Source organism: Oncorhynchus nerka, linkage group LG14 (assembly GCF_034236695.1).
Source record: "Oncorhynchus nerka isolate Pitt River linkage group LG14, Oner_Uvic_2.0, whole genome shotgun sequence".
In the NCBI taxonomy this organism is placed as follows: Eukaryota; Metazoa; Chordata; class Actinopteri; order Salmoniformes; family Salmonidae; genus Oncorhynchus; species Oncorhynchus nerka.
Window position 1 is genome coordinate 29217448 of NC_088409.1, and position 139077 is coordinate 29356524.

The 139077-nt window shown below is 44.7% G+C and overlaps 7 protein-coding genes, 1 long non-coding RNA gene, 2 other non-coding genes and 1 pseudogene across 14 annotated transcripts; 6 read left to right on the forward strand and 5 right to left on the reverse strand.

Annotated features, from left to right (window-relative positions):
• Window positions 1-559: 559 nt before the first annotated feature.
• LOC115142124 (interferon-gamma-inducible GTPase 10-like) lies at window positions 560-1805 on the forward strand (annotated as a pseudogene).
• A 622-nt stretch (window positions 1806-2427) lies between these two features.
• On the reverse strand, window positions 2428-4529 carry LOC115140858 (trypsin-2-like). Its single transcript, XM_029679289.2, has 5 exons — window positions 4396-4529; window positions 3934-4087; window positions 3373-3632; window positions 2912-3048; window positions 2428-2804 (listed from the first exon to the last, which is right to left on the reverse strand). Exons 1-5 carry the CDS (start codon window positions 4457-4459, stop codon window positions 2655-2657), a joined length of 765 nt encoding a protein of 254 aa, XP_029535149.1. The 5' UTR covers window positions 4460-4529; the 3' UTR covers window positions 2428-2654.
• Window positions 4530-8706: 4177 nt separating this feature from the next.
• Window positions 8707-10969, forward strand: LOC115140860 (trypsin-like). The gene is given in 7 exon segments (XM_029679292.2): window positions 8707-8815; window positions 9081-9237; window positions 9628-9726; window positions 9868-10031; window positions 10256-10392; window positions 10592-10706; window positions 10709-10969. Coding segments are annotated over 7 exon segments (747 nt in total). The 5' UTR covers window positions 8707-8775; the 3' UTR covers window positions 10744-10969.
• A 971-nt stretch (window positions 10970-11940) lies between these two features.
• Window positions 11941-27768, reverse strand: LOC115140835 (E3 ubiquitin-protein ligase CBL-like). Its single transcript, XM_029679244.2, has 10 exons — window positions 26702-27768; window positions 20088-20234; window positions 18082-18238; window positions 17739-17860; window positions 16794-16931; window positions 15198-15417; window positions 14057-14209; window positions 13765-13914; window positions 13572-13630; window positions 11941-12816 (listed from the first exon to the last, which is right to left on the reverse strand). The coding sequence occupies exons 1-10, from the start codon at window positions 27118-27120 to the stop codon at window positions 12666-12668; spliced, it is 1716 nt and encodes a 571-aa protein (XP_029535104.1). The 5' UTR covers window positions 27121-27768; the 3' UTR covers window positions 11941-12665.
• Window positions 27769-35276: 7508 nt separating this feature from the next.
• Window positions 35277-61827, forward strand: LOC115140831 (B-cell lymphoma 3 protein-like). 2 transcript variants are annotated; one of them, XM_029679232.2, is made up of 9 exons: window positions 35277-36337; window positions 36809-36980; window positions 49682-49790; window positions 56280-56481; window positions 59680-59768; window positions 59957-60034; window positions 60269-60436; window positions 60799-60904; window positions 60983-61827. In XM_029679232.2, the coding sequence occupies exons 1-9, from the start codon at window positions 35686-35688 to the stop codon at window positions 61465-61467; spliced, it is 2061 nt and encodes a 686-aa protein (XP_029535092.1). In that variant the 5' UTR covers window positions 35277-35685; the 3' UTR covers window positions 61468-61827. The 2 variants fall into 2 exon arrangements, with proteins under 2 accessions (XP_029535092.1, XP_029535094.1); XM_029679234.2 differs by lacking the exons at window positions 35277-36337; window positions 36809-36980 and adding an exon at window positions 39537-39675.
• Window positions 49803-53676, forward strand: LOC115140877 (uncharacterized). Its single transcript, XR_003865303.2, has 2 exons — window positions 49803-51683; window positions 51884-53676. It is a non-coding gene; the product is annotated as an uncharacterized LOC115140877 (long non-coding RNA).
• A 91-nt stretch (window positions 61828-61918) lies between the features above and the next one.
• Window positions 61919-68229, reverse strand: LOC115140849 (mitochondrial import receptor subunit TOM40 homolog). Of its 2 annotated transcripts, none has more exons than XM_029679277.2 (10): window positions 68126-68229; window positions 67399-67610; window positions 66736-66803; window positions 65170-65262; window positions 64960-65061; window positions 63538-63643; window positions 63164-63286; window positions 62990-63036; window positions 62607-62709; window positions 61919-62448 (listed from the first exon to the last, which is right to left on the reverse strand). In XM_029679277.2, the coding sequence occupies exons 2-10, from the start codon at window positions 67607-67609 to the stop codon at window positions 62309-62311; spliced, it is 993 nt and encodes a 330-aa protein (XP_029535137.1). In that variant the 5' UTR covers window position 67610; window positions 68126-68229; the 3' UTR covers window positions 61919-62308. The 2 variants fall into 2 exon arrangements, with proteins under 2 accessions (XP_029535137.1, XP_029535136.1); XM_029679276.2 differs by having other exon boundaries at window positions 62990-63066.
• Window positions 68230-71437: 3208 nt separating this feature from the next.
• Window positions 71438-85857, reverse strand: LOC115140841 (probable ATP-dependent RNA helicase ddx6). 3 transcript variants are annotated; one of them, XM_029679254.2, is made up of 13 exons: window positions 85752-85857; window positions 83146-84213; window positions 82948-83052; window positions 82702-82831; window positions 81968-82114; window positions 79449-79543; window positions 78050-78172; window positions 77729-77857; window positions 73271-73387; window positions 73088-73151; window positions 72886-72987; window positions 72528-72739; window positions 71438-72238 (listed from the first exon to the last, which is right to left on the reverse strand). In XM_029679254.2, exons 2-12 carry the CDS (start codon window positions 83383-83385, stop codon window positions 72531-72533), a joined length of 1461 nt encoding a protein of 486 aa, XP_029535114.1. In that variant the 5' UTR covers window positions 83386-84213; window positions 85752-85857; the 3' UTR covers window positions 71438-72238; window positions 72528-72530. The 3 variants fall into 3 exon arrangements, with proteins under 3 accessions (XP_029535114.1, XP_029535115.1, XP_029535113.1); XM_029679255.2 differs by lacking the exon at window positions 85752-85857 and adding an exon at window positions 85319-85409; XM_029679253.2 differs by lacking the exon at window positions 85752-85857 and adding an exon at window positions 85229-85404.
• Window positions 85858-87056: 1199 nt separating this feature from the next.
• On the forward strand, window positions 87057-87128 carry trnad-guc (transfer RNA aspartic acid (anticodon GUC)). The gene has a single exon. It is a non-coding gene; the product is annotated as a tRNA-Asp (tRNA).
• A 112-nt stretch (window positions 87129-87240) lies between these two features.
• trnag-gcc (transfer RNA glycine (anticodon GCC)) lies at window positions 87241-87311 on the forward strand. Its single transcript has one exon. It is a non-coding gene; the product is annotated as a tRNA-Gly (tRNA).
• A 6333-nt stretch (window positions 87312-93644) lies between these two features.
• Window positions 93645-100232, reverse strand: LOC115142125 (meprin A subunit beta-like). The gene is made up of 10 exons (XM_065027185.1): window positions 100206-100232; window positions 98976-99069; window positions 98449-98566; window positions 98134-98312; window positions 97676-97894; window positions 97422-97577; window positions 97041-97265; window positions 96495-96955; window positions 96020-96182; window positions 93645-93676 (listed from the first exon to the last, which is right to left on the reverse strand). Exons 1-10 carry the CDS (start codon window positions 100230-100232, stop codon window positions 93645-93647), a joined length of 1674 nt encoding a protein of 557 aa, XP_064883257.1.
• Between the last annotated feature and the right edge of the window lie 38845 nt (window positions 100233-139077).

The window sequence follows — 139077 nt, forward strand, 5'->3', positions numbered from 1 at the left end:
TATAACCAATGAGGAGATGGCATGTGGGTACCTGCTTCTATAAACCAATGAGGAGATGGGAGAAGCAGGACTTTCAGCGCGATCTGCGTCAGAAATAGAAAGGAGTTCTATTTTTGCCCTTGGCATCAGCAGATGCTTGTTGGCACTCTCAAGCAGTGTGGGTGCAATATTTGAATAACATGGATCACGCGACGTGTCCGGTCTGGTCAGCATGTTAGGTTTTCTCAGCTATTGTTTGCTAAAATCCACATGACCTTTTGGGATAGGGAAAGAAACCTCAAGATTTTTTGCCTTCACTGGGTTTATACGTATATAGAACCTTCTTTAGTAAAGGGTTATTTAATCTTGTCAAATCAAATAAAAGTTTATTGGTCGCGTACACAGATGTGCAGATGTTATCGCAGGTGCAGCGGAATGCTTGTTCCTAGCTCCAACAGTGCAGTAATACCTTACAAAACACAAAACAATACACAAATAATCCAACAAGTAAAAGGAAAGAAATATCGCCCAAAGAACCATGAAGTTTGCCAATCCATAAAACAATGCATAAAACCCCAAATAACCCTTTTTTCTAAGATTGCACATGGATAGTTCCGCATGTGATGGATGTTTGTGTGTTATTAATTTAGCTAATTATGGGTTGTCAGGAGCAAGATGTCTGATGAAAACTTATATGAGGATCTTGACATCGTCAAGGAAATGAAGAACTACGACAAGTTTACCCCAACAGAAAATGCAGCCAAAGCAAAGGAGCACCTGGATCTGCTGGAGAACGTGACCCTTAACATTGCTGTGACAGGGGAGAGCAGGGCGGGAAAGTCCACCTTTGTTAATGCCTTACATGGACAAAGGGGCAGTAGAAACTGGAGTTGACCAAGACCACAATGAAGCCCATTAGATACAGCCATCACACAGTGCCTAACGTGAAATTCTGGGACCTGCCTGGTACCGGCACCCCAAACATTAAAGCAAAGAAGTACCCGAAGGAGGAAAAGTTTAAAACCTACAACTTCTTCATCATCATCGGCACAGTGAGGTTCAAAGAGAACAACATCATGCTGGCAAAAGAGATCCAGAATATGAAGAATATATTTTACTTCGTCCGGTCGAAGATTGACAACGACAGCCGAGCTGAGGCATGGAAGAACTACAGGGAGGAGGATTTGCTCTCCAAGATCAGACAGAATTGTGAGGAGAACCTGAAGACCATAGGGAGCCCAAAAGTCTTCCTCATCTCCACCTTTGAGCTGGGGAAGTACGATTTCCAGAAGCTAATCTACTCTCTGGAGGAAAACCTCTCAGAGCACAAGAGAACCTCTCAGAGCCTAATCCAGTCTCGGTTTGCTCAATAGTCATGATTGAGAAGAAGAGGAAATATATTTTCAAAACCGCCTTTGCTGCAACTGCTGGTGCCTCCACCACAGCAGCCGTACCCATCCCTGGCTTCTCAGTGGGCTGAGAGATTGGTGTAATGCAGGCCTTCTTCCACAAAGCCTTCATAACCTTTGGACTAGATGAGAAATCCCTCCAGAGACTCAGAACGTGTCAACAAGCCAGTCGGTGAACTGAGCTCAGCAGTGAAGTCTCGCTTCACTGGGGGAGTTGATGAGAAGCTGGTGGCTAGAATGATGCATACAGCAGTCATGGTGGCAGCCAAGGCTATCAAAGCTGTATTGACCACTGTTGTTTTTAGTTTTGGTGCAATGGGGATTGCTTTTGCCACTACATTACACCTTCTGCACGAGGGAATAAAAGAGTTGGCGGAGGATGCTAAAGCAGTGCTAATGGTGGCAGGCCTGGAATGACAAAAAAATGGTCAGACTGAAAACACCCTGTTCTTCCAGGTGGATGCGGTTACAATGGCTGTACTTTAGATACAGATTTTCACAAGTCAGATGTCCGAACAATGTCTGATCACTTTTGTTACCATGACAATATGAATAGAGCCATGAACCCAATATTTGTGTTTGTTTACTGAGTTCTAGTGTTGTACGTAGAGTTAGCATCATTATTCAAATGATCATTGTTAGTAGCTATAGCATCATTATTAGCATTGTTATCATTATCAGCATTAGCAGTGTGTAGTGCAAAACAAAGGAGGCCATACATATGTTAGCATATGTTTGTTAGCATGGTTACTTTTCCATTTAATTTGTCTTTGCCATCTAATTTCCTACTCTGTACTCTATACCATTGTCACTATTTGATTGTACTAGTAACTAGTAGGTGGGTGCTGAGGAAATGCCAAACAGTGGAAGAGTTCCTCTGTTAGCATGCTTCTTTGTGTCATCTAATTTTCAATGATTAAATTGTTTGATGTGACTTTAAATATTCTAGTAATCTACCCTGTTTTCTAAATCATTGATTGTTTGTGTATTTTTTTTATTGACACAAAGAATTGTAATAAAAAACACAAACATGCACTAGTGAAGTCAAAGATGCCATTTTATTGACTAGATGTCTCTTTGTCTTCCTGCATGTAACAACATCAGCCTATCTCCCTCTACTTCATCTTCTTCTCTCTCTCTCTCTCTCTCTCTCTCTCTCTCTGTCTCTCTCTCTCTCTCTCTCTCTCTCTCTCCCTCTCAAGCTCCTTCTCCCTCTCCCTCTCTCTCTATCTCTCTCTCTCTCTAGTCTGGTGTGGAGGGTACAGGCTAGTAGTTGGTGATGATCTCGTGGATCCAGGGCAGCAGGGCACAGACCTTGGTGTAGACACCAGGATAGTTGGGCTGGGCACAGCCAACACCCCAGGACACAATGCCATGCAGCTCTCCGTTACACACCAGGGGACCGCCGGAGTCACCCTGAGACAGAAACAGAGGGAGAGAGAAAGATAATGAATTAATATATAAATGAATAAACAAACAAATGAAATGTTCTGTTTGTGAGGTTGCAGGGGTATTCTTCATACCTGACAGGCGTCCTTGCCTCCCTCCAGGTATCCGGCACACACCATGGTATCAGTAATCTGGCCAGGGTAGGACTCGTCACAGGCCTTCTTAGACAGGATGGGGATGTCCACACACTGCAGGTTAAATGGGTTGAACACTGACAGAGAGAGAGACAGAGAGACCGATGACAGACAGAGAAAGAGAGAGAGAGACACAGTTGGGGAGAGAGAGAGAGACAGAGAGAGAGAGAGAAGGTTGGGGGGAGAGAGGGGGGGGGTATACAGTAAGTGGTGTTCTTAGAAGTAGCTACCCTCTCAAGTAAATTGACTTGCTGATTTCCCATCAAAATGTAGACCTAGCGTGAGCTATAGTTTCAAGAAAAAGTATTTTTAGTTGATTACATTCAATAACCAATATTTTCTCATCCCAATCTCATCCTCATTCCACCCCATCCCATACTACAACCCATCTACATAAATACCAGAGTCGGTGTAGATGTTTCCCCATCCAGACACCACACACATGTCCCCGGCCTTGGGGCAGGCTGTGGGCAGGGCGATGGGCTTGACAAACTTGTTGAGAGTGACAGGATGGGCCAGCTTCAACAGCATAATGTCGTGGTCCAGGGTCTGGTAGTCATAGCTCTGGTGCCAGTAGATGGCGTCCACAGACATGTACTGCTCCGTTCCCTCATGCTCCCAGATGTGGTGGTCACCCAGGATAGCAAGCTGACTCCAAGGACTGGAGGGAGGGAGAGAGAGGGAGAGAGAGAGAGAGCGAGAAGAAGAAAGTGAGAGAGTGAGAGAGCGAGGGAGAGAGAGAGAGGACATGATTTATGAAGGAGAGCAGAAAGGGATGAAGGTGAAGAAGTGCAGAGAGGAAAGCAGAGAAGACAAGAAGGAGAGAGGGGAAGACAGAAAGTGAAGACAGATGGAAAATTGGAGAAGGGAGAGGAGAAAAAAATAGAAACCTTTACATGAAGAGGCCTTTGGGAGGCACAGTGAAGGGAAAAGATGGTTGACAGTGACCCTGCAGTACTCACTTCATCCAGCAGTGGGCGGCAGAGATGATCCACTGGTCATTAATGAGGGAGCCGCCACAGAAGTGGTAGCCGATGTTAAGAGAGGCTTGCCAGGGCTGGGAATGAGCCTCACACTCATAACCCCCCACGATCCTGTCATCCATAGGAGCTGCCGCTGAGGGAGGGAAGGAGTGGAAGGGAGAGGGAGGGTCAGAGGAGAAAGAGAGTAGGATGGAGAAGGGAGTAGTATTCAGAAAGCATGACAGAAGGTAACAGAAGACAGAGAGATGCAGAGGTTAGAGATAATGTTATATTATACAAGATGGGCAAAAGGAGAACATTAAGCTGATGTCCACATTGTCTGTAAAACATGTGTGTCTCTATGCGAGTCTCTACGCGAGTCTCTGCGCGTGTCTCTGCGCGTGTCTCTACGCGTGTCTCTACGCGTGTCTCTACGCGTGTCTCTATGCGTGTGTTTGTTACCTGCAGCCCCCAGGAGTGTGAGTACAATCAGGCCAATCATCGTGCTGCTGAGACAAGTCTTCATTCACCAGACTGGACATGTGCACTCTGCGATTCTCTACATTTATACCTTCATCTCAACTGATATCCCTCCAACCTGCCCTGCCCCCTTTCCAAGTCTCTCGTTCCTGATGCCCCACCCCAAACTCTCCTGCCCCATCATGCCTCATCTTATCACAAACTCCCCTTATATTCTACCAGGTACTCAGAGCATGCGTTTATCCCATTCCTCACGCCAATTTCATCATGGCGTTTGAGACATTTTGTTATTGGAATAAGTCACAGCTGCAGCTGTCTCAACCTTGGGACTTTGGACAGAAAGTGTTTAATGTTGAAACAGTTGTGCTGTTGGCCAGATAGCTCCTGACCTATATTCAAGGGCATACTAAGTGTACTAAAGAATAGTTGCAGAGATAAGGAAGGCTCTATGAGTAAATTTTGAATAGAACCAGACAGAATGATGATTTGCACATTTAAAATGTTATGCAATCAGTACATTCAACAGATTAATTGGTTGTTCTGTAAGATGCAACATTGGAAAGCGAATAGACCTTGTGGGATGAGCACGGGCTGTTAAGTAACCGTGGTCCTTTTGATACTGCATATGGCCAACCATGGGTACATGTCCTTATGTGCCACATGCCACTTAAAAAGGCTAAATGTCTGTCACATTCAGTTTGCCAGCTACTGGTTAATCATCAGTTAGGTGTACAGTCCCCAACGTATTTATTTGGGCAGTGAAGATAAAAATGTTCATTTGGCTCTATACTCGAACATTTGGGATTTAAGATCAAATGTTTTATACACTACATGGCCAAACGTATGTGGACACCCCTTCAAATGAGTGGATTTGGCTCAGCAACACCCGTTGCTGACAGATGTATAAAATCAAGCACACCGCCATGCAATCTCCATAGACAAACATTTGCAGTAGAATTGCCCGTACCGAAGAGCTCAGTGACCTTTAACGTGGCACCATCATAGGATGCCACCTTTCCAACAAGTCAGTTTGTCAAATTTCTGCCCTGCTAGAGCTGCCCCTGTCAACTGTAAGTGCTGTTATTGTGAAGTGGAAACCTCTAGGAGCAACAATGGCTCAGCTGCAAATGGCAGGCCACAAAAGCAGGTGTCCACATACATTTGGTCATGTAGTGTATGAGGCAACAGTACAGACTTTCACCTTTTATTTTAGCGTGCTTTCATACATATCTGTTTTACCATTTAGAAATGAATGCACTTTTTGTATCTAGTCACCCCATCACTTATAGTGTATTTAATTTAATCAAAAGTTTGGTCCCATACTCCTAGCACACAATGACTACATCAAGCTTATGACTCTACAAACTTGTTGGATACATTTGCAGTTTGTTTTGGTTGTGTTTCGGATGATGTTGTGCAAATGGTAAATAATGTATTGTGTCATTTTGGAGTCAAGTCAGTTTTATTGTAAGTAAGATGTTCCCGAACACTTCTACATTAATGTGGATGCTACCTTGATTACAGATAATCCTATTACTAGCCTATTCAACCTCTCTTTCGTATCGTCTGAGATCCCCAAAGATTGGAAAGCTGCCGCGGTCATCCCCCACTTCAAAGGGGGAGATACCTTAGACCCAAACTGTTATAGACCTATAGCCATCCTGCCCTGTCTTTCTAAAATCTTTGAATGCCAAGTTAATAAACAGATCACCGACCATTTTGAATCCCACTGTACCTTCTCCACTATGCAATCTGGTTTCCGAGCAGGTCATGGGGGCACCTCAGCCACGCTCAAGGTCCTAAACGATATCATAACCGCCATTGATAAAGTACTGTGCAGCCGTCTTCATCGACCTGACCAAAGCTTTCGACTCTGTCAATCACCGCATTCTTATTCTTATGACTGCCTCGCCTGGTTCACCAACTATTTCTCAGATAGAGTTCAGTGTCTCAAATCGAAGGGCCTGTTGTCCGGACCTCTGGCAGTGTCTATGGGGGTGCCTCAGGGCTCAATTCTCAGGCCGACTCTTTTCTCTGTATATAATATCAATGATGTCGCTCTAGCTGCTGGTGATTCTCTTACGACACCATTTTGTATACATCTGGCCCTTCTTTGGACACTGTGCTAACTAACCTCCAAACGAGCTTCATACAACACTCCTTCGTGGCCTAGTAAAACTAAGTGCATGCTCTTCAACCGATTGCTGCCCGCACCCTCCTGCCCGACTAGCATCACTACTCTGGATGGTTCTGACCTAGTCTAACCTGTCTGGTTAGACTGTAAACTCTCCTTCCAGACTCACATTAAGCATCTCCAATCCAAAATTAAATCTAGAATCGGCTTCCAATTTCGCAACAAAGTCTCCTTCACTCTTGCCGCCAAACATAACATCGTAAAACTGACTATCCTACCGATCCTTGACTTCGGTGATGTCATTTACAAAATAGCCCCCAACACTCTACTCAGCAAACTGGATTTAGTCTATCACAGTGCCATCCGTTTTATCACCAAAGCCCCATATACTACCCACCACCGTGACCTGTATGCTCTCGTTGGCTGGCCCTCACTACATATCCGTTGCCGGGTAGCAGGGTAGCCTAGTGGTAGCCTAGTGGTTAGAGCGTTGGACTAGTAACCGCAAGGTTGTGAGTTCAAACCCCCGAGCTGACAAGGTACAAATCTGTCGTTCTGCCCCTGAACAGGCAGTTAACCCACTGTTCCCAGGCCGTCATTGAAAATAAGAATGTGTTCTTAACTGACTTGCCTGGTTAAATGAAGGTAATTATTTATTATTATTAAACCCACTGGCTCCAGGTCATCTATAAGTCTTTGCTAGGTAAAGCCCCACCTTATCTCAGCTCACTGGTCACCATAGCAACACCCACCCTTAGCACGCGCTCCTGCAGGTACATTGCACTGGTCATCCCCAATGTCAACACTTCCTTTGGCTGCCTTTCCCTCCAGTTCTCTGCTGCAAATGACTGGAACGAATTGCAAAAATCGCTGAAGCTGGAGTCTTATATCTCCCTCTCTAACTTTAAGCATCAGCTGTCTGAGCAGCTTACCGTATTGTATTAATGCTAAATTCTAATTATTTTCGCCTCTAGGATCTATTTATTGCCTACTCTTCTACATTTGCACACACTGTACACAGCTTTTTCTATTTTACTTTTCTTTTGTGTTGTTGACTGTACGTTTGTTTATGTGTAACTCTGTGTTGTTGTTTGTGTCGCACTGCTTTGCTTTATCTTGACCAGGTCGCAGTTGTAAATGAGAACTTGTTCTCAACTGGCCTACCTGGTTAAATAAAGGTTAAATAAAAAATAAATAAAAAATAATGAATGAATAATGATGAATAACCTCTCACCATTACAAATAACAGGGGAAGTTAGGATTTTCTTGGAGTTATGATATTCATGCATCTGTAACTTTATCACTCATCATTATTCAAGATTTATTCATGATTATCATGGTAACATCCACATGAATGTAGAAGTGTTCAGAAACATATTCTATTCTTATTAACAATAAAAGTGACTCCAAAATGACAATACATTATTTACCATTCATTTCTACTGGGCACAACATAATCTGAAACACAACCAAAACAAACTGAAAATGCATGCAACAAGTTAGTAGAGTCACAAGCTTGATTTAGCAGTGGTGGAAAAAGTATTACATTGTCATTGAGTAAAAGTACAAAGTCAAAGAAAATGCTATACATGAAATTCCTTATATTAAGCTAATCAGATGGCACACTACAACACTCTCAATACTTCTGACACCTTCAAATGGGAGGACTAGATACATAAAGTACTATCATTTCGAAATGGTTAAACAGATATGTATGAAGCACCCTCAAATTGAAGGAGACATTCTGTACTGTCGGTTTATATAAAACATGTGATCTCAAATCCAAAATGCTGAAGAATAGAGCCAAAAGAATATATTTAGCATCACTATACAAATAAATACGGAGGGGCGTGTATGTTGCGAAGTGTATGCAGGTGCATTACATAAAATATTGTGGCCCTTGTACGCTTGTATGTTTAGGGATAAGGCTGAGTAAGGGGAGGGGGAGGTGATTAGGGTGGTCAGTGGGGTAGAGTGAATGTTGTGAGCACATGGGAGGGCAGTGCAGATAGGGTGTGAGGGGTAGGGGAGGGCAGATAGAGTGTGAGGCGTAGGGGAGGTAAGGTAGGGTGTGAGGGGTGGGGGAGGGCAGATAGGGTGTGAGGGGTACGGGAGGTAAGGTAGAGTTTGATGGGTGGGGGGGGGGCAGATAGGGTGTGTATAAATAAAGTCCATGCGCGTGTCCAGGTGTCTTTGATCAGCCAGTGTTCACCGGACAGACAGACACCATGAGACTGCTCGCTCTGATACTGCTGGTTGGAGCTGCTGGTATTTAAACACACACACACACACACACAGACACACACACATACAGTACTTTAATATACTCTACCAATTATATATCACAAACTATTCGTAGGGAATATTAATCTTACATATAGCTTATAAGAGCTTTCAACGTTTTTACTAAACAGGCTGTTTCTATGTGAGGTAGAACAATTCTGATGAATACTATTCAGACTGCAACAATGTCCTCATCTCTCCCCTCTTGTGACCACTCTCTCTGTATGGTGTCTCTCTCTGTGTGTTTCAGCGGCAGTGCCCCGTGAGGATGGTAAGATCATTGGTGGCCAGGAGTGTGAACCTCACTCCCGACCCTGGATGGCCTCCCTCAACTACGGGTACCACTTCTGTGGAGCCGTGCTCATCAATGAGCAGTGGGTGCTCTCTGTCGCTCACTGCTGGTACAAGTGAGTAAGGGTGGAGGGCAGGGGAGGGAAAGGGAAAGGGGGATACCTAGTCAGTTGTACAACTGAATGCATTCAACTGAAATGTGTCTTCTGCATTTAACACAACCCTTCTGAATCAGAGAGGTGTGGGGAGCTGCCTTAATCGACATCCACGTCTTCGGCGCCCGTGGAACAGTGGGTTAACCGCATTGCTCAGGGGCAGAACAACAGATTTCGGTCCAATATGGACCAAAAGGAGGGCTCTTCTATGTCTTCCGCAGTGTGACACTGAATCTTATCAAACTGACATGAGGTTTCTCTGTAATCAAAATTGTATCACCCTGTCTTTCCCTTTGTCCTCTTCCACCTCTCCTTCCTCTGCCCTTTCTCTCCTTCGTCCTTCTCTCTCAGCCCCTACGCTATGCAGATCATGCTTGGAGAGCACAACCTGCGTGTGTTTGAGGGAACTGAGCAGCTCATGAAGACTCAAAACATCATCTGGCATCCCAGGCAAGCTACACCCCACACTTACCCCTTTACACATCACTTTAGGGAAGCCATTTTATAACAACCAAACCGAGGCTGAGTGGAGTTTTATCACGTTACATGATTCAATACAAATCCCTTGGCCTCTCTCTCTTCTCTCTGTAGCTATGACTACCAGACGCTGGACTATGACATGATGCTGATCAAGCTGTTCCACCCTGTGGAGATCACTGATTATGTGAAGCCCATCCCGCTGCCCACCAGCTGCCCATACGCAGGCCTCCCGTGCTCTGTCTCTGGCTGGGGCAACATTGCCACTGGAGAGGAGGGTGAGACGGACCAAATACCCCTGCACTTTACCTTTACCAAACTATAACCACAGAAATTACACCCAAACACACTATACCAAACAAACTTTACCAACATTAATTATACCCTCAGTACTTTTATCCACACACACTCTAACAACACACGCCTCACCCGGAGAAGAGGTATGACTACGGATAAATTATATTAAATAACTAAATCTCCCTGCCTTTTACTTCCTTCTCAGTAAACATGCCCGCCCATCTGCAGTGTCTGGATGTGCCCATACTGGAGGATGAGAAGTGTGAGATGGCCTACCCTGGCATGCTCACCCGCAGGATGGTGTGTGCCGGATACATGGACGGAGGCAGAGACGCATGCAACGTACGTACAGTATATGACACCTTTTTGATGAGACCGTTTAGTCATTTATAAAACACAGTGGTACATATTAGGATCACCTTGAATTGATTTCTTACCTCTCTCACACTCTCACTCTCTCACACTCTCTCTCTCTCTCTCTCTCTCTCTCTCTCTCTCTCTCTCTCTCCTCTCTCTCTCTCTCCTTCTCTCTCTCTCTCAGGGGGACTCTGGCAGTGGTCTAGTGTGTTTGGGTGAGGTTCATGGCCTGGTGTCCTGGGGTCAGGGCTGTGCCGTGCCCGGATACCCCGGAGTCTATGTCAAAGTGTGTGAGTTCCTCCCTGGATCGATGAGACCATGAAGGCCAACATGTAACACCACTAGCTGCTTTCCTCCCTGTCTCTCAGACCTCTACTCCTCCAAACTCTTCCTCCCTGTCTCTCAGACCTCCACTCCTCCAAACTCTTCCTCCCTGTCTCTCAGACCTCCACTCCTCCAAACTCTTCCTCTCTCTCTCTCGTTCTCCTCCTAGTTCAATACTAAAGTGGACTCAGCACAGTGTAAGCATGTCAAACACAATAAAGCCTGAAGTTACACTATCTTCCTTCTGTCTGTCTTAGGAACTACACTTTCATTACTATGTGCATTTTTAATGGTATGATGGATGTACAAAAGTTTTATTTGGGTTTCATGTTATGTTTGATCATATTAACATACAACTATAGTATGCAGGCTGTATACCGTACTAGCCATACATCCTGGACAATATGTTTTAAGTATGGGGTAAATTATGAGGTAGCATATTTTCAATGCCCTACATACACACATCAAGCAATGAAAGAATTTAACTTGTTTTTGGAACTGTGCAGCAGCTTACTCTGTTTGCTGTGCAGCAGCTCACTCTGTTTGCTGTGCAGCAGCTTACTCTGTTTACTGTGCAGCAGCTCACTCTGTTTGCTGTGCAGCTGTGCAGCTCACTCTGCTCTGTGCAGCAGCTTACTCTGTTTACTGTGCAGCAGCTCACTCTGTTTGCAGCAGCTCACTCTGTTTACTGCAGCAGCTTACTCTGTTTACTGCAGCAGCTCACTCTGTTTGCTGCAGCAGCTGCAGCAGCAGCTTACTCTGTTTGCTGTGCAGCAGCTCACTCTGTTTACTGTGCAGCAGCTTACTCTGTTTGCTGTGCAGCAGCTGACTCTGTTTGCTGTGCAGCAGCTGACTCTGTTTGCTGTGCAGCAGCTGACTCTGTTTGCTGTGCAGCAGCTGACTCTGTTTGCTGTGCAGCAGCTGACTCTGTTTGCTGTGCAGCAGCTCACTCTGTTTACTGTGCAGCAGCTCACTCTGTTTGCTGTGCAGCAGCTTACTCTGTTTGCTGTGCATCAGCTTACTCTGTTTGCTGTGCATCAGCTCACTCTGTTTGCTGTGTAGCAGCTCACTCTGTTTACTGTGCAGCAGCTTACTCTGTTTGCTGTGCAGCAGCTCACTCTGTTTGCTGTGCAGCAGCTTACTCTGTTTGCTGTGTAGCAGCTTACTCTGTTTGCTGTGCAGCAGAGGGTATCAGTGAGTTGCTCCATCAGTCTGTCCTTCTCCATTCACTTTGATGTCATTATTAGTTTATCAACAGGGCATTCTCCCTCCATATTAAGGCATACATAAGATACATATACATAAGGTACATAAGATTAACAATGGCTGTTTATCAGGAACAGTGGAAATCAACCTTTCTTATTCCAATTATCCATCCATTCTTGAGTCAGAGATGTTGTGCTTATCTTTTCTCCCAGCGTCAGGAGGACATGGTTCTCTCCCGCTCTCTCTGGCTGTACCCGAGCTCTGACATCCTTTCACTCCTTTCTTTGTACCTCTTCTTCTGTTTCACTGAATCTGAAGCCCCTTCCCAGGCTGCTCCACCTTCAAGAGAAATGTTAGATCAATAGATCAATAGATCGATATCTATCGATAGATAGAGAGAGGTTAGTGAGGGGTCAAGTGTGTGTTACAGTAAGTGGAAAAGCCCCTGTAAAATACTTTATTATGGTATAGAACAGCCCTCCACTTCCTCCCCTCTCCTCTCCGATACTCACCCTCTCCACAGGACTGGGAGGAGACGGAACAGGAGTGGAAGTTTGGCTCTGAGACAGCATCCTCACTGTTACACAGAGAACACAACAGCATTCACCACCGTCATCTTTTAACACTCTGGAAAGCTAATACTGTATACAAGGTGCTATACAAATAATGTTTACAATTAAAACATGGTACTTGTGGCCACATTTACTATTTTATGTACAGCAAGCATATTATTGTGTTACGCTAATAATAAACACACACTTTTTGAAAGTCCCATTGGGGACAGGCATGGCTGGCCTGTGAGAGATTGGGAGTGTGGGCGGTTGTCTGAACCCCCCAGAATTCTCCTCCTCACTACTAGCTAGCTCCTCCCACTGGCATCTTAAGGAGAGGAGAAGGAACACAAGAGCTGCCAATCAAATTCAATGAGGAAGTACTGTAACCAAATGAATTTTATTTAGTTGTGTAGCATTAGGTCACACACAAAGTGGTGGGGTTTCAGGTTATTGAGCAAACCATACAAACCAAAAGTGTTTATAAAAAATGTATTCAGTAAACTGTATGGCTATGGCCAGTAAACATCAGACCAAGGGAGGAACAAACAGTGAGCTAACATTTTTTACATCTCCTGAGCTTCTTTAGGATGTAGGTTACAGTACACAATTATTTTATTTGTCTATCTCCTGAGCTTCTTTAGGATGTAGGTTACAGTACACAATTATTTTATTTGTCTATCTCCTGAGCTTCTTTAGGATGTAGGTTACAGTACACAATTATTTTATTTGTCTATCTCCTGAGCTTCTTCAGGATGTAGGTTACAGTACACAATTATTTTATTTGTCTATCTCCTGAGCTTCTTTAGGATGTAGGCTACAATACACAATTATTTTATTTGTCTATCTCCTGAGCTTCTTCAGGATGTAGGCTACAGTACACAATTATTTTATTTGTCTATCTCCTGAGCTTCTTCAGGATGTAGGCTACAGTACACAATTATTTTATTTGTCTATCTCCTCAGCTTCTTTAGGATGTAGGCTACAATACACAATTATTTTATTTCTGACAGACATCTTCCATAAGTCTTAAAAGCCTAAAATGCAGTTATCCATCCACTGTAGTAGGCATTTAGAGCTCACCTGTTAGTGCTGGCAGTGTGGTGTGTGAGCGCTCTGTCTGAGGGGGTGTCACTGTGAGCCTGTGGTGGAATAAGGACACACTTTTAGCTGTCTACCGAAGCCCCAGTTATCAGTGAATATGGGTTAGACTTCTTCTTTCCATTGTGGTACTGTTACTATTAATTCTGTAGAGTGGGTATATGGGGGAACTTACAGAACGTGAGTTAGAGTGGGAGTATTTGGCCAGTATATCGGAGGGCCGTAAGGGGGCTTGTGGGGAAGGGCAGTGGGAGAAGGTGCTGTGTTTGGGAGGGAGGGGTGGAACGAGGCGAGAGCTGGGGAACTGGTACTCTTCAGACGACATCTGCATCAGAGAGAGAGAGCGAGAGAGAGAGAGAGAGAGAGAGAGAGAGAAGTTGAAAGGAGAGTCAATGCAAGAGAAAACCCCCCGAGGCAGAGACAGTAAAAGATAATCCCACCCCACCCCCACACACAACAAAACACACCCTCTTCATATAGGCCAGGTTTTTCATGACTAGCTGTACATCCTCCAGGTCATCTTCCTCTTCCTCGCTGACAGACAGGTAAGGATCCACCAGAATGGACTCTGTCCCTCTGATGTCACAGCGACAGTATGGGCAGGTGTGTCCATCCGACTTCTGCAACACATGGAATGATCACACCAGGTAAAACAGAAAAAACATGATCTACACATCTGTACTGTCTGTTAATGTGTGGAAACTCACATGTCTGTGTACGTTTGTGTATTGTTGTATCAAATCAATTCACATTTTATTTGTCACATACTTCGTAACAACAGGTATAGACTAACAGTGAAATACTTCCGGGCCCTTCCCAACAATGCAGAGAGAAAAATGATTGCTATATGTCAAAAAGATCCCTGGGATGATGCAGTAATTTGTCAAGAGCATTCCCGAGCAGATATATTTCCCATGCTGAAACTACAATACCCATAATAATGTCCTTTCTGTGTGTTATTTGCATGAAGCTACACTTACAGTAAAGCAACTGGTTTAGCATATCAAATAAAGATTGAGCATTCTACCGTAGTTCACTGGTAAAAACCGGAGTATTCTGTTCAAATCGAATCTACTGTTTCTTCTTGTCCCCTGAAGTGTGACTGTGACCGTGTGTGTCAGTGTGTGAGAGTGTGTGACCCGGTGAGGAGTGGAAACTCTAAGGGTGAGTTTCCTCAGTGTGAGTGTATCATGAGGAAGATGTACGCGTCGGCTCACACAGGAAGTCCTAACCCACATGTTAGGACATGATGGCCAATAATACTGCTCTACATGCTGCTACGCCGGTTCACCTACTGATGTGTAGTGGGCTGGCTCACTGACTGACGCACAGATGGACAGACTAGCCTACTGACAAACTGACTGACAGATTAACTGACTGACTGACTAACTAACTGACTAACTGACTGATTGACAGGTGGATGGGAAGACATTAACTGTCTGACCAAAAACCAATTCCATACAGTTAACCCAAATTGGTATGTTGATTATGTATATTAATACAAGAGGATGTGGCTGGGTGATGTCAGAGACATTGTGTGAGTGAACGATGTGTGGTTTGACTTTGAGGATTTTGTTGGTGACGTCGTCAATCACAGAGTAGGCATACCTGCCATCCTGTGAGGCAGGGTTGGCACAGCAGGTGTCCGCAGGGCTGGATGCGTGTGTCCTTGTCTCTCTCTGTACAGATCTTACACAGCTGGAAGGTACTACCCATCTCACAGTACATCTCATACTCGTCCTCTGTGACTTTGACCCTGCTTCTCTGTGCTGGTTCACACAGACTGGTGAGGTCTGGGTTCACATCACGTCCGTCAGGGTAAAGATAGCTGCAGACAAACACAACACAGAATTACACACACATTATGTAAAACGATAACAGGCTTGTGCAATTGTTGTGTGTGAGTGTTGGTCAGCAGTTTGTTCACCTGCACCCGCCCACAATTTTTAATAACCCATCAGCACTCTGTCATGGAAATATTGCAAAATTATGTTATAATGCTTTTATTGCATCAAATGATTGTTTCATTCGACAGAACAGAGTATTCTGTTAACTATTGTGTGTGTGTTCTACTGAGGATGGGCCTCTATGAGATAACACTGACAGAGGAAATGTATAATGTCTTTGGGTGATAAAACCTAAAGAGCATTCCAGAGCACGAGTTAACTTTTCTGCTCTATACCGTGCCAGGGAGAGATGGTTCCCGTTTGGAGTCTTAACCTTGTGACACATTCTATGTATCTGTTGTTCGTCATGTAGGTTGAAAGGGGGTGTATCTTGGCTATAAAAGACCTTTGTACTTTTGACTCTCAACGGATCATTAGAAATGGTGAATCGTTGACAAGTCATTGCTATTGCAAAGCTCTTATTATTAAAGATTTAGTTGAAGTAGAACTCTGACTTGTGTGATAGGTTTGTCTCTCCTCATTTGATAGTAAAGAAATGAACCACCACAACTCCTGTTCCCAAGTCAAAATGTTGCCTACATTTGGTGTATCATTTTACTGCAAGAAATGCTTAATTGTGCAGGAGTTAATATTAAGGCTATGTGAGAGGCTATAGACGTACTGTTAGTGTCCAGATTTAGTTTTCCATTCAACACATTTGAACAGTAGGCTACAGTTCCTTTGACTTGCCATGGGCCTATTTGAAGTCCCCATCTTGTGACTGTGGAATTTGTATAGAGTCTCACAATCATCACACATAAATCACATAACATCACACTGCTATCATCCTCTGTTATCACTTCACAAATCTTTCCCAAACATGACTTTTCTGGCCCTCCCTTCTCTTTATTTCCAACTCTTCATTTCACAGCTTTTCTCTAATTGAATTCAACTCTGGCATTGTCCTTTTTGCCTCCATGTATTGAAGTGAGCTTTTTCTGCCAGTTACCATAAGCGATTGGAGTGTACACTATTTAGCACTCGTACAGTTAGGCCATAAAGCTTAGGCTTATGCTCTAAAGCCATCGCATCACTGGTGTGTGTGTCAGTGGAGGCTCCTGAGGGGAGGACGGCTCATAATAATGGCCGGAACGTCGCAAATGAAATGGCATCAAACACCTGGAAACCATGGAAACCATGTGTTTGATGTATTTGATACCATTCCACTGATTACACTCCAGTCATGACCACAAGCCTGTCCTACCCAATTAAGGTTCCACCAACCTCCTGTGGTGTGTCCATGTGTGTGTTTACTCACCAGCCCTCCGTGAAGCCCTGGATGAGGGCCTGGTAGAGAGGTGTATTCTGGGGGATCGTCTGTACGATGCCACCATCACCAGTCACATGACCAATGGCCCACTGGCCCATCCGAGTGCAGCTCAGACGAAAGATGTAGCTGGACAGAGATACAGAGTTCACATGGAAACGTCTTTACTGAAGTACATACAGATTTGACCATGAAATACAGGTAACCGCCAAAATAAAGGAAACACCAACATAAAGTATCTTATCAGGGCGTTGGGCCACCACGAGCCAGAACAGCTTCAATGCATCATTGGAATAGATTCTACAAGTGTCTGGAACTCTATTGGAAGGATGCGACACCATTCTTCCATGAGAAATTCAATAATTTGGTGTTTTGTTGATGGTGGTTGAAAACGGTGCCTCAGGCGCCGCTCCAGAATCTCCCATAAGCATTCAATTAGGTTGAGATCTGGTGACTAAGAGGGCCATGGCATATGGTTTACATTGTTTTCATGCTCATCAAACCATTCAGTGACCTCTCATGCCCAGTGGGTGTCATCTTATAGCCATAGTAGCCAAAATAATGGGCAAAATAATGGCCTGCCCAGCATTTTTGTACATGACCCTAAGCATAATGGGATGCCAATTGCTTAATTAGCACAGAAACCACACCTGTGTGGAAGCACCTTCTTTCATTATACGTTGTACCCCTCATTTCCTCAAGTGTTTCCATTATTTTGGCAGTTACCTCTACTTATCTAGGTATCATTCTTTACTATCACTATAATTATAATGACAGTGTAATGACAGTGTGTCCCATTAAAAGTAATCATTGCAGATATTGTTGTAGGGTATGGTACATCTCCTCTCTTTCCTATCCCGCGGTTCCTTCCCTTCATCTACTCTCTCTCGCCACACCCCAACCCATCCACCTCCAAACAATCTCTCCTGTCCTCACCTCCCGGGCCGGTGCAGGTAGTTTTGGAGGCGGGCTTTGACCTGGTCGTAGGTGAGGAAGGCCATGTAACCGGGATGGGTCACTGCCAACTGGTTCCAGTTCCTCAGAAGAGACCTCCAGGGCTGACAGGAGAGGGGAGGACATATTTACTATCAGTTGAAATATGTGTTATTTTTTCCACTTTGGAATGTTTTGGCTTTCTTTAGACAGTAGGAGAGAAAGAATGGGATAGACGTCTTGGAAAGTGACAGAATGCATGTTCACTGAACATTATGTGAGGTGTCTAATTAACCAGGATGTAGGGCTACTTAGAACAGGGCTAACATATATGGATCACATGTACCTGGAATAGCCTGGTGAAGATGTCAAACTCGAACACTGAGATGTGGTTGTTACAGGTGAGATCTACAGTGGACTTTAGAGCCATGGACTCCATCCCCTCTTCAAAGCCATGGACCCTACGGAGATGCTGCTTAAAACTGCTCCACTGTACAATACACCTAGGAGAGAGAATGAGAGGAGGGGAGGAGAGGGAGAGAGGAGGGGAGGAGAGGGAGAGAGGAGGGGAGGAGAGGGAGAGAGGGGTGTGAGATAAAGGAAGAAGGAAAATGAGAGAGAGAAAAGAGAGTGAAAGTGAGAGGAGTGAAAACACAAGTGGAGGAACAGAATACTTTTCACAAGACTAGAAAAAAACTGCCTACACAACTGGTCAAAAGTTTTAGAACACCTACTCACTCAAGGGTTTTTCTTCATTTGTTACTATCTCCTACATTGTAGAATAACAGTGAAGACATAAAACAATGAAATAACACATGGAATCATGGGGTAAACAAAAAATCGATCTATATTTTATATTTGAGATTCTTCAAAGCCACTGTTTGCCTTGATGACATCTTTGCACACTCTTGGCATTCTCTCAATCAGCTTCATGAGGTAGTCACCTGGAATGCATTTCATTTAACAGGTGTTCCTTCTTAAAAGTTGATTTGTGGAATTTCTTTCCTTCTAAATGTGTTTGAGCCAATCAGTTGTGTTGTGACCAGGTAGGGGTGGTATACAGAAGATAGCCCTATTTGGTAAGGACCAAGTCCATATTATGGCAAGTACAGCTCAAATAAGCAAAGAGAAACGACAGTCCATCATTACTTTAAGACATGAAGGTCAGTCAATACGGAAAATTTCAAGAACTTTGAAAGTTTCTTCAAGTGCAGTCGCAAAACCCATCAAGCGCAATGATTAAACTGGCTCTCTTGAGGACCGCCACAGCAATGGAAGACCCAGAGTTACCTCTGGATAAGTTCATTAGAGTTACCAGCCTCAGAAATTGCAGCCCAAATAAATGCTTCACAGAGTTCAAGTAACAGACACATCTCGACATCAACTGTTCAGGGGAGACTGTGTGAATCAGGCCTTCATGGTCGAATTGCTGCAAAGAAATCACTACTAAAGGACACCAATAATAAGAAGAGACTTGCTTGGGCCAAGAAACATGAGAAATTGACATTAGACCGGTGGAAATGTGTCCTTCTCCTTTGGAGATTTTTAGTTCCAACCTGCCATCTCTTTGTGAGACGCGGTGCGGGTGAACGGATGATCTCTGCATGTGTATTTCCCACTGTAAAGCATGGAGGAGAAGGTGTTGTGATGTGGGGGTGCTTTGCTAGTGACAGTGTCTGTGATTTGTTTGGAATTCAAGGCACACTTAACCAGCATGGCTCCCACAGCATTCTGCAGTGATACGCCATCCCATCTGGTTTGGGATTAGTGGGACTATCATTTGTTTTTCAACAGGACAATGACCCAAAACACACCTTCAGGCTGTGTAAGGGCTATTTGACCAAGAAGGAGATGGAGGGCTGCATCAGATGACCTGACCTCCACAATCCCCCGACCTCAACCAAATTGAGATGGTTTGGGATGAGTCGGACCACAGAGTGAAGGAAAAGCAGCCAACAAGTGCTCAGCATATGTGGGAACTCCTTCAAGACTGTTGGAAAAGCATTCCAGGTGAAGCTGGTTGAGAGAATGTCAAGAGTGTGCAAAACTGTCATCAGGGCAAAGGGTGGTTATTTGAAGTATCTCAAATATAAAATATATTTAGATTTGTTTAACACTTTTTTGGTTCCTACATGATTCCATATGTGTTATTTCATAGTTTTGATGTCTTCACTATTATTCTACAATGTAGAAAATAGTCAAAATAAAGAAGAATCCTTGAATGAGTAGGTGTTCTAAAACTTTTGACCAGTAGTGTATATACAAATATACTGTTCCTATTTGTGGAATGTTCTGTCAAGCCCACGTCCCTTATTCCATTCTAGTTCCACTGTTACCCCACCCAACACTCACTTGGTTCCAAATGCTCGCCTCCAGAACTCTCCGGCCTCTGTCTTAGTCAGCCTAAAGGTGTCACCTTGAAAGCTTCCCTCGGGAAACATGGCCCGTAGCTCCCAGAGCATGTGACTGAAGAGCAGGGACAGCTTGGTCAAGTTTCTCCTGTGAATGACAGAAAATAACATTAAGCTATTCTTATCTTTTTACAATGTATCAACTAGGGTGATAAGGGTAGGCTTTCTGGTCCATAGCTTAAAATGCAACAGTGGCAGCTAGAATTAAAATAAACTTTAGATCTCATAGACATAATGGGTATTGTACCCTCTAACAAGCAGTAATGTATCCCTCTCTTTCTCTCTCTCTCAGTTCAATTCAATTTAAGGGGGTTTATTGGCATGGGAAACATATGTTAACATTGCCAAAGCAAGTGAAATAGATAATAAACAAAAGTTAAATAAACCATAACAAATTAACAGGAAACATTACACTCACAAAAGTTCCAAACGAATAAAAACATTTCAAATGTCATATTATGTCTATATACAGTGTTGTAATGATGTGCAAATAGTTAAAGTACAAAAGGGAAAATAAATAAACAGAAATGTAGGTTTTATTTACAATGGTGTTTGTTCTTCACTGGTTGCCCTTTTCTTGTGGCAACAGGTCACAAATCTTGCTGCTGTGATGGCACACTGTGGTATTTCACCCAACAGATATGAGAGTTTATCAAAATTGGATTTGTTTTAGAATTCTTTGTGGGTCTGTGTAATCTGAGGGAAAATGTGTATCTAATATGGTCATACATTTGGCAGGAGGTTAAGAAGTGCAGCTCAGTTTCCAGCTCCTTTTGTGGGCAGTGTGCACATAGCCTGTCTTCTCTTGAGAGCCATGTCTGCCTACGGTGGCCTTTCTCAATAGCAAGGCCATGTTCACTGAGTCTGTATATAGTCAAAGATTTACTTAATTGTGGGTCAGTCACAGTAGTCAGGTATTCTGCCACTGTGTACTCTCTGTTTAGGGCCAAATAGCATTCTAGTTTGCTCAGTTTTTTTGTAAATTCTTTTCAATCTGTCAAGTAATTATCTTTTTGTTTTCTCATGATTTGGTTGGGTCTAATTGTGTTGCTGTCCTGTGGCTCTGTGGGATCTGTTTGTGTTTGTGAACAGAGCCCCAGGACCAGCTTGCTTAGGGGACTCTTCTCCAGGTTCATTTCTCTGTAGGTGATGGCTTTGTTGTGGAAGGTTTAGGAATCGCTTCGTTTTAGGTGGTTGCAGAATTTAACGTCTCTTTTCTGGATTTTGATCATTAGCGGGTATTGGCCTATTTCATGCCTTATTTGGTGTTTTACTTTGTACACTGATGACATTTTTGCAGAATTCTGAATACAGAGTCTCAATTTGGTGATTGTCCCATTTTGTGAATTCTTGGTTGGTTGCACTGAACAAATATTCTTAGCCAGATCCTAATTGGTATGTCAAATTTTATGTTCCTTTTGATGGCATAGAAGGCCCTTCTTGCCTTGTCTCTCAGATCGTTCACAGCTTTGTGGAAGTTACCTGTGGCGCTGATGTTTAGGCTGAGGTATGTATTGTTACCTGTGGTGCTGATGTTTAGGCTGAGGTATGTATATTTTTTGTGTGCTGTAGGGCAACAGTGTCTAGATGGAATTTGTATTTGTGGTCCTGACAACTGGACCTTTTTTGGAACACCATTACCTTTGTCTTACTGAGATTTACTGTCAGAGCCCAGGTCTAAAACAAGGACATTTCTAAGTGACCCCAAACTTTTGAACGGTAGTGTATATGTTTTGCTGTTTGTTCTTTGTTATAGAGCCAAAAAGATTGGAGAAGTGGTTCATCCATACATCTTCATTTTGGATAGATAACTCTTTGTGTTGTTGTTCGTTCAGAGTTTTCCAATTTTCCCAGAAGTGGTTAGCTTCTATGGATTCTTCAATTACTTTGAGCTGATTTCTGACTTGGCTGTTCCTTTCTCCGTAACGTATTTCTGTATTGCTCTCTCTCTCTCTCTCTCTCTCACACACACACACACACACACACACACACACACACACACACACACACACACACACACACACACACACACACACACACACACACACACACAGGTACACTCATGCTTGTACAAACAGGATGTCACAGTCTAGGTCTTCCTGTCCTTGTTCGTTTTGTGCCGCAGAAACAGAATTTTCCGTTAGCAACTTGACCAACCAACAAGACACTCAAAGGTTACTGTGTGGCTCTTCTCTTAGTGTGTGTCTATTATCAGCCTGCCAGGGACAGGAAAGATCCGGCCACAAACCTCTTACTGTGTGTTCCACTCACCGTCTCAACCATTCTCTCATCTCTCTGGTTGTACGGGCAGTTGAGAGCAGGACTGAAGTTTCCATCCTTACCTAACCTGGTTGACCATGTTCATTTCTTAATTTCCACCTCACTCATTCACTACATCCTGTCTACAGTTGAGCTCAATGGTGTGTGTAAAGCATAGCAACTTCTTATTTGAAAAAAAGAGCTTGCATGGCATTGATACTGTACGCGTGATAGTACTATGTGCCTGCCACTCACTGAAGACCAACAAGGCAACAGTACATGTGGCATAGTTACCAGTTTTTGCAATATACTATTATCACTAATGTAATATACAATATCTACCTTATAGCTGTTACTTATTGCTGCAACAACTGTGGTTAATTGGAATTGCACCTGCAGGGACCCTGCCATTGAATTTAGCTTTAAAGCAAACTACGGCATTTTACCCAGGCGTGGGCCGTGTGTAAGAACGTATAAGAACAGAGAAACGTCTATGTTTGTTTCTGTGTTGCTTTCTACGAACAGAGAAGGGTTTGAAGGAGAGTGTGGGCGAGTAGGTGTCAATGTTTGTTTCATTGTATGTGGGTGTTATTAATATAAACTAACAATAATCTGCCTCTCTCAGTTGTTAATTTACATTTTTGTTATGACAAGGCATAATGCAAATTGATGTGATTTCATGATACACACATTCTGTAGATTCAGAGAGCAAAATACGGACGACAAGGAGCGAAGGGAATAACAGTTGTGTTAAGACTTGCCAGTCCTGCTGTACTGCATTGCACTGAACATGCATCTGTAGCCAAGCCCTGCTCTTCTTACCATTAGTGAAACTACACATAGCTCATAGCTTTTTCTTGACTTCACAGATAATACAGACCTTTTTGTATTATTGTAAAAATGTTGTGTGTTTAGCGGTAGATATATAATTGAGAAATGTTTGTTTAATTTTGTACTTTGAGTAATTAACAAATGTAAGAAACAGTGCAGTGTGCAGTGTTGGAGAGTAGTGAACTCCATGTGGTTCAACTAGTAATTCAACTACATTTAGCAGTAGCTTGGTGGTAGTTGAACCCAATTCAAATATTGGTAGTGTTTTTAGTAATTAATTACTTTTTTGTAATGTTGTGATGTAGCTAACTATTGGGACTAGACACTTTTTATTTGGAAAAAAATAAACATATATATATATATAGGTGTAGCAGAAAAAAGGAAATTTCCTTCCTTTTTTGGCATCAGACCTGCCTAATTCCCACTTGAAACATAGTTTTGTGTTTAATAGCCTTAATAACTCATTCTGTTAACATATGACCCCAAAGTGATCTTGTCTTGCAATTTGTAGTCTATGACATTTCAGAATTAAATATTAGAATTGTACACTGAGTGTACAAAACATTTAGCTCTGACCAGGTGAATCCAGGTGAAAGCTATGATCCCTTATTGATGTCACCTGTTAAATCCACTTCAGTGTAGATGAAGAGGAGACAGGTTACAGAAGGATATTTAAGCCTTGAGACAATTGAGACATGGATTGTGTATGTGCCATTCAAAGGGTGAATGGGCAAGACAAAATATTTTAGTGTTTTTGAACGGGGTATGGTAGTAGGTGCCAGGCGCACCGCTTTGAGTGTGTCAAGAACTGCAACGCTGCTGAGTTTTTCATGCTCAACAGTTTCCTATGTGTATCAAAAATGGTCCACCACCCAAAATACATCCAGCCAACTTGTCACAACTGTGGGAAGCATTGGAGTCAATATGGGCCAGCATCCTGTGGAAAGCTTTCGACACCCTGTAGAGTCCATGCCCCAAAGAATTGAGGCTGTTCTGAGTAACACCTTCCTTCAATATTAGGAAGGTGTTAGGAAGGTGTTCCTAATGTTTTGTACATTGTGTCTATATTGGGAAATATTTCATAGTTTAGAATTGCTAGACAAAGTTATCGGTATGGGCTAAAAGTCTTGTTTTGTCCTGACACAGTATGGTCATCTGACATTGCCAAAAGAGCTTGGCAGGCTTTATATAAAAGTATTGTGGAGTGTGTTTAAGATTTTTGTTTGGGGTTACAGACTATCCTACAGTGAGGGGAAAAAGTATTTGATCCCCTGCTGATTTTGTATGTTTGCCCACTGACAAAGAAATGATCAGTCTATAATTTTAATGCTAGGTTTATTTGAACAGTGAGAGACAGATAAACAACAAAAAAATCCAGAAAAACGCATGTCAAAAATGTTATAAATTGATTTGCATTTTAATGGGGAAATATGTATTTTACCCCCTCTCAATCAGAAAGATTTCTGGCTCCCAGGTGTCTTTTATACAGGTAATGAGCTGAGATTAGGAGCACACTCTTAAAGGGAGTGCTCCTAATCTCAGTTTGTTACCTGTATAAAAGATACCTGTCCACAGAAGCAATCAATAAATCAGATTCCAAACTCTCCACCATGGCCAATACCAAAGAGCTCTCCAAGGATGTCAGGGACAAGATTGTAGACCAACACAAGGCTGGATTGGGCTACAAGACCATCGCCAAGCAGCTTGGTGAGAAGGTGACAACAGTTGGTGTGATTATTTGCAAATGGAAGAAACACAAAAGAACTGTTAATCTCCCTCGGCCTGGGGCTCCATGCAAGATCTCACCTCGTGGAGTTGCAATGATCATGAGAACAGTGAGGAATCAGCCCAGAACTACGCGGGAGGATCTTGTCAATGATCTCAAGGCAGCTGGGACCATAGTCACCAAGAAAACAATTGGTAACATACTACGCCGTGAAGGACTGAAATCCTGCAGCGCCTGCAACATCCCCCTGCTCAAGAAAGCACATATAGATTCTCGTCTGAAGTTTGCTGAACATCTGAATGATTCAGATGACAACTGGGTGAAAGTGTTATGGTCAGATGAGACCAAAATGGAGGTCTTTGGCATCAACTCAACTGTTTGGAGGAGGAGGAATGCTGCCTATGACCCCAAGAACACCATCCCCACTGTCAAACATGGAGGTTTGACAGTGGGGACAGGACAACTAAGGGGACAGGACAACTTCACCGCATCAAAGGGACGATGGACAGGGCCATGTACCGTCAAATCTTGGGTGAGAACCTCCTTCCCTCAGCCAGGGCATTGAAAATGGGTCGTGGATGGGTATTTCAGCATGACAATGACCCAAAACACATGGCCAAGGCAACAAAGGAGTAGCTCAAGAAGAAGGACATTAAGGTCCTGGAGTGGCCTAGCCAGTCTCCAGACCTTAATCCCATAGGAAATCTGTGGAGGGAGCTGAAGGTTCGAGTTGCCAAACATCAGCCTCAAAACCTTAATGACTTGGAGAAGATCTGCAAAGAGGAGTGGGACAAAATCCCTCCTGAGATGTGTGCAAACCTAGTGGCCAACTACAAGAAACGTCTGACCTCTGTGATTGCCAACAAGGGTTTTGCCACCAAGTACTAAGTAATGTTTTGCAGAGGGGTCAAATACTTATTTCCCTCATTAAAATGCAAATCAATTTATAAAAAATGTTGACATGCGTTTTTCTGGATATTTTGTTTGTTATTCTGTCTCTCACTGTTCAAATAAACCTGCCATTAAAATTGTAGACTGGTCATTTCTTTGTCAGTGGGCAAACGTACAAAATCAGCAGGGGATCAAATACTTTTTTCCCTCACTGTATATAGTCATTTACTTGCGATTATCACTGACAAATCTAATAAACATTAAAACAAAAATGGTTCTCAGGCTTGGCAATAGGGTTATTTTGTTATCTAGCACAGGTCTATCTGATAGTCACATCATTGTGGCGAGCATCATGTCTCTCAGCCTGGACTGAACTCTCCCCCTGGCTCCTCACATGGCACGAACGTATGCAGCCTGTCTGCTAGACTATACACTACAGACAGAATATCACTGTAAACTTGGTCCAGCATCCCATTGAAACGCTTTCGACCCCTTGTAGAGTCCATTACCCGACGAATTGAGGCTGTTCTGAGGGCAAAGGGGGTGCAAGTTAATTAATATTTGGAAAGTGTTCCTAATGTTTTATACACTGTAGTAAACTATATTTTCTTAAGGGTAGCTTTAGTGTTGCTCAACTTCTTTCAGTGTAAAGTAATCGGTAGCTTGGTAAACTATATTTTTAGAGTAGCTTCCCCAACACTGACAAAACGTATGGTAATTGGATTAAGCTCCAAATCCTAACTGGAGACACATGCAGGTAACTTTTTGAGCCGTTTGAGTTTTTACAAAGATATCGTTCAGAACCAAATATATCAAGTTATGTCCCAACCCTTGTTGTTCTCTCTCACCTGTAGCTGGACATCTCCTCGAACATCTTATCGCGCCCCTCTTTAAACAGCAGCACGGCCCGCTTAGTCTTATCCAGCAGGTGTCTTGCATGGATCCTCAGGTACTCCCCCTCGTCCCCCCGGGGGGCCTGCCCCCCAGCTGCAGGCCCCCTGTACGGCTCCCACACCTGGGTGAGCAGCGTGGCTGTCTCTGAGACCACATCGGGGAGGTACGGGGGGCTGTTCCTCAGGCCCAGCCTGGGGTTGGTACACAGCCGATGCAGCTTCTCCAGCCTCTTCAGGGCCTTGTCCACCTGCCGCCGGTCAGAGGCACTGGGCGGCTGGGAGGTGGATTTCAGGCTCCGGTCAGAGGCACTGGGCGGCTGGGAGGTGGATTTCAGGCTCCGGTCAGATCCTAGCCCGTTCCCTCCCGTGGCCATTGTCCTGAGGAGGGATTCCTGGTTGTGGTGTGTTAGTCCGAGTGGGATCAGTTCAGCGCAGCCCTATCTATGACAGTTGAATGAGGGAGTGGTCTAGATGTCTGGCATGTATGGCATGGACGGTTTGGTAAATGTCATTCTATCTTTATGGTTGACAGCTTTGGTTGAAAAGAGCACACTTTATACAATATATCTTCACCAGTGTTCCTCAGTAATCCAAAGAATAATCCAATGAAATCAGGTAACCCAGATAGGGGCAGAGCGCCAGAATATACCATAGTCCAACAGGAATGAAGACAACTGCTGTGGTTTAGAAAGAGTGGAGGGGAAACGTCTTGTCCAGAAAAGCACAAACAAATAATCTCTCAAAACTGTTTACAAACAATCTCTCAAAAATGTTTGTTTTCAAGCCTACATTCATCAAGTCCTCAATTCATAAATCCTCAATTTCTTTGGTCAGTTTTCCAGAAGTAGCCAAGATTTTTTAGGAACAGTCTCTTTCCAGGTCATTTTGTAAAGAGTAAGTGTAAAGAGGAAACTCTGAAAGAGAGAGAGAGCAAGGGAGGGCAGAACAAGACAGACAAATAACCACTCACCCTTCCTAAACAATCTCAACCCCTCTCCTGCCCTGTTCTCTCCTCCCCTTCAATCTCAACCCCTCTCCTGCCCTGTTCTCTCCTCCCCTTCAATCTCAACCCCTCTCCTGCCCTGTTCTCTCCTCCCCTTCAATCTCAACCCCTCTCCTGCCCTGTTCTCTCCTCCCCTTCTTACTCAACCCCTCTCCTGCCCTGTTCTCTCCTCCCCTTCTTACTCAACCCCTCTCCTGCCCTGTTCTCTCCTCCCCTTCTTACTCAACCCCTCTCCTGCCCTGTTCTCTCCTCCCCTTCAATCTCAACCCCTCTCCTGCCCTGTTCTCTCCTCCCCTTCAATCTCAACCCCTCTCCTGCCCTGTTCTCTCCACCCCTTCTTAGGCAACATTTTACGCTCTCGTGCCCAGGCACTATCTCTCCCCCCAAGTGGCGTAACGCTCTCTGATTTCATCTACAACATACAAATGGTGTCTCAGATATAGACCCCAGGCTCTCTTTGCAGCACAACGGAAACATTTTTTATGTCTCAGTCTGACTCTGGCTGGTCCCTCTCTCTCTCTCTCTCTCTCTCTCTCTCTCTCTCTGTTTTGTGTCACTTTCTCATGCTCTCGCTCTCTCTTTCTTTGATGTTCTTCCGGGTTTGCAGCCAGATGAACAGGTTTGTTGTCTTTGTGTGTGAAGGTGGAGTGAGGCTGAGATAGGTTTGGGCTTAGAGGTAATCGATTACTAAGAAAGTATGGGGGAAGAGGAAACAGGGGATACCCACAAGGAGAGTGTGTCGTGTAGAGGGTGGTAAGAAAGAGAGATAGTAGAGAGAGAAGAGAAAAAGAGAGTATAGAGAGAGAGAGTAGTGGAAACGTATAGTGATTAGCTGTCACAAAGATGAAGAGCACTGTGCTACAGCATGTATGTGAAGTCATTGCACTGCAGGTCAAGGCCCAGTGATGTTTAATGTGTAAAGCAGCTCTCAACTGCTGTCTTCCCTTTGTGAGACCGTGGGACCAAGCAGAAAATACATGGCATTTAACTGTTAGCACCATATTCTTCTCTGTTGTAACGTTTGAAAAGGGAAACGACCTAGAGAGAACAGTAAATGCCATCCCAATTGGATAAAGTTGGAGGTGTCTAAAAACTGCCACAGACTCATGAATACATCTTTTCTATTCATTTTTGTATCAAGTTTTTATATATTTTTTGGTTGACAGGACAAAAAACACAAATCAACAGACAGTACACAATTACACACTGTCAAGTGTTGTAGTCCATATTTTAATATTGTCTGATTTTTTACAGTTCAAGTTGAGCTCATGAATAACTTCAATAAGTTCACAGTCCCCAAATCCAGAACAAATTCAAGAAAGCGTACAGTATTATATAGAGCCATTATTGCATGGAACTCCGTTCCATCTCATATTGTTCAAGTGAACAGCAAACCTGGTTTAAAAAAGCAGATAAAGCAACACATCAGGGCACAACGCCTCTCCCTTATTTGACCTAGATAGTTTGTGTATATGTATTGATATGTAGGCTACGTGTGCCTTTTGTAAAAAATAAAAACGTTTTTATGTAGTAATGTCCTTGAGCTGTTGTCTATTAAAGTTCTGTATTATGTCATGTTTCATGCTTTGTGTTGGACCCCAGGAAGAGTAGCTGCTGCTTTTGCAACAGCTAATAGGGATCCTAATAAAATACAAATACCAAAATACCATGAATAAGGAAATCCATTGCAGAGTGTGTGAGGCTTGCCATCGTAAGGCAACCATTCTCTTGGCAGCTGTTAGGCATGGTTGTTAGGTTTAGTGTAGAGTGATCATTATGCAGTAGCACATTGGAAAGACATGGGCTGTGTTAAGATAAAATGCTTGATAATGATGAAGCCAAGTCACAGTTTTCCAAATGAAGAAAACCACTATGCACCTTTCCTGTATGATTGGGTCTCTACTGCCAACAAGTGGCAGAGACTGGAACTGCATTGGCCTGGTAGAATTCTTTATAACCAGGCTATACTTACATTATCCACATGATGGAGACACTGGCAACAAGTTCACAGTCCGAGCGTGTGAGGCTGCTCACTGCACCAAAGAGATCTCCAAGTGTATGTTGCAATGTTTACAGAGTGTCTTCCCTTCATCATTCTCCAGTGCCTGTCACATTCAGTTTGTTGTCAATTTACACTCAGTGGCCAGTTTATTAGGTACACCACCCCGTTCACGAAAATGGTTAGCTCCTACAGTGAGTCAGGTGGCCATGGCTTCTATATAAAGCAGGCAGACAGGCATGGAGGCATTCAGTTACTGTTCGATTGAACGTTAGAATGGACAAACCCAGTGACCTAAGCGACTTTGAGAGTGGTATGATCGTCAGTACCAGTGGTGCTATATCCAGTATCTCATAAATGGCCGGCCTCCTGGGCTTTTCACGCACGACAGTCAGCGCCAGTTCTGTGGGCAAAAACAGCTTGTTAATGACAGAGGTCAAAGGAGAATGGCAAGAATCGTGCAACCTAACAGGCGGGTCACAAACAGGCAAATAACAGCACAGTACAACAGTGGTGTGCAGAACGGCATCTCAGAACGCATCGGTTCCACTCCTATCAGCTAAAAACAAGAAGAAGCGGCTGCAGTGGACACGTGATCAACAACACTGGACAATTGAGGAGCGGAAAAACATGACCTGGTCTGAGTCCGACGAATCCTGGCTCCTGTTGCATTATGCTGATGATGCAATAGATGATACCATATTATTACTTACCCTCTTGCTCTTTTGCACCCCAGTATCTCTACTTGCACATCATCATCTGCACATCTATCACTCCAGTGTTAATGCTAAATTGTAATTATTTTGCCTCCATGTCTTATTTATTGCCTCACCTCCCTACTCTTCTACATTTGCACAAACTGTACATAGATGTTTTTCTATTGTGTTATTGACTGTACGTTTGTTTCTGTGTTGTTTGATTTTGTCGCACTGCTTTGCTTCATCTTGGCCAGGTCGCAGTTGTAAATGACAACTTGTTCTCAACTGGCCTACCTGGTTAAATAGAGGTGAAATAAATAAAAACATTTGGTGTAAGCAGCAAATAAAATAAAATCTTATTTGTCACATACACATGGTTAGCAGATGTTAATGCGAGTGTAGCGAAATGCTTGTGCTTCGAGTTCCGACAATGCAGTAATAACCAACGAGTAATCTAACCTAACAATTCACAACTACCTTATACACACAAGTGTAAAGGGATGAAGAATATGTACATAAAGATATATGAATGAGTGATGGTACAGAACAGCATAGGCAAGACGCAGTAGATGGTATCGAGTACAGTATATACATATGAGATGAGTAATGTAGGGTATGTAAACATTTTATTAAGTGGCATTGTTTAAAGTGGCTAGTGATACATTTTTTACATACATTTTTCCAATATTAAAGTGGCTGGAGTTGAGTCAGTATGTTGGCAGCAGCCACTCAATGTTAGAGATGGCTGTTAAACAGTCTGATGGCCTTGAGATAGAAGCTGTTTTTCAGTCTCTCGGTCCCTGCTTTGACGCACCTGTACTGACCTCGCCTTCTGGATGATAATGGGGTGAACAGGCAGTGGCTCGGGTGGTTGTTGTCCTTGATGATCTTTATGGCCTTCCTGTGACATCGGGTGGTGTAGGTGTCCTGAAGGGCAAGTAGTTTGCCCCCGGTGATGCGTTGTGCAGACCTCACTACCCTCTGGAGAGCCTTACGGTTGTGGGCGGAGCAGTTGCCGTACCAGGCGGTGATACAGCCCGACAGGATGCTCTCAATTGTGAATCTGTCAAATTTGTGAGAGCTTTTGGTGACAAGCCGAATTTCTTCAGCCTCCTGAGGTTGAAGAGGCGCTTCTGCGCCGTCTTCACCACGCTGTCTGTGTGGGTGGACCAATTCAGTTTGTCCGTGATGTGTACGCCGAGGAACTTAAAACTTACTATACTCTCCACTACTGTCCCATCGATGTGGATGGGGGGTGCTCCCTCTGCTGTTTCCTGAAGTCCACGATCATCTCCTTTCTTTTGTTGACGTTGTGTGTGAGGTTATTTTCCTGACACCACACTCCAAGGGCCCTCACCTCCTCCCTGTTAGGCCATCTCATTGTTGTTGGTAATCAAGCCTACCACTGTAGTGTCGTCTGCAAACTTGATGATTGAGTTGGAGGCGTGCATGGCCACGCAGTCGTGGGTGAACAGGGAGTACAGGAGAGGGCTCAGAACGCACCCATGTGGGGCCCCAGTGTTGAGAATCAGCGGGGTGGAGATGTTGTTACCTACCCTCACCACCTGGGGGTGGCCCGTCAGGAAGTCCAGTACCCAGTTGCACAGGGCGGGGTCGAGACCCAGAGTCTCGAGCTTGATGACGAGTTTGGAGGGTACTGTGGTGTTAAACGCTGAGCTGTAGTCGATGAACAGCATTCTCACATTGGTATTCCTCTTGTCCAGATGGGTTAGGGCAGTGTGCAGTGTGGTTGCGATTGCATCGTCTGTGGACCTATTGGGGCGGTAAGCAAATTGGAGTGGGTCTAGTGTGCCAGGTAGGTTGGAGGGGATATACTAGTCCTTGACTAGTCTCTCAAAGCACTTCATGATGACGGAAGTGAGTGCTAGTCGGAAGTGAGTGCTAGTCGGAAGTGAGTGATAGTCGTTCAGCTCAGTTGCCTTAGCTTTCTTGGGAACAGGAACAATGGTGGCCCTCTTGAAGCATGTGGGAACAGCAGACTGGGATAAGGATTGATTGAATATGTCCGTAAACACACCAGCCAGCTGGTCTGCGCATGCTCTGAGGATACGGCTGGGGATGCCGTCTGTGCCTGCAGCCTTGCGAGGGTTGTTGAATGAGGGAGGGAATGTTTTACTCACGTTGGCTGCAGTGAAGGAGAGTCCGCAGATTTTGGTAGCGGGCCGTGTCAGTGGCACTGTATTGTCCTCAAAGCGAGCAAAGAAGTTGTTTAGTCTGTCTGGGAGCAAGATATGCTGGTCCACGACGGTGCTAGTTTTCTTTTTGTAATCTGTGATTGAGTGTAGACCCTGCCACATACCTCTTGTGTCTGAGCTGTTGAATTGCGACTCTACTTTGTCTCTATACGCTTAGCTTGTTTGATTGCCTTGGGGAGGGAATAGCTACACTGTTTGTATTTGGTCATGTTTCCGGTCACCTTGCCCTGGTTAAAAGCAGTGGTTTGCGCTTTCAGTTTCGCGCGAATGCTGCCATCAATCCACGGTTTCTGGTTTGGGAATGTTTTAATCGCTGCTGTGGGTATGACATCGCCGATGCACTTGCTAATAAACTCGCTCACCGAATCAACGTATTCATCAATGTTGTTGTTTGACGCATTGTGGAACATATCCCAATCCACGTGATCAAAGCAATCTTGAGCGTGGAATCAGACCTGAGTGCGGGAGCTTCCTATTTTAGTCTCTGTCTATAGGCAGGGAGCAACAAAAGCATGAGTCCATGGCCCCATCATGCCTGGTGTCAATGGTACAGGCTGGTGGCAGTGGTGTAATGGTATGGGGAATGTGTTCCTGGCACACGTTAGGTCCCTTAATACCAATTGAGCAATGTTTGAATGACACAGCGCATCTGTATATTGTTGCTGAACATGGCTACAGAGGGGTCCAACCCGGTACTAGATGCGTGTACCTAATAAACTGACCACTGAGTATACATCTAATGACACTAGGTGGCCATGGCTCCCTTTTATGGCTGCATAATTAATCAAATTCATATTAACATCGCAATATTGACATGTGCAATATCCATGTAGAAAGAGATCCATATATCATGCAATATTTTGAAACACCAATAAGCCGTGTGTTTGTCGTCTCTCTACCTCTCCTCATGGCTGCTCCTCGCTGTTAGATTCACTGTAAGTTTGCATGCTGTTTTGTTAGGTTTAATGCAGTCAACAGATTGTTCCAAACAAGAATGATGTTGCTTTCCACTTTGCTTCTTAATATAAATCATTCTATTTCAAATGGTTCATCCAAGTGTTTTGATCTATATCGGAAGTCAAATTGCAATCGCAATATTTACTTGTTATTTTTAAATCGCTATTCAATTTTTTGCCCATATCGTGCAGCCCTACCTCCTTTCACTCTCTCAGGGTGTTCCATCTTGTCTGTCCATTCACCTCTACACCACCACAAAACCATCCTGCCACGCCTTGTTCTTAACAGAATGCTGCACTTTTCTGCATTTTGACAAGCTTAGTGTAAAGACATAGGGCAGAAGTCGCTCATACAGTCATGAAGAGGTGGATGCTGTATGAGTGTACGGTTGGCCAGGGTAGCTCAAACAGAGTAAGATTAGGATCACTTTATTGGTCAATTGCACACAAGGTCCAACCGAAAGTTGACTTCTGCTTTTAACCCAACCGAAAGACACACATACACACACAGGTTCTTTTGGAGAGGTGCTAGGGGCTGCCACACTGGGCACCCGGGGAACTGTTGTTGTGCCTTTCTCAAGGGCACAATTGCATCTAGGATTTGAAACCCTCTGGTTTCAGTTCATTTCCCAGACAGATTTTTCCCATCGGACCCAGAATTCCAACTGGCAACCCTCCGGTTGCTGGTTCACCTCTAACCGCTAGGCTACCTGCCTCCAACAGTTCATGGTAACGATCATCCCACCACATCCCACACAAAGGCACGCAGGACACCTTGACTATCTACTGTATCCAGCAGCTGCACAACGTGTCAGCACAGATTCAGCAGGGTGTTTCAGGGACTTTAGACACAAAGCTTGATTTTCCGTTGGCGGTTCCACACTTCGATACATCTGAGGAAAGTCCCAAATTGGCCCTGGTAACTAAAGAATCAGCTGGAGGCAAACCGATGGGGGGGGGGGGGGGGGGTTGATGGAGTTAGATGTGCAATTATACAGAGGCCCAGATCAGAAGGCTATTTAAGGCTGTCCCTTTATTGATCAATTGTACATAAAGTCACACTGAAATTTGACCTCTGCTCAACCCCTCTAAAAGACACACATACATATAGTTTGGAGGAGGGGGCTGCCACATTGGGTGCCCGTGGAGGAGGAGTTGTGGGGAGTTAAGTGCCTTGCTCAAGGGCACAATGCCTTGCCCATCAGAACCCTGCAGACACTAAACCCTCCATGGAATGAGTTTGAAACCCCTGGATTAGATCACATTTTTTCTCACCACTTCCTGGTGCCAAATGCACTCTACGCAGAATTCGAGCATTGCGTGCCATTTTGCCATCTCTAGCAGCGTTTGTGCTAATCCTAATTTAAAATCCGAAAAAAGCATGTGTCATCGTTGACATATTAGGTCAATCCATAGCCTAAACCGGGGTAAAACAGGAATTCTAACATTAAGTGAATTAAATCAATCATATGTCTTAATTAACATTGAACATTTAAATTACAAGAAACCTTTAATTTCTTAAAGGTGTTTTTTTTTAATAGACCGTCAGAACGCACTGTTTGAGTTTGCAAACAGGAAGGTAAAGAGTTAATTCTTATACGAAAGGGAAAGCCCCAGTTGCGGGGATTTGGTTATGTGAATGAGAGAGAGACAGACAGTTTGATTCGTTGCAATAAAAGGAACATAATTGCCTACTGATTTTCTTCCCTTGCCTACCTGCAGTTATATTGCAGGTGTGTTATCGTCAGTTAGGTTAAGTCTTATTTATTATATTCAAAACATTTACCACAATTCAGTTGTGTGATTTAATTTATTTCAATTATCAGTGTCCACAAATTCTCAAAAGGAACATTTATGGATTTGGAGAATAGCCTCGAGACATTCTTGTTTTGGCATGGCAAATTACATTACTAAACTCCAAATGCAAAACGACATTTGGATACTTTCGTGGAGAAGGAGACTGTGCCTAGGCTATAGAAGACATAAATTGAATTGGCATTTGAATCACTGCTATGTTTTGAGACGACAAACTCCTGAGGCTGATTCCAGGATACTTGATCCGTGTTCATGCCGAGGACCATGACCATGAAAGGTCGCCAGACTCAAACCACAGTGCCACTGGATTTGCGCACCACAAAGAGGGAGTGTGCGAACGGTGCCGAAGGGACTCCCACCAGCAAAGGTCGCTCCGTTCGGGCGAGAGTACCGTATCCCACTGCCGCACACACGGGGGATGACTGTCCAAACGGAAATGCCAGCCCGACTGTGGAGCCGCTGGCACATCGTTGTGGATCATCGTTGATAAAACCTCCTGTGAACACGGGAAACCCGGCAGTTCTGGAGAAAAAACACTCCCCAGTTGTAACTTCTCACAAGCCATTCACTCCGAACCCTGGTGAGCGCAGCACAACAGACACACGAACACGGGACATATCTTCCTCGAGGCTTCCTTTTAGGAAACGTCAATTTCCTACCGAATGGGAGACGCCGGAACAGTCACGTAACCCACCCGAGAGAGATGAGCGCTTATCCCCCTACAAAAACAAAGACTTGTGCAGCAGACCGAGTCCTCCAAATATTTTTTTAAAGAGCTACGACAATGAGAGTATTGGTTCCCTGGCATCGGTCTCACACAGACAATTGTCCGTCGCCCGCGGTTTTGACAATGGACACCAAAGCGTCTATCCGGCTCGTTCAATGCAAGCAGTCCGTCCTTACTGTAAGTTAGTCGCCCTGGCAAAAGACACGTAAAAAAATATTTAAATGAAAGTGTACAGCCCATTACATTATTATTCAAAGTTTATCCCATCGCATTTTCATATGATTTTTTCTCCTAAAAATGGGTAATCATATCTGACAGTCATGTCATAAGTGTATTAATATGACTATAATCAAAGTTATTGGTTTGAAAGAGAATATACTTCTGAATCAGTTAGTGGTCATTTGCCTTTGAGTCAAACTGTTTTTTTCTCTGTGGAATGTTCCTTCATAGATCGTGTGTCATTGTGCAGTGATGGTTAGTCCTGCTTTGGAACCCCAGTCATTGAGAAACTGTTTTGCCAGACCTTCCAGTGATTAAATTATTGAACTAATTAAAAACTTGCAAAACATGTCAATGGGTCATCTGTAATTTCCTTATTTCACATTATCGTACCAAACATCTCTCTCTATCTACCCCATCCCTCCCTAGGTTACCCAGATCCCCATCCAGGGTACCCATTCTACTCCTGGCCCAGCAGGTCACCACTGGTTGTGAACGTGCCTGTCTCTCACCTCCAGTCCTCTCTTTACCCGACGGGACATACCGAACACCTGCTGGCAGATGTTGCCCAGGCGACGTGCCAAGACAACGACGGTGACACGTATGTTTAAAAAAAAAAACTACATGCATTGAACTTCAGTTAGTCTCATGAAGCAGATAGGGCCTAGTACTGTTGCCCTCGAGGGTTCCTTGCTAACCCTGACTACCTGCATGGCGCTATGGACTGGGTCGAGTTCAGTAGGTCATTTTTGTTTTCCATTTCACATATGACCCTGATCAGTTAGGTATGTGCTGGAGGGAGAGGAGATGTCACACAGTCTGTTTGTTTTGGTCTATGATTCACCTGGCTGAGGGGTGTTGGTGGTGAGAGAGAGGAGTGTGCTGTGTGTACCCTTATCACACCACACCACATTCTTTACCTTCATTTCACTTCCTGTCTCCGTAATGATTAATGGAGTCAATTCTCTGCTCTACTGCTCAGTGAAAGTGTCACTGGGTGAGGGGGATTCTGGGATTGAACTTGACCTCTGTGATCTGTACTGTGTGTGTGTGTGTCGTGTTCTGTGTCTCTTTGCATTGTTTGTGTGAGTCTTCATATGAGAGACAGGCTTGTCTCTGAGAGGCTGGGATGACTATTAGAGTAAGGTGACCAGATAACACACAAAAAAAATGAAGAAAGAAGATAAAAATATCCCAAGGAATAATTATAATTTTAAAATATTTTTTTAACCCCTTTTTCTCCCCATTTTGGTGGTATCCAATTGGTAGTTACAGTCCTGTCCTATCACTGCATCTCTCGTACGGACTCGGGAGAGGCGAAGGTCGAGAGCCGTGCGTCCTCCGAAACACAACCCAGCCAAGCCGCACTGCTTCTTAACACAACGCCCACCTAACCTGGAAGCCAGCCGCCACTGCGCCCGGCCCACCACAGGAGTCGTTAGTATGCGATGGGACAAGAACATCCCTGCCAGCCAAACCCTCCCCTAACCCGGACAACGCTGGGCCAATTGTGCGCCACCCCATGGGTCTCCCGGTCATGGCCGGCTGCTCACAGCCTGAACTCGAACCAGGTTCTCTAGTGGCACAGCTAGCACTGCGATGCAGCGTCTTAGACCACTGCGTCATTCGGGAGGCCGCCCACGGAATTATTTTTAACTATATATTTCCGATACAGTCCTTTCAAATACTTTAATTATTTATAACACAAATGGATTAACCCCTCAAATGTTTCTTAATTTTTGCCTACCGTGGTCATTTTTGAATCACCCCAGTTTGGTAGCCTATGCTGTTGGAAAGGTTTTCTGGCTATGGGCATGGTTGTTCATGTAGTTGTTACAATGTATCACTGACCAAATGTTCTCATAGAAGGGAGCAAACAAGTTTGATATAAGTGGTGAGACAAATTTGACATTGAAATCCGATTGCATACAGCTTTTGATTACTGAAATATCAGCCTCAATTTAAATTCAGAGTTGATTTTCTTTCTGGGGGATAATCAGGGACATTGCCAGTACTAGCCGGGGACAGGCCACCCAAATCGGGGATGTCTGGTCACCTTATGTTAGAGGTTAAGGAGTGGATGTGGTACATTCAATCACATGTTAATACCAACCTCACACACCGATGCCCTCTCTGACCTTCTACATCTGAGCACTCACCTGTTCACTGACAGAAATGCGAGGACGATACAAAAATAGTCATGTGACTGAAATCATAAGTCCTTCCAAGCAAGTCATGTTCCTGTAGTTTAAGTGCCGTGTGTCACTGTCATTTGCAATACATCACAAAAAAACACATGATCGAGAAAGTGCAGACCTGGCTGTGGGTTTCGAGCCATGGCAGTTCCGCTTGGGATGATTTCATGTGAAGTAGAGCCCAGGGACCAGCACTGAAATCAATCAGGAAGAAAACACCTTGCAATCTGATCACAGGATGTTTAAGATGTATCAGTATTAAAGTGCATTTACATTTCAGTGCTCAATTTTTTTGTGCCTTTTTAAAAAATGTACTTTTACATTTTTTAAATAATCGAACAGTACCTAGGCGGTTGCACTGGGGCTTTTGGGTGCTGTTCTTATGAAGTCAAACTACTTGATGAAGTGGTAGACTGTAAAGAAGTAAATTTCCCTGGCTGGTAGCTACTTGTATTGTGGTCTGTCTGATGAAAAGTTAGATTTCAGCAGAAAGACAGCGCCACTTCTCAGCCCCCCCACCATCCCCAAGTGTGTCTGTGTGTGTGCTTACGTCAATGGGGTGTTAATCCTCAGTTCTCATCGCCTCTGAGCCCCTCAGTTTCGGGAAAACCTCTGAGCGTGCGCCTCTCAATGTGTGACTGTGGTTTTCTCAGGTCTTTCTGTATCTCTGTTTTCATTTCTGTGTTTTTAAATGAATGAGCTCAAAACCCAAACATCCGCTCCTCACTTCCTCATTTACCGCTTTCTCTCTCTCTCTCCCTCATCGATCTCTCTCGCTTTTTCTTCTGATCATTTCCCTGCTTATCTCTCACTAACACTCTCACCCCTGTCTCATTCTCCCCTGTTCATCTCTCACCCCTCTGTGACACACTCCCCTCCCTGTTCATTGTCCTTCTAGCTGCTTGAATGAAAGACAGGTGTTGTAGTCAGTGCAGTAACATGGGGACAGTTCACAATGTATTTGAGTGTAGTCATGCTTATATAATACAGGTGGGGACGAAGTTTGTTCAGCAGTTCCTTGTAAACCACATGTATTGTACCCAACAACTTTGGCTCACTGCTGTGCTTGGCCAGGGATATGCATCCAACTTATGCAGACATGTAGGTACTTGCTATATTGTATTTACTTTACCACCATGGCCTTTTTTGCCTTTACCTCCCTTCTCACCTAATTTGCTCACATTGTATATAGACTTGTTTATACTGTATTATTGACTGTATGTTTGTTTTACTCCATGTGTAACTCTGTGTCGTTGTATGTGTCGAACTGCTTTGCTTTATCTTGGCCAGGTCGCAATTGTAAATGAGAACTTGTTCTCAACTTGCCTACCTGGTTAAATAAAGGTGAAATAAATAAAATAAAAAGGTAGGGGCGGGGTCAATAAACTGGAGGAAATAGCTATAGTGCTGCCATGGCAAAAATCAAATCAAACTTTATTTATATAGCACATTTCTTAGAGGATACATTTGCATTTCAAAGTGCTTAACAAATTAAATAGTATAACAATAAAATAAGTGGACATGAGACTAATTGATTGAAATAAATATAGAATGGTATAAAAAATAGTTAATAGTATGACTAAAAGCACTTTACGTAAAAGCACGGCTAGAAAGGTATGTCTTGAGATTTTTCTTAAAAATGTCTCCAGTTTCTGAGGCCCGCCCTCAGATCCTCCGGCAGGCTGTTCCCAAGGCCACGACCATAGAGGCTGCTTTAAAGATCAATAAAGCAATTATTTTTAAAATTGTTTCCAAAACTGACAGGCAACCATAAAGGCTATGTCAGGCTCCAGACTTAGGGTGGCTCAGTTGTTAGAGCTTGGTGCTTGCAATGTCAGAGTTGTGGGTTCAATTCCCACAGGGGTCCAATTTGCAAAAAGTAAGAAATGTATGCATTCTGGATAAGAGGGTCTGCTAAATGACAAAGGGTTTTTAAAAATGATTTATTGTAAGTTGGACTGTGGTGTGTTTCTGGTTCCCCTTTGTTTAATACACCTGTCTTAGAGTCGTCGCTCTCTCAGCTGGTCTGCTGGCCACAGCAACCCGCATTCCCACCTCTCCCCCAAAACAGGATACCACATGTACGCCACTGCCAGTCTCTGTCGCTCAGTGTGTTTGAGTGCAGCCCAGCGCTCCTGCGTCAGTGTGCTTTGGGTTATCTGGGGCTGTGGTCTGCCCCACTTCCAGGAACAGGAGAGAGCACAGTTTCATCTTGAGAGAAAGAGAGAGATTAACCTTGTTCAAGTGTGTGATAATCTCACCATTGCACTGAATGGAGACACTTGTTACTAGGTCAGTTGGGTGTTGATAGCTTTTTAAGAAATGTTGGGAGAGGCACCTCGCAAATACTCATCTGGGGACTCTTTTTAATCAGAACTGATGCCATTACTGTTGTCATTCTCAATGTGCTGCAATAATGCATGTTTGTCGTCTACTCACATACTCCACAAATACATGTTTACTATGTGACGAAAAGACTCTGCTGCAGATTCATTAATTCTGCTTCGTCACTGCATGGGAGAACCCAGTCAGTTGTTTTTGATGGGTTACCTATTATCACTGTAGTCACTTGAGTGCCAATGTTGATCTGGTGGGAGTTATTAGGCAAATTAAGATGGTAGTGAAGTGCCGCTACTATAAGCTGCGGACAGACATACAGTGCCTTGCGACAGTATTCAACCCCCCCTGGCATTTTTCCTATTTTATTACATGTCAATCTGGGAGGATTTCCTTTGATTTTCCCATAGACGGCCATTATGGGTGGTCACCTGCCATATCAGTTCTGTTATACTCAGACATTATTTTAACAGTTGTAGAAACTTCAGTGTTTTCTATCCAATACTACCAATTATATGCATATCCTAGCTTCTGGGCCTGAGTAACATGCAGTTTACTTTGGGCACCTCAGTCATCCGAACTTCCAAATACTGCCCCCTATCCCTAAGAAGTTTTAAGCAATGGCTTTTTTCTGGTCACTATTCCGTAAAGCCTAGCTCTGTGGGGTGTACGACTTAAAGTGGTCCAATCTGTGATTGGAGTGATAAATGATCAGATGATCATGTACAGGTAGAGATATTGGTGTGCAAAAGAGAAGAAAAGTAAATAAATAAAAACAGTATGGGGATGAGGTAGGTAAAATTGGGTGGGCTATTTACCGATAGACTATGTACAGCTGCAGCGATTGGTTAGCTGCTCAGATAGCAGATGTTTGAAATTGGTGAGGGAGATAAAAGTCTCCAACTTCAGCGATTTTTGCAATTCGTTCCAGTCACAGGCAGCAGAGAACTGGAACGAAAGGCGGCCAAATGAGGTGTTGGCTTTAGGGATGATCAGTGAGATACACCTGCTGGAGCGCGTGCTACGAGTGGGTGTTGCCATCGTGACCAGTGAACTGAGATAAGGCAGAGCTTTACCTAGCATGGACTTGTAGATGACCTGGAGCCAGTGGGTCTGGCGAGGGCCAGCCGACTAGAGCATACAGGTCGCAGTGGTGGGTGGTATAAGGTGCTTTAGTAACAAAACGGATGGCACTGTGATAAACTGCATCCAGTTTGCTGAGTAGAGTGTTGGAAGATATTTTGTAGATGACATCGCCGAAGTCGAGGATCGGTAGGATAGTCAGTTTTACTAGGGTAAGTTTGGCGGCGTGAGTGAAGGAGGCTTTGTTGCGGAATAGAAAGCCGACTCTAGATTTGATTTTAGATTGGAGATGTTTGATATGAGTCTGGAAGGAGAGTTTAGTCTAGCCAGACACCTAGGTACTTGTAGATGTCCACATATTCTAGGTTGGAACCATCCAGGGTGGTGATGCTAGTCGGGCGTGCGGGTGCAGGCAGCGAACGGTTGAAAAGCATGCATTTGGTTTTACTAGCATTTAAGAGCAGTTGGAGGCCACGGAAGGAGTGTTCTATGGCATTGAAGCTCGTTTGGAGGTTAGATAGCACAGAGTAAAAGGACGGGCCGGAAGTATACAGAATGGTGTCGTCTGCGTAGAGGTGGATCAGGGAATCGCCCGCAGCAAGAGCAACGTCATTGATATATACAGAGAAAAGAGTCGGCCCTCCAATTGAACCCTGTGGCACCCCCAGAGAGACTGCCAGAGGACCGGACAGCATGCCCTCCAATTTGACACACTGAACTCTGTCTGCAAAGTAGTTGGTGAACCTTGACTCTTGACTATTTGCGCAAGGGATAAGTAGTTTCCACGGGATCAAAGCATTATTCTTTTCTCCCCCTTTCACGCTGAGTGGTTATCGAAAGAGAGCTAAAAATGTATTTCAAATAGTCTACGTTGAGGATGACCTTGTCATTCTCAATGGATGTAAAAACAGACTTAGTTGACTCGCTGTTTGAGGTGAAGAAAAAATTACTTTCAGAAGTTCCACTGTGGTGGAGTTAAGACAATCAGAAATACTATCAGATCCCCAAATGGGCACATTTATAGCCTACATTTGCGCGCAGACCAGGTATCCTAGGCCTACTTCTATGTATAGTCAGGTGATCGTCCTTACTCAACATTAACAGAAGCGACTACAAATTACAATGAGTAAATTGACATCTCCTAAATGGAATGAAATAAACCAAAACTTGTTCCTCAGAAGTGTAGCCTAGGTTGTGCGATCCTCAAACAACGTGTCCACTCTGACAATGAGAATGGTAAAAGACTGTTGTTGTTGTAGTAATAACTTGAATGCATTAACAGCAATTACCATAAATCATTGTAGACTAGAAATCTGGGAAATGAAATGTACTACTGGTGATTTAGATGAGCAATCCCCGTGGCCTCCGCAATGGTTTAGTCCACTGAGACAGGCGTGAATCCATCAGGTCACCTTTGCCATAAAAATATATATTATATACTGCTCGACCAACAGCCTATCGACCAAACAATCGACAAGTCGACTAAATGGGGTCAGCCATTTAGACAGATACCACATTCACAAGTGTATTTGTATGGTGTGTGTGGTGAGGGGTGGTATTTGTATGGTGTGTGTGTGTGTGAGGGGTGGTATTTGTATGGTGTGTGTGTGTGGTGAGGGGTGGTATTTGTATGGTGTGTGTGTGTGGTGATTTGGGGGGTGGTATTTGTATGGTGTGGTGAGGGGTTTTTGTATGGTGTGTGTGTGTGTGGTGAGGGGTGGTATTTGTATGGTGTGTGTGAGGGGTGGTGAGGGGTGGTGGTATTTGTATGGTGTGTGTGTGGTGAGGGGTGGTATTTGTATGGTGTGTGTGTGTGTGGTGAGGGGTGGGTATTTGTGTGTGAGGGGTGGTGTGTGTGTGTGTGTGTGGTGAGGGGGGTATTTGTGTGTGGTGATGGTGTGTGTGTGTGTGGTGAGGGGTGGTATTTGTATGGTGTGTGTGTGTGTGAGGGGTGGTATTTGTTTGGTGTGTGTGTGTGGTGAGGGGTGGTATTTGTATGGCGTGTGTGTGTGGTGAGGGGTGGTATTTGTATGGTGTGTGTGTGTGGTGAGGGGTGGTATTTGTATGGTGTGTGTGTGTGGTGAGGGGTGGTATTTGTATGGTGTGTGTGTGGTGAGGGGTGGTATTTGTATGGTGTGTGTGTGGTGAGGGGTGGTATTTGTATGGTGTGTGTGTGTGTGTGGTGAGGGGTGGTATTTGTATGGTGTGTGTGTGTGTGTGTGTGTGTGTGTGTGAGGGGTGGTATTTGTATGGCGTGTGTGTAGTGAGGGGTGGTATTTGTACGGTGTGTACGGTGATGGGTGGTTCTCACTTACCAGTAAGGGGAGCTTTGAGGAAAGAACCGACACACACGGCCAAACAATTTCTGCTTTTCACACTGATCAGACGGCTGAGTGGCTTCACTGTGCTGTATGGCCATTAGTCAGGTCAGATTGCGAGAGTCAACACTGTCACACGTTTTACTGTTATGAGACTGTCTTGTGGTCATCTTCAGTTGCACCAGTCACCACAGTGCCGGTTAGAACTACACTTGTATGGAGATGGGTTTCAATTACAAAGACAAACTGTCATCCCTATTGTGTCTTTCTCTATGTGAAATATTTGTTTACTCAAGTTGAATAAGAAATGAGGAAAACAAGGTTGTGTATTGGCTATGGTTTGTTGACATTTTGGTCTGTGTTACACTAGCTACACGGATGAGATGGCTGGTTGTGATTGGTTAGACCTGCCTTTTGCATTGACGTCAGTCAAACACCCGCCTCCAAACCTCAGGCTCTGTATAATGTTACCACACATCTCCACACCTGTGCTATGCATTGTACGTGTTGTGATTGTGTTGTGAAAGATGCATCCACCCAGCCACTCTGTTTGAATATGAAGGTCTACGGTGACACAGGTTGATCAGAGATGAACAATGTCTCAATGATCAGTCTGTATTAGTAACATACTTCCCTGTATAACACAATATACTCCTAATGCATAATGTTAGGTTTAATTACTCATAAGTGCAGGTAGGCACGCACCTGTCTTCAAGAGAGGCAATAATGAGATCCACCCAAGGCCGTATGCTGATAAGTGTTCTGTTAGAACTTGCCTTAACTCAAGCTCAGAAAGAATGTAATGTTTCAGCTTGGCACCCAAATATTACTTCAGCTGTCAAGTCAGTCTCTCTCTGCCTGGTAAAACAGAGCTAAGCTGTATGACCTCTCCCTATCTCACACACGAGCCCTCCAACATAAAGTTGTGAATTATTATATATATTTTTAAACCTGTGTTCACTTTGATGTTGATGCTAAGGGAATTGTTGGTTCAAGCTATGGACTAGTACTACAATTTCTACTGAACAAAAATACAAAACGCAACAATTTCAAATATTTTACTAAGTTACAGTTCATATAAGCAAATCAGTCAATTGAAATAAATTGATTAGGCCCTAATCTATGAATTTCACATGAGTGGGAATACTGGTACGCTTTTGTTGGTCACATATACCTTAAAGGTAGAGGCTTGGATCAGAAAACTAGTCGGTATCTGGTGTGACTGATTTGCCTCATTCAGCGCAACACATCCCCTTCAAGGTTGATCAGGCTGTTGATTGTGGCCTGTGGAATGTTGTCCCACTCGTTTTCAATGTCTTTGCGAAGTTACTGGATATTGGCAAGAACTGGGACACGCTGTCGTACACCGAGCCAGAGCATACGTTGTAAGTTATTTTATATATATATATATATATATTTTTTTTTTTTTCAATCTGTGTTCACTTTGTTGATGCTAAGGGAATTGTTGGCTCAAGCTATGGACTTGTACTACAATTTCTACTGAACAAAAGGCTCTGGTGATATCAGAGGATAATTGGCACGACAATGGGCCTCGGGATCGTGTCACGTTATCTCTGTGCATTCAAATTGCCATTGATACAATTAAATTGTGTTCATGGGCTGTTATCTGGCAAAGGCTCTGGTGAACATTCCTGCAGTCAGCATACCAATTGCACACTCCCCCAACTTGAGACACCTGTGGTACTGTGTTGTGACAAAACTGCCCATTTTAGTGGCATTTTATTGTCCCCAGCATCCCAAACATGCTCCATGGGTGACATGTCTGGTGAGTATGCAGGTCATGGAAGAATTGGGATATATTCAGCTTCCAGGAATTGCGTCACAGATCTTTGCGACATGGGGCTGTGCATTATCATGCTGAAACATGAGGTGATAGCAGCGGATAATTGGCATGACAATGGGCCTCAGGATCATTTCACGGTATCTGTGCATTCAAATTGCCATTAATAAAATTAAATTGTGTTCGTGGGCCGTAGCTTATGCCTTCCTGTACCATAACCCCACCGTCACTCCATTTACAACGTTGACATCAGCAAACCACTTGCCCAACACAATGCCATACATGTTGTCTGTGGTTGTGAGGTTAGTTGGACGTACTGCCAAATTCTCTAAAACGACATTGGAGGCGGCTTATGGTAGAGAAATGAACATTCAATTATCTGGCAAAGGCTCTGGTGAACATTCCTGCAGTCAGCATACCAATTGCACACTCCCTCAACTTGAGACACCCGTGGTACTGTTGTGACAAACCTGCACATTTTAGTGGCCTTTTATTGTCCCCAGCACAGGTGCATCTGTCAATTCTAATTGTATTTGTCACATGTGCCAAATACAACAGGTGTTGACCTTACCGTGAAATGTTTACTTACAAGCCCATAGCCACCAGTACAGTTCAAGAAATAATTAAGAAAATATTTACTAAATCAAAATAAAGTGAAAATAAAAAGTAACAGTAGAATTACATAACAATAACGAGTCTATATACAGGGGGCACCGGTACAGAGTAAATGTGTGGGGGTAGCAGCAGTATAAAAACAAAGGGAGAGAGGGAGGGAGGGGGAGGTTCAATGTAAATAGTCTGGGTGTCCATTTGATTAATTGTTCATCAGTCTTATAACTTGGGGGTAGAAGCTGTTAGGGAGCCTTTTGGACCTAGACTTGGCGCTCGGTACCGCTTGCCATGCGGTAGCAGAGAGAACAGTCTATGACTTGGGTGACTGGAATCTTTGACCATTTTTTAGGCTTTCCTCTGACACTGCCTGGTATATAGGTCCTGGATGGCAGGAAGCTTGGCCCAAGTGATGTACTAGGCCGTACGTACTACCCTCTGTAGGGCCTTATGGCCAGATAATGAACAGTTGCTGTGTAATGATCATGTTGTTTAATCAGCTTCTTGATGCGCTACACCTGTCAGGTGGATGGATTATCTTGGCAAAGGAGAAATGCTCACAAACAGGGATCTAAACATTTTTAGAAATAAGCTTTTGGAACATTTCTGGGATCTTTTTTATTTCAGCTCATGAAAACAACACTTGTGTTTATTTTTGTTCAGTGTAGTTATGTGGAGGAATGTATGACATTATCAACTCACAACTCTCTGAAAGAGAATGACATGTTTTTGTCTCGGGACATTACATTTGTATTGTGTAGGCCTGCAGCACGTATCATTTGTGACCAGTGTTAGAAAGCCAAGGTAGATGCTGGAGGTTTAAAGGTTTTCTGCTAAATTTGTTTTGTATAAGAGCTGTCTTTTGAGCAATGCATGAAAGATGGTCTCTGTGTGTGTAGGCCTATGTATTTTCTTTATCTTCCATTTCCTCTTTGCAGTATGCAAATATGTTGTTACTCATCTCCTCAGACTTCAGTTGTATGTGCAGTAGGTAGACATGCCAAACACCAATATGTTCTTTAGTCTGTTGTAATGGACAATAGATCAGGAAGTAAACAAAGCTTATTACCATAAATTTGTGCTAACCCCAAATTCTTAGTGAAGGTACTTTTAAATGACTCTCTTAATGTCCCTACCCAATTTCCTGTCAACCTTTTTTCTCTTGATCTGCATTTACGATCGATATTCATTGGAGGAAGCTGAAAGACATGAAAACACACAGAAAGCCCCTAATGGAGACCATAGTTCTAATGGTGATTATCTTCCCAAAAACAGAGGGCCGTGCCATTGTCACACAACAGGAAATTACATCAAACCAAACGGGTGTTTACTGAAATTAGCTTCTGAAATATATATATATATATATATGTGTGTGTGTGTGTCAAAAACAAGGACATTTCTAAGTGACCCCAAGCTTTTGAACGTGTGTGTGTGTGTAATGTGTGTGTACACTTATCGTTCAAAAATATATATACACAAAACCGTTCAAAAGTTTGGGGTCACTTAGAAATGTCCTGGTTTTTGAAAGAAAATCACTTTTTTTTGGTCCATTAAAATAACATCAAATTGATCAGAAATACAGTGTAGGCATTGTTAATGTTGTAAATGACTATTGTAGCTGGAAACTGCCTTGGAATATCTACAGTACATAGGCGTACAGAGGCCCATTACCAGCAACCATCACGCCTGTGTTCCAATGGCACATTGTGTTAGCTAATCCAAGTTCATCATTTTAAAAGGCTAACTGATCATTAGAAAACCATTTTGCAATTGTTAGCACAGCTGAAAACTGTTGTGCTGATTTAAAGAAGCAATAAAACTGGCCTTCTTTAGACTAGTTGAGTATCTGGCGCATCAGCATTTGACTGTTCAATTACAGGCTCAAAATGGCCAGTAACAAAGCACTTTCTTCTGAAACTCATTAGTCTATTCTTGTTCTAAGAAATGAAGGCTATTCCATGCGAGAAATTGCCAAGAAACTGGAATTGGCTCTAACCAGAATAAAAAGGAGTGGGAGGCCCCGGTGCACAACTGAGCAATAGGACAAGTATATTAGTGCCTAGTTTGAGAAAGACGCTTCACAAGTCCTCAAATGGCAGCTTCATTAAATAGTACCCGCACAACACGAAGAGGCAACTCCGGGATACTGGTCTTCTAGGCAGAGTTCCTCTGTCCAGTGTCTGTTCTTTTGCCCATCTTAATATTTTATTTTTACTGGCCAGTCTGAGATATGGCTTTTTCTTTGCAACTCTGCCTCGAAGGCCAGCATCACCTCTTCACTGTTGAGACTGGTGTTTTGGGGGTACCATTTAATGAAGCTGCCATTTGACCCCAAACTTTTGAACGGTAGTGGGTGTATATACACCCACGCACTACCATTCGAATGTGTATGTATAAATATATATATAAATTCAAGAACTCCTGTCATTCTTGCCTGTTTCTGTTCTTTCACTTTACATACTATATAAATATCACTTTACTAGTCAACTTGATCAGTTTAACATGTTTTGTAATGAGTCACGCACCACACTGCTCTTCTCTCAGCCTAACTGTCAGTTGTGGAGAATCAGGTCATAGGTCAAGTGAAGTTGGCCAGTGCTTAGTCATTCAGTAATGGTGCAGGGGCAGACAGGTGGTGCAGGGGCAGACCGGTAAGATACATTTATGGGTTAGCCTGACTTTGTCAACAATTGTAGGTTTGTGTAAACTTTATACCGCAATTGTGTAAAGGTTTTACACATAGTCAGCCATCACATGCCAGTTAGTGTGTCAGTCAGTTTGTAGGCCATAGGATTTCTCAGGTCAGTCAATCAGTTCCTATCCTGGCCCAGTGTTAGTTAGCTGGCTTAAAGGTTAGTTAAGGCATCAGTGGGTTTCTGTGTCATGACATATAAGCAGTGACTTTACAATCATGCTGGAGTTGTTGCTGTAGTTTTGACTCCGGTGCATGTGTTTACAGGGCTCTTCACATAGCAGTGGTGCAGGGGCAGGAAGCTCAGATCCAAAGAATGATCCTTCTCCTGGGACTGGTTCACACAGACCTGGACATCTATAACAACCTGAGACAGGTGAGATGCATGCTCGAGCACACACAGCTGTGTTTTCAGAAATGTCAGGACTTTTGAGTGTAAAAACCCTATTTCCCTAACCCCAAAACCCCTAAACTTAAAATAGCATTTGAAAAAAACTCTAGACCTTGTTAGGACATTGGGGTCCTGATAATGTAGAAAAACAAGTACACACACACACACACTTGCCACTCACTGCAGATTTCAGATCACAACCAGGAAAGTTGTGATAGAGGAAGTCCTTGATTTCCTCCTCGCCCAGCCTCTTTACCGTAGACACCTACCTCTCGGCTGCCGGTTATCAGAAGAAATGTCGTTTCTGGTTACCTGTGCTTACCGCAGGCCAAAGTCACACGCACAAAACTATTGCTTGGAAGGATGTGCTATGATTGGTATCCTTTGTTCAGGGCTGGGTGTTCTGAAGTGATATTTTGTGCTCTGTTCATCAATGCCCCATGGCCTTTTCCCATCACTTTCAAATGAGTCCTCTTCCCCCCTCCAGCGTGCCATCGTGTCCTGTCAATGTCACATCCCCTCTGCAGCTTTGTTAGTCTGCCTAATCACCCCAGAGAAATCATCCTGAACCCTTTTCACACACACACACAACTGGGGTTTCAGACAACACATCGCTCACTTACCAGAAATAACGTCAGTAGTTTGTTGTGTGTTCTCACCAGCATTTACAGTGATATCCTGTCTGTAGTGTATAGTCTAGCAGACAGGCTGCATACGTTCATGTCATGTGAGATTCAGTCCAGGCTGAGAGACGTGATGCTCGCCACAATGATGTGACTACCAGATAGGCCTGTGCTAGATAACAAAATGACCCTATTGCCAAGCCTGAGAACCATTTTTTTTTGTTTATTAGATTTGTCAGTGATAATCAAGTAAATGACTATATAGGATAGTCTGTAACCCAAAATATACATCTTAAAAACACACTGCACAATACCTTTACAATTTTTTTTGTCAGCAAAAAAATAAATTCTTTAGCCATTCTAAGCAATTCAATGTGTTGTGCAGTCCAAACAATACTTCAGTGGTCACTTTAATTAAATGGTTTGAGAGTTAATATCAGTACTGAGTTGCATGTGCACATTGTGCGACTACCAGATCAGCTGCAAGCACTGGTGCTATGAAACAGCTGTTTGATACTCCCACACTGTCACCTACTACTAACCAAACACTGTCACCTACTACTAACCAAACACTGTCACCTACTACTAACCAAACACTGACACTACTATTAACCAAACACTGACATCTACTAGCTGGTGCACTTCCCAATTCTCTGGCCAATGTTACTCCCATGTTAGGTTATGCAAATTTCCTGGAAACTGTTCAGATATTGCAAATTAATGACCATGTCCTTAACGCTGCTGTTGCCGCTTTGTGTGTGTATGCTTGTGGCATGCAGTGTATTGTGTGAGGCTTCTACAGTGCATGTGTATGTGCTAGTATCCTCATTCTGAGAAGTCACATGACCCCCCCCTCTGCACTGTTTCAACATAAGTTGTTGCTGAGGTTGAGGGTAGAATCAGGGACTTTCCCTTTCTGCTCTAGTCGCTGTCTCCTTCTGATCTTATCTCAGTAAATTGTGAGTTGACCCCTCCTAGTAGAATGAGCTCTTCCATGGTATGTTCAGGGCCTTTGTTAGTCTTTCCTGGGAAGTTGCACAACTATAACATTAACCTATTTAATCCCATCGGTCACAATAGTAAAAAACGTTTCCAGTTATACAGCTCTATAAATGTTACATCAATGCATTTACAGAAAATATTGAAATAATAAAGGGTAGCAATGAAATGTGTAAATTGTCACATGACCAGAGCTGTTTACTTCCTGGTAACACCATGAGAAGAGGATGGCTGCATCAAAGCTCCCAAACAAAAGGTTAGTATAGTATGTTAAAGATAGGACAAAGATTACACCATCTTTAAGGTGTCTAGTATTGATATGCATTTGCAATTACTCAACTTTGTTCAGTGTGGTCATAGAATGAGTAAACATGTTGACGGCAACAATAGTGCATCTAGGTATACACATACATAGTTCTTGTTCTACCTGACTTTCTACTCTGTTCTTTCTTTTAGTTTCACTGAGTCAAGTTCTGGATATGTTGGATCTAGGTGACTGCACAGACAGGGCATGCAACATTGCAGTTATCCCTCAAAATGAGAGCTGCTGTCCTCCCTCAAAATGAGAAATAGGCTGTCCTGAGTGATTGCAATGGGTCAGATATGGACTATGCGCAGGCCATTTGCCAGCCAGGCTGTTGAATGCATATGCTGAACCTATGCAAACAGATCATGACAGGAACAATGTTATCAGTGATGACCTGGTCACAACCATAACACACTTTTCACCTACTTTTCCATTAAAACTGAAAAATAATGATTGATTATTTCAAAGGGTTACTAATGACATTGGATTTGGATATTTCATGTCTGGGAAAATGTTGGGATTAAATGCACACCTCATTGTTTTTACCTCCTCCTGTTCTTTGTATCCTTGTCTGGCGCACACCCACCCATTCAAGGCTTTTCCTCATACCTAGAACTCTCCCCTCCACTCCTCTGTTCTTCTGGTTTATCTGCTCATTTCATTGGAATGTAACTCTGGACACACAGCCAGCAGGGGAGAGGGAAGGGATTTCCCCTCTTATCCCGTCTATCCCCTTGCCTCCCCTCTATACCGCTTCCAGCTATTCCTCTCCCTGGCTTTCTTACCCTATGCTCCCCCTTCTCTCCCTCCCCACACTCTGCCCCTCTTATCTGCAGTTTTTGTTTGTCATTCTGGAATGGTTTACAGGAAGCTAGAACTAAACTCAATGAACTTGAGTGTTTTTGGACCATCATAAAAGCTTTGATTTGGCCTTTTGATTAAGTATTGTGACATGTTGATGGTTACGTCCTTTACGGCACATTCTAGGAAGTACAAGATGACTGAGTCAGACTGTTGGTAGTTCATGGGAGGGAAAACACTCGAGTGTGTGTGAGATCAGTCATGAGTAACTGAGGATTCAGGGAAATAGGAGTTCTCTCAGGAAGTGAGGGCCACTGGCATTAAGACATTTCACCAGTGTTTTCTCCCGCCACTGCATTGGTATTTTGCTGCTGTTCTTTACTGGAACATAGTGTGTGGGGGAGGGGCGGGCGCGCTAAGTACGTGCTTTTCCTGAATCAAAGTGAAACTAAATGATCATCCTGACCACTGAGGTTATTCATACTGAACAATGATAGATTCCAGATCAAGTGACTTCCCTAAACCCTTTCTGAATGTCTCTGGACATTGGACCACTGACAAAGTTAACATTTATCAAATCAGGTTTTATGAATCAATTAATCATTGGCCATAGTCTCTGGAACATCCTAGATTGCACAAGTGCTTTCAGTAAACCTGTGTTGTAATCTGCAATCCCCTGCATAGTGGCATGTCTCTGGAATCACCTGGGCCGGGTCCCAGGCTTTCCTACACAACATGGGCTGTTCCGGTCACTTGAGACAAACAGGTTTTTACCTCATTCACCACATCCGATCTGGCTCGAAAAAGCATTAGTTCTTTCAAATACTTTAGGTGCACCTAATTTTGAAACAAGAAAAACCATATGGGGCTGTATCTTCACCCTGACCTTGGTGGAAGCCATCTCCTAGCTGTTTTGCATTTTGGACTTTGATGGTGTGTTTACCATCCTGTGTGGCGTTTTATCTTTGTCTGCCGATGTCTAATGCTGATAAAGCCAGAAAGCCTTCTGTGCCGTGACTGGGCAGCTCCGGTTTCTTTGGGGGCGTATGCCCAACCTTATCTAGCCAATCGTTTATCAGCTCTTGTGAACAGGATGGAGATGCGATTCCATTAACAGAAGTAATACACTTCTTCTTCCTCCTCCTGGTTAAAAAAAATGGTTTACCTCATATATGAACTGTGCGTATGTGCAAAAATGGGCATTTATAAAAACTAAGCTTGACATGGAAATGTGCTCACCTTCTCGCACACTTTAGACCATGTTTAGAAAATGTGCATAGTGGTTGAAGTATTGTATTGCAAGCAGATTAGTATTTTGTGCAAATAGGGGATATGATGGACATACTTATTCATAATAAACAGGTTAATAACAAGATTCTATCATTTGCCTTTAGTGAGAATCTATTTATCTTAGCACTTTTAATTAGAAATAGGCATCTAAATCCTGGGTTATTATTTTTAATTTCCATGATCATTGCATAAAAAAATGCCTCACCTTTTCTGTGATGGTTTAATACTCACGAGGTAGCATAGGCCTACAAGGGGAAAGGGGGATACCTAGTCAGTTGTCCAAGACATCCACGTCTTTGGCGCCCGGGGAACAGTGGGTTAACTATCTTGCGCAGGGGCAGAACGACAGGCTATTTCAAGTATTTTTGCTCTATGCAAGCCAATCCAGATCGCAGTTTATTAATTGTGGAACAGACGGTTGTAGGTTACTGCTGTAGCTTACATCTTAATACTGCAATTTCAAATTTCTCAAGTAGACTATTGCATTTATACACACTAAATATGTTCATAACCATTGCAGAATAAATTCTTCACTTTCTGGCCATGATGGGTTCATATAGACTACAATAAATGACCATGTAGATCTAATTTAATTGGGGCTATTAGATATTATTTCGCTCTATGCATCAAAGTAAGCATGGTTTATAACATGCAGTAGAATTTAACAAGGGAACAGGCAGTTCATATTTTACATTGAAGTGTGTCTACCACTAAGTAGATAGTTTCAGAATTTGAGGGCAGTGTAGCATAGGTTTGAGAGAAAGTAAATGCAAATCATTAGGCCCTATTGAATTCAAAACTATCTGTTTACAGGTCCCGAGTGGCGCAGCGGTTTACGGCACTACAGACCCTGGTTCGATTCCAGGCTGTATCACAACTGGCCGTGATTGGGAGTCCCATAGGGCAGCACACAATTGGCCCAGCGTCGTTAGGGTTTAGACGGGCTATGCAGTCATTGTAAATAAGAATGTTCTTAACTGACTTGCCTATTTAAATAAATGAAGGTCCACAGCAATTTGCAGTTGTCTTTCATAAACGGTCAGATAGCCTAGGACCACAGAAAATGTCACTGCAAAAGTTAACATTCTACAATCCCTTCCAAAGACATTGGATCAAGTTTGCTATTGCCTTTAGAAAACGGCCTCGCCTAATTTGAATACTTCCAAAGTATACAGCAAATAAGGGCGTTATTGTCACCAGAAAAGATGAATGATGGGACTTTTTTCAGCCGGTGTTTTAATGTAAGTTCACAAGCGCAGTTTCAGAACGGGTCTATAAAGGGAAACATGTGTATTTATGGTTTACGCCAAGTTTATAAATCAATACTTTGTACTTGCGCAGTCTTTTCATAAATGGTGACAGCAGATATTGAGTAACATTTATCCCATGTTTATGAGGCTCCTGGTTTTCAAATGTTCTTGTTTAACTTCTTGCGTCGAGCAATCCCGTATCCGGGAGCGTAATCATAGCCTCAAGCTCATTACCATAACGCAACGTTAACTATTCATGAAAATCGCAAATGAAATGAAATAAATATATTGGCTCACAAGCTTAGCCTTTTGTTAACAACACTGTCATCTCAGATTTTCAAAATATGGTTTTCAACCATAGCTACACAAGCATTTGTGTAAGAGCATTGATAGCTAGCATAGCATTAAGCCTAGCATTCAGCAGGCAACATTTTCACAAAAACAAGAAAAGCATTCAAATAAAATCATTTACCTTTGAAGAACTTCAGATGTTTTCAATGAGGAGACTCAGATAGCAAATGTTCAGTTTTTCCCAAAAGATTATTTGTGTAGGAGAAATCACTCCCAGAAAATTCAGTCATTACAACGCCAAACTGTTTTCCAAATTAACTCCATAGTCTCGACAGAAACATGGCAAATGTTGTTTAGAATCAATCCTCAAGGTGTTTTTCACATATCTATTCGATGATAAGTCATTCGTGGCAGTTGGGTTTCTCCTCTGACGCAAATGGAAAAATACACGCAGCTGGAGATTACGCAACGGAGGACACCAAGCAAGCACCTGGTAAATGTAGTCTCTTATGGTCAATCTTCCAATGATATGCCTACAAATACGTCACAATGCTGCAGACACCTTGGGGAAACGACAGAAAGTGTAGGCTCATTCCTTGCGCATTCACAGCCATATAAGGAGACATTGGAACACAGCGCCTTCAAACTCTGGGGCATTTCCTGTTTGAAATTTCATCTTGGTTTCACCTGTAGCATCAGTTCTGTGGCACTCACAGATAATATCTTTGCAGTTTTGGAAACGTCAGTGTTTTCTTTCCAAAGCTGTCAATTATATACATAGTCGAGCATCTTTTCGTGACAAAATATCTTGTTTAAAACGGGAACTTTTTTTATCCATAAATTAAAAGAGCGCCCCCTATATCCAAGAAGTTAATGCGATTGTCTAAAGATGAATTATCTCCCTCTTTCTCAGACCCCTCTTCATTTGGCTGTGATTACCCATCAGGCCCAGCTGGTGGGGGCGTTGCTGCGTGCGGGTGCTGATCCGGGGGCTCTAGACCGTAACGGTCAGACAGCGGTCCACCTCTGCTGTGAACACGGCCAGCAGGCCTGCCTCTCTGTGGTGCTTTCCCACCCCTCCATCTTGACTTGCCTGGAGGTCAGGAACTATGAGGGTAAGTTACTACTTCTATGTTGGGATCGATTAAATTGAGACTTTAAATGAATTCCCTGAAATTTGAACTCATCAATTCAAAATTCCCCTGAACTTTCCAATATGACCTAATTGACAGTGTTTCTGCTATAGTCAGCTCCTTTGTGGTAGTCATGCCAGACATGACTTGGCTAAAACAATAATAGATCTTTATTTATTTCACTTTTATTTAACCAGGTAGGCCAGTTGTGAACAAGTTCTCATTTACAACTGCGACCTGGCCAAGATAAAGCAAAGCAGTGCGACAAAAACAGGGTTACAAACAAATATAGTCAATAACAAAAAAATCTATGTACAGTGTGTGCAAATGTAGGGAGGTAGGCAATAAATAGGCCATGAGGCGAAAATTATTTCAATTTAGCATTAATACTGGAGTGATATGTGCAGATGTGCAAGTAGAGATACTGGGGTGCAAGAGGGTAAGTAATAATATTGGGATGAGGTAGTCGGGTGTGCTATTTACAGATTGGCTGTGTACAGGTACAGTGATCGGTAACCTGCTCAGACAGCTGATGCTTAAAGTTAAGATAAGAATCCAGATTGAGATTTTTGATTCAGAGATCATTGGCAGCAGAGAACTGGAAGGAAAGGCGGCCAAAGGAAGTGTTGGCATTGGGGATGACCAGTGCAATATACCTGCTGGAGCGCGTGCTACATTGCTATGGTGACCAGTGAGCTGAGATAAGTCGGAGCTTTACCAAGCCAAGACTTATAGATGACCTGGAGCCAGTAGGTTTGGCGACAGATATGTAGTGCGGGCCAGCCAACGAGAGCATAGAGGTCGCAGTGGTGGGTAGTACATGGGGCTTTGGTGATAAAACGGATGGCACAGATAGACTACATCCAGTTTGCTGAGTAGAGTGTTGGGGGCTATTTTGTAAATGACATCACCGAAGTCGAGGATCGGTAGGATAGTCAGTTTTACGAGGGTATGTTTGGCGGCATGAGTGAAGGATGCTTTGTTGCAGAATAGGAAGCCGATTCTAGATTTAATTTTGGATTGGAGATGCTTAATGTGAGTCTGGAAGGAGAGTTTACAGTCTAATCAGGTATTTGTAGTTCACATTTTCTAGGTCAGAACTGTCCAGAGCAGTGATGCTAGTCGGGCGGGAGGGTGTGGGCAGCAATTGGTTGAAGAGCATGCACTTAGTTTTACTAGCATTTAAAAGCAGTTGGACGCCACGGAAGGAGTTGTATGGCGTTGAAGCTTGTTTGGAGGTTTGTTAGCACAGTGTCCAAAGAAGGGCCAGATGTATACAAAATGGTGTTGGATCAGAGAATCACCAGCAGCAAGAGCAACATCATTGATGTATACAGAGAAAAGAGTCGGCCTGAGAATTGAGCCCTTTGTCACCCCCATAGACTGCCCGAGGTCCGGACAACAGGCCATCCGATTTGAGACACTGAACTCTGAGAAATAGTTGGTGAACCAGGCGAGGCAGTCATTTGAGAAGCCAAGGCTATTGAGTCTGCCGATAAGAATGCGGTGATTGACAGAGACCAGGTCGACAAAGACGGTTGCACAGTACTGTCTTATTGATGGCGGTTATGATATCGTTTAGGACCTTGAGTGTGGCTGAGGTGCACCCATGACCAGCTCGGAAACCAGATTGCATAGTGGAGAAGGTACAGTGGGTTTCGAAATGGTCTGTGATCTGTTTATTAACTTGGCTTTCAAAGATTTTAGAAAGACAGGGCAGGATGGCTATAGGTATAACAGTTTGGGTCTAAGGTGTGGGGGATGACTGAGGCAGCTTTCAAATCTTTGGGGATCTCAGACGATACGAAAGAGATCTGCAGGGGGTGCTGAGGTGTTGGCCGTGGTAGGAGTAGCCAGAGGGAAAGCATGGCCAGCCGTGGAAAATTGCTTATTGAATTTATGAGATTTATCGGTGGTGACAGTGTTTCCTAGCCTCAGTGCAGTGGGCAGCTGGGAGGAGATGCTCTTATTCTCCATTAACTTTATTGTCCCAAAACTTTCTGGAATTAGTGCCACAGGAAGCAAATTTCTGTTAGGAAAGCTAAGGCTAGCTTTTTCAAACTGACAGTTTGAAAAACTTCCCTGAAGAGTTGCATATCGCGGGGGCTATTCGATGCTAATGCAGAACGCCACAGGATGTTTTTGTGCTGGTCAAGGGCAGTCAAGTCTGGGGTAAACCATGGGCTATATAGGTTCTTAGTTCTACATTTTTTTGGAATGGGGCATGCTTATTTAAGATGGAGAGGAAAGCACTTTTGAATAGCAACCAGGCATCCTCTACTAACGGGATGAGGTCAATATCCTTCCAGGATACCCGGGCCAGGTCGGTTAGAAAGGCCTGCTCGCTGTGTTTTAGGGAGCGTTTGACAGTGATGAGGGGTGGTCGTTTGACCACGGACCCATTATGCACGCAGCAAATGAGGCAATGAGGCAGTGATCGATGAGATCCTGGTTGAAGACAGCAGAGGTGTATTTGGAGGGCAGGTTGGTCAGGATGAGGTCTAAGAGGGTGCCCATGGTTACAGATTTTGGGTTGTACCTGGTAGGTACCTTGATAATTTGGGTGAGATTGAGGACATCTAGCTTAGATTGTAGGATGGCCGGGGTGTTAAGCATATCCCAGTTTAGGTCACCTAACAGTAGGGGGGCAATCAAGTCACATGGTGTCCAGGGCACAGCTGGGGGCTGAAGGGGGTCTACAACGAGTGGCAACGGTGAGATGTATACTACTACCCCAAATAAAGCCAGTAACCCCCCCCACAATGTTTACAACATTTATGCCTTATGTATGGGAATTCCCATATTCATGTGGGAATATTTGAGTTGCGACACAGATACTAACGTTATGTAGCACACATTTCAAATGGTTGCTTGACTGACTTAAGTTGTGTAAATTGAATCGAATTGCACTGAAAGTGACCTACCCATTTGATATGATTAGAGCTTAATCTACTGGTATCATTGATTCTCACATTCCCCTGTTTGACTCAGGCTGTGGGTCCCGTGGTGGGTGTGTGAGGCAGAGGGGAAGAGGGCATTTCCTGCTGTGGTGGTCTGTGTGACAAGTCTGGGCACAGCATGGTTTGCCTTGTACTCAAAACAGCAGAAAGCCCCTAGAATACACATGGGCTCTGGAGCGTGTGATTCTATTAACTGCTTATTGTTCCCCCCTCTCTCCAGGCCTCACCCCTCTCCACCTAGCTGTACAGGGTGGAGACAAGGAGCTGGTCAGAATGCTGCTGGATGCTGGGGCGGACATCAATGCTATGGTCAGTCACCTTCCTCCCCCACCTAACTCTCCATCTCTCCCCTTAATGCTGGGCCATTTCAAATGGGCTTTGAGTTATTCTGGCATACTGAACCTACTGCATCATCCAATTACTCAATACCAGGTAATACTCATTAGATTAATTCCAGTTCCACTTTACAGAGTCCCCATTCTCCTCTCTCTAAGCAGGACATCAAGAGTGGCCACAGTCCTCTCATACACGCAGTAGAGAACCACAATATGGACATGGTGCACTTCCTCATAGAGGTAAGGCTACGTGTGTTGTATGTGACTCAGCTGTTCTACTGAAGTCAGCTCATCTATATTTAAAATGGTCTGTAGGTTCTCCCCTGTTCCCCTTTTTAGGTTTCTATTTTCATTCTGGGAAAATGATTTGCAAGAAAAACATTAAGTGACTGTCTAGTTACACATCGTCAAAGACTGACCATGTTACTTATTTTTACCGCTTATATCTTCTCATCAATCTCCCTGCCCCCTCAGAATGACTGTAATGTGAATGGCCAGTCGTACAGTGGGAACACGGCCCTGCACAGTGCCTGTGGGCGAGGCCAGGTAGACACAGCCAGGCTGCTACTGAAGAACAGAGCCGACAGCAGTGTGAAGAACTACCACAATGACACCCCCGCGATGGTGGCCAAGAATAAGATGGTGAGGAGGGAGAAATTAACACTGCTCCTCTGTTTCACGCTAATCAATAGCTTTACGGATGTGTAGGAGAATAAAAACTGAGGTTAGTAGGTTAAATTAACAATAGTGTGGACATAGGACTGAACTAATCCTTGTGGGTGCTTCCCTCTAGTGGCTGTACCTAATAACGCATTTCTTATCAGCGGCAAAGTAACAAAAACTGACAATGACAAATCGTACCAACAATAAAACACACAAATAATCTAAGGAATGCTATCACTCAGTAGCAGGCCCCACAGATGCCTGAACTCACTAGTTGCCATTGCAGCACTGTTAATGTGTGTCCTCTCAGGTAACCTAACCCTTTAGATCTCTGTCCTCAGGTAACAGATGTACTACGAGGGAAGGGCTCCAGAAACCAGCAGCCCAAAGCTCAGCAGTGTGTACCAGCCTCACCACACAGGAGCACACCCCACTCACAGAACAGAGGTAATGGTGAGACGAGTACACTTATGTGCATCATGCATTCGGGCACACAGTAAACTCATCACACCCCTCTGTCCCCAGGTTCCCCATCTCCCAGCCTAGGTCTTTCACCATTGGCCACTCCCACAGTTTCGCCTCTTCACCACAGCGCATCCCATTCCCCCAGGGCACCTCCCACTCCCTCTCCTCACAGCCAATCAGCAGAGAGCCTGTCAGGCCGACAGTCTCCAATGAAGATCCAGGAGAGCGAGCAGCTGCCGGTGAGGCTTGACTCCGACAGGATGACTGCAGTGGACATCAGCCTGACCCAGAGAAGGACCTCCAGCTACCCTCCAGCAATGCACCACCAGTCCCCCATCACTGATGCTCAAATAGGACATTTACTAGCCTACTACTCCCCTGGAGCCCAGAGACCTCTTCATCCAGAGCCTCCCTTTATCCTCCTCCACACCAACATCCCTTACCCAGCCACTGCCTCCCAAATGACCCCTGGCCAATCCCGGCCCTCCAGCGACCAATCAGATGTCTCCATCACGAGCGTCAGCATGGGCAAAGGTAACGGTTGACAAAGAGGTGCGCTTTCAGTGTCCCAGCTTAAAACGAGGAACAGTTTATTTACTACTGTTGGACTATAGAGCTTATGCTGGTATGATTATGTTCCTCTAGGGCTCAGCTGGATGCATATGGATTTGTAAAGGGACTAATGCAATGAAACCTACACTGGAAGAATGAACGTTATTGCAGTTTCCTGAATAGACTGCATTCAGAACTGTTATCACTGTGTGTGTATGATGGGCTGTGTGGAAACTGGAACTCCACCAGGTCTTGAATGTTGCTACCTTACTTGAAACTCATTATTTTTCAGGCTCACTGTTGTTTACTTTGAATAATTGATAAGTCCAAGAATAAATATTTTTCTACATTAAGTTATTTCCCTATGCACTGCTATTTGTTCTCATGCATAGCACCACACGGACACATGCACAACCTTAATGGTCGTTAACGTCATCAAAAGCCAAAAATACAAAAGTAGTTTATTTATGATTCTAAATACATTTCATCACGGTCTGGTGAAAACCTCAACTCCATTTCTGCCAATGTTTGTTACATGTATCAAAAGCAGTAACTGCACTCAGTGTACTCTGAACATTTCATGACTCTAGGACCAAGATAATGTATTCAAAATGCTTCTGAAGTTTGGTAAAAATATAGCTTTTTCCCTTTCCTAAAGAATGTATCGATTGTAAGGAAATACACTTGTGCTACAATATGTAGGTCTGGCTCCTTGGTATAGAGTAACTCTCTACCCCACAATTCACAATATAGGAGAGTCTCTGAATCCAGTAGATACATACATGACAAGTGCTGGTCCAAGCACGACCCAGTGTGTCGGAGGCGGCTGGAGATCTAGCCAACGGTGACGTTGAAGCCACACTGGAACGTGTTCTTCTTTTGGTTAAGGAAGGCTCCCAGGGCCAAGGAGAGAGGCAGGGGCAGCAGCTTCTTCTCCAGGACCGCCCCCACCACCCAGTTACTGTCTACCGAACCTGGAGACAGGGATGGAGGGGAGGGACTGATCAGGAAATAATTCAGACCTGGGACAGCAGGTGGATAAACTCTGGCCAATCTATGACATTAAATGGATCAATTAATCCTAGAGGTCTGACTAAATAGCTGTGCTGTCGAGGGACAGACAGTGGCTTACCTTTAAAGAGCAGGTTGGCTTTAGGGAGGTCCAGCTGGTACCCAAACGATACTGCGGTCTCCTGCGACCGCATGTTGCCCTCAAACTCCACCCCCAGCTGCAGCTGCGTTGGTAGAACGACAACAAGATGGTCTCACAAACAGACCTAGCACTGTGGTGCTACATAGCCCACTGAAATACTTGAGGCTAACACCTTCATGGTCAAACTTTCCACTAAGCACAACTCATAGGAGAGGGATGGTACTGTGCCTATAGTCATGGTCGAGAGATGGTAGGCTACCAGTGGATTCCCAACTATTTTGCACAGTGATCCACACTAAAGCTTGAGGAGTTTTGTGGTCTAGACTGGGGGCAAGGTAGAAGTGATAGCTTAGTTTGGGTACCTGGTCATTGGCTCTGTGGTAGTATGTTGCATGAGCACCGGCACCCCCTAGAGTCAATGTGGCAACATAATTATTGCCTGGAGGAAAAACCAGAAGAATATTAATCTCAGTGACCTGACCAGTAAAAAACTCCTGGCTCTAACAGAAGGTGATGCGGGTCAGAGTAGGTCTCACCTGTGTATCTGCCCATTAGGGAGGTGACTGCTCCCTCCTCTCCAGGCCTCCGGTGGTAAACCAGCTCTCCTCCCAACGCCAGGGCTGGACTGATGGACTGGAGGTAGTGAGCCACGATAATACCTGAGGACAGCAACATCATCATAGATGTTACAGTAGAGCACAAGAATAAAGGACTCATGTCTGAATAATAACCAGCCCGTTCACTCTGTAAACAGAGGCCATCATAACGTGTGATCAAAAGGCTGGGTAACAAGAACATTATTGCTGTAAGTGATGAAGCTTCCACACAAATGTGCTTGTAGGAGAGATGGGTCGTTTTGCAGCATCATGGACCACCAGTGAAGTCTTTGATGATGAGAAAACAATCCTACCAGAGCCAAGGAGGACGTCTGGGTTGCCCAGGGTAACAGCAGAAGTGAAGTTGTCACTGCGGCACTCCAGGTCACACTGCCAGTTCACAAACTTGTGCTGCTGAGTCTGTTGAAATAACAAACACATTATTGGAAATACAAATATTAATAAACAGTAAGTTGAATATATACTACCGTTCAAAAGTTTGGGGTCACTTAGAAATGTCCTTGTTTTTGAAAATAAATAATTGTCCATGAAAATAACATAAAATTGATCAGAAATACAGTGTTTGTTAACAGACATTGTTAATGTTGTAAATGACTAGTGTAGCTGGAAATAGCTGATATTTAATGGAATATCTACGTAAGCGTATAGAGACCAATTATCAGCAACCATCACTCCTGTGTTCCAATGGCACGTTGTGTTAGCTAATCAATGTTTATCATTTTAAAACCCTTTCCAATTATGTTAGCACAGCTGAAAACTTGTCCTGATTAAAGAAGCAATAAAACTGGCCTTGTTGAGTATCTGGAGCATTAGCAATAAAGCACTTTCTTCTGAAACTCGTCCATGTATTCTTGTTCTGAAACTAAGGCTATTCCATGTGAGAAATTGCCAAGAAACTGAAGATCTCATACGTTGTGTACTACTCTCTTCACAGAACAGCACAAACTGTCTCTAACCAGAATAGAAAGAGTGGGAGGCCCTAGTACACAACTGAGAAAGAGGACAAGTACACTAGTGTCTGTTTTGCGGGTACAATTTAATGAAGCTGCCAGTTGAGGACTTGTGAGGCGTCTGTTTCTCAAACTAGACACTAATGTACTTGTCCTCTCCCTCAGTTGTGCACCTGGGCCTCCCACTCTTTCTATTCTGGTTAGAGACCGTTTGCACTGTTCATTGAAGGGAGTAGTACACAGCATTGTATGAGATCTTCAGTTTCTTGGCAATTTCTCACATGGAATAGCCTTAATTTCTCAGAACAGGAATAGACTGATGCGTTTCAGAAGAAAATTCTTCTTTTTGAGCATGTAATCGAAGCCACAAATGCTATTGCTCCAGATATTCAACTAGTCTAAAAAAATACCCGTTTTATTGCTTCTTTAATCAGGACAACAGTTTTCAGCTGTGCTAACATAACTGCAAAAGGGTTTTCTAATGATCAATTAGCCTTTTAAAATGATAAACTTGGATTAGCTAACAACGTGTAGGTTGCTGATAATGGGCCTCTGTACGCCGCTGGTAGATATTCCATCATTTTTTAAATATCAGCCGCTTCCAGCTACAATTGTCATTTACAACATTAACAATGTCTACAATGTATTTCTGATCAATTTCATGTTATTTTAAGGGACAAAACATTTGCATTTCTAAGTGACCCCAAACTTTTGAATAGTAGTGTACATAAACTTGATCCTGGTGTGGCCTTCACAGTGACGTACCTGGATGGCTATTTTGGAGCGCACGGCGCTGGTGAGCTGGTGGATAACCTGGGCGTTCAGACTACCGGTGTTGTCCATGTCTCCCACCATGACTGGGAAGGACTGGGGGGGGGGGGTTCAACACATGAAACAACAATATTATTAGAGTATAATAATATAAGGGTAAAGTGGCTGAGAGACGATTTCCAGACCAGACAAGTGACAGTTTACCTCAGCAGGTCCTGTCTGTTGAGTGCCCACGTAGGTGGCACCAAACCGGTAGCCAGATTCAGCCAAGGTGCTGAGAGTGACTGTATGACTGACCTGTAGAACAGATACAGCAGATACAATACTTACTGCCTTTTTCTACCGAACTAGCAAATTACCGAACTAAACCGTTAACTATTTACAAGAAATATAAACAAAAACACACAAGATTTCTCACTAACAATGTGTTTACGTGATTGTTCGTGGTTACTTTTGTATTTGCTGTCTAGTTTATTAGCTAATTAGTTAGCTAACGCCAGCTAGCTAATAACATTAGCTGGTCAAGGCAATGTTAGCTAGCTAGATACAGTAATTATCTAAAATATGTTTCCCTTGTGACATGTAAGCTATCATTCCTTGGTCATATGAAAGAACACTGTATTTCATTCATATGAACATTTACATTTGAGTAATTTTAGTCGCTGTTATCCAGAGCGACTAATGGTTAAGTGCCTTGCTCATGGGCACATAAAGATTTTTCACATGGTTGACTTGGTGATTCGAACCAGCAAACTTTAAGTTACTGGCCTTTTATGTTCTTAAACGCTAGGCTACCATCCGCCCATGAACAACATTGATCTGGTCAATATGAATACACACATCATCTGTATCAGGTGTAATAGTTAAGGGCTAGAAACAAAATTACCCCAGGAACAAGGTTCATGCTCTACAACATCCGCAGAGTACGACCCTGCCTCACACAGGAAGCGGCGCAGGTCCTAATCCAGGCACTTGTCATCTCCCGTCTGGATTACTGCAACTCGCTGTTGGCTGGGCTCCCTGCCTGTGCCATTAAACCCCTACAACTCATCCAGAACGCCGCAGCCCGTCTGGTGTTCAACCTTCCCAAGTTCTCTCATGTCACCCCGCTCCTCCGCTCTCTCCACTGGCTTCCAGTTGAAGCTCGCATCCGCTACAAGACCATGGTGCTTGCCTACGGAGCTGTGAGGGGAACGGCACCTCAGTACCTCCAGGCTCTGATCAGGCCCTACACCCAAACAAGGGCACTGCGTTCATCCACCTCTGGCCTGCTCGCCTCCCTACCACTGAGGAAGTACAGTTCCCGCTCAGCCCAGTCAAAACTGTTCGCTGCTCTGGCCCCCAATGGTGGAACAAACTCCTCACGACGCCAGGACAGCGGAGTCAATCACCACCTTCCGGAGACACCTGAAACCCCACCTCTTTAAGGAATACCTAGGATAGGATAAAGTAATCCCTCTCACCCCCCCTTAAAAGATTTAGATGCACTACTGTTCCACTGGATGTCATAAGGTGAATGCACCAATTTGTAAGTCGCTCTGGATAAGAGCGTCTGCTAAATGACTTAAATGTAAATGTAAATGTAAAGTGGCAAACAATATAGTATTCTGATCCATATGAAATAGGACAATCACCACCTTGAGCTTTACAGCCTTGAGGGTTAGATAGTTCCTTTTCATTTTATAATAGCTGCAACAGAATGCATAATAACGCTGGCTTTAATTTACTGGCTGCATCTAGAATATATATTCCTCTAGCTCCACAACTGACCTGGAAGTGATTACTCAGGCCCTTGTTGACCACCAGTCGCACTCCTTCCATCTGGATGGGGAACACCTCTGAAATGGCGTTAGAACCACAGAGATAGTTAGAGGACCCAACTTTTGTATTGGTCCCATTATGGCGTCTGTGAGAGCAAAGTCGTCGCCATTGAGGCCAACTCCATTTGGAAGTAGTGAATTTTCATATTCTACTAACTCTGAGTTTGTAAACAAACTGAAAGGGTGCAATCTGCCACATGGAGTGAGTTATTTGAACAGGTATAAAAGAAAGGTTGGCGATTTACTGCCACCTGCAGTTAAGGAATGTTTGCTCACACGTATAATTCATTGGCTAATCCCTCCTGATGACCTGGAAGGAATTATGTGATCCTTCTTTTACAAATAGCAAGTCCCACCAGGTTGATTTCAAAATGGTTTTAGTCCTCAATGGTGTTGCCCTTGCTAAAAACTGGCTTTTGGGCACTAGAGTAGTCCAAGTCTATGGTCAGAACAGAAACTGTTCAATGCAAACAAAGTTTTATTTGAACACAATCTAAAATATGGGACCAACATTTTTTTGATTCTGAGGAAAAACACACCTCTCAAACGATAGAGCATAAAATCTGCCATGTCATTGCCCAGCCTATTCGAACAGGATGACAAAGATCCTTACCTTTGCACTTGCGATGACACTCCTCATAGGTACCAGGGTTGGGGAGGGGGCTCCCCGTCTCACCTGCTGGCTGTCCGGGGACAGAGGGGGGAGAGACGGAGGGCATGGAGAACCCTGGGGGGACTGACACCAACCCAGGGGCCCCCTGGACAACACCACTGCCTGGGGCAGGGGGGGGAGCAGGGGAGCTGGCAGCCAACACACTGCCCATGCTGAAGCAGAATGAGAGAGAGACAACGAGAGAGATGGGATGAGATACTTGATGTTATGTAAATAGTTACTAGCTAGTGGCTAGTTAACCAACTCTATGCATTAAGTGGGACAAAGACTAGCACAGCTAGGTCAAGGCCAAAGGGTATTTAAGCCATAAACGTAACGTTAACTGGATAGCATATGCCCACCCATACCAACCACAGTGGTCTTTCTTTTTGGCCTCAAGTAACCAACTGTCTTATGCAACCATACCAAACGTAAGATACTGTATCATACTTAATGGAGTGTCTCGGATTTACATACAGAAAAATACGAAATGCTCTGAGATGTGGTCGACTTGACTGACAGTCACTGACTGAGCTAACGTTAGCTTGCTAATGTTCCTAGCGATAACAATTGCAGCACTGCACATGCCTCAGACAAAACTGTAACACCAACTTTCTGTAATAAAGACATGTTTTACAGTTGTCCGTTTCATGCAACTATACTTCAAATGTGTTAGCGAGCTACTCACGTTGACTGTTCGTGCGTGTTCAGCGGTAATTCAAGCTACCCACCATCAAAGTTCCACAACCTTCCGGTGCACATTTAGGCCCGCCCACCGCACCCAAAAACCCCATGGATTGGGTAGTGTGACTACAAAATGTGATGTGCTGGGTTGATCACCTAGTCAGAACTCTGAAATGACTGAGTTGCTATCTAGTTAAATACTAAATCGTTGAACCACAGAGGTATGGGTTGAATGCAACACGTGTATAACTACAGCCATTTAGCAAGTCCAACATTTACGAATTTCCTACTTCTGACTAGCACCTGAATATGACATTATTAATAGGCGTATTTTGCGCCTTCCAATCGGTTGCGTCATTCAATCCCACGAGGCAAGACATTCCAAGGGTAATCTACATGTAGAATGATCAGGACCAGGCAAGTTTGGACACACCTACTCATTCCAGGGTTTTTCTTTCTTTTTATTTTCTACATTGTAGAATAGTGAAGACATCAAAAATATGAAATAACAAATACGGAATCACGTAGTAACAGTGTTAAACAAACCAAAATATATATATTTTTTGAGATTCTTCTAAGTAGCCACAATTTGCCTTGACAGCTTTAATACACACTTGGCATTCTCTCAACCAGCTTCTTGAGGTAGACACCTGGAATGCTTTTCAATTAACAAGCGTGCCTTTGAAAGTTTATTAGTGGAATTTATTTCCTTCTTAATGCATTTGAGCCAATCAGTTGTGTTGTGACAAGGTAGAGGTGGTATACAGAATAGCCCTATTTGGTAAAAGACCAAGTCCATATAATGGCAGAGCAGTTCAAATAAGCAAAGAGAAACGATAGTCCATTGTTTCTTCAAGTGCAGTCACAAAACCCATCAAGCACTATGATGAAACTCTGAGGATCGCCACAGGAAAGGAAGACCAAGAGTTACATCTGCTGCAGAGGATAAATTCATTAGTTACCAGCCTCAGAAATCAGAAATGAACTGCACCTCAAATTGCAGCCCAAATAAATTAAAGTAAACAGACATTAAATGCTTAGAGGGGACTGTGCAAATCAGGCCTTCATGGACAAATTGTTGCAAAGAAACTACTTAAGGACACCAATAATAATAATAGAGACTTGCTTGGGCCAAGAAATAGGAGCAATGGACATTAGACCAGTGGAAATCTGTCCTTTGGTCTGATGAGTCCAAATGAGATTTTTGTTTCAACCAGTGTCTTTGTAAGAACTGTTGATATCCGCATGTGTGGTTCTCACAGTGAAGCATGGTGGTGGTGTGATGGTGCTTGGCGGGTGACAATGATTTAAAATTCAAGGCAGTTAGCCAGCATGGCTACCACAGCATTCTGCAGCTATACACCATCACATCTGATTTGCGCTTAGTGGGACTACCATTTGTTTTTTAACAAGAAAATGACCAAACACACCTCCAGGCTGTGTAAGGGCTATTTGACCAATAAGAAAAGTGATTGATTGCGGCATCAGATGACCTAGCCTCCACAATCACCTGACCTCAACCCAATTGAAATTATTTGGGATGAGATTGACCGAAGAGTGAAGGAAAAGCAGCCAACAAGTGATCAGCATGTGGGAACTCCTTCAAGAATACCTCATTAAACTGGTTGAGAGAATGCCAAGAGTTTACAAAGCAGTCAAGGCAAAGGGTGGCTACTTTGAAGAATCTAAGATATATTTAGCTTTGTTTAACACTTTTCTGGTTACTACATGATTGTGTTACTTCATAGTTGTCTTCACTATTATTCTACAATGTAGCAAAGGTGAGTAGGTGTCCAACCTTGACTGGTACTGTATATTATGGTATCTTAAACCGTTTTCCCGATTTATCATTAACACCAAATCTGACCTAGCAAAGTTTATGCATACATATAGCTAGTTTCACGACAAGCCTACGCCAAATAGGTTATGCATACTTCCCACAATGTTAGCTGACGACTAATACAATGTAACTTGTCAAAAATACATGCACATAACGTTCAGTGTGATGAACCAATACACATGAAAACTTAAGACACAGGGATGGAGAATCAGCAGGCCTTTATTTGATTCCTTCAGGTGCTGGCATTGACACAATTGGCTGTAGAATAAACTTTGCTTAGCCATCCTCCTACCACTTTACAGCTCAGCAGGTGACCTCTGCCAACACAAGACAACTACAACAGGAGCATTACTCAAACCAAATGAGTTGGATAGAAATAAATTCAAATCAACAAGTCTACCATAGTCTTCTTATAGTTGGCCCTGGAGTACCCCTGGCAAATACTGCTTCACTTAACCAATTTATAGCTTCCTCCCAAAGCTATTGCTCATCGCTGTGGGCGGCTGGTGTGCTGAGATTAACCAATTAATAACGTTTAACACAGACACTTGACAATGCTCAAATCATAAGTCCCATTTCAGTGCTCAAGTGCCTCAATTGAGGATAATTGACAATGGAATAAGTTAAATAAACTCCAGCATTTACAGGGATACTCCAGAGCCAGATGTGGGGAAACAGTGCTCAGTATTGTAGGCTGTTTAAATAAGGGCTTACAGTACATGCATTACAATGGTCCCTGTTCTGCTGGTGCTACACTCAATGCAGAGGCTAGTCCTCTGCTACATCTCGAATGTTGAAGATTGTAGGATCTGTTAGGGTTGTCGCTATAAGACAAGATTGTATTTGGCAATATTTTATCCTTTTAAAAGTAGAACACTGTAATTTGGCCAATGAGAGTACTGCCACAATCTTCCCTCAACACAACCATTGCTCTGTCAGACTACCCAATATAGCTGTACGAAAGAGGAAAAATACATTGCATAACCATTGAGAAAATGACTGAAATGCTGCGATTCCTCAACGACAATTGCCAGTATTGTAACAAATCACTTCTTGTGTTAGAGATTAGGGTCCCCCCCACCCTGTGTGACCATTCCTGCTTCCTGGCAAGCTACGGATAGATCTAGGGTCAGGTTTTCATCCCTAAATCCTAATATTAACCAATAGGAGAGGGGTTTGCAAAATTGACCTTAGATAATTTTCAACTACTCCACATTAAAAACACAGAGGGGAGTTCTGGGAAGCTGAGAAAACAAGCACTGACTTGGTGAGAGCTAAAGAACACATTACCAGAGAAGCTCTTTTTGGAACCGAACTTTCAAGCTACTTTCTGGAGCTCTGGTTCACACAGACAGATCCTTTCAGATGTACAGTATAAACTCTGAGCGGAGGTTAGATTAAGGCACGCGAGTGAGTTAAGAGGAAGAATGTGAGAGGAACAGAAGAGTCAGAGAGCGATAGAATAAGATGGGGGGGGCATCTAAATAAAATGTTTACTCTGTTGATACAGGCTCTTATCCATGTCAGGTTCTACTGCCATCATCTCCTTGTCTAAGGGATCTGTTGCCCACAGAGTTACAGGTCTGTCTGGTGCTATAGCCTACTAAGGAGGCTGTAAAATACGAGACAAATAAACAATAAGTCAACTAAGCAACACTCATCATTGGACTCATCCATGTGAGTCTGACAAAAACTATTCATGGAGGTGCCTTTCATGTACGACTGTAAAGTCACATTAGCATGAACACTTAAAAACAAAAAAACTTTTAAAATGTAGTTCTATTCGTATTTCCACCATATAGCACCATGATAGCTTTCCCCAAACAGCCGTTAAAGCAGAGGGGGTCCTTTTGGTTTTGAGTAAATCCATACTCCCCTATCAACATGTTCAGCTTTGGTTTGGTTTGCTCGACAGTCATATGCTCAGAAATAAGTCTATAGGAAGTGAACCTGACAAGCGAGGAGGGCCTTTTCAACAAGAAATTATGAAATGTGACTGTATAAGAAGCCACCAGTGATACACTGACCATACAGAAAAACAGCAGACTTAGAAAATTATTGACCTTTGACAAGTTGGGTACATATCATATTGGTTAAAAAACAGATGTAATCTGTGCCAAAACAAACTGACCACTGCTGTAAACATTATCCCAAAAAATAAAAATAAAAAAAACTGGAAGATGCATCCTGTAGAATTTTTAATATTAGGTCAAACTAATCTGAATGTCTGTGCGCAGCAGGGGATGGTGTGATGAATGCCAGACGCCTCTTGTTCTCCTGGAAAAGAGACACGGCCCCAGTTAGGAACTAATGTAATCAAATTGCAAAAGCAGAAGTAAAGCCAATTCAACAATCCTATCCACCGAGAATCTTTTATCAAGAGCTAGGCTGAACATGAGTAAACCATTTTTCAGTTCAGGCCACAATGCCCAAATTTATTTTGTTTTATGACCACTGACCAGCAAGGAGTCAAAGGACTCAGATGAAATAAACAAAAGGTGAAATAACTACCCAGTCCTTTCTATGAGTAGTGGGAGACTTCTCTGCATAAGTGGACAAACCTTACCGTTTATGCTGCACTTAACTCGCCGTCCTTGCCTCGGATCTCGTCTTCGGCGTCTGTTTCGGCAGAGTGGAACTCTGCCACGTACAGGCCCTTGTCGATGCTGCCGGGGATGGGCTTAATGTCGGTCACCAGCTGGTCCTCGATGGACTTCAGGTTGAAGCGGTCCTCAGAGGTGATCAGGTTTATGGCCAGACCCAGGTGACCGAACCTCCCTGGAAAAGGTGTTAAAATAAGCAACAGGCTTATATTTGATGCTTTATTTACCCAGGAGATCAGGAGATGAGCAGATGGTAGCTGGAGGACATGTGGCCGGAAGTCTGATTTGACGGCATGATGAAAATACAGTGTATGATCTCACCTGATCTGCCGATGCGATGCAAGTATGTCTCAGCATTCTTGGGGAAGTCAAAGTTGATCACTACGTTCACTGCTTGGATGTCAATTCCCCTGGTGAACAGATCTAAGCAGAGATGCAAGAGAATAATTTAACAGTCTATCGGTTATCTTTTTTTGATTTTATCAACCAAGCAATCATTCAACTCAAGGATAAAATACGTTACCTGTGCAGACCAAGTTCCTGCAGAGTCCGTTTCTGAAGTCATGGAAAACACGGTTTCTGTACTCCTGTTTCAAAGGATAAACCAGTGCAAGGGTTTGCAAAACATGGCTACACACGGTCTAATGAGAAGGTATTCCATGCGGTCTACATCTAAAGTGCAAGTGGCTGGGCTGGCTGAGCTGACCTGCATCATCTTGGCGTGGATGTAGAAGCAGGAGTAGCCCAGCTGGGTTATCTTCTTGGCCAGCAGCTCAACCCGCTGGGTGGAGTTACAGAAGATGATGGACTGGTTGATCTGGAGCTGTTGGAGAACAAAAGACGCATTGATGAGACAATGTACTCATTATGAATGGATGACCGAAACATGGCTTCCTGCTCTACCATTAGCCAATATCTCTACGACTGAAACAAGTTGAGCTTTTCTGACTGCGTATGTAAAGGACCAGTTATAGAACACAAGTTTCCAACCCACCTCAAGAGTTAGGCTATCTAGCAAAACATGGGGCAAAATCTCTGGGAGCTAAGGCTCCTTCAAGGTTACTCATCAAGCAGGTACAGTGCATTCGTAAAGTATTCAGACCCCCTTTAATTTTTCCATATTTTGTTACATTACAGCCTTATTCTAAAATTGATTAGCCTCCCCCGCCCCTCAATCTACACCAACACCCCACGATGACAAAGCAAAAACAGGTTTTTAGATTTTTTTTTTTTAGAATCACACCTATTCAGACCCTTTACTCAGTACTTTGTTGAAGTACCTTTGGCACCAATTACAGCCATGAGTAGGACACTACAAGCTTGGCACAAATGTATTTGGGTAAGTTTCTTCCATTCTTCTCTGCAGATCCACTCAAAAGTTCTGTCAGATTGGATGAAGACTGCTGCTAGACAGCTATTTTTTGGTCTCTCCAGAGATGTTCGATCGGGTCAAGTCCGAGCTCTGGCTGGGCAACTCAAGGACATTGAAACTTGTCCCAAAGCCACTCCCGCGTTGCCTGGCTGTGTTCTCAGGGTCATTGTCCTCTTGGAATGTTAACTTGCTCCAGAGCACTCAGGACCTCAGACTGGGGCGAAGGTTTTCAATTAGGATCTCTGTTCCGCTTTCCCTCGATCCTGATTAATCTCCCAGTCCCTGCACCTGAAAAACATCCCCACAGCATGGTACTGCCACCACCATGCTTAACTGTAGGAATGGTGGCAGGTTTACTCCAGATGTGACACTTGACATTCAGGACAAATAGTTCAATCTTGGTTTCATCAGACCAGAGAATCTTGTTTCTCATGGTCTGAGATTCCTTTAGGTGCATTTTGTCAAACTCCAAGTGAGCTGTCATATGCCTTTCACAGAGTAGTGGCTTCCACCTGGCTACTACCATAAAGGCCCGATTTCTGGAGTGCTGCAGAGATTGTCCTTCTGAAAGGTTCTCCACAGAGCAACTCTGGAGCTCTGTCAGATGGACCATTGTGTTCCTGGTCACCTCCCTGACCAAGGGCCTTCACCCCCAATTGCTCAGTTTGGCCAGGTGGCCAGCACGAAATCAAATTTTATTGGTCACATACACATGGTTAGCAGATGTTAATGTGAGTGTAGCGAAATGCTTGTGCTTCTAGTTCCGACCAATCAGTAATATCTAACAAGTAATCTAACAATTTCACAACAACTACCTTATACAAACACTAGTGTAAATGAAAGAATAAGTACATTTAAATATATGGATGAGCGATGGCCATGACGCATAGGCAAGATGCAGTTTAGAGTACAGTATATACATATATGAGTAATGTAGGGTATGTAAACAAAGTGGCATTGTTTAAAGTGACTAGTGATAGATTCATTATATTCCATTTTTAATTATTAAAGTGGCTAGAGATTTGAGTCAGTATGTTGGCATCCAGACTTTGGATTAAGTGCCTGCGCCTTGTGAATTTGGATTTGTGAACTAAACGCTAACAAAAAGGAGGTATTTGGACATTATGGACTTTATCGAACAAAACAAACATTTGTGGAACTGGGCTTCCTGGGAGTGTATTCCGATGAAGATCAAAGGTAAGTGAATATTTATAATGCTATTTCTGACTTCTGTTGACTCCACAACATGGCGGGTGTCTGTTTGGCTTGTTTTGGTGCCTGAGCACTGTACTCAGATTATTGCATGGTATGCTTTTTCCGTAACGCTTTTATGAAATCTGACACAGATGTTGTATTAAGGAGAAGTATATCTTTAATTCCATGCATAACACTTGTATTTTCATCAACATATATGTTGATTATTTCTGTAAATTGACGTGCCTCTCTGCAAAATCACCGGATGTTTTGGAAGCAAAACATTAGTGAACATGCCATGTAAACAGATTTTTGGATATAAATATGAACTTCATCAAACAAAACATACATGTATTGTGTAACATGAAGTCCTATGAGTGTCATCTGATGAAGAGCAAATGTTAGTGATTCATTCTCTATCTGCTTTTTGTGACTCCTCTTTGGCTGGAAAAATGGCTGTTTTTCTGTGACTAGGTGCTGACCTAACATAATCGCATGGTATGCTTTTGTCGTAAAGCCTTTTTGAAATCAGACACTGTGGTCAGATTAAGTTTTTAAAAAATGGTGTACAATAGTTGTATGTTTGAGGAATTTTAATTATGAGATTTGTTTGAATTTGGCGCCCTGCACGTACACTGGCTGTTGTCAAATCAATCCCGTTAACTTCTTACGGCTGAAATCCTGTTAACAGTGATGGCCTTGAGATTTCAAGCTCGGTCCAAGCTTTGATGCACCTGCACTGACCTCACCTTCTGGATGATAGCAGGGTGAACAGGCAGTGGCTCAGGTGGTGGTTGTCCTTGATGATCTTATGGCCTTCCTGTGACATCTGGTGGTGTAGGTGTCCTGGAGGGCAGGTAGTTTGCCCCCGGTGTTGCGTTGTGCAGACCGCACTACCCTGTGGAGAGCTTTACGGTTGTGGGCGGTGCAGTTGCCTTACCAGCCGGTGATACAGCCCGACAGGATGCTCTCGATTGTGCGTCTGTAGAAGTTCGAGTGCTTTTGGTGACAAGCCATATTTCTTCAGCCTCCTGAGGTTGAAGAGGCGCTGTTGCGCATTCTTCCCCACACTGTCTGTGTGGACCATTTCAGTTTGTCCGTGATGTGTATGCCGAGGAACTTAAAACTTTCCACCTTCTCCACTACTGTCCCGTTGATGTGGATGGGGGGGGGGGGGGGTGCTCCCTCTGCTGTTTCCTGAAGTCCAAGATCATCTTTTTTTTAGTTGACATTTAAGTTATTTTCCTGACACCACACTCAGAGGGCCTTCACCCCCCCCTGTAGGCCATCTTGTCATTGTAGGTAATCAAGCCTACCACTGTAGTGTCATCTGCAAACTTGATGATTGAGTTGGAGCCGTGCATGGCCACGCAGTCATGGGTGAACAGGGAGTACAGGAGAGGGCTCAGAACACTCTTGTGGCGCCCCAGTGTTGCGGATCAGTGGGGTGGAGATATTTCCCATCCTCACCACCTGGGGGCAGTCCGTCAGAAAGTCCAGGACCCAGTTCCACAGGACGGGGTCGAGACACAGGGTCTCGAGCTTACTGACGAGTACTATGGTGTTAAATGCTGAGCTGTAATCGGTGAACAGCATTCTTACATAGTTATTCCTCTTGTCCAGGCGGGTTAGGGCAGTGTGATTGCATCATCTGTGGACCTATTGGGCCAGTAAGCAAATTGGAGTGGGTCTAGGGTGTCAGGTGATATGATCCTTGACTAGTCTCAAAGCACTTCATGATGACACAAGTGAGTGCTACGGGTCGATGTTCATTTAACTTTCTTGGGAACAGGAACAATGGTCATCATGGGCTACCATTGTTCCTGTTCCCAAGAAAGTTAAATGAACATCGACCCGTAGCACTCACTTGTGTCATCATGAAGTGCTTTGAGACTAGTCAAGGATCATATCACCCGACACCCTAGACCCACTCCAATGAAGCATGTGGGAACAGCAGACTGGGATAGGGATTGATTGAATATGTCCATAAACACACCAGCCAGCTGGTATGCACATGCTCTGAGGACACAAAGGAATAGAAGACTCTAGGAGGAGTCTTCCATTTAAGAATGATGGAGGACACTGTTCTTGGGTACCTTCAATGCTGGAGACATTTTTTGGTACCCTTCCCCAGATCTGTGTCTTGACACAATCCTGACTCGGAACTGATAATTCCTTCGACTTCATGGCTTGGTTTTTTATGTCATGCACTGTCAACTGTGGAAGCTTATCTAGATAGGTGTGTGCCTTTCCAATTCATGTTCAATCAATTGAATTTAGAACAGGTGGCCTCCAAGTTGTAGAATCATCAAGGATGATCAATGGAAACATGATGCACCTGAGCTCAATTTCAAGACTCTGAACACTTATGTAAATAAGGCGTTTATTTTAATACACTTGCTAAAGTGTATAAAAACCTATTTTCACTTTTCCATTATGGGGTATTGTGTGTAGATTGATAAGGGGGAAAAAATTATTCAAAACATTTTAGAATAAGGCTGTAATGTAACAAAAGGTGGAGAAAGTCAAGGGGTCTGAATACTTATCGAATGCACACATAGCTCAACAAACTACCTCCACAGCTTTAGATAGACTCACCCTGGAGAAGAGGGTGTTGAGGCAGTGGACTTTCTGCCTCTCAGTGACGTAGGCATAGTACTGGGTGATGCCCTTCAGTGTCAGCTCATCCATCAGGTTGATCTCATAGGGCTTTGAAAGGTGCTTCGCCTGGAGAGGGGGACAGGGGGAAAACAGATCACAATTGTGTAAAGACAATTCAGTTGTCAACTTTTAATTCCGACTCCTTTCTCTCATTGAACCTCCATGCACATCTCCACCTCGGTCTATCCAACCACCCCCTTGGTCTCCCCCCGTTAGCTCACTCTCTAGCCCCCCAGTCATCAAGGCAAGTCCTCTCACCATGAACTTCTGCACACTGATGGGGAAGGTGGCAGAGTAGAGTAGGATCTGACGCCCCTTAGCCAGGAAGCTGATGATGTCTTCGATGAGGACCACAAAGTCCTGAGACAGCAGCTTGTCTGCCTGGAGAGGGAGAGTCAGGACACAAGGACATTTGTTAACCTCTCTGGGATATGTGGGATGCTAGCCTCCCAACCTGGCCAAAAGCCAATTAAAATGCAGAGCAGCAAATTCAAATAAATTACTATCAAAATCTAACTTTCATGAAATCACACATGTAAGGTACCAAATTAAAGCTACACGTGTTGAGAATCCAGCCAACACGTCAGATTTCAAACAGGCTTTTTGGTAAAAGCAAACAATGCTATTATCCGAGGGGAGCACCTCCATAAACAAAGAGAGAAAACATATTTCAACCCTGCAGGTGCGACACAAAACGCAGAAATAAAAATATAAATCATGCCTTTGACGAGCTTCTTTTGTTGGCACTCCAATATGTCCCATAAACATCACAAACGGTGCTTTTGTTTGATTAATTCTGTCTATATATCCAAAATGTCAATTTGGCGCGTTTGATCCAGAAAAACACCGGTTCCAACTTGCTCAACGTGATTACAAAATCTCAAAAGTTACCTGTAAACTTTGCCAAAACATTTCAAACTACTATTGTAATACAACTTTAGGTATTTTTTAAAGTAAATAATCGATAAAATTGAAGACCGGATGATCTGTGGTCAATACTGGAAGAAAACAAACTGAGGCTACCTTTCTGGTCACATGCCTCTATGTAACAGTACACTTGAAGTGACCCTCGTTTTGAAAAGGGCTACTTTATTACACAAAGGAAAAACCTCAACCAATTTCTAAAGACTGGTGACATCCAGTGGAAGCGGTAGGAACTGCAAGAAAGTCCCTTAGAAATCTGGATTCCCAATGAAAACCCATTGAAAAAAAGAGTGACCTCAACAACAACGAAAAATCGGAATGTTTTTTCCTCTGGGTATCGCCTGCTACATAAGTTCTGTTATACTCACAGACATGATTCAAGAGTTTTAGAAACTTGTGTTTTCTATCCAAACTTCCTAATAATATGCACATCTTATCTTATGGGGATGAGTAGCAGGCAGTTGAATTTCAGCCAGACGTGAAAATACTGCTCCCAGTCACCAAGTTAATGACCAAATTGAGTGAATCCTCAGCACGTGAACTATTTCAAACAGAGCAGGTGGCAAAGTGGGGCTGTGTTCACTTGGCTTATTAAAACAATATTATTCCATTAGCAAAATAATATTATTCCATTAGCAAAACAAAATGAGCAACTACGGATTCTTCCACAAAAAACATACTTTCCAGATTTCGTAACATATGCCGCTTCAATAAAACAACCAGTAAAGCTCACCTCATCCATCACCATCATCTGGACTTTGTCCACTTTGGCCACGCCCTTCTTTATCAGGTCAAGGATCCTGCCTGGTGTGGCTATCACCACATGCACTGAAAGACAGGGTACGAGGAAGAGAAAATCGTGAAAATTAACAGTAAGTACTGGGGATGTTCATCTTTCCCTTTTAAGAGGGGTTGGTACGCATCTTGACAAATTGTCACCGATACAGGTACAATATGTTTTAGTTTGAAACGATTCAGTGCGATTAGAGGAACGTATCGATGCTATCCACTAACATCTGTTGTATAAACACATTCATTTTCCATTCTAAATTCAAATCTGGAGCAGATTTGGAGCTCATGAGCTTTTTAAGTTTAACTAGGCAAGTCAGTTAAGAACAAATTCTTATTTACAATGACAGCCTACCGGGGAACATGGGTTAACTGCATTGTTCAGGGGCAGAACAGATTTTCACCTTGTCAGGCTACCTGCCACCCCTGGGTATCTTGGAGCTGGATCTGTGTGTAAATGATGCATGTAGGCATCTGATCTGAGCCATAAGGAAAATCACCATCACCCACTAATGAATGTCATTTTTTCTGATTAAGTGTTAGAGCTAGTAATGTATAAATACTTAAAAATCTACTGTGACATAGCACAACTTTGGATTTCACCCGTCTCACAATCGGACCGTTTAGACCCCTGAAACGTAACTCTAGACCTCGAAGCCAGATCCACAGCATTTTTCTGTTGTTCATTCTAAATCAAGGACTGATTTAGACCTGCGCCACCAGGCGTGTGTGATTAATGATCAGGTAGAACAGAAAACCAGCAGGCTCCGGACCTCGTAGGGTAAGAGTTGGTTTTGACCGTTTGGAAGTTGACGGACTCAGTGAGCTCGTTTTCTTCTCTAACTTCGACCATGTAGTACAGATAGAAAAAGTGATTGCAGTCTTCGTTATGAAATTATAAACTTTTACCTTCTATAGCTAAAAATGACAAATACAGATTGTTTTAAGCAAAACTACTGCTGATAGTGATCAAAATAAAATTGAATGTATGCCCTGATCAGTATGTAGCCTACCCACCTTTTCAAAAGTACATTTGATTTTTATATTTTTTTAAACTAGAAAAATGTCATTGGTTGTCACTCAACTAATAAAGGCTAATATTGCGCAAGCCATTTTACCAACATTTGAATGCTGAATGTGAGTCGCAAATATACCAGATCAGGAATAGGAATACCCATCGTTGGACAGCGTGCGAAGCTGCACACAGGACGCAGAGTGACCAGTCTACTGATATTGACTGGGGTTGTTGAGCAGGCAAAATGACTTTTAGATCAATGACTGTCAACATAATTACATGCTTAGTTCAACAGTAAGGAGAGGACGCAGTTTCCATAAAAGATTAGTTATTTTCGGAGAGTAGAAAGTAATTTGAGCAATAACAAAAAAGTGAATCGGCAATTCGTAACGTTTGAATCGATTTTCTGACGATGCATGTTACATTTGGATCGGTTTGGGATCCTGATGATCAATGCACTTATACCTTAAACATTTGAAGTCAGGGAGCTATCGTTACAGCGGACAAAAGAACTCATACACTATATACAAAACTATGTGGACCCCTCTTCAAATTAGTAGATTCGACCACACCCGTTGTTGACAGGTGTATAAAAACAGCCATGCAATCTCAATAGATTGTACAGTCATAGGATGCCACCTTTCCAACAAGTCAGTTCCCCAAATTTCTGCCACGCTAAATCTGCCCAGGTCAACTGTCTGTGGTGTTGTTGTGAAGTTGAAACATTGAGCAATAATGGCTCAGCAACAAAGTGGTAGTGCTGAGGTGCATAAAAATAGTCTGTCCTCGTTCGCAACACTCATTATGGAGTTCCAAAACTGCCTTGAAGCAACTTCAGCAGAAGAGCTGTTTGTCTGGGAGCTTCATGAAATGGGTTTCCATGGCCGAGCAACCGCACACAAGCCCAAGATCGCTTGGCATTGCGCACGGTGTCGGCTGGAGTGGTGTAAAACTCGCCACCATTGGATTTTGGAGCACTAGAAACGCGTTCTCTGGAGTAATGAATCAAGCTTCACCGTCTGGCAGGCCAAAGGACAAATCTGGGTTTGGCAGATGCCAGTAGAATGCCAACTGCCCCAAGGGAGGACTAACTCCATATTAATGCCCATGATTTTGGAATGAGATGTTCGACGGGCAGGTGTCCACATACACTACATGACCAAAAGTATCTTAAACATTTGAATCGGGTACTGATCATTACAGCCCTAGTAAGTACAGTACATAAAGGCACAATGAGGATCTGCACAATGTGCTGTTGCGTAACACAGACAAGTCTCTTGATCGACAGCCAAACTGGATGTAAAGTAACAAAGTTCAGTGTCAGTCACGCAAGCAAACAATATCCATAATGCATGTAGAGCTATAATCAGCTGCAATTCTTCACACATTGGATATGACACTCTATAACCCTTTCGACTGCCCGTCCCCCGTGACTGAGTGGTAGTTACCAGTCTCGTCCAGGCGCATGATGTCGTCCCTCAGGTTGGTGCCTCCCGTGGTGGCCATGACCTTGACCCCACCCATGTGCTTGCTCACCTGGATGCTGATCTGGCTCACCTGCAGGGCCAACTCTCGTGTAGGAACCATCACCATAGCTGCAGAGATGAGGGAGAAATTAAGGATTATGCAGAGAAACAGGGTTTGGGGAATGAGGGACAAGAGAAAAACAATCTCCACAAACCAATTGGAATAAATAACCTATAACTGGAGACCATTAAAAAGCTCAATTTCACTGACAGGTGATGAGCTCAGGCACTGGCTTAACTGAATGTAATTTATCCAACTCACTAAACTGAAGTGGCCTTGACCTATTATGAATCTGTGGCATGCTGTTCCCTTGTGGTCCAGCTCTATTAGAGCACACTGTGTGGGCGTTAGGTTTGTGACACTGGGTCAGTCCATATATCAAGAGATTCCGTGTCCCACCAGGCGTACTGGACCGTTGTAATGGCCTCGCCATACACTGAATGTGTGCTTACTTGTGCATCAATCTAGTGAATTGTTCAGGCAACTACATAGGGTTGTTCACCATTGATTACACCACAATAGGCCAAATTAATCATAAAACATTAAGTGCAGATTTCACAGACTGACTTCGTACCAAAATTGATTTAAACAAGCAAATGAGATTACATGGATTGATGTTGAAACGGTATTGAGTAGCAGCTGGTGCAGTTCTCACCCTGTATGTGGTCCTTCTTCAGGTCTATCCTCTCCAGGAGAGGAATGAGGTAGGCTCCGCTTTTCCCGGTGCCGTTCTTAGCCCGGGCAAGGATGTCCCTTCCTGACAGAGCAATGGGGATGCTCTCCTCCTGGGGAGACAGACAGACACAGGGTGGTGAGAGAGTTCCACAAACATGAGCAAACACCAACACACATTCAACAAAATTCCAAAATAGTCATGGACAGAGCAGCAGAGGGAAGTCACCTGTACGGGAGATGGTTTTTCCCAGCCCATCTCAAAGATCCCCATCAGTAGCTCCCGCTTCAGGCAGTAGTCTTCGAACTCATTCCCCTTGGTCGATGTCACATCCTGGGGAAAGAGTAGACGTCAAGGTTGAAGCTGGGGTCATTATTGATTGATGGACTTGCTTTATTAAACTGTGAATGTATCACTAGGACTTACTGATGTTCTAAATCTGCAGTCCTTCTGTGGAAGCTGCAGGCACTTCTTCCAGTCATCGCCAAAACGGATGCCCCCACTGCCCTGGGGAATGTTGCCTCCCTTCTGGTGGGCATCTGGTTGTGGGGTAGTTGCCAGGGATCCTGGTGTTAGTCCAACTGGCTTGAGTGGTCCTCTAAACTGCCCGTTGGGCTTGTTCAGTCCCATTATGGATGTTGGGTTCTCTGTTCTTGCTGTAGACATGGCTTAGAGAGGTTTTCCTTCACAGTCTGTCAATTCCTTAGTCACTCACAGTGTAAAGCTAAACTTTTTTCCCCCTATCCAATATTTCCTTAGATCTTGGTTATCCACTCACGGAACTATTGTCCTTGTTATTTAGTTCACAAAAAAATAAAATCTTGTTTTCAGGATTTCTAATTTAAAGAATTTATGTATACTTATACGTACAGCCCTCTTGAAAAGAAGAGTCTGGTGTATGAAAATTGTATATTTACAAGACGACGCTCCCCAAAAAGGGAGAAATTAGCATTTATATGAATAAATAGATCATATATCCGCTCAAAAAACAAACCTTTGTGAAAGTGTTTCAGAATTCAAACATTAAAGTAAATTATCCTGAAGCAGTCTTATTCCTGGTGAAAATAGCTTTTTCTGAAGTCTCTTTTCGGTGTACAACAACCTGTAAAGTTTTTAATATTGTTTCTATGTTCAAAGACCTTTTCGCCGTTTTTCCTGGACTGGAGTGGCCGTAAGTGTCTTTGTTAGTCTCAAGTGCTTTTAGTCTTTTACATTCAAACAGACCTGTACTGTCTTCTGATTCACATGGACTATTCCTATGTTTCTCTGAATCTCTCAACTTGGTGTTTTTTGGTGTGTTATGAAGCCAAAAAAAATGTGCGCTTGTCAACCACAAAAAATTGACTTACACAAAACACTGAGGGAAATAGTTCCAACCCTTTGTGCTGTTCACTTTGACAGTAACAATGTGTGTTCTGCTGTTGTGCTCTTCTTTTGCTGTGGTAGATGTGGAGCTGACACACTCAGTCACATTTGCATTCAACTCCTGGTTACCTGCACGAAAGCAACAATACATCATAAGGACAAAAGCATCACAAATGAAAACTTGTGCCTGTGCCGCTATTGACCGTAGCTAATACTAAAAGGAAGTGGAGATTGGTTTCAACAATTTAAAATTTAAATTAATCTCAACTTCTAAACAAAACAACCACTAACTAGGACTACACTTGAAATTATGGTATTTCCAGAACGTGAGCTAATCGAGTCTAACGTTAAACTTGAGCATTTTAGTTTTAACGTGTAACTAGCGAACTGGACATATTAGGAAGGTGTTTAGCTAGCTAGTTAGGTTACGTGGTAAAAAATGGTCGATATAAGAGTAGTTAGCTAACGTTAGTTACCAAGTGCAGCGATCTGGGGCTAAAGCAAAGCAGAAAAACTGTTTTAAAAATATCCAAACATAAGTTATGAGTACACGTTTGCTACGCACAAGTTGGCTGTGCTAAAACACTACGATAACTAGCAGAGTTCAACAAAATAGTTCAGTTAGCGCTGAGTTGGTGATTAGTGTACTCATGAAACAATTAACAAATTGATAGCCGTATGAGCAGCCAACAGAGACCCACAATTGGTTTACCAGCAAACGTTAGATGGCAAACTAACGGTAGGCAAACTTTACATGGATAATTATCTAGATAGTGGCATTGAATGCCCGGTAAAGTAGATTAGCTAAAATAACGTAGCTAGCTAGAGTTGTGTGGGTCAACTAACGTTAACTAGCTAGCTGTGACAACGTGTTAATCGAAGTTTTTGGGCTGAGATATTTTGACTGACAACTAGGAGGCTAGCAGTACGTTCACGACACATGTTCGAGCTGAGGCTTACGATTTAGATAAACAGTCGACAGATTTTAGAAAGTAAAATATGAAATAACTAGCTAGCACGTTTGCTTAGCAAACATTGCTGGTTAGCTAGCTATGGTAACTAACGTTAAGCGTAGGCTGACTGGTCGACTCTCCCTCAAACATGCTAGCATTGGCAGCTACTTCAAACAAATACAACACGTTACCTTAATGTTCATCGAACGTCTTCTCTCGTTAACTTAATTAAAGCAAATTTCCCAAGTATTATGAAACTGTTTGTGTTTCGTGAAACCCACCGACTTGTCTCTCTATTGTCTCTTCTTAAAAAAACGACAATTCAACATGGCCGCGCGCTCGCCTTTAGCTGGTTGTCTCTTTCGCTTTCCTACTGGTTCGTCACTAGTTACCACAGCCACAAAGTCATAAGCCCCACCCATTTATACAATTTATCTTCTTAAAATGTGATTTTAACCTGATAGCTGTATGCCTAACCTTAAAGGCAAATTCATTATTTTTAATGCATTTTTACAATATAAACCATTTTGTCTTTGTGACTGTAGTAACTAATGGAACCCATCGTCTGGCTGCGCAGGTACATGAACTACCCAATCAGCGTGTCCTGTTTCGAACTCAAATTGTTTAGAGATATCTAGGTTCTTGGGACGTACTTAACGTAAAAAGTTTGCTTGCTTCCCGGGCGAAAAAGTTCGGTAGAGTTCGTGCACATACCTATGTCGAGATTTTGGATTTCGGTGAGAGTTTTTTTTTCGGTTGTTCGGGCAAACGACATTTTTTTCTGGTGGCAAGCCGAAGTTCGGAGCCGATGTCTACGCCCCTTCGTCGGTGATTGGTCAACAGTGGGGATTATTAAATAAAGTCTTTGTTGTTATTCAACCAGAGACGACTCGTCTTTATGCACATTTTTTCATTGAGAAATACTGCACAAAAAAAGCCTTAGTTAGATGTACAATTGCGCGACTAAGATTTCTTCGGTAACAACGTCAACATTAATGACATTTCCTGGGATATCTTCGATTAGTTCTGACTATTTTGAGGAAGTGTAACTGGCTACCGCGTCGCAAAATGGACAAACAGTACTATGCTTGCACACTCGGTTCGGCTAGTCGCCAACAGAACTGAAGCATGCTGACGCATTTAACGCCTTTCCTAACCCTTTGCTTAACCATTTTACATTTCAACTTCAATGGGGGTAGGGACGTCCAAGGATTCTGCACAGTACATATCATTCAACTCATGAAGTTAGGTAATACAAACACATATCACACTCAATGCAAGTAAAACGTAATTTTAAAAAACAATCACAAGTATAGGGTCATAACAAGGTGAACGAGTCCAAGCATCTTCTGACAGGTGGCTGTTTTCTTCAGGCCTGCGGCAGCCTTGTGTTCTCAGGAAACCAGTGGTATTCTCAGAACCTCAGATACCCAGGTGGGGCCCAGACAGGAGGAGTATGTATGAACGTAGGCGGTTTCCGCCTTCTGATAATGTCTGAAGGGCACAACACTCAAAACAGGTGTTAATACACACACAGAGGTCTCCTAGAACAGGAGACCTTACAGTTTATCATAACCCAATTTATTAACCCTTTAAAATGTATGAGGCCTTGGTTTAACCCTCTTCAGTGAGTAACTTCATAAAAGAGGGGAATAGTTGAATACCTGTTGTCTTCCTCAGTTTTTTAATATTTTTGTTTAACCAGGTAGGCCAGTTGAGAACAAGTTCTCATTTATAACGGCGACCTGGCCAAGATAAAGCAAAGCAGTGCGACAAAAACAACAGAGTTACACATGGGATTAACAATCCAGTCAAAAACACAATAGAATAATCTGTGTACAGTGTGTGCGAATGAAGGAGGTAAGGCAATAAATTGGCCAGTTACACTGGAGTGATATTCAGTAGCTCTAACCATTCAGTCTATACAGATGTTTTTGTTGGAAGGGTTAAAGCCCAACACTGCAAACTTATGGTTAGTACCAATACTCCACGTTTTTTTCAAATGTACAACACACCAGCTCCTCGTTAGTATAGTGGTGAGTATCCCCGCCTGTCACGCGGGAGACCGTGGTTCAATTCCCCGACGGGGAGAAAGGACTGCTTTTTTTTAGGGTGAACAATGTAGCTGAGCCCACAAAGTGAAAAATATGCTTGGAGATCAAGCTTTATGATACGATTTCCAGCCTTATCTCAGTATTCCAAGGCATTGGTTGTTCAGTGGTAGAATTCTCGCCTGCCACGCGGGAGGCCCGGGTTCGATTCCCGGCCAATGCAGGATGTTTTGAACATGTAATTTCGAGAAGTATGCAAACCCCTGAGGAACCCCTGAGGAATAAATCTGTGTTCGATTGCCAGGCCAACAGAAATCTCTGGTCTTGGTCGAAATCTCAACTGACTCTTGATAAATCAGAGTTTGCTTTCACTTTCAGTTTGGACATTTACTCATTCTCAGGAGACTTTGGTGAATCCATTGTAAATGTCCAGTGTGTGAGGTGATTTACTTTGTGCAAGGCTTTAGTCAGTGACAACTGTCTTGAGTTTGGCATTTGTGACAATGTCCTGGGACATCCCACAAACTCGTCACCTTCTAACTACGACTGTGTGGCCTGTGAGTGGTACAGAGCGAAATCGATTGCATGTACGTGTTCGTGAGAGTCTCAGCTTTCCATAGAGGGGTTGGAAGTTTACATACACTTAGGTTGGAGTCATTAAAACTATTTTTTTCAACCACTCCACAAATGTATTGTTAACTTCTTATGGCTGGGGGCAGTATTGAGTAGCTTGGATGAATAAGGTGCCCAAAGTAAACGGCCTGCTCCTCAGTCTCAGTTGCTAATTAATGCATATTATTATTAGTATTGGATAGAAAACACTGAAGTTTCTAAAACTGTTTGAATGATATCTGTGAGTATAACAGAACTCATATGGCAGGCAAAAACCTGAGGAGAAATCAAAACAGGAAGTGAGAAATCTGAGGTTGGTATGTATTCAACACAGTTCCCATTGAAATCCCCTTGAGATATTAATGAAGTTGCACTTCCTAGGGCTTCCACTAGATGTCAACCGTCTATAGAAATTTGAATGAGGCTTCTACTGTGTTGTGGGACTGAATGACAGCAGAATGAATCAGGTGTCTGGCAGTCAACCATTTTCTGGTCACGCAAATTTCTCATTAATACTTGCGTTCCTTTGCTCGTCAAGATACAAAGGAATTCTCCGGTTGGAACTTTATTGAAGATTTATGTTAAAAACATCCTCATGATTGATTCTTTACTTAGTTTGAAATGTTTCTTCGACCTGTAATATAACTTTTGTAAGTTTTTGTCCGACCAGAACGAGCGTTTGGATATGTATACCAAACACGCTAACAAAAGGAGGTATTTGGAAATGAATAACGGCCATTATCGAACAAAACAAACATTTATTGTGGTCCTGGGAGTGCATTCTGATGAAGATCATCAAAGGTAAGGGAATATTTAGCATGTAATTTCTTGTTTATGTTGACTCCAACATGGCGGCTAATTTGACTATTTTTCTGAGCGCCGTCTCAGATTATTGCATGGTTTGCTTTTTCCGTAAAGTTTTTTTGAAATCTGACACAGCGGTTGCATTAAGGAGAGGTATATCTATAATTCCATGTGTATAACTTGTATTATCATCTACATTTATGATGAGTATTTCTGTTGAATGATGTGGCTATGCAAAATCACTGGATGTTTTTGGAACTAGTGAATGTAACGCGCCAATGTAAACTCAGATGTTGATATAAATATGAACTTTATCAAACAAAACATACATGTATTGTGTAACATGACGTCATATGAGTGTCATCTGATGAAGATCATCAAAGGTTAGTGATTCATTTTGTCTCTATTTGTGCTTTTTGTGACTGCTATCTTTTGCTGGAAAAAATGGCTGTGTTTTTCTGTGGCTTGGTGGTGACCTTTTTTTTTTCACCTTTATTTAACCAGGTAGGCAAGTTGAGAACAAGTTCTCATTTACAATTGCGACCTGTCCAAGATAAAACAAAGCAGTTCGATACAAACAACGACACAGTTACACATGGAGTAAAACAAACATACAGTCAATAATACAGTATAAACAAGTCTATATACGATGTGAGCAAATGAGGTGAGATAAGGGAGGTAAAGGCAAAAAAAAGGCCATGGTGGCAAAGTAAATACAAAATAGCAAGTAAAACACTGGAATGGTAGATTTGCAGTGGAAGAATGTGCAAAGTAGAAATAAACTAATGGGGTGCAAAGGAGCAAAATAAATAAATTATATACAGTAGGGAAAGAGGTAGTTGTTTGGGCTAAATTATAGGTGGGCTATGTACAGGTGCAGTAATCTTTGAGCTGCTCTGACAGTTGGTCCTTAAAGCTAGTGAGGGAGATAAGTGTTTCCAGTTTCAGAGATTTTTGTAGTTCGTTCCAATCATTGGCAGCAGAGAACTGGAAGGAGAGGCGGCCAAAGAAAGAATTTGTTTTGGGGGTGACTAGAGAGATATACCTGCTGGAGCGTGTGCTACAGGTGGGAGATGCTATGGTGACCAGCGAGCTGAGATAAGGGGGGACTTTACCTAGCAGGGTCTTGTAGATGACATGGAGCCAGTGGGTTTGGCGACGAGTATGAAGCGAGGGCCAGCCAACGAGAGCGTACAGGTCGCAATGGGGGGTAGCATATGGGGCTTTGGTGACAAAACGGATTGCACTGTGATAGACTGCATCCAATTTGTTGAGTAGGGTATTGGAGGCTATTTTGTAAATGACATCGCCGAAGTCGAGGATTGGTAGATTGCCAATAAATTCATTAAAAATCCTACAATGTGATTTTCTGGATTTTCTTTACTCATTTTGTCTGTCATAGTTGAAGTGTAACTATGATGAAAATTACAGGCCTCTCTCATCTTATTAAGTGGGAGAACTTGCACAATTGGTGGCTGACTAAATACTTTTTTGCCCCACTGTATATTGAAGCAACATCGCAAGACAGCAGTCAGGAAGTTAAAGCTTGGTCACAAATGGGTCTTCCAAATGGACGACGACCCCGAGCATCCTTCCAAAGTTGTGGCAAAATGGCTTAAGGGCAACAAAGTCAAGGTATTGCAGTGGCCGTCACAACACCCTGACCTCAATTCCATAGAAAATGTGTGGACAGAAATTGAAAAAGTGTGTGCGAGCAATGAGGCCTACAAACTTGACTCATTTACACCAGCTCTGTCAGGATGAATGGGCCAAAATTCACCCAACTTATTGTGGGAAGCTTGTGGAAGGCTACCCAAAACATTTGAACCATGTTGAGCAATTTTAAAGGCAAAGCTACCAAATACAAATTGAGTGTGTGTAAACTTCTTACCCACTGGGAATGTGATGAAGGAAATAAATGCTGAAATCAATCATTCTCTCTATTATTCTGACATTTCACATTCTTAAAATAAATTGGTGATCCTAACTGACCTAAGACAGGGAATTTTTACTAGGATTAAATGTCAGGAATTGTGAAAAACTGAGTTTAAATGTATTTGGCAATGGTGTATGTAAACTTCACACTTCAACTGTATGTGCAAATGAGGATGTGCAGGTAAAAATACTGGTGTGCAAAAGAGCAGAAAAACAAAAACAAATATGGGTTGGTTGGTTGCATGGTCTGTTTACAGATGGGCTGTGTGCAGCTGCATCGATCGGTAAGCTGCTTTGACAGCTGAAGCTTAAAGTCAGTGAGGGAGATATGTCTCCAACCAGTGATTTTTGCAATTCATTCCAGTCACTGGCAGCAGATAACTGGAAGGAAAGGCGGCCAAAGAGGGTGTTTGCTTCGGGGATGACCAGTGAAATATACCTGCTGGAGCGTGTGCTACGGATGGGTGTTCCTATGGTGACCAGTGAGCTGAGATAAGGCAGAGCTTTACCTAACAAGGACTTATAGATGACCTGAAGCCAGTGGGTTTGGCGACGAATATGTAACGAGGACCAGCCAACGATAGCATACAGTTGCTTTTGAAGGAGGGAGAGTGGCGGTGTCCTCAATTGTTGTTGGCGGTGTCCTCAATCGTTGTTGGCGGAGGGAGAGGGGTGGTGTCCTCAGTCGTTGTCGGAGGGAGAGTGCTAGTTTATTTGTTTATTTGGATCCTCATTAGCTTGAACCTGATCGTACATCTCTGGAGAGGTCTGAAAATAGCTGTTCAGCGACACTCACCATCCAACCTGACAGAGCTTGAGAGGATCTGCAGAGAGGAATGGGAGAAACTCCCCAAATACACAGGTGCCAGGCTTGTAGTGTCATACCCAAGAAGACTCAAGGCTTTAATCGCTGCCAAAGGTGCTTCAACAAAGTACTGAGTAAAGGGTCTGAATATTTATATAAAGACATCTACAAACCTGTTTTTGCTTTGTCATTATAGGCTATTCTGTGTAGATTGATGAGGGAAATCCTTTAAAAAAAAACAATTTTAGAATAAGGCTGCACCGTAACAAAATGTGAAAATGGAAAGGGGTCTGAATACTTTCTGAATTTACTGTAAGGGTTAAGGTTTGGTATACGCTTAAAACAGAAATACAAAAGTTAACTTTATCGCTGGATTTGAACATGCAACCTTTGGCACCAGAGGCAGATGCATACGGCGTCAGCATGTTACAGTTAGGCTGGCACCTAGCCGATGTCGGTTAGGTGAACCGAATGAGTGTGCTTGCATACTCTCTTATTAAAAGCCCTTCTCTTTGAAAAAGCGATAAAAGTGTCAACGATACTGTTTGTCCATTTTTAGACACTTGCCAGTATATACATTCTCAAAATAGTCAATCTAAGAAACAAAAAAACGAAATGTCATTCATTTTCACATTTTTGACGAAGAGATCTTAGTCGGACAATTTTACATCTAACTAAGATGTTTGGTGCAGTATTTGTCAATGAAATGTGCATGAAAACAAGTAATATCTCATTGAATGACAACAACATTTTTATTGTTGACCAATCACCAACTTCGGCTTGCCTTGGAAAAAAATCTGTGTGCCGAACAGGCAAAAAAAAAACTTACTGTAGTCCAAAACGAACAAAATGTCATCATAATATATGCACAAACTTTTCCTAATTGTTTCGAATGGGAAGGATGCGGACGCCTTTACGCCCATCTGCCATCCCCGCCCACAACGCCTTAGCCAAACCGAAACCTACTTGAAGGTAACAGCGCTCACTCTTCCCCTAGTGTCCGGTTTCCACGTCATCTCCCAACACCCTTAGACATAGGTGAACGTTGAATACGGACTTGTATCATGGGTGACCTGGCTGGGTTCACAACCTTTTCTGGTTACCCTACCACAAGTACCCCCTCATGTACATTTCTACCAGTAAGCCTATGGTCTCATGAGTCTTCTCAAGTAGCCTCTGCGGATAGGTGCTAGTATGCCTGGTTGAGAACCACTTACGTCTACCAATTGGTTGTGTTTTTACATGGGGTGTCATTTTGAAAGTACAGGTTTTCAACGTTCTCTGTCACACCACATCTCCATCAGTAGAAAGGGGTTAAGGTTCTCACATGGAAAAATGTACTGCTGCATGTCATCTATTTCACAGCTGTGAGGGTTGATTCTTGTTGACATGTCTTGAATGAGTTGGTTGTGAGACCAGTTTGTTCCAAGTGTCGTCAGAAAAAGAACTGAACAGTAAGAGATGATGTTGAGTGACATCTACATTTGCACACAATGAGTTAGACGGGGAGACAGGAAAGCATGTCACGTAGCCTCAAGCCTAATGTTATGAGTATTTTCTTCATTTAATTAGATGTGGTTTTCTGAACAATTGTGCATCAGGCTCATAAAGGCTGTCATGTTATAGGGCTTTATTTGGATTTTGTAATATTAGAACCATGTGAACACTTGGAGTTATATTGAATAAAAACAAATAATACTGTTAGAGCTAAAATTCAAAGATAGGATGACACCTGCTCCAATTGATTTGATTGGTTGTAATCATAACCATACATGTTTGCATCACTTTTTTAAAATTAGAATGAAAGCATTGTCATTTGAATGTCAGTCTTTCACATGTATTTTAAGGTGGTCAACTGTATATTCAGTTAAGAGTGGTGTTGTAAATCTAGTTTCATGGCTTCCCCTGCAGAACGTCATAAACAGAGTGTTAATCACTGCGTCCAGATGATCACAGAGCCGGTTAGTTCAGTCTTTTTCTACTGTGTGAGACTAACTTAAATGTCAGAATACATACAGTACTTTACATTCTGTTCTCTACAATGGTGCAGTGATACATATAATTGTGAAATTAAGAAGGTACATATAAAAAGTCTGGATGCTCAACTAACTATGGACTCACAATTATCTGCAGCAAGAAAATCAATCACATCAGGTCTTTATAACATTCACCTGTAAAAAATAAAATAAATATCTATTTAATTAAATTCAAACAAGTTTTTTCAAGGGCTCTATAAAGCAACATTATTGCTGCACTGTGTGATAAACTTCAGGTACGTTTTGATGATTTGCAAAATGTCTCACCTTCGTCATGGAGGTGATCAAACAAGTTCAGATTCCACCTCATCTTAATCTTACATTGTCATGCCAACCTTGGCCTTTTCACTAGAAATCATCCCCATCAACTCAGGACGATCATGATGAGGATCATACCTGCATGTACAAACATATGACACAAAGACACAGCTGCTTGCGGAATAAACAAGAAATCAAAGATTAAACCGAAGGGTATAAGTCCGAGCAAAATGCATAACATTATGAATTAATATTTAATAAATCTGTTTATTTGAATGCTAAAATATGACAGATTAGATACAGTTGAAGTCAGAAGTTTACATACACCTTAGCCAAATACATTTAAACTCAGTTTTTCACAATACCTGACATTTAATCCTAGTAAAAATTCCCTATCTTAGGTCAGTTAGGATCACCACTTTATTTTAAGAATGTGGAATGTCAGAATAATAGAGAGAATTATTTATTTCAGCTTTTATTTCTGTCATCACATTCCCAGTGGGTCAGAAGTTTACATACACTGACTTTGTTGTCCTAAAACCATTTTGTCACAACTTTGGAAGTATGCTTGGGTTCGTTGTCCATTTGTAAGACCCATTTGCGACCAAGCTTTAACTTCCTGACTGATGTCTTGAGATGTTGCTTCAATATATCCACATAATTTTCTTCCCTCATGATGCCATCTATTTCATGAAGAGCACCAGTCCCTCCTGCAGCAAAGCACCCCCACAACATGATGCTGCCACCCCCTTGCTTCACGGTTGGGATGGTGTTCTTTGGCTTGCAAGCATTCCCCTTTTTCCTCTACACATAACAATGGTCATTATGGCCAAACTGTTCTATTTTTGTTTCATCAGACCAGAGGACATTTCTCAAAAAAGTATGATCTTTGTCCCCATGTGCAGTTGCAAACCGTTGTCTGGCTTCTTTATGGCGGTTTTGGAGCAGTGGCTTCTTCCTTGCTGAGCGGCCTTTCAGGTTATGTTGATATAGGACTTGTTTTACTGTGGATATAGGTACTTTGTACCTGTTTCCTCCAACATCTTCACAAGGTCCTTTGCTGCTGTTCTAGGATTGATTTGCACTTTTCACACCAAAGTACATTCATCTCTAGGAGACAGAAGGTGTCTCCTTTCTGAGCGGTATAATGGCTGCGTGGTCCCATGATGTTTATACTTGCGTACTAATGTTTGTACAGATGAACGTGGTACCTTCAGGCGTTTGGGAAATTGCTCCCAAGGACAAACCAGACTTGTGGAGGTCTACAATGTTTTTTTCTGAGGTCTTAGCTGATTTCTTTTGATTTTCCCATGATGTCAAGCAAAGGGGCACTGAGTTTGAAGGTAGGCCTTGAAATACATCCACAGGTACACCTCCAATTGACTCAAATAATGTCAATTAGCCTATCAGAAGCTTCTAAAGCCATGACATCATTTTCTGGAATTTTCCAAGCTATTTAAAGGCTCAGTCAACTTAAGTGTATGTAAACTTCTGACCCACTGGTATTTTGATACAGTGAATTATAAGTGAAATAATCTGTCTGTAAACAATTTCTGGAAAAATTACTTGTGTCATGCACAAAGTAGATGTCTTAACCGACTTGCCAAAACTATAGTTTCTTAACAAGAAATTTGTGGAGTGGTTGAAAAACTAGTTTAAATGACTCCAACCTAAGTGTATGTAAACTTCCGACTTCAACAGTATATGCAGATAAATGGCTCAAACCTAACTTTTTTACTGGACAAATGACCTACACTGAGGATATTCTAATTTTCACAAACAAAATTTAGTGTCACAGGGGAAAAATTCAAATCACCCAATTTGTTGCTTTTTCAATCTCATAAAACATACATCCAGTATTATGCAAAGTGTGTGTTTTTATGACAGAATTACAGTCAGTGGTTAGTTATGATTATAAATAAACATAGGACATGTTAACACATACTGAAGCAGGATAAGGAGAATGTGGTCAACAGGTACTAGATGTAAATCTTGCTATCAATACTGGCCTATTATAGTTAAGACTACAATAGGCATAATCTGTCCCAGGATGGCATTTAGGTGGGCAAGATGTTTACCATAAATATAGAACATAATATAATTAAATGAATCTAAATAACATAATGACCATGGGCATACTGATTTTAAATAAAAAAATACAATATTTACCTGGAATTAATCAAATCTATGCTAATCTGTCCTTGATCTGATCTTTCTTACTTTGTGGCACATGGGCCTTCGTCACGGTTGTTTGGGTTTATAATTAAGTTCTGTGGTGACCATTTGGGACAGGGCAGGGAGTTGGTAAAATGCAGACTGGAGATATCTGGAGAAAATAAATATGATCAGCATTATAAGTGGTGTGTAGGAAAAAACTGAACAGAAAATTAAATTATGTATCTGATTCAACCTAATTAAATGTTATCTGATGTTGACCATTGATAAAAAAAAGAAAAATCGCATCTGGATTTGATGGCTCACCTTGCATGGTGATGAGGAAGAAAATGTTGCCTCCCTTGAGGAATTCTCTATGCTTCAGTTGCGTCAAGGTTAGGAATTTTAAGTAGCCAACTGCAGGGTTTACATAGAAGGACTCATCACCCCTGTTTTCTAGCATTCCGACTTTACGGGGATTGTTCCAGGAATCATAGTCTGCAAAATGGAGGAATACCTAGCGTCATACACATGCAAGGGAATGGGGGCTCTCATAATATTAGCATTTGCATTCAGTCATCTGACTCATAAGCATGGCCATTTCTGTTTGCCACTGTCTCGAAAGGGTTTGTTTGTAAATGTGATCAAAGCTAGGCTGGGTATTGCAAATGAGCTGTGTCCAAAACACAATTGAATATAGTAAGGGCACAGCTCATTTGCAATACCCAGCCTAGCTTTGATCACATTTACAAACAAACCCTTTCGAGACAGTGGCAAACAGAAATGGCCATGCTTGAATGTTTAAATTTCTCTTACCGTCCTGAAGTGAGGGTTCAGTGGTAATGCTGATTTGCTTGGACATGCGTTGCTGAGTGTGTGGATTCTGGTCCAGCAGTTGAATCGTCACTTGTCGATGGTGGCAAGGCCACTGGAGTTGGTCATCATACTTTCCCGAGACTAAGCGCACATAGACTCCAAACAACATTTCACGAAGATAAATGGCAATCTGGTAGGCATAGCCCTCTGGGGAGTAGTATCTGGGGCTGTACACAACAGTGTTAATGTCACTGGTGCTTAAAAGATTCTCAAAGTCTTTAATCTGCCAGGTGTGATGGGGGCATTCGGTTTCTGACAGGTTGATGTCATCGATGGAAAACCCACCTGTAGACTGTCCTGCTCCTTTACGCACCTCAAACTCCACCTGGAACGTTTTGGTGGCATTCAGGGGCACGTGGTAGGGCATCCAGTGAGATCCTGGGGAACCTTCAGAGAGAGACACTAGAGATTAAACAATTATTTCTAGGAGTGAATTTTCCAAGTGGTTTATTCACCTTCTCATCATCCTAACCTGTGATCTGGCCCATGTGGCGTAGAGTTCCATTAGGGTTTCTCTCATCACGATACACTCTCATCCAGATGTTGAGCTGGTCTGACTCGTTACCACTGTGGTAGTAGTAGATCTGCAGACACTGGACACTGCACTTCCTACTGGGAGTCATCTCCCTGCTCTCCAGCCGGGCTGTGTCCCCCTCCTGGCCTGACGCTGTGCTGGCGTGCATAAAGAAACCAGTACCTGGGTAAAGTAGGGTAAGCATTTTTAACAATTGTCTGATATTTGTATCTAATGGTCCTACAGCACAAGTTCAGTTTACTGTCTGTATTAACAGCATTTTCATGAAGTAGTCAACTGTTGGTAAAGTGTGAGCTGTACTACAGCGTTAAATCTCACCGTCTGTCTTCCCCAGGTTGGTGAAATCAGAATAGGGCCCCCCAATGACAGTCTTCATTCTTTTCCAGCCACCTACCAAACTCTTAGTGCAGCGACTCATCCCACACAATCTCTGGTTGTCGAAGTTGCAATGTTCCATAAATGAAATAGATTTTTCTACAGGAGGAAAACAGAAAGGAGGAGAAGAATATACATGTTTTTCAACTTGGACATGCAGGACAGTAGACATGCTTGGTTTCATGACACACACTTACTGCAGCCGTATAGCTTGTTCAGCATTAAGGCATCTTGTGGGCTCATTTCAAGGCGTTGTCCAATAATCTTTTGGTACTCAGGTTGCTTAGTGATGATGGTAGGTCCCTCTCCCTTGCTGAAGGATGTCTCACTGTAATGCAGCACCGAGCTGTAGTCATACGGGAAACCCAGGGTGGTCGAATAATGGGGAGAGACTTTCACAAAGTTCCTCTCGTGACCTGTAGACAAGGAGTGGATTCATGACACTTAATTACTGCTTTACAACCTAAAATTTCCCGAAATTAAAGACTTGAAAAACAGCATATTACACTCATGATAAATAACCATCATTTACTTTCACAAACAATATTTTGCTAACATCGTGAAGACATCATGAATATAAAGTTAATTTAATAACAAAAAATGCATAATATGTAGACCTTATTATTAGAATTTATAACTGAAAATGTAAACAAACCGCGTCTTATGTTTTTCCAAACAATGGTCACATATTCATCCCTGTCATATCTGGACTGTTCATGCCAGATTCCCAGAGCGTGTAGAAACTCATGCTCCACAATGCCAATATGATCACAGTAATTTCCAATGGAAAGAGGCTGTCCATACTTGGAAGATCTCCCTACGTGGGACGAACACCTACATTAAAAGAAAGCAAGGAGACATAAAAATGAACCTGTATCAATACCAAGCAAGTCAGATATCTTCAGTAAAAAGGGGCAAACTACCCATGTTCCTTCCCTCAAGTGGTCAGGCAGTGAAAAAATGATCTTACCCTCTGTTCTTCTGGGCTGAAATGAAGTGATACTCAGAGCCTCTGGGCTTGAAGTTGACGCATGATTTTAGTCTGAACTGCTCAAAGGCCCGCAGAATGATCCCTTTTGCATTCAAATCTGGGTTCATATAGAAAACATATGGTAAAAGTGATGGCAAATTAAGGCCTTTGGGGGAACGATCCATCACTTATCCAACCTTTATTTATCAACCGGGTGGGAAGGCCTTCACTCAACAACCACTGTTTCTGAGCAGATGCTGGATGCAGAATAATATGTTCAGTAAATGGTCAAAAGAGACTACAATCTTAGCTCCCATGTGCTTTATTGGAGACCGTGTTTTGGCCACTTAGGTTATCATTAGGTCTCCATTTATAAAGAACAAGCCAACGTTCTGTGTATAGACATATGACATCCCACCTGAAGACATCCCACAAGTGACAGGTATAATCTACTGTGTGATGTTACTTGTAGATGTCTGTCCATATATGGACTTATAAATGGAGACCTGATGAAGATTTGTACTCACCAAGGGTTTCGTCTAGCACATAGGGGACGGGAAGGTCCCATAGTTTGTCCTTGTTCAAAACGGTATTCCTTGGAACCCTTCGTTTATGCGGAGGCTACATGATTTGAATACACCAGAAATAGTAAATGACAGTGAAAGAGTACATCTGAAGCCAGCAGAATATTAATCAAAATTCATCATCTTTTGTAGGGTGTACTGACCTCGATTATATCACCCTCGCGTAAGTCTAAGTCTGGAAGTTTAAATGCTGTAAATTATTATTCACTATGGAATCAAGGTAAAACAGAGTCTGAAAGAATATTGCAGTACATACTGACAACAACCAACTCTAGTTGCATAACTCAGCTTAACCTACCCATGTTTATTCTGTTGATGTCCAAGTCGAAATCCTCAATATCTTGAAAAATGACAAAATAACAAAAAGTTTGAAATAGAAAATTATTAATAATTGTTAGTATCCATTTTGTATTTGAATGTAGATTAAAGGCAACAGTTTTCCAAAAGTGTAAATTTAAAAAATGGTGTCAATCCCATATAGGCCAATGCAAAACCTTTGGTCTGGACTACTCAAACTCCCTAGTATATTTATTTCTCTGGTTATTATATTAAATAAAATGATGTATGGCTAGAGTATACAAACTCACCTCTGAAAATCGCTTGAGGCTGCGGATGAAGAAACAAATATGATTTTGTAGCAATTCCGGGTAAATGAATAAATAACTTAACCATGTAAAAATTTCTGATCATGTCTTTGTAATTTGAAAATGTAATACATTTTTTTAATCAATATAAAATTGGTATTCACAGTTCAATCTCTTACCCGAGACAACGTTATGAAGTCCACAACTAGGAAAATATAAATATACATTCTCCTATGGATACGAAACATATGTCCTTGCTATGGTCAAGTTACCTCAAATTCGAAATACTTTACAACAACACAAACACCAAACCAAATGTTGTCATGTGAAAAGAAAGTTGTAAATCATAAGACAAACGTATTCAAATCTTGTGTTTCTTCCCTTCTCTGTGTCTTTATAGTAGTGTATGTCCAGGTATTGCAAAGGATCCAGACTTGAAGTGAAGTGACTTGGAACTTTTACACTCTCTTTATTACCATAGTTTTTCCTTGCAGACCTGTGAGTTAGCATTGCAAACAACTATTCATCACAAACACAATTATCATACTGTTAATTAACATTTATTTGCCCAAGGTAACAAATGGTGTACCTTGAACAAACATGACATCTTCTTCATTGTCAAAGCAAATCATCTGGGTGTATGATGTATGGAGGTAAGAAAGAGGTGTGGGAATCAATGGCCAGGTAATAACTGTAGTAATTATAATGGCTTTAATTACTGAATAACAATAGGTAATTGCACTTAAGAACCATGGCTTGACCGTGGACAACACCCTGTCGTTCTCTGAAAACAAGGGACTCGCTCCTGCAGGTTCATGCTCTACAACATCTGTAGAGTATGACCCTACCTCAGACAGGAAGCGGTGCAGGTCCTAATCCAGGAACTTGTCATCTCCCATCTGGACTATTGCAACTCTCTGTTGTCTGGGCCCCCCGCTTGTGTCATCACACCCCTGCAACTGGTCCAGAACGCTGCAGCGTGCCTGGTGTTCAGCCTTTCTAAGTTCTCCCATGTCACCCCGCTCCTCCGCACACTCCACTGGCTTCCAGTCGAAGCTCGCATCCACTACAAGACCATGGTACTTGCCTACGGAGCAGCAAGAGGAACTGTCCCACCCTACCTTCAGGCTGTGCTTAAAATCTACACACCAACCTGAGCACTTTCTTCTGCCACCTCTGATCTCATGGCCCTCCCACCCCTACAGGGGGGCAGCTCCCGCTCAGCCCAGTCCAAGATCTTCTCTGTCCTGGCACCCCAATGGTGGAACCAGCTTCCCCCTAAAAGCTAGAATAGCAGAGTCCCTGCCCATCTTCTGAAAACATCTGAAACCCTACCTCTTCAAAGTATATCTTAAACAGTCAAATCAAGGCTGTTCTGAAGACAAAAGGGGGTGCAACTCAATATTAGGAAGGTGTTCCTAATGTTTTGTATCCTCGGTGTACATACTGTGCTTTCGGGAAGTATTCAGACCCCTTGACTTTTTCACATTTTGTTACGTTTACAGCCTTATTCTAAAATTGATTAAATGAAACATTTTCCTCATCATTAAAATCAAATATAGTATCGGCTTTCTATTTCACAACAAAGCCTCCTTCACTCACGCCGCCAAACTTACCCTAGTAAAACTGACTATCCTACCGATCCTCGACTTTGGCGATGTCATCTACAAAATAGCTTCCAACACTCTGGATGCAGTCTATCACAGTGCCATCCTTTTTGTTACCAAATCACCTTATACCTCCCACCACTGCGACCTGTATGCTCTAGTCGGCTGGCCCTCGCTACATATTCGTCACCAGATCCACTGGCTCCAGGTCATCTATAAGTATATGCTAGGTAAAGCTCCGTCTTATCTCAGTTCACTGGTCACGATAACAACACCCACCCGTAGCACACGTTCCAGCAGGTATATCTCACTGATCATCCCCAAAGCCAACACCTCATTTGGCTGCCTTTCCTTCCAGTTCTCTGCTGCCAGTGACTGGAACGAATTACAAAAATCGCTGAAATTGGAGACTTTTATTTCCCTCACCAACTTTAAATAACAACTATCTGAGCAGCTAACCGATCGCTGCAGCTGTACATAGATTGGGTGGGCTATTTACAGATGGACTATCTACCTCATCTCAATACTGTTTTTATTTTATTTACTTTTCTGCTCTTTTGCACACCAGTATCTCTACTTGCTCATCATCATCTGCTCATTTATCACTCCAGTGTTAATCTGCTAAATTGCAATTATTCGCTCCTATGGCCTATTTACTGCCTACCTCCTCATGCCTTTTGCACACACTGTATATAGACTTTCTTTTTTTTCTACTGTGTCATTGACTTGTTTATTGTGTTATTGGCTTGTTTATTGTTTACTTCATGTGTAACTGTGTTGTTGTCTGTGTCACACTGCTATGCTTTATCTTGGCCAGGTCGCAGTTGCAAATGAGAACTTGTTCTCAACTAGCCTACCTTGTTAAATAAAGGTGCAATAAAAATAAATAATAAAATAAATAAAAAACTATAATGACAAAACGAAAAGAGGTTTTAGAAACATAAATACCTCATTTACATAAATATTCAGAACTTTTGCTATGAGACTCGAAATTGAGATGTTTCTACATCTTGATTGGAGCCCACCTGCATTTAAAAAGGCACAGAACTGTCTATATAAGGTCCCACAGTTGACAGTGCATGTCAGAGCAAAAACCAAGCCATGAGGTTGAAGGAATTGTACATAGAGCTCCGAGACAGGATTGTGTTGAGGTACAAATCTGGGGAGGGGTGCAAAAACATTTACGCAGCATTGAAGGTCCCCAAGAACACAGTGGCCTCCACAATTCTGTTTTATTTTAAATCTTTGACATTAGGGTTGGTAATATACAAGGCACAAACATTTACCATACATTTATATAATCTCTCTGGTAAATCATCGTAGGTCATCAGGCTTTATAGACTGTTGTTAGCTATATGTTTAGGTTCTAATGTTGTTTAGTGAATCAACTACAACATAAGAGCCATAACAATGATCGCGGGGGAGACACCAGTCCAGAGGAGAAGTCAGAGGCTGGAAGATAAAGGACAGAAATATCAACCTTTCACTAAATGAATGAGTCATATAGATGCTTTTAAAGGGGCTATCTGCATTTCAAACAATAACAAAGCAGAAACCCCAACACTGGTTTTGGTAAAATGCTCAGGGAGGGGGCTAGAGAAACGTATCCACTCTCAAATTCATAGGCAGAGCTATGGATGCAAGGACTGACCATACATGATATCAAAATTATAGGAATCCGCGATGTCATCAGCCTCCTTGCTTGAGGGACAATGGAAGAGTAATAGAGAACAAAAGAGGAAAGGCGATTTACCTGGACCACCTATTAAGGGGAAATCAGCAGTTGCTACATCAATTTTTGCACTTCTAAATGAATGATATGGACCCATTGATTCCTGAAGAATATAACTTAAATGCCTCACGAGCTTAGTTCAACTGGCGTACCTCATCAGAACCCAAAATATAAGCTTGTTATACTCCAATGTTTGCAAACAAGGTAGATGTAAACAAATATTAAATAGCCTCAACATGGCTAAAACTATTATTTTGACATCATGGATGGACAGTCCTTGCATCCATAGGTCTGTCTATGAATTTGAGAGTGGTCACTTTTCTCCAGCCCCATCCCTCAGCTTGTTACCGAAACAGAGGTGGGGAAAACGCTTTATTGTTTCATTTGCTCTCTAATAAATAGTTTATAAAGGTGATATAAGTTGATACAATTCTACAAGTACAGGTTCTGATTTCCCTGTCAGTGGTTGACATGTTAGTAGCAGAAGTAGGGGCAGTCTCTGTAAAAATAACAAATAAATCATATATTGAGCAAAAATATGTATGTCGTAAATAAAACACCATACAATTTGTATATAGTCAGTCAGTATACATACCATTTTGAAAAGTGGTACTGTTATCCACAGACACTGGATCAGTATCTGTCAGAAATAAAAAATCAATATATGAGAGGGACCCATGAACACTGGCGTCAGCTTCGTATTATCAATGACATCAGGGGGAAATGAGGTTCTGATCTATTGTATGTGATTCTGAATCTGATCAGCAGCATCAACTTGATCATAGCAGGCCATGAGGAATTAGTCAAGCGACATGGTTTAGTGAGTTTTGAGCCTGTAAAACACAAGATGTACCATACTATCAGGGAAGAGAGTTCTAACAATAAAAATCCATAACTTCCAGTCTGCCAGCACCTAACGTATCAATGTTTAACTCCTTATATCATGTGTCAAATTAAAATGTTAAGTTTTCATGTTTGATTGAAATATGCCCTAACAATTGTAACATGGAGGCTTACCCCTTAAAGGACCCAGCTTGGTATGGTCTGAGGTTGGCCCCTCTTGGACACTGCCCACTCTCTCCCAGCTGGCACTGATACTGGCACAGAGGGTCATACCACACTCCTGGTTGTCCTCAAAGCTGCATGTCTCTAGGAATGTGACCGCAGATGCTGCATAATTGGAACAAGGGAAGTATTTGCATGGTAGACAAGTAGTGATGCAAACACATGGATTACTCATAGTGCTTAAGGCACTAGCTAAAGGCACATCCTGCACTATGTTGTATAACCTCCAAATATCATTGGACTATGCACACTATGCACTGTTCTGAGAACCCATTAGCTTCAAATATATTAAATGTATTTCATTCAAAGTACATTTGACTTTGAATGAAACACTGACCGATGACGTAACACCTTGTCAACTGCTTTACGACATTCCCATCAATGACCATTACTATATAAAATCTATTGACATGCTGCTAATGAAACACATAAGTCCATGGTTTGGTTTCATTCTTTCACTGAGCAAAGTTCTCTAGCTTACTTACTGCAGTTATACAGCATGTTAAGATTTAAGACGTCATTGGAGCTCATGTCCAGCCGTTGGCCAACTACATTCTGCTTGCTTAGTGATGACGATGGATCCGTTGCCATTGGTGAAGTCTTCCTTTCCGTAGTGCATCGCCGAGGTCTAGTCAAACGGGGTACCTAGGGTGCTGGTTTGACTTGCGCTGCGTTTTTCAAAATTGTGCTCCTTTCCTGAGTACAAAAATAATAAGTAGAATTATGCCTTTACTTGACATGGTACTTGTATTGCTGTGTCGATTGTATTTCAACACTTCAAATGAAATTGTATTGGTCGCATACAGTTGGTTAGCAGATGTTATTGTGAGTGTAGCGAAATGCTAGTGCTTCTAGTTCCGACAGTGTGTCACGCCCTGGTCGAAGTATTTTGTGTTTATCTTCATGTATTGGGTCAGGCCAGGGTGTGGCATGGGTTTTTGTATGTGGTGTGTATATATTGGGATTGTAGCTAGTGGGGTGATCTAGCAAAGTCTATGGCTGTCTGGAGTGGTTCTCAATCAGAGGCAGGTGTTTATCGTTGTCTCTGATTGGGAACCATATTTAGGCAGCCATATTCTTTGAGTTTGTCGTGGGTGATTGTCCTTAGTGTCTTTGTTCCTTGTTCTGTGTGTATGTGCAACAGTATTAGGCTGTTTCGGTTTTCATTACGTTTATTGTTTTTTGTAGTGTTTGTATTTAGATTTGTGTTACGTTTGTTTATTAAATTATGGATCGCAATCTACACGCTGCATTTTGGTCCGACTCTCCTTCACCACAGGAAAACCCTTACACAGTGCAGCAATATCTAACATGTAATCTAACAATTCCACAACAACTACCTAATACACACAAATCTAAGTAAAGGAAGGGAATAAGAATATTTACATATAAATATTTGGATGAGCAATGGTAAAACAGCATAGGCAAGATGCAATAGAAAGTATAAAATACAGTTGAAGTCGGAAGTTTACATACACCTTAGCCAAATACATTTAAACTCAGTTTTTCACAACTCCTGACATTTAACCCAAGTAAAAAATCCCTGTCATAGGTCAGTTAGGATCACCACTTTATTTTAAGAATGTGAAATGTCAGAATAATAGTAGAGAGAATGATTTATTTCAGCTTTTATTTCTTTCATCACATTCCCAGTGGGTCAGAAGTTAACATACACTCAATTAGTATTTGGTAGCATTGCCGTTAAAATTGTTCCTGACTGATGTCTTGAGATGTTGCTTCAATATATCCACATAATTGTCCTTCCTCATGATGCCATCTATTTTGTGAAGTGCAGCAGTCCCTCCTGCAGCAAAGCATCCCCACAACATGATGCTGCTACCCCCGTGCTTCACGGTTGGGATGGTGTTCTTCGGCTTGCAAGCATTCCCCTTTTTCCTCCAAACATTACGATGGTCATTATGGCCAAACAGTTATATTTTTGTTTCATCAGACCAGAGGAAATTCCCCCAAAAAGTACGATCTTCAACAATTGTTGAAAAAATTACTTGTGTCATGCACAAAGAAGATGTCCAAACCGACTTGCCAAAACTATAGTTTGTTAACAAGACATTTGTGGAGTGGTTGAAAAATGAGTTTCAATGACTCCAACCTAAGTGTATGTAAACTTCCGACTTCAACTGACTGAGAAAGACTGAGTCTTTCTGAGTAAGTCTCTAAGATCTTTCCACAGCTGGATTGTGCAACATTTGCTGATTTTCAGGTCTTGCCATAGACTTTCAAGTAGATTTAAGTCAAAACTGTAACTCGGCCACTTAGGAACAGTCACCCTCTTCTTGGTAAGCATCTCCAGTGTAGATATGGCGTTGTGTTTTAGGTTAATGTCCAGCTGAAATGTGAATTCATCTCTCAGTGTCTGGTGGAAAGCAGACAACCAGATTTTCCTCTAGGCTTTTGCCTGTGCTTAGCTCCAATACTTTTTTTTGTTAATCATGAAGAACTCCCCAGTCCTTAACAATTACAAGCATATCCATAACATGAGGCAGCCACTACTTTGCATGAAAATATAGGGAGTGGTACTCCGTAATGTGTGGTATTGTTTTTGCCCCAAACATAAAACATAGTTTTCAGGACAAAAGGTTAATTGCTTTGCCACATTTTTTGCAGTAATTACTTTAGTGCCTTGTTGCAAACAGCATGCATGTTTTGGAAAATGTTTATTCTGTACAGGCTTTCTTCTTTTCACTCTGTCAATTAGGTTAGTAGTGTGGAATAACTATAATGTTGTTGATCCATCCTCAGTTTTCTCCTATCACAGCCATTAAACTCTGCAACTGTTTTAAAGTCCCCATTGGCTTCATGGTGAAATCCCTGAGCTGTTTCCTTCCTCTCCGGTAACTGAGATAGTGTAGTGACTGGGTCTATTGATACACCATTGATACACCATCCAAAGTGTAAATAATAACTTCACCATGCCCAAAGGGATATTCAAAGTCTGCTTTTTTATTTTTACCCATCTACCATTAGGTTCCCTTCTATGGGAGGCATTGTAAAATCTTTGTGGTTGAATCTGAAATTCACTGCCCGAATGATGTACCTTACAGATAATTGTGTGTGAGGTACAAAGATGAGGTAGTCATTAAAAAATAATGTCCAGGACTAATGTTAAGCACATTTTTACTCCTGAACTTATTCAGGCTTGCCTTATTAACAAAGGGGTTGAATAGCTACTGACTCAAGACATTTCAGAATTTCATTTTTAATTTGTAAAATATGATTCCACATTGATATTTCTGAAGGCACAGTAGGTAGGGGTAAAATTGACTAGGCCATCAGGATAGATAATAAACAGTAGCAGCAGTGTATGTGAAGAATGTGATAGTGTGTCTGTGTGTGTGGCATCAACATATGCTTTGGTGTGTGTTTTTTGTGAGTGTGTGTGTGTTTTTTTTTATGAGTGTGTGTGTGTGTGTGTAGGAGTATTGGTGTAGTAAGTAAGTGAGTGTGTGGGTAGAGTCCAGTGAGTGTGTGGGTAGAGTCCAGTGAGTGTGTGGGTAGAGTCCAGTGAGTGTGTGGGTAGAGTCCAGTGAGTGTGTGGGTAGAGTCCAGTGAGTGTGTGGGTAGAGTCCAGTGAGTGTGTGGGTAGAGTCCAGTGAGTGTGCATAGAGCCAGTGCAACAACAACAAAAATAGTCTGGGTGGCCATTTGATCAACTGCTTAGCAGTCTTGTGGCTTGGGGGTAGAAGCTGTTCAGAATCATTTCTGTCCTTGACTTGGTGCTCCAGTACCGCTTGTCATGTGGTAGCATAGACAACAGTGACTGGAAACTTTGACCATTTTTAGGGTCTTCTTCTGACACTGCCTGGTATGGAGGTCCTGGATGGCAGGGAGCTCGGCCCCAGAGATGTACTGGGTCATATGCACTACTCTCTGTAGCGCCTTGCGGTCAGATGCCAAGCTGTTGCCGTATCAAGCGGTGATGTAGCCAGTCAAGATGCTCTCAATAGTATAGCTGTATAACTTTTTGAGGATCTTTCGGCCCGTGGCAAATATTATCAGCCTCCTGAGGGGAAAGAGGCGATGTCGTGCCCTCTTCACGACTGTGTTGGTGTGCTTGGACCATGATAGGTCCTTAGTGATGTGGACACAGTCATGGGTGAACAGGGAGTACAAGGGGGACTAAGCATGCACCTGTAACAATACAGAGGCGGATGCAAGATGCAAGCAACGATGGTTTAATGAATACAGGTTACAGCAGCAACAGGACAGACAGACTGTACTCAGATGGAATCCGACCCAGGGACTAGGGCGCATCCTCCTATGTGAGCGTGCTGAGAAACCCAGGTGAGAGTGTCCGGATGGGTAGGAAGGAGCACAGCAGATAATCCACACAAGGGCGGCGAGAGATGAGTACGGACACACGACACAACCTCAGGGAAGTAACAACGATCTGACAACAAGAAACACTGGTTACAGAACATATAAAGGGAAGATAAGTGATTCCAGCTGGCGCAGACAATCAGGCCGAGATTGGGAACCACGCCCACACAAACACGGGAGAGAGAGAGAGAGAGAGAGAGAGAGAGAGAGAAAAGGAAGCAGTGGATTCATGAACCGTGACAGCACCCTTGTGGAGCCACTGTGTTGAGGATCAGCGTGGTGGATGTGTTGTTGCCTACCCTCGCCTCCTGGGGCGACCTGTCAGGAAGCCCAGGATCCAGTTGCAGAGGAAGGTGTATAATCACAGGGTCTTTAGCTTAGTGATGAGCTTTGCGGGCACTATGGTGTTGAATGCTGAGCTGTAGTCAATGAATAGCATTCTCACACAGGTGTTCCTTTTGTCCAAGTGGGAAAGGGCAGTGTGGAGTGCAATAGAGATTGCATCATCTATTGATCTGTTGGGGCGGTATACAATTTGGAGGTGGTCTAGGGTTTCTGGGATGATGGTGTTGATGTGAGCCATGACCAGCCTTTCAAAGCATGTTCACAGACGTGAGTGCTATGAGTCAGTAGTCATTTAGGCAGGTTATCTTAGTGTTCTTGGGCACAGGGACTGTGGTGGTCTGCTTGAAACATGTTGGTATTACAGACTCGGCCAGGGACAATGTTGAAAATGTCAGAGAAGACACATTTGAGTTGGTCAGCGCATGTTCGGATTACACATCCTGTTAATCCGTCTGGCCCTGCGTTTTTGTGAATGTTGACCTGTTTAAAGCTGTGCCTCCCTTTGTAGTCTGTAATAGTTTGCAAGCCATGCCACATCTGCCACGTCACTGTGGGGACGACATCATCGATGCACTTATTGAAGCCAGTGACTGATGTGGTGTACTTCTCAATGCCATCGGAAGAATCCCAGAATATGTTACAGTCTGTGCTAGCAAAACAGTCCCGTAGCTTAGCATCTGCTTCTTCTGACCACTTTCTTATAGACCGATTCACTGGTGCTTCCTGCTTTAGTTTTTGCTTGAGGAGGATAGAATTATTTTCCCTTGCCAAATGGAGGGCGAGGGAGAGCTTTGTATGCGTCTCTGTGTGTGGAGTAAAGGTGGTCAGTGATGAATAAATACATGTCCATTGGGTTGGAGGAAGAACAAAATACTGTTTAGGGGGTGTGGGGGGAATGACCATATGAAGAGGAGCATGACCATTAGGAGGTGTGGGGGGAATGACCATATGGAGAGGAGCATGACCATTAGGAGGTGTGGGGGAATGACCATATGGAGAGGAGCATGACCATTAGGAGGTGTGGGGGAATGACCATATGGAGAGGAGCATGACCATTAGGAGGTGTGGGGGAATGACCATATGGAGAGGAGCATGACCATTAGGAGGTGTGGGGGAATGACCATATGGAGAGGAGCATGACCATTAGGAGGTGTGGGGGGAATGACCATATGGAGAGGAGCATGACCATTAGGAGGTGTGGGGGAATGACCATATGGAGAGGAGCATGACCATTAGGAGGTGTGGGGGAATGACCATATGGAGAGGAGCATGACCATTAGGGGTGTGGGGGGAATGACCATATGGAGAGGAGCATGACCATTAGGAGGTGTGGGGGGAATGACCATATGGAGAGGAGCATGACCATTAGGAGGTGTGGGGGGAATGACCATATGGAGAGGAGCATGACCATTAGGAGGTGTGGGGGGAATGACCATATGGAGAGGAGCATGACCATTAGGAGGTGTGGGGGGAATGACCATATGGAGAGGAGCATTAGGTGTGAGGACCAAGTGAAATAAAAACAAAATTATAAGAAACAAATAGATAATCTACATATTAACAATTGCAACTGTGATGAATGTCATTGGGGTGGGGGAAGAGTAAAAGTCAGTTGAGGGGGGTGTCCATAGGGGAAGCAGAATGTAATAAGTAAATTTGCTATCTTGAAAAATACTACCAAATACTAACCAAATAAAATGTATATAAACATACTGTAAGTATAAGTGATTTTTTTAAAGGGCTCTTTAGCCATCTGAGAACTCAGCAAAGGTTTCTAGTTCAAGCTGAACACACAGATAAACATTACAGTTTATTAATGTAAGGGGTGCGTACTGGTGGCAGGGAAGTCTGGCGCAAGAGAGCAAAAACTGGGTTTACAACGGAGCAGTTTAATATATAAAACCACCGGCATCCAGAACAAACAATAAATGGGTACAAAACCTGTCGCACACCAGAATAACGTGCACCTGCACTTACAATAAACAATTCCGGACAAGGATATGGGGGGAACAGAGGGTTAAATACACAACATGTAATGAGGGGATTGAAACCAGGTGTGTGGGAAGATAAGACAAAACAATTGGAAAATGAAAAGTGGATCGATGATGGCTAGAAGACCGGCAATACCGAACGCTTCCCGAACAAGGAGAGGAACCGACTTCGGCGGAAGTCGTGACAATTAATGTCTGGGTTTGAAAACATTGACAAATCTGTTCTTATATCATCGATAACTTAGGATTTGTTGGTTGAATTAAGCTACAGTTTTGAAACACGAGATATGGTCAAACAAAGAAACACAACAGTAGTGCAACATAATGAAAATGTAGGCCTAATGTCCCAGTTTAAATGAATGCGGGAATTGATTTGAACTCATTGGATATTTAAATTGTAGGTAGTAATGAATCATATTCGTACCAGAAACATACGTTGTGAGACAGCCAAGCTCGCCACAAGAAGTATACATCCTCCCTTGTCCTTGTAACAGTCAAGCTGCCTGATTAGACAAAGTTGCAACAGAAACATTTAGTAATACAGTTCTGTACAATCTGTCATTTCTTTCCATCAAAGGAATTCGACTGCGAACAATAGTGTTTTCTTGACTGCTTAGTCATGCAATCACTGTATCGTACAGTTAAACAAATGATCATTTATATTTATCACGTATAAGTCTGTATTGGATGATATGCAATGTTTTTTTGCATATCCCAACTCTCCCTGAGACCCTTGGGAGAGTGGGATCACAGCCAGGGTTCGCCATTATTAACAGCGACCCTGGACAAATTAGGGTTAAGTACCTTGCTCAAGGGCACATTGAAATAGTTTTTCACCTTGTCAGCTCAGGGTTTTGAACTAGCATCCCTTCAGTTACTGGTCCATTGCTCTAACTGCCAGGCCATCTGCCGCCCTAATGATTTGGTCCAAACTTAATCAGGGGAACCTTATCTGAAAATCCACCTGGATGGGGACGACTATTCCTCAACTGAACTTCAGCAGCTCTGAATTCCCTCAAACTGTCTTCACAGTCACACTTATGAGGAGGAAAAGGTTGAGCCTATACATGGATTCCCTTATTCTAACGGTGTTCCCAGACCTCAAGAAACATTGTCAAATGCTGCAGGCTCACATTATTGCCCTCACCCTTACATATTTTATTTTCGTCAAAACAAAAGACAGTGTAATAATTGCACTCCAACGCAACTAGAAAGATCACCTCATTCATCTAAATATCCCTAGTGATTATTTTTATTTCTCATTCAAATCTTTGTTTTTTTTTACTGTTTCACTAAACTGTGGTAATCGGATGAGGTGATTAATATTAGATCTTTATATCTGACCTCCAAATCATTAAAAAGCAAAAGAGCAAAATGAAAGACACCAGTTCAGCCTTCTTGAGGAAAGGAGTATTTGTGGACCACCAACCACCATATACAGTAGTCTATGTAAACCGATACTTATGTAAGCCGATAATTTGTCACATTTTACCTTCCAGCTAAGACACATGCAATATTTGGTATGACCTGATTAGCGTTTTCTTCATACAGTATAAGACCGTAAATAGATGTGTTCAGGAAAGAGTGGGGACAGTTCGTCAAGTCTCAGTGCTCACTGTTATGCAAGACATTAGAGATGGGAAATGTCTGTCCTTTTGTGATACACATCATCAAGCAAGAAACAGTGTCATCACTCATGCAGAGACAACTGTACATATTTCAGTCAGCTGCAAGAGCATCAAACAGAGTTACTGTCAGTTGTTGTCTATGGTGACGCAAGGTTTGTTGCTATTTGTTCCTGTTGTTACACATATTTGCGCTGATATGAGGGATGAGTGATTTGTATTGATTGATTGACTTGTATACATTCTTTCAAAGTCACAACATCCATGTCAGACTGTTATTTGCACGTAGAAGGTAAACATGGCACTGTGACACAAAGGTTATAGTCATTTACTAGGTAACGTTTTAAACAAACAAGGTAAGACTTGTTTCAAAATAAAGGATGTAGAAGCATATTGGGGGACTGAAAGGGGCATGTGTTAGTGTGATAGTGTTTATGTCACGACTTCCGCAGAAGTTAGTGCCTCTCCTTGTCCGGGCGGTGTTCGGCTCACCGGCTTTCTAGCTGCCACCGATCTACGTTTATTTTTTTTTTATTTTGTCTTGATTGTACACACCTGGTTCCCATTCCGTTATAATTATTTTCCCTATTTAACCCTCTGGTTCCCAATATGTTTTGTGCATGTTTGTTCCTTGTTGAGTGTTATTAGACTGCTGTGTTATGGTGTGTTTTCCCTGCGTGGAATTTGATGGTTTTCTTTTCGAGTAAAGTACGTTATTTTACTCGGTTCTGTGTCCTGCGCCTGACTCCGTCCTCACCGCTGCACACTGACAGTTTATTAGAAACACATTCAAATTATTAAGATATTAGATCGCATTCATTGAGAAGGTACATTTACTTTATCATTTTTTCTATTTTCATTGACAATTAGGTATGATCATAACTAAGTAATATACAGTATATATATTATTTTCAATCATAACAGTCAAACATAACTAGAAGAAGTGGAGTGAATTAATACATTGACTGCTCATTGAAAGAAAAATATAAAATGTAATAAAAGCATTATTTTAAAAAGTGTCATTATATAGGTCCCCCACCATTAATGATCAATTGTGTCAATTTGCCATTTTGTCATTGCATTCACAATTATCTGTACATGAGATGACTCATCCTATTGTCAGTTGTGGACAAAATCAAGATGAATTTAAACAGATTCCTTACATTGGTAAATGCAAAAAACATCTATGGGTTTTAGAATAGGCTAGCTCGACTTCCTACAACCAGGACCAGACTTTCACTCCTGCTCCCTATAGTCAAAGGCCAGGTGAGGATGGGAGCTGTCACATCAGTGAGTCAACAGCAGCAGATGAGTCAGAAGGATGACCACAGGGGAGGAGGCAAAACCAGGAGAGAAGCCAAGGATGCTAGAGGTGAGATAAAGATTATAGTGTTAGTTTTCTTTGGCTACAATTCACTTTAATGATGTATTATGTATGTATTACCTACTGTTATGGCCACAATGTTGACATGAGGTAACGTTAGAGTAATGTGTAAAGGGGGAGGGGTTTGAGTACCTGTTGACTTCCTTAGTCGTTGTTGGAAGAGTGGTTGTGTCCTCAGTCGCTGTTGGGAGAGTGGTTGTGTCCTCAGTTGTTGTTGGAAGAGTGGTTGTATCCTCAGTCGCTGTTGGGAGAGTGGTTGTGTCCTCAGTCGTTGTTGGGAGAGTGGTTGTGTCCTCAGTCGTTGTTGGAAGAGTGGTTGTGTCCTCAGTCGCTGTTGGGAGAGTGGTTGTGTCCTCAGTCGTTGTTGGGAGAGTGGTTGTGTCCTCAGTCGTTGTTAGGAGAGTGGTTGTGTCCTCAGTCGTTGTTGGGAGAGTGGTTGTGTCCTCAGTCGTTGTTGGGAGAGTGGTTGTGTCCTCAGTCGTTGTTGGGAGAGTGGTTGTGTCCTCAGTCGCTGTTGGGAGAGTGGTTGTGTCCTCAGTCGTTGTTGGAAGACTGGTTGTGTCCTCAGTCGTTGTTGGGAGAGTGGTTGTGTCCTCAGTCGTTGTTGGAAGAGTGGTTGTGTCCTCAGTCGCTGTTGGGAGAGTGGTTGTGTCCTCAGTCGTTGTTGGGAGAGTGGTTGTGTCCTCAGTCGCTGTTGGGAGAGTGGTTGTGTCCTCAGTCGCTGTTGGAAGAGTGGTTGTGTCCTCAGTCGCTGTTGGGAGAGTGGTTGTGTCCTCAGTCGTTGTTGTGAGAGTGGTTGTGTCCTCAGTCGTTGTTGGGAGAGTGGTTGTGTCCTCAGTCGTTGTTGGAAGAGTGGTTGTGTCCTCAGTCGCTGTTGGAAGAGTGGTTGTGTCCTCAGTCGCTGTTGGAAGAGTGGTTGTGTCCTCAGTCGCTGTTGGAAGAGTGGTTGTGTCCTCAGTCGTTGTTGGAAGACTGGTTGTGTCCTCAGTCGCTGTTGGAAGAGTGGTTGTGTCCTCAGTCGTTGTTGGGAGAGTGGTTGTGTCCTCAGTCGATGTTGGGAGAGTGGTTGTGTCCTCAGTCGCTGTTGGGAGAGTGGTTGTGTCCTCAGTCGATGTTGGGAGAGTGGTTGTGTCCTCAGTCGCTGTTGGGAGAGTGGTTGTGTCCTCAGTCGTTGTTGGGAGAATGGTTGTGTCCTCAGTCGTTGTTGGAGGAGGGAGAGTGGTTGTGTCCTCAGTCGTTGTTGGGAGAGTGGTTGTGTCCTCAGTCGTTGTTGGGAGAGTGGTTGTGTCCTCAGTCGTTGTTGGGAGAGTGGTTGTGTCCTCAGTCGCTGTTGGGAGAGTGGTTGTGTCCTCAGTCGTTGTTGGGAGAGTGGTTGTGTCCTCAGTCGTTGTTGGGAGAGTGGTTGTGTCCTCAGTCGTTGTTGGGAGAGTGGTTGTGTCCTCAGTCATTGTTGGGAGAGTGGTTGTGTCCTCAGTCGTTGTTGGGAGAGTGGTTGTGTCCTCAGTCGTTGTTGGAAGAGTGGTTGTGTCCTCAGTCGTTGTTGGGAGAGTGGTTGTGTCCTCAGTCGTTGTTGGGAGAATGGTTGTGTCCTCAGTCGTTGTTGGAGGAGGGAGAGTGGTTGTGTCCTCAGTCGCTGTTGGGAGAGTGGTTGTGTCCTCAGTCGTTGTTGGAGGAGGGAGAGTGGTTGTGTCCTCAGTCGTTGTTGGGAGAGTGGTTGTGTCCTCAGTCGTTGTTGGGAGAGTGGTTGTGTCCTCAGTCGCTGTTGGGAGAGTGGTTGTGTCCTCAGTCGCTGTTGGGAGAGTGGTTGTGTCCTCAGTCGTTGTTGGAGGAGGGAGAGTGGTTGTGTCCTCAGTCGTTGTTGGGAGAGTGGTTGTGTCCTCAGTCGTTGTTGGGAGAGTGGTTGTGTCCTCAGTCGTTGTTGGGAGAGTGGTTGTGTCCTCAGTCGTTGTTGGGAGAGTGGTTGTGTCCTCAGTCGTTGTTGGGAGAGTGGTTGTGTCCTCAGTCTTTGTTGGAGGAGGGAGAGTGGTTGTGTCCTCAGTCGTTGTTGGAGGAGGGAGAGTGGTTGTGTCCTCAGTCGTTGTTGGAGGAGGGAGAGTGGTTGTGTCCTCAGTCGTTGTTGGAGGAGGGAGAGTGGTTGTGTCCTCAGTCGTTGTTGGAGGAGAGAGAGTGGTTGTGTCCTCAGTCGTTGTTGGAGGAGGGAGAGTGGTTGTGTCCTCAGTCGTTGTTGGAGGAGGGAGAGTGGTTGTGTCCTCAGTCGTTGTTGGGAGAGTGGTTGTGTCCTCAGTCGTTGTTGGGAGAGTGGTTGTGTCCTCAGTCGTTGTTGGGAGAATGGTTGTGTCCTCAGTCATTGTTGGAGGAGGGAGAGTGGTTGTGTCCTCAGTCGCTGTTGGGAGAGTGGTTGTGTCCTCAGTCGTTGTTGGGAGAGTGGTTGTGTCCTCAGTCGTTGTTGGGAGAATGGTTGTGTCCTCAGTCGTTGTTGGAGGAGGGAGAGTGGTTGTGTCCTCAGTCGCTGTTGGGAGAGTGGTTGTGTCCTCAGTCGTTGTTGGGAGAGTGGTTGTGTCCTCAGTCGTTGTTGGGAGAGTGGTTGTGTCCTCAGTCGTTGTTGGGAGAGTGGTTGTGTCCTCAGTCGTTGTTGGGAGAGTGGTTGTGTCCTCAGTCTTTGTTGGAGGAGGGAGAGTGGTTGTGTCCTCAGTCGTTGTTGGAGGAGGGAGAGTGGTTGTGTCCTCAGTCGTTGTTGGAGGAGGGAGAGTGGTTGTGTCCTCAGTCGCTGTTGGGAGAGTGGTTGTGTCCTCAGTCGTTGTTGGGAGAGTGGTTGTGTCCTCAGTCGTTGTTGGGAGAATGGTTGTGTCCTCAGTCGTTGTTGGAGGAGGGAGAGTGGTTGTGTCCTCAGTCGCTGTTGGGAGAGTGGTTGTGTCCTCAGTCGTTGTTGGGAGAGTGGTTGTGTCCTCAGTCGTTGTTGGGAGAGTGGTTGTGTCCTCAGTCGCTGTTGGGAGAGTGGTTGTGTCCTCAGTCGTTGTTGGGAGAGTGGTTGTGTCCTCAGTCGTTTTTGGGAGAGTGGTTGTGTCCTCAGTCGTTGTTGGGAGAGTGGTTGTGTCCTCAGTCGTTGTTGGAGGAGGGAGAGTGGTTGTGTCCTCAGTCGCTGTTGGGAGAGTGGTTGTGTCCTCAGTCGCTTTTGGGAGAGTGGTTGTGTCCTCAGTCGTTGTTGGGAGAATGGTTGTGTCCTCAGTCGTTGTTGGAGGAGGGAGAGTGGTTGTGTCCTCAGTCGTTGTTGGGAGAGTGGTTGTGTCCTCAGTCGTTGTTGGGAGAGTGGGAGAGTGGTTGTGTCCTCAGTCGTTGTTGGGAGAGTGGTTGTGTCCTCAGTCGCTGTTGGGAGAGTGGTTGTGTCCTCAGTCGTTGTTGGGAGAGTGGTTGTGTCCTCAGTCGTTGTTGGGAGAGTGGTTGTGTCCTCAGTCGTTGTTGGGAGAGTGGTTGTGTCCTCAGTCGCTGTTGGGAGAATGGTTGTGTCCTCAGTCATTGTTGGGAGAGTGGTTGTGTCCTCAGTCGTTGTTGGAAGAGTGGTTGTGTCCTCAGTCGTTGTTGGGAGAGTGGTTGTGTCCTCAGTCGTTGTTGGGAGAGTGGTTGTGTCCTCAGTCGTTGTTGGGAGAATGGTTGTGTCCTCAGTCGTTGTTGGGAGAGTGGTTGTGTCCTCAGTCGTTGTTGGGAGAGTGGTTGTGTCCTCAGTCGTTGTTGGGAGAATGGTTGTGTCCTCAGTCATTGTTGGAGGAGGGAGAGTGGTTGTGTCCTCAGTCGCTGTTGGGAGAGTGGTTGTGTCCTCAGTCGTTGTTGGGAGAGTGGTTGTGTCCTCAGTCGTTGTTGGGAGAATGGTTGTGTCCTCAGTCGTTGTTGGAGGAGGGAGAGTGGTTGTGTCCTCAGTCGCTGTTGGGAGAGTGGTTGTGTCCTCAGTCGTTGTTGGGAGAGTGGTTGTGTCCTCAGTCGTTGTTGGGAGAGTGGTTGTGTCCTCAGTCGCTGTTGGGAGGGAGTGGTTGTGTCCTCAGTCGTTGTTGGGAGAGTGGTTGTGTCCTCAGTCGTTTTTGGGAGAGTGGTTGTGTCCTCAGTCGTTGTTGGGAGAGTGGTTGTGTCCTCAGTCGTTGTTGGAGGAGGGAGAGTGGTTGTGTCCTCAGTCGCTGTTGGGAGAGTGGTTGTGTCCTCAGTCGCTTTTGGGAGAGTGGTTGTGTCCTCAGTCGTTGTTGGGAGAATGGTTGTGTCCTCAGTCGTTGTTGGAGGAGGGAGAGTGGTTGTGTCCTCAGTCGTTGTTGGGAGAGTGGTTGTGTCCTCAGTCGTTGTTGGGAGAGTGGTTGTGTCCTCAGTCGTTGTTGGGAGAGTGGTTGTGTCCTCAGTCGCTGTTGGGAGAGTGGTTGTGTCCTCAGTCGTTGTTGGGAGAGTGGTTGTGTCCTCAGTCGTTGTTGGGAGAGTGGTTGTGTCCTCAGTCGTTGTTGGGAGAGTGGTTGTGTCCTCAGTCGCTGTTGGGAGAATGGTTGTGTCCTCAGTCATTGTTGGGAGAGTGGTTGTGTCCTCAGTCGTTGTTGGAAGAGTGGTTGTGTCCTCAGTCGTTGTTGGGAGAGTGGTTGTGTCCTCAGTCGTTGTTGGGAGAGTGGTTGTGTCCTCAGTCGTTGTTGGGAGAATGGTTGTGTCCTCAGTCGTTGTTGGGAGAGTGGTTGTGTCCTCAGTCGTTGTTGGGAGAGTGGTTGTGTCCTCAGTCGTTGTTGGGAGAATGGTTGTGTCCTCAGTCATTGTTGGAGGAGGGAGAGTGGTTGTGTCCTCAGTCGCTGTTGGGAGAGTGGTTGTGTCCTCAGTCGTTGTTGGGAGAGTGGTTGTGTCCTCAGTCGTTGTTGGGAGAATGGTTGTGTCCTCAGTCGTTGTTGGAGGAGGGAGAGTGGTTGTGTCCTCAGTCGCTGTTGGGAGAGTGGTTGTGTCCTCAGTCGTTGTTGGGAGAGTGGTTGTGTCCTCAGTCGTTGTTGGGAGAGTGGTTGTGTCCTCAGTCGCTGTTGGGAGAGTGGTTGTGTCCTCAGTCGTTGTTGGGAGAGTGGTTGTGTCCTCAGTCGTTTTTGGGAGAGTGGTTGTGTCCTCAGTCGTTGTTGGGAGAGTGGTTGTGTCCTCAGTCGTTGTTGGAGGAGGGAGAGTGGTTGTGTCCTCAGTCGCTGTTGGGAGAGTGGTTGTGTCCTCAGTCGCTGTTGGGAGAGTGGTTGTGTCCTCAGTCGTTGTTGGGAGAATGGTTGTGTCCTCAGTCGTTGTTGGAGGAGGGAGAGTGGTTGTGTCCTCAGTCGCTGTTGGGAGAGTGGTTGTGTCCTCAGTCGTTGTTGGGAGAATGGTTGTGTCCTCAGTCGTTGTTGGAGGAGGGAGAGTGGTTGTGTCCTCAGTCGTTGTTGGGAGAGTGGTTGTGTCCTCAGTCGTTGTTGGGAGAGTGGTTGTGTCCTCAGTCGTTGTTGGGAGAGTGGTTGTGTCCTCAGTCGCTGTTGGGAGAGTGGTTGTGTCCTCAGTCGTTGTTGGGAGAGTGGTTGTGTCCTCAGTCGTTGTTGGGAGAGTGGTTGTGTCCTCAGTCGTTGTTGGGAGAGTGGTTGTGTCCTCAGTCGTTGTTGGGAGAGTGGTTGTGTCCTCAGTCATTGTTGGGAGAGTGGTTGTGTCCTCAGTCGTTGTTGGGAGAGTGGTTGTGTCCTCAGTCGTTGTTGGGAGAGTGGTTGTGTCCTCAGTCGTTGTTGGGAGAATGGTTGTGTCCTCAGTCGTTGTTGGAGGAGGGAGAGTGGTTGTGTCCTCAGTCGCTGTTGGGAGAGTGGTTGTGTCCTCAGTCGTTGTTGGAGGAGGGAGAGTGGTTGTGTCCTCAGTCGTTGTTGGGAGAGTGGTTGTGTCCTCAGTCGTTGTTGGGAGAGTGGTTGTGTCCTCAGTCGTTGTTGGGAGAGTGGTTGTGTCCTCAGTCGTTGTTGGGAGAGTGGTTGTGTCCTCAGTCGTTGTTGGGAGAATGGTTGTGTCCTCAGTCGTTGTTGGAGGAGGGAGAGTGGTTGTGTCCTCAGTCGCTGTTGGGAGAGTGGTTGTGTCCTCAGTCGTTGTTGGGAGAATGGTTGTGTCCTCAGTCGTTGTTGGAGGAGGGAGAGTGGTTGTGTCCTCAGTCGTTGTTGGGAGAGTGGTTGTGTCCTCCTCAGTCGTTGTTGGGAGAGTGGTTGTGTCCTCAGTCGTTGTTGGGAGAGTGGTTGTGTCCTCAGTCGTTGTTGGGAGAGTGGTTGTGTCCTCAGTCGTTGTTGGGAGAGTGGTTGTGTCCTCAGTCGTTGTTGGGAGAGTGGTTGTGTCCTCAGTCGTTGTTGGGAGAGTGGTTGTGTCCTCAGTCGTTGTTGGGAGAGTGGTTGTGTCCTCAGTCGTTGTTGGGAGAGTGGTTGTGTCCTCAGTCGTTGTTGGGAGAGTGGTTGTGTCCTCAGTCGTTGTTGGGAGAATGGTTGTGTCCTCAGTCGTTGTTGGAGGAGGGAGAGTGGTTGTGTCCTCAGTCGCTGTTGGGAGAGTGGTTGTGTCCTCAGTCGTTGTTGGAGGAGGGAGAGTGGTTGTGTCCTCAGTCGTTGTTGGGAGAGTGGTTGTGTCCTCAGTCGTTGTTGGGAGAGAGTGGTTGTGTCCTCAGTCGCTGTTGGGAGAGTGGTTGTGTCCTCAGTCGCTGTTGGGAGAGTGGTTGTGTCCTCAGTCGTTGTTGGAGGAGGGAGAGTGGTTGTGTCCTCAGTCGTTGTTGGGAGAGTGGTTGTGTCCTCAGTCGTTGTTGGGAGAGTGGTTGTGTCCTCAGTCGTTGTTGGGAGAGTGGTTGTGTCCTCAGTCGTTGTTGGGAGAGTGGTTGTGTCCTCAGTCGTTGTTGGGAGAGTGGTTGTGTCCTCATTCTTTGTTGGAGGAGGGAGAGTGGTTGTGTCCTCAGTCGTTGTTGGAGGAGGGAGAGTGGTTGTGTCCTCAGTCGTTGTTGGAGGAGGGAGAGTGGTTGTGTCCTCAGTCGTTGTTGGAGGAGGGAGAGTGGTTGTGTCCTCAGTCGTTGTTGGAGGAGGGAGAGTGGTTGTGTCCTCAGTCGTTGTTGGAGGAGGGAGAGTGGTTGTGTCCTCAGTCGTTGTTGGGAGAGTGGTTGTGTCCTCAGTCGTTGTTGGGAGAGTGGTTGTGTCCTCAGTCGTTGTTGGGAGAGTGGTTGTGTCCTCAGTCGTTGTTGGGAGAATGGTTGTGTCCTCAGTCATTGTTGGAGGAGGGAGAGTGGTTGTGTCCTCAGTCGCTGTTGGGAGAGTGGTTGTGTCCTCAGTCGTTGTTGGGAGAGTGGTTGTGTCCTCAGTCGTTGTTGGGAGAATGGTTGTGTCCTCAGTCGTTGTTGGAGGAGGGAGAGTGGTTGTGTCCTCAGTCGCTGTTGGGAGAGTGGTTGTGTCCTCAGTCGTTGTTGGGAGAGTGGTTGTGTCCTCAGTCGTTGTTGGGAGAGTGGTTGTGTCCTCAGTCGTTGTTGGGAGAGTGGTTGTGTCCTCAGTCGTTGTTGGGAGAGTGGTTGTGTCCTCAGTCTTTGTTGGAGGAGGGAGAGTGGTTGTGTCCTCAGTCGTTGTTGGAGGAGGGAGAGTGGTTGTGTCCTCAGTCGTTGTTGGAGGAGGGAGAGTGGTTGTGTCCTCAGTCGTTGTTGGAGGAGGGAGAGTGGTTGTGTCCTCAGTCGTTGTTGGAGGAGGGAGAGTGGTTGTGTCCTCAGTCGTTGTTGGAGGAGGGGTGGTCCTCAGAGTGGTTGTGTCCTCAGTCGTTGTTGGGAGAGTGGTTGTGTCCTCAGTCGTTGTTGGGAGAGTGGTTGTGTCCTCAGTCGTTGTTGGGAGAGTGGTTGTGTCCTCAGTCGTTGTTGGGAGAATGGTTGTGTCCTCAGTCATTGTTGGAGGAGGGAGAGTGGTTGTGTCCTCAGTCGCTGTTGGGAGAGTGGTTGTGTCCTCAGTCGTTGTTGGGAGAGTGGTTGTGTCCTCAGTCGTTGTTGGGAGAATGGTTGTGTCCTCAGTCGTTGTTGGAGGAGGGAGAGTGGTTGTGTCCTCAGTCGCTGTTGGGAGAGTGGTTGTGTCCTCAGTCGTTGTTGGGAGAGTGGTTGTGTCCTCAGTCGTTGTTGGGAGAGTGGTTTTGTCCTCAGTCGCTGTTGGGAGAGTGGTTGTGTCCTCAGTCGTTGTTGGGAGAGTGGTTGTGTCCTCAGTCGTTTTTGGGAGAGTGGTTGTGTCCTCAGTCGTTGTTGGGAGAGTGGTTGTGTCCTCAGTCGTTGTTGGAGGAGGGAGAGTGGTTGTGTCCTCAGTCGCTGTTGGGAGAGTGGTTGTGTCCTCAGTCGCTTGTTGGGAGAGTGGTTGTGTCCTCAGTCGTTGTTGGGAGAATGGTTGTGTCCTCAGTCGTTGTTGGAGGAGGGAGAGTGGTTGTGTCCTCAGTCGTTGTTGGGAGAGAGTGGTTGTGTCCTCAGTCGTTGTTGGGAGAGTGGTTGTGTCCTCAGTCGTTGTTGGGAGAGTGGTTGTGTCCTCAGTCGTTGTTGGGAGAGTGGTTGTGTCCTCAGTCGTTGTTGGGAGAGTGGTTGTGTCCTCAGTCGTTGTTGGGAGAGTGGTTGTGTCCTCAGTCGTTGTTGGGAGAGTGGTTGTGTCCTCAGTCGTTGTTGGGAGAGTGGTTGTGTCCTCAGTCGTTGTTGGGAGAGTGGTTGTGTCCTCAGTCGTTGTTGGGAGAGTGGTTGTGTCCTCAGTCGTTGTTGGGAGAGTGGTTGTGTCCTCAGTCGTTGTTGGGAGAGTGGTTGTGTCCTCAGTCGTTGTTGGGAGAATGGTTGTGTCCTCAGTCGTTGTTGGGAGAGTGGTTGTGTCCTCAGTCGTTGTTGGGAGAGTGGTTGTGTCCTCAGTCGTTGTTGGGAGAATGGTTGTGTCCTCAGTCATTGTTGGAGGAGGGAGAGTGGTTGTGTCCTCAGTCGCTGTTGGGAGAGTGGTTGTGTCCTCAGTCGTTGTTGGGAGAGTGGTTGTGTCCTCAGTCGTTGTTGGGAGAATGGTTGTGTCCTCAGTCGTTGTTGGAGGAGGGAGAGTGGTTGTGTCCTCAGTCGTTGTTGGGAGAGTGGTTGTGTCCTCAGTCGTTGTTGGGAGAGTGGTTGTGTCCTCAGTCGTTGTTGGGAGAGTGGTTGTGTCCTCAGTCGCTGTTGGGAGAGTGGTTGTGTCCTCAGTCGTTGTTGGGAGAGTGGTTGTGTCCTCAGTCGTTTTTGGGAGAGTGGTTGTGTCCTCAGTCGTTGTTGGGAGAGTGGTTGTGTCCTCAGTCGTTGTTGGAGGAGGGAGAGTGGTTGTGTCCTCAGTCGCTGTTGGGAGAGTGGTTGTGTCCTCAGTCGCTGTTGGGAGAGTGGTTGTGTCCTCAGTCGTTGTTGGGAGAATGGTTGTGTCCTCAGTCGTTGTTGGAGGAGGGAGAGTGGTTGTGTCCTCAGTCGTTGTTGGGAGAGTGGTTGTGTCCTCAGTCGTTGTTGGGAGAGTGGTTGTGTCCTCAGTCGCTGTTGGGAGAGTGGTTGTGTCCTCAGTCGTTGTTGGGAGAGTGGTTGTGTCCTCAGTCGTTGTTGGGAGAGTGGTTGTGTCCTCAGTCGTTGTTGGGAGAGTGGTTGTGTCCTCAGTCGTTGTTGGGAGAGTGGTTGTGTCCTCAGTCGTTGTTGGGAGAGTGGTTGTGTCCTCAGTCGCTGTTGGGAGAATGGTTGTGTCCTCAGTCGCTGTTGGGAGAGTGGTTGTGTCCTCAGTCGTTGTTGGGAGAGTGGTTGTGTCCTCAGTCGCTGTTGGGAGAGTGGTTGTGTCCTCAGTCGTTGTTGGGAGAGTGGTTGTGTCCTCAGTCGTTGTTGGGAGAGTGGTTGTGTCCTCAGTCGTTGTTGGGAGAGTGGTTGTGTCCTCAGTCGCTGTTGGGAGAATGGTTGTGTCCTCAGTCATTGTTGGGAGAGTGGTTGTGTCCTCAGTCGTTGTTGGGAGAATGGTTGTGTCCTCAGTCGTTGTTGGAGGAGGGAGAGTGGTTGTGTCCTCAGTCGTTGTTGGGAGAGTGGTTGTGTCCTCAGTCGTTGTTGGGAGAGTGGTTGTGTCCTCAGTCGTTGTTGGGAGAGTGGTTGTGTCCTCAGTCGTTGTTGGGAGAGTGGTTGTGTCCTCAGTCGTTGTTGGGAGAGTGGTTGTGTCCTCAGTCGTTGTTGGGAGTGGTTGTGTCCTCAGTCGTTGTTGGGAGAGTGGTTGTGTCCTCAGTCGTTGTTGGAGGAGGAGAGTGGTTGTGTCCTCAGTCGTTGTTGGGAGAGTGGTTGTGTCCTCAGTCGTTGTTGGGAGAGAGTGGTTGTGTCCTCAGTCGTTGTTGGGAGAGTGGTTGTGTCCTCAGTCGTTGTTGGGAGAGTGGTTGTGTCCTCAGTCGTTTTGGGAGAGTGGTTGTGTCCTCAGTCGTTGTTGGGAGAGTGGTTGTGTCCTCAGTCGTTGTTGGAGGAGGGAGAGTGGTTGTGTCCTCAGTCGCTGTTGGGAGAGTGGTTGTGTCCTCAGTCGCTGTTGGGAGAGTGGTTGTGTCCTCAGTCGTTGTTGGGAGAATGGTTGTGTCCTCAGTCGTTGTTGGAGGAGGGAGAGTGGTTGTGTCCTCAGTCGTTGTTGGGAGAGTGGTTGTCCTCAGTCCTCAGTCGTTGTTGGGAGAGTGGTTGTGTCCTCAGTCGTTGTTGGGAGAGTGGTTGTGTCCTCAGTCGTTGTTGGGAGAGTGGTTGTGTCCTCAGTCGTTGTTGGGAGAGTGGTTGTGTCCTCAGTCGTTGTTGGGAGAGTGGTTGTGTCCTCAGTCGTTGTTGGGAGAGTGGTTGTGTCCTCAGTCGTTGTTGGGAGAGTGGTTGTGTCCTCAGTCGTTGTTGGGAGAATGGTTGTGTCCTCAGTCGCTGTTGGGAGAGTGGTTGTGTCCTCAGTCGTTGTTGGGAGAGTGGTTGTGTCCTCAGTCGTTGTTGGGAGAGTGGTTGTGTCCTCAGTCGTTGTTGGGAGAGTGGTTGTGTCCTCAGTCGTTGTTGGGAGAGTGGTTGTGTCCTCAGTCGTTGTTGGGAGAGTGGTTGTGTCCTCAGTCGCTGTTGGGAGAATGGTTGTGTCCTCAGTCATTGTTGGGAGAGTGGTTGTGTCCTCAGTCGTTGTTGGGAGAATGGTTGTGTCCTCAGTCGTTGTTGGAGGAGGGAGAGTGGTTGTGTCCTCAGTCGTTGTTGGGAGAGTGGTTGTGTCCTCAGTCGTTGTTGGGAGAGTGGTTGTGTCCTCAGTCGTTGTTGGGAGAGTGGTTGTGTCCTCAGTCGTTGTTGGGAGAGTGGTTGTGTCCTCAGTCGTTGTTGGGAGAGTGGTTGTGTCCTCAGTCGTTGTTGGGAGAGTGGTTGTGTCCTCAGTCGCTGTTGGGAGAGTGGTTGTGTCCTCAGTCGTTGTTGGAGGAGGGAGAGTGGTTGTGTCCTCAGTCGTTGTTGGGAGAGTGGTTGTGTCCTCAGTCGTTGTTGGGAGAGTGGTTGTGTCCTCAGTCGTTGTTGGGAGAGTGGTTGTGTCCTCAGTCGTTGTTGGGAGTGGTTGTGTCCTCAGTCGTTGTTGGGAGAATGGTTGTGTCCTCAGTCGTTGTTGGAGGAGAGTGGTTGTGTCCTCAGTCGTTGTTGGGAGAGTGGTTGTGTCCTCAGTCGTTGTTGGGAGAGTGGTTGTGTCCTCAGTCGTTGTTGGGAGAGATGGTTGTGTCCTCAGTCGTTGTTGGGAGAGTGGTTGTGTCCTCAGTCGTTGTTGGGAGAGTGGTTGTGTCCTCAGTCGTTGTTGGGAGAGTGGTTGTTGGTTGTTGGGAGAGTGGTTGTGTCCTCAGTCGTTGTTGGGAGAGTGGTTGTGTCCTCAGTCGTTGTTGGGAGAGTGGTTGTGTCCTCAGTCGTTGTTGGGAGAGTGGTTGTGTCCTCAGTCGTTGTTGGGAGAGTGGTTGTGTCCTCAGTCGTTGTTGGGAGAGTGGTTGTGTCCTCAGTCATTGTTGGGAGAGTGGTTGTGTCCTCAGTCGTTGTTGGGAGAGTGGTTGTGTCCTCAGTCGTTGTTGGGAGAGTGGTTGTGTCCTCAGTCGTTGTTGGGAGAATGGTTGTGTCCTCAGTCGTTGTTGGAGGAGGGAGAGTGGTTGTGTCCTCAGTCGTTGTTGGGAGAGTGGTTGTGTCCTCAGTCGTTGTTGGAGGAGGGAGAGTGGTTGTGTCCTCAGTCGTTGTTGGGAGAGTGGTTGTGTCCTCAGTCGTTGTTGGGAGAGTGGTTGTGTCCTCAGTCGCTGTTGGGAGAGTGGTTGTGTCCTCAGTCGTTGTTGGGAGAGTGGTTGTGTCCTCAGTCGTTGTTGGAGGAGGGAGAGTGGTTGTGTCCTCAGTCGTTGTTGGGAGAGTGGTTGTGTCCTCAGTCGTTGTTGGGAGAGTGGTTGTGTCCTCAGTCGTTGTTGGGAGAGTGGTTGTGTCCTCAGTCGTTGTTGGGAGAGTGGTTGTGTCCTCAGTCGTTGTTGGGAGAGTGGTTGTGTCCTCATTCTTTGTTGGAGGAGGGAGAGTGGTTGTGTCCTCAGTCGTTGTTGGAGGAGGGAGAGTGGTTGTGTCCTCAGTCGTTGTTGGAGGAGGGAGAGTGGTTGTGTCCTCAGTCGTTGTTGGAGGAGGGAGAGTGGTTGTGTCCTCAGTCGTTGTTGGAGGAGGGAGAGTGGTTGTGTCCTCAGTCGTTGTTGGAGGAGGGAGAGTGGTTGTGTCCTCAGTCGTTGTTGGAGGAGGGAGAGTGGTTGTGTCCTCAGTCGTTGTTGGGAGAGTGGTTGTGTCCTCAGTCGTTGTTGGGAGAGTGGTTGTGTCCTCAGTCGTTGTTGGGAGAGTGGTTGTGTCCTCAGTCGTTGTTGGGAGAATGGTTGTGTCCTCAGTCATTGTTGGAGGAGGGTTGTTGGGAGAGTGGTTGTGTCCTCAGTCGCTGTTGGGAGAGTGGTTGTGTCCTCAGTCGTTGTTGGGAGAGTGGTTGTGTCCTCAGTCGTTGTTGGGAGAATGGTTGTGTCCTCAGTCGTTGTTGGAGGAGGGAGAGTGGTTGTGTCCTCAGTCGCTGTTGGGAGAGTGGTTGTGTCCTCAGTCGTTGTTGGGAGAGTGGTTGTGTCCTCAGTCGTTGTTGGGAGAGTGGTTGTGTCCTCAGTCGTTGTTGGGAGAGTGGTTGTGTCCTCAGTCGTTGTTGGGAGAGTGGTTGTGTCCTCAGTCTTTGTTGGAGGAGGGAGAGTGGTTGTGTCCTCAGTCGTTGTTGGAGGAGGGAGAGTGGTTGTGTCCTCAGTCGTTGTTGGAGGAGGGAGAGTGGTTGTGTCCTCAGTCGTTGTTGGAGGAGTCGGAGTGGTTGTGTCCTCAGTTGTCCTCAGTCGTTGTTGGAGGAGGGAGAGTGGTTGTGTCCTCAGTCGTTGTTGGAGGAGGGAGAGTGGTTGTGTCCTCAGTCGTTGTTGGGAGAGTGGTTGTGTCCTCAGTCGTTGTTGGGAGAGTGGTTGTGTCCTCAGTCGTTGTTGGGAGAGTGGTTGTGTCCTCAGTCGTTGTTGGGAGAATGGTTGTGTCCTCAGTCATTGTTGGAGGAGGGAGAGTGGTTGTGTCCTCAGTCGCTGTTGGGAGAGTGGTTGTGTCCTCAGTCGTTGTTGGGAGAGTGGTTGTGTCCTCAGTCGTTGTTGGGAGAATGGTTGTGTCCTCAGTCGTTGTTGGAGGAGGGAGAGTGGTTGTGTCCTCAGTCGCTGTTGGGAGAGTGGTTGTGTCCTCAGTCGTTGTTGGGAGAGTGGTTGTGTCCTCAGTCGTTTTTGGGAGAGTGGTTGTGTCCTCAGTCGTTGTTGGGAGAGTGGTTGTGTCCTCAGTCGTTGTTGGAGGAGGGAGAGTGGTTGTGTCCTCAGTCGCTGTTGGGAGAGTGGTTGTGTCCTCAGTCGCTTTTGGGAGAGTGGTTGTGTCCTCAGTCGTTGTTGGGAGAATGGTTGTGTCCTCAGTCGTTGTTGGAGGAGGGAGAGTGGTTGTGTCCTCAGTCGTTGTTGGGAGAGTGGTTGTGTCCTCAGTCGTTGTTGGGAGAGTGGTTGTGTCCTCAGTCGTTGTTGGGAGAGTGGTTGTGTCCTCAGTCGCTGTTGGGAGAGTGGTTGTGTCCTCAGTCGTTGTTGGGAGAGTGGTTGTGTCCTCAGTCGTTGTTGGGAGAGTGGTTGTGTCCTCAGTCGTTGTTGGGAGAGTGGTTGTGTCCTCAGTCGCTGTTGGGAGAGTGGTTGTGTCCTCAGTCGTTGTTGGGAGAGTGGTTGTGTCCTCAGTCGTTGTTGGGAGAGTGGTTGTGTCCTCAGTCGTTGTTGGGAGAGTGGTTGTGTCCTCAGTCGTTGTTGGGAGAGTGGTTGTGTCCTCAGTCGTTGTTGGGAGAATGGTTGTGTCCTCAGTCGTTGTTGGGAGAGTGGTTGTGTCCTCAGTCGCTGTTGGGAGAGTGGTTGTGTCCTCAGTCGTTGTTGGGAGAATGGTTGTGTCCTCAGTCGTTGTTGGAGGAGGGAGAGTGGTTGTGTCCTCAGTCGTTGTTGGGAGAGTGGTTGTGTCCTCAGTCGTTGTTGGGAGAGTGGTTGTGTCCTCAGTCGTTGTTGGGAGAGTGGTTGTGTCCTCAGTCGTTGTTGGGAGAGTGGTTGTGTCCTCAGTCGTTGTTGGGAGAGTGGTTGTGTCCTCAGTCGTTGTTGGGAGAGTGGTTGTGTCCTCAGTCGTTGTTGGGAGAGTGGTTGTGTCCTCAGTCGTTGTTGGGAGAGTGGTTGTGTCCTCAGTCATTGTTGGGAGAGTGGTTGTGTCCTCAGTCGTTGTTGGGAGAGTGGTTGTGTCCTCAGTCGTTGTTGGGAGAGTGGTTGTGTCCTCAGTCGTTGTTGGGAGAATGGTTGTGTCCTCAGTCGTTGTTGGAGGAGGGAGAGTGGTTGTGTCCTCAGTCGCTGTTGGGAGAGTGGTTGTGTCCTCAGTCGTTGTTGGAGGAGGGAGAGTGGTTGTGTCCTCAGTCGTTGTTGGGAGAGTGGTTGTGTCCTCAGTCGTTGTTGGGAGAGTGGTTGTGTCCTCAGTCGCTGTTGGGAGAGTGGTTGTGTCCTCAGTCGCTGTTGGGAGAGTGGTTGTGTCCTCAGTCGTTGTTGGGAGAGTGGTTGTGTCCTCAGTCGTTGTTGGGAGAGTGGTTGTGTCCTCAGTCGTTGTTGGGAGAGTGGTTGTGTCCTCAGTCGTTGTTGGGAGAGTGGTTGTGTCCTCAGTCGTTGTTGGGAGAGTGGTTGTGTCCTCAGTCGTTGTTGGGAGAGTGGTTGTGTCCTCAGTCGTTGTTGGAGGAGGGGGAGAGTGGTTGTGTCCTCAGTCGTTGTTGGAGGAGGGAGAGTGGTTGTGTCCTCAGTCGTTGTTGGAGGAGGGAGAGTGGTTGTGTCCTCAGTCGTTGTTGGAGGAGGGAGAGTGGTTGTGTCCTCAGTCGTTGTTGGAGGAGGGAGAGTGGTTGTGTCCTCAGTCGTTGTTGGAGGAGGGAGAGTGGTTGTGTCCTCAGTCGTTGTTGGAGGAGGGAGAGTGGTTGTGTCCTCAGTCGTTGTTGGGAGAGTGGTTGTGTCCTCAGTCGTTGTTGGGAGAGTGGTTGTGTCCTCAGTCGTTGTTGGGAGAGTGGTTGTGTCCTCAGTCGTTGTTGGGAGAGTGGTTGTGTCCTCATGGTTGTGGTTGTGTCCTCAGTCATTGTTGGAGAGGGAGTGGTTGTGTCCTCAGTCGCTGTTGGGAGAGTGGTTGTGTCCTCAGTCGTTGTTGGGAGAGTGGTTGTGTCCTCAGTCGTTGTTGGGAGAATGGTTGTGTCCTCAGTCGTTGTTGGAGGAGGGAGAGTGGTTGTGTCCTCAGTCGTTGTTGGGAGAGTGGTTGTGTCCTCAGTCGTTGTTGGGAGAGTGGTTGTGTCCTCAGTCGTTGTTGGGAGAGTGGTTGTGTCCTCAGTCGTTGTTGGGAGAGTGGTTGTGTCCTCAGTCGTTGTTGGGAGAGTGGTTGTGTCCTCAGTCTTTGTTGGAGGAGGGAGAGTGGTTGTGTCCTCAGTCGTTGTTGGAGGAGGGAGAGTGGTTGTGTCCTCAGTCGTTGTTGGAGGAGGGAGAGTGGTTGTGTCCTCAGTCGTTGTTGGAGGAGAGTGGTTGTGTCCTCAGTCGTTGTTGGAGGAGGGAGTGGTTGTGTCCTCAGTCGTTGTTGGGGAGAGTGGTTGTGTCCTCAGTCGTTGTTGGGAGAGTGGTTGTGTCCTCAGTCGTTGTTGGGAGAGTGGTTGTGTCCTCAGTCGTTGTTGGGAGAGTGGTTGTGTCCTCAGTCGTTGTTGGGAGAATGGTTGTGTCCTCAGTCATTGTTGGAGGAGGGAGAGTGGTTGTGTCCTCAGTCGCTGTTGGGAGAGTGGTTGTGTCCTCAGTCGTTGTTGGGAGAGTGGTTGTGTCCTCAGTCGTTGTTGGGAGAATGGTTGTGTCCTCAGTCGTTGTTGGAGGAGGGAGAGTGGTTGTGTCCTCAGTCGCTGTTGGGAGAGTGGTTGTGTCCTCAGTCGTTGTTGGGAGAGTGGTTGTGTCCTCAGTCGTTGTTGGGAGAGTGGTTGTGTCCTCAGTCGCTGTTGGGAGAGTGGTTGTGTCCTCAGTCGTTGTTGGGAGAGTGGTTGTGTCCTCAGTCGTTGTTGGGAGAGTGGTTGTGTCCTCAGTCGTTGTTGGGAGAGTGGTTGTGTCCTCAGTCGTTGTTGGAGGAGGGAGAGTGGTTGTGTCCTCAGTCGCTGTTGGGAGAGTGGTTGTGTCCTCAGTCGCTGTTGGGAGAGTGGTTGTGTCCTCAGTCGTTGTTGGGAGAATGGTTGTGTCCTCAGTCGTTGTTGGAGGAGGGAGAGTGGTTGTGTCCTCAGTCGTTGTTGGGAGAGTGGTTGTGTCCTCAGTCGTTGTTGGGAGAGTGGTTGTGTCCTCAGTCGTTGTTGGGAGAGTGGTTGTGTCCTCAGTCGTTGTTGGGAGAGTGGTTGTGTGTCCTCAGTCGTTGTTGGGAGAGTGGTTGTGTCCTCAGTCGTTGTTGGGAGGGTTGTGGTTGTGTCCTCAGTCGTTGTTGGGAGAGTGGTTGTGTCCTCAGTCGTTGTTGGGAGAGTGGTTGTGTCCTCAGTCGTTGTTGGGAGAGTGGTTGTGTCCTCAGTCGCTGTTGGGAGAGTGGTTGTGTCCTCAGTCGTTGTTGGAGGAGGGAGAGTGGTTGTGTCCTCAGTCGTTGTTGGGAGAGTGGTTGTGTCCTCAGTCGTTGTTGGGAGAGTGGTTGTGTCCTCAGTCGTTGTTGGGAGAGTGGTTGTGTCCTCAGTCGTTGTTGGGAGAGTGGTTGTGTCCTCAGTCGTTGTTGGGAGAGTGGTTGTGTCCTCAGTCTTTGTTGGAGGAGGGAGAGTGGTTGTGTCCTCAGTCGTTGTTGGAGGAGGGAGAGTGGTTGTGTCCTCAGTCGTTGTTGGAGAGGGTGGTTGTGTCCTCAGTCGTTGTTGGAGGAGGGAGAGTGGTTGTGTCCTCAGTCGTTGTTGGAGGAGGGAGAGTGGTTGTGTCCTCAGTCGTTGTTGGAGGAGGGAGAGTGGTTGTGTCCTCAGTCGTTGTTGGAGGAGAGTGGTTGTGTCCTCAGTCGTTGTTGGGAGAGTGGTTGTGTCCTCAGTCGTTGTTGGGAGAGTGGTTGTGTCCTCAGTCGTTGTTGGGAGAGTGGTTGTGTCCTCAGTCGTTGTTGGGAGAATGGTTGTGTCCTCAGTCATTGTTGGAGGAGGGAGAGTGGTTGTGTCCTCAGTCGCTGTTGGGAGAGTGGTTGTGTCCTCAGTCGTTGTTGGGAGAGTGGTTGTGTCCTCAGTCGTTGTTGGGAGAATGGTTGTGTCCTCAGTCGTTGTTGGAGGAGGGAGAGTGGTTGTGTCCTCAGTCGCTGTTGGGAGAGTGGTTGTGTCCTCAGTCGTTGTTGGGAGAGTGGTTGTGTCCTCAGTCGTTGTTGGGAGAGTGGTTGTGTCCTCAGTCGTTGTTGGGAGAGTGGTTGTGTCCTCAGTCGTTGTTGGGAGAGTGGTTGTGTCCTCAGTCGTTTTGGGAGAGTGGTTGTGTCCTCAGTCGTTGTTGGAGGAGGGAGAGTGGTTGTGTCCTCAGTCGTTGTTGGGGAGGGAGAGTGGTTGTGTCCTCAGTCGTTGTTGGAGAGGGAGAGTGGTTGTGTCCTCAGTCGTTGTTGGAGGAGGGAGAGTGGTTGTGTCCTCAGTCGTTGTTGGAGAGGGAGAGTGGTTGTGTCCTCAGTCGTTGTTGGGAGAGTGGTTGTGTCCTCAGTCGTTGTTGGGAGAGTGGTTGTGTCCTCAGTCGTTGTTGGGAGAGTGGTTGTGTCCTCAGTCAGTGGTTGTGTCCTCAGTTGTTGGGAGAATGGTTGTGTCCTCAGTCATTGTTGGAGGAGGGAGAGTGGTTGTGTCCTCAGTCGCTGTTGGGAGAGTGGTTGTGTCCTCAGTCGTTGTTGGGAGAGTGGTTGTGTCCTCAGTCGTTGTTGGGAGAAGGTTGTGTCCTCAGTCGTTGTTGGAGGAGGGAGAGTGGTTGTGTCCTCAGTCGCTGTTGGGAGAGTGGTTGTGTCCTCAGTCGTTGTTGGGAGAGTGGTTGTGTCCTCAGTCGTTGTTGGGAGAGTGGTTGTGTCCTCAGTCGTTGTTGGGAGAGTGGTTGTGTCCTCAGTCGTTGTTGGGAGAGTGGTTGTGTCCTCAGTCGTTGTTGGGAGAGTGGTTGTGTCCTCAGTCGTTGTTGGGAGAGTGGTTGTGTCCTCAGTCGTTGTTGGAGGAGGGAGAGTGGTTGTGTCCTCAGTCGCTGTTGGGAGAGTGGTTGTGTCCTCAGTCGCTGTTGGGAGAGTGGTTGTGTCCTCAGTCGTTGTTGGGAGAATGGTTGTGTCCTCAGTCGTTGTTGGAGGAGGGAGAGTGGTTGTGTCCTCAGTCGTTGTTGGGAGAGTGGTTGTGTCCTCAGTCGTTGTTGGGAGAGTGGTTGTGTCCTCAGTCGTTGTTGGGAGAGTGGTTGTGTCCTCAGTCGCTGTTGGGAGAGTGGTTGTGTCCTCAGTCGTTGTTGGGAGAGTGGTTGTGTCCTCAGTCGTTGTTGGGAGAGTGGTTGTGTCCTCAGTCGTTGTTGGGAGAGTGGTTGTGTCCTCAGTCGCTGTTGGGAGAATGGTTGTGTCCTCAGTCATTGTTGGGAGAGTGGTTGTGTCCTCAGTCGTTGTTGGAAGAGTGGTTGTGTCCTCAGTCGTTGTTGGGAGAGTGGTTGTGTCCTCAGTCGTTGTTGGGAGAGTGGTTGTGTCCTCAGTCGTTGTTGGGAGAATGGTTGTGTCCTCAGTCGTTGTTGGGAGAGTGGTTGTGTCCTCAGTCGTTGTTGGGAGAGTGGTTGTGTCCTCAGTCGTTGTTGGGAGAATGGTTGTGTCCTCAGTCATTGTTGGAGGAGGGAGAGTGGTTGTGTCCTCAGTCGCTGTTGGGAGAGTGGTTGTGTCCTCAGTCGTTGTTGGGAGAGTGGTTGTGTCCTCAGTCGTTGTTGGGAGAATGGTTGTGTCCTCAGTCGTTGTTGGAGGAGGGAATGGTTGTGTCCTCAGTCGTTGTTGGGAGAGTGGTTGTGTCCTCAGTCGTTGTTGGGAGTCGTTGTTGGGAGAGTGGTTGTGTCCTCAGTCGTTGTTGGGAGAGTGGTTGTGTCCTCAGTCGTTGTTGGGAGAGTGGTTGTGTCCTCAGTCGTTGTTGGGAGAGTGGTTGTGTCCTCAGTCGTTGTTGGGAGAGTGGTTGTGTCCTCAGTCGTTGTTGGGAGAGTGGTTGTGTCCTCAGTCGTTGTTGGAGGAGGGAGTGGTTGTGTCCTCAGTCGCTGTTGGGAGAGTGGTTGTGTCCTCAGTCGTTGTTGGGAGAGTGGTTGTGTCCTCAGTCGTTGTTGGGAGAATGGTTGTGTCCTCAGTCGTTGTTGGGAGGGTTGTGTCCTCAGTCGTTGTTGGGAGAGTGGTTGTGTCCTCAGTCGTTGTTGGGAGAGTGGTTGTGTCCTCAGTCGTTGTTGGGAGAGTGGTTGTGTCCTCAGTCGTTGTTGGGAGAGTGGTTGTGTCCTCAGTCGTTGTTGGGAGAGTGGTTGTGTCCTCAGTCGTTGTTGGGAGAGTGGTTGTGTCCTCAGTCGTTGTTGGGAGAGTGGTTGTGTCCTCAGTCGTTGTTGGGAGAGTGGTTGTGTCCTCAGTCGTTGTTGGGAGAGTGGTTGTGTCCTCAGTCGTTGTTGGGAGAGTGGTTGTGTCCTCAGTCGTTGTTGGGAGAGTGGTTGTGTCCTCAGTCGTTGTTGGGAGAGTGGTTGTGTCCTCAGTCGCTGTTGGGAGAGTGGTTGTGTCCTCAGTCGTTGTTGGGAGAGTGGTTGTGTCCTCAGTCGTTGTTGGGAGAGTGGTTGTGTCCTCAGTCGTTGTTGGGAGAGTGGTTGTGTCCTCAGTCGTTGTTGGGAGAGTGGTTGTGTCCTCAGTCGTTGTTGGGAGAGAGTGGTTGTGTCCTCAGTCGTTGTTGGGAGAATGGTTGTGTCCTCAGTCGTTGTTGGAGGAGGGAGAGTGGTTGTGTCCTCAGTCGTTGTTGGGAGAGTGGTTGTGTCCTCAGTCGTTGTTGGGAGAGTGGTTGTGTCCTCAGTCGTTGTTGGGAGAGTGGTTGTGTCCTCAGTCGTTGTTGGGAGAGTGGTTGTGTCCTCAGTCGCTGTTGGGAGAGTGGTTGTGTCCTCAGTCGTTGTTGGGAGAGTGGTTGTGTCCTCAGTCGTTGTTGGGAGAGTGGTTGTGTCCTCAGTCGTTGTTGGGAGAGTGGTTGTGTCCTCAGTCGTTGTTGGGAGAGTGGTTGTGTCCTCAGTCGTTGTTGGGAGAGTGGTTGTGTCCTCAGTCGCTGTTGGGAGAATGGTTGTGTCCTCAGTCATTGTTGGGAGAGTGGTTGTGTCCTCAGTCGTTGTTGGAAGAGTGGTTGTGTCCTCAGTCGTTGTTGGGAGAGTGGTTGTGTCCTCAGTCGTTGTTGGGAGAGTGGTTGTGTCCTCAGTCGTTGTTGGGAGAATGGTTGTGTCCTCAGTCGTTGTTGGAGGAGGGAGAGTGGTTGTGTCCTCAGTCGCTGTTGGGAGAGTGGTTGTGTCCTCAGTCGTTGTTGGGAGGGAGTGGTTGTGTCCTCAGTCGCTGTTGGGAGAGTGGTTGTGTCCTCAGTCGTTGTTGGGAGAGTGGTTGTGTCCTCAGTCGTTGTTGGGAGAGTGGTTGTGTCCTCAGTCGTTGTTGGGAGAGTGGTTGTGTCCTCAGTCGCTGTTGGGAGAGTGGTTGTGTCCTCAGTCGTTGTTGGGAGAGTGGTTGTGTCCTCAGTCGTTGTTGGGAGAGTGGTTGTGTCCTCAGTCGTTGTTGGGAGAGTGGTTGTGTCCTCAGTCGTTGTTGGGAGAGTGGTTGTGTCCTCAGTCGTTGTTGGGAGAGTGGTTGTGTCCTCAGTCGTTGTTGGGAGAGTGGTTGTGTCCTCAGTCGTTGTTGGAGAGGGTTGTGTCCTCAGAGTGGTTGTGTCCTCAGTCGCTGTTGGGAGAGTGGTTGTGTCCTCAGTCGCTGTTGGGAGAGTGGTTGTGTCCTCAGTCGTTGTTGGGAGAATGGTTGTGTCCTCAGTCGTTGTTGGGGAGGGAGTGGTTGTGTCCTCAGTCGTTGTTGGGAGAGTGGTTGTGTCCTCAGTCGTTGTTGGGAGAGTGGTTGTGTCCTCAGTCGTTGTTGGGAGAGTGGTTGTGTCCTCAGTCGCTGTTGGGAGAGTGGTTGTGTCCTCAGTCGTTGTTGGGAGAGTGGTTGTGTCCTCAGTCGTTGTTGGGAGAGTGGTTGTGTCCTCAGTCGTTGTTGGGAGAGTGGTTGTGTCCTCAGTCGTTGTTGGGAGAGTGGTTGTGTCCTCAGTCGCTGTTGGGAGAATGGTTGTGTCCTCAGTCATGTTGGGAGGGAGTGGTTGTGTCCTCAGTCGTTGTTGGGAGAATGGTTGTGTCCTCAGTCGTTGTTGGAGGAGGGAGAGTGGTTGTGTCCTCAGTCGTTGTTGGGAGAGTGGTTGTGTCCTCAGTCGTTGTTGGGAGAGTGGTTGTGTCCTCAGTCGTTGTTGGGAGAGTGGTTGTGTCCTCAGTCGTTGTTGGGAGAGTGGTTGTGTCCTCAGTCGCTGTTGGGAGAGTGGTTGTGTCCTCAGTCGTTGTTGGGAGAGTGGTTGTGTCCTCAGTCGTTGTTGGGAGAGTGGTTGTGTCCTCAGTCGTTGTTGGGAGAGTGGTTGTGTCCTCAGTCGTTGTTGGGAGAGTGGTTGTGTCCTCAGTCGTTGTTGGGAGAGTGGTTGTGTCCTCAGTCGTTGTTGGGAGAATGGTTGTGTCCTCAGTCGTTGTTGGGAGAGTGGTTGTGTCCTCAGTCGTTGTTGGGAGAGTGGTTGTGTCCTCAGTCGTTGTTGGGAGAGTGGTTGTGTCCTCAGTCGTTGTTGGGAGAGTGGTTGTGTCCTCAGTCGTTGTTGGGAGAATGGTTGTGTCCTCAGTCGTTGTTGGAGGAGGGTTGGGAGAGTGGTTGTGTCCTCAGTCGCTGTTGGGAGAGTGGTTGTGTCCTCAGTCGTTGTTGGAGGAGGGAGAGTGGTTGTGTCCTCAGTCGTTGTTGGGAGAGTGGTTGTGTCCTCAGTCGTTGTTGGGAGAGTGGTTGTGTCCTCAGTCGCTGTTGGGAGAGTGGTTGTGTCCTCAGTCGCTGTTGGGAGAGTGGTTGTGTCCTCAGTCGTTGTTGGAGGAGTGGTTGTGTCCTCAGTCGTTGTTGGGAGAGTGGTTGTGTCCTCAGTCGTTGTTGGGAGAGTGGTTGTGTCCTCAGTCGTTGTTGGGAGAGTGGTTGTGTCCTCAGTCGTTGTTGGGAGAGTGGTTGTGTCCTCAGTCGTTGTTGGGAGAGTGGTTGTGTCCTCAGTCTTTGTTGGAGGAGGGAGTGGTTGTGTCCTCAGTCGTTGTTGGAGGAGGGAGAGTGGTTGTGTCCTCAGTCGTTGTTGGAGGAGGGAGAGTGGTTGTGTCCTCAGTCGTTGTTGGGAGAGGGAGAGTGGTTGTGTCCTCAGTCGTTGTTGGAGGAGGGAGAGTGGTTGTGTCCTCAGTCGTTGTTGGGAGAGTGGTTGTGTCCTCAGTCGTTGTTGGGAGAGTGGTTGTGTCCTCAGTCGTTGTTGGGAGAGTGGTTGTGTCCTCAGTCGCTGTTGGGAGAGTGGTTGTGTCCTCAGTCGTTGTTGGGAGAGTGGTTGTGTCCTCAGTCGTTGTTGGGAGAGTGGTTGTGTCCTCAGTCGTTGTTGGGAGAGTGGTTGTGTCCTCAGTCGTTGTTGGGAGAGTGGTTGTGTCCTCAGTCGTTGTTGGGAGAGTGGTTGTGTCCTCAGTCGGAGTGGTTGTGTCCTCAGTCGTTGTTGGAGGAGGGAGAGTGGTTGTGTCCTCAGTCGTTGTTGGAGGAGGGAGAGTGGTTGTGTCCTCAGTCGTTGTTGGAGGAGGGAGAGTGGTTGTGTCCTCAGTCGTTGTTGGGAGGGAGTGGTTGTGTCCTCAGTCGTTGTTGGAGGAGGGAGAGTGGTTGTGTCCTCAGTCGTTGTTGGGAGAGTGGTTGTGTCCTCAGTCGTTGTTGGGAGAGTGGTTGTGTCCTCAGTCGTTGTTGGGAGAGTGGTTGTGTCCTCAGTCGTTGTTGGGAGAATGGTTGTGTCCTCAGTCATTGTTGGGAGAGAGAGTGGTTGTGTCCTCAGTCGCTGTTGGGAGGGAGCTGTTGGGAGAGTGGTTGTGTCCTCAGTCGTTGTTGGGAGAGTGGTTGTGTCCTCAGTCGTTGTTGGGAGAATGGTTGTGTCCTCAGTCGTTGTTGGAGGAGGGAGAGTGGTTGTGTCCTCAGTCGCCTCAGTGTTGGGAGAGTGGTTGTGTCCTCAGTCGTTGTTGGGAGAGTGGTTGTGTCCTCAGTCGTTGTTGGGAGAGTGGTTGTGTCCTCAGTCGCTGTTGGGAGAGTGGTTGTGTCCTCAGTCGTTGTTGGGAGAGTGGTTGTGTCCTCAGTCGTTTTTGGGAGAGTGGTTGTGTCCTCAGTCGTTGTTGGGAGAGTGGTTGTGTCCTCAGTCGTTGTTGGGAGGAGGGAGAGTGGTTGTGTCCTCAGTCGCTGTTGGGAGAGTGGTTGTGTCCTCAGTCGTTGTTGGGAGAGTGGTTGTGTCCTCAGTCGTTGTTGGGAGAATGGTTGTGTCCTCAGTCGTTGTTGGAGGAGGGAGAGTGGTTGTGTCCTCAGTCGTTGTTGGGAGAGTGGTTGTGTCCTCAGTCGTTGTTGGGAGAGTGGTTGTGTCCTCAGTCGTTGTTGGGAGAGTGGTTGTGTCCTCAGTCGTTGTTGGGAGAGTGGTTGTGTCCTCAGTCGTTGTTGGGAGAGTGGTTGTGTCCTCAGTCGTTGTTGGGAGGGAGTGGTTGTGTCCTCAGTCGTTGTTGGGAGAGTGGTTGTGTCCTCAGTCATTGTTGGGAGAGTGGTTGTGTCCTCAGTCGTTGTTGGGAGAGTGGTTGTGTCCTCAGTCGCTGTTGGGAGAGTGGTTGTGTCCTCAGTCGTTGTTGGAGGAGGGAGAGTGGTTGTGTCCTCAGTCGTTGTTGGGAGAGTGGTTGTGTCCTCAGTCGTTGTTGGGAGAGTGGTTGTGTCCTCAGTCGTTGTTGGGAGAGTGGTTGTGTCCTCAGTCGTTGTTGGGAGAGTGGTTGTGTCCTCAGTCGTTGTTGGGAGAGTGGTTGTGTCCTCAGTCGTTGTTGGAGAGGGAGAGTGGTTGTGTCCTCAGTCGTTGTTGGAGGAGGGAGTGGTTGTGTCCTCAGTCGTTGTTGGGAGGAGGGAGAGAATGGTTGTGTCCTCAGTCGTTGTTGGAGGAGGGAGAGTGGTTGTGTCCTCAGTCGTTGTTGGAGAGGGAGTGGTTGTGTCCTCAGTCGTTGTTGGGAGAGTGGTTGTGTCCTCAGTCGTTGTTGGGAGAGTGGTTGTGTCCTCAGTCGTTGTTGGGAGAGTGGTTGTGTCCTCAGTCGTTGTTGGGAGAATGGTTGTGTCCTCAGTCATTGTTGGAGGAGGGAGAGTGGTTGTGTCCTCAGTCGCTGTTGGGAGAGTGGTTGTGTCCTCAGTCGTTGTTGGGAGAGTGGTTGTGTCCTCAGTCGTTGTTGGGAGAATGGTTGTGTCCTCAGTCGTTGTTGGAGGAGGGAGAGTGGTTGTGTCCTCAGTCGCTGTTGGGAGAGTGGTTGTGTCCTCAGTCGTTGTTGGGAGAGTGGTTGTGTCCTCAGTCGTTGTTGGGAGAGTGGTTGTGTCCTCAGTCGTTGTTGGGAGAGTGGTTGTGTCCTCAGTCGTTGTTGGGAGAGTGGTTGTGTCCTCAGTCTTTGTTGGAGGAGGGAGAGTGGTTGTGTCCTCAGTCGTTGTTGGAGGAGGGAGAGTGGTTGTGTCCTCAGTCGTTGTTGGAGGAGGGAGAGTGGTTGTGTCCTCAGTCGTTGTTGGGGAGGGAGAGTGGTTGTGTCCTCAGTCGTTGTTGGAGGAGGGAGAGTGGT

Excerpts from the sequence above, each read along its gene's own strand:
- LOC115140858 (XM_029679289.2), bottom strand. The coding sequence starts at position 4,459 with ATGAAGACTTGTCTCAGCAGCACGATGATTGGCCTGATTGTACTCACA. Across the intron at positions 4,088-4,395 it reads CACACTCCTGGGGGCTGCAG|CGGCAGCTCCTATGGATGAC; the intron begins GTAACAAACACA and ends TCCCTCCCTCAG. Across the intron at positions 3,633-3,933 it reads GCCGCCCACTGCTGGATGAA|TCCTTGGAGTCAGCTTGCTA; the intron begins GTGAGTACTGCA and ends CCCTCCCTCCAG.
- LOC115140835 (XM_029679244.2), bottom strand. The coding sequence starts at position 27,120 with ATGGCCACGGGAGGGAACGGGCTAGGATCTGACCGGAGCCTGAAATCC. Across the intron at positions 17,861-18,081 it reads TCTTCACCAGGCTATTCCAG|CCCTGGAGGTCTCTTCTGAG; the intron begins GTACATGTGATC and ends CTCTCCTGTCAG. Across the intron at positions 13,631-13,764 it reads CCCACTCTAACTCACGTTCT|GCTCACAGTGACACCCCCTC; the intron begins GTAAGTTCCCCC and ends ATTCCACCACAG.
- LOC115140831 (XM_029679232.2), top strand. The coding sequence starts at position 35,686 with ATGCCGAGGACCATGACCATGAAAGGTCGCCAGACTCAAACCACAGTG. Across the intron at positions 60,035-60,268 it reads TGGTGCACTTCCTCATAGAG|AATGACTGTAATGTGAATGG; the intron begins GTAAGGCTACGT and ends CTGCCCCCTCAG. Across the intron at positions 60,437-60,798 it reads TGGTGGCCAAGAATAAGATG|GTAACAGATGTACTACGAGG; the intron begins GTGAGGAGGGAG and ends CTCTGTCCTCAG.
- LOC115140849 (XM_029679276.2), bottom strand. The coding sequence starts at position 67,609 with ATGGGCAGTGTGTTGGCTGCCAGCTCCCCTGCTCCCCCCCCTGCCCCA. Across the intron at positions 63,644-64,959 it reads GCTCCAAAATAGCCATCCAG|ACTCAGCAGCACAAGTTTGT; the intron begins GTACGTCACTGT and ends TTATTTCAACAG. Across the intron at positions 62,710-62,989 it reads ACCACAGAGCCAATGACCAG|CTGCAGCTGGGGGTGGAGTT; the intron begins GTACCCAAACTA and ends CTACCAACGCAG.
- LOC115140841 (XM_029679254.2), bottom strand. The coding sequence starts at position 83,385 with ATGTCTACAGCAAGAACAGAGAACCCAACATCCATAATGGGACTGAAC. Across the intron at positions 82,832-82,947 it reads AAAAACCATCTCCCGTACAG|GAGGAGAGCATCCCCATTGC; the intron begins GTGACTTCCCTC and ends CTGTCTCCCCAG. Across the intron at positions 73,388-77,728 it reads TCAACACCCTCTTCTCCAGG|CTCCAGATCAACCAGTCCAT; the intron begins GTGAGTCTATCT and ends GTTCTCCAACAG.
- LOC115142125 (XM_065027185.1), bottom strand. The coding sequence starts at position 100,232 with ATGAAGAAGATGTCATGTTTGTTCAAG. Across the intron at positions 97,578-97,675 it reads GAACAAGCTATACGGCTGCA|AAAAATCTATTTCATTTATG; the intron begins GTAAGTGTGTGT and ends TTCCTCCTGTAG. Across the intron at positions 96,956-97,040 it reads CCACATGGGCCAGATCACAG|GTTCCCCAGGATCTCACTGG; the intron begins GTTAGGATGATG and ends CTCTCTCTGAAG.